The sequence below is a fragment of the Oncorhynchus gorbuscha genome, linkage group LG21 (genome assembly GCF_021184085.1).
Source record: "Oncorhynchus gorbuscha isolate QuinsamMale2020 ecotype Even-year linkage group LG21, OgorEven_v1.0, whole genome shotgun sequence".
Taxonomy (NCBI): Eukaryota; Metazoa; Chordata; class Actinopteri; order Salmoniformes; family Salmonidae; genus Oncorhynchus; species Oncorhynchus gorbuscha.
Window position 1 is genome coordinate 51,681,832 of NC_060193.1, and position 144,179 is coordinate 51,826,010.

Sequence of the window (144,179 nt, forward strand, 5' to 3'; positions counted from 1 at the left end):
GTCACGGTCACCATCCAGGTTCCTCTCAGAATGCAAGTCCCCATCACGGTCACCATCCAGGTACCTCTCAGAATGCAAGTCCTCGTCACGGTCACCATCCAGGTTCCTCTCAGAATGCAAGTCCTCGTCACGGTCACCATCCTGGTACCTCTTAGAATGCAAGTCCCCCGTCACGGTCACCATCCAGGTTCCTCTCTGAATGCAAGTCCTCGTCACGGTCACCATCCAGGTTCCTCTCAGAATGCAAGTCCCCTTCACGGTCACAATCCTGGTACCTCTTAGAATGCAAGTCCTCGTCACGGTCACCATCCAGGTACCTCTCAGAATGCAAGTCCTCGTCACGGTCACCATCCAGGTTCCTCTCAGAATGCAAGTCCTCGTCACGGTCACCATCCAGGTACCTCTCAGAATGCAAGTCCTCGTCACGGTCACCATCCTGGTACCTCTTAGAATGCAAGTCCCCGTCACGGTCACCATCCAGGTTCCTCTCTGAATGCAAGTCCTCGTCACGGTCACCATCCAGGTTCCTCTCAGAATGCAAGTCCCCTTCACGGTCACAATCCTGGTACCTCTTAGAATGCAAGTCCTCGTCACGGTCACCATCCAGGTACCTCTCAGAATGCAAGTCCTCGTCACGGTCACCATCCAGGTTCCTCTCAGAATGCAAGTCCTCGTCACGGTCACCATCCTGGTACCTCTTAGAATGCAAGTCCTCGTCACGGTCACCATCCAGGTTCCTCTCAGAATGCAAGTCCTCGTCACGGTCACCATCCAGGTTCCTCTCAGAATGCAAGTCCCCTTCACGGTCACCATCCTGGTACCTCTTAGAATGCAAGTCCTCGTCACGGTCACCATCCAGGTACCTCTCAGAATGCAAGTCCTCGTCACGGTCACCATCCAGGTTCCTCTCAGAATGCAAGTCCTCGTCACGGTCACCATCCAGGTACCTCTCAGAATGCAAGTCCTCGTCACGGTCACCATCCAGGTACCTCTCAGAATGCAAGTCCTCGTCACGGTCACCATCCAGGTTCCTCTCAGAATGCAAGTCCTCGTCACGGTCACCATCCAGGTTCCTCTCAGAATGCAAGTCCCTTCACGGTCACCATCCTGGTACCTCTTAGAATGCAAGTCCTCGTCACGGTCACCATCCAGGTACCTCTCAGAATGCAAGTCCTCGTCACGGTCACCATCCAGGTTCCTCTCAGAATGCAAGTCCTCGTCACGGTCACCATCCAGGTACCTCTCAGAATGCAAGTCCTCGTCACGGTCGCCATCCAGGTACCTCTCAGAATTCAAGTCCCCGTCACGGTCGCCATCCAGGTTCCTCTCAGAATGCAAGTCCTCGTCACGGTCACCATCCTGGTACCTCTTAGAATGCAAGTCCCCGTCACGGTCACCATCCAGGTTCCTCTCAGAATGCAAGTCCTCGTCATGGTCACCATCCAGGTACCTCTCAGAATGCAAGTCCTCGTCACAGTCACCATCCTGGTACCTCTTAGAATGCAAGTCCCCGTCACGGTCACCATCCAGGTACCTCTTAGAATGCAAGTCCTCGTCACGGTCACCATCCAGGTTCCTCTCAGAATGCAAGTCCTCGTCACGGTCACCATCCAGGTACCTCTCAGAATGCAAGTCCCCGTCACGGTCACCATCCAGGTTCCTCTCAGAATGCAAGTCCTCGTCACGGTCACCATCCTGGTACCTCTTAGAATGCAAGTCCCCATCACGGTCACCATCCAGGTTCCTCTCAGAATGCAAGTCCTCGTCACGGTCACCATCCAGGTACCTCTCAGAATGCAAGTCCTCGTCACGGTCACCATCCTGGTACCTCTTAGAATGCAAGTCCCCGTCACGGTCACCATCCAGGTACCTCTCAGAATGCAAGTCCCCGTCACGGTCACCATCCAGGTACCTCTCAGAATGCAAGTCCTCGTCACGGTCACCATCCAGGTTCCTCTCAGAATGCAAGTCCTCGTCACGGTCACCATCCAGGTACCTCTCAGAATGCAAGTCCTCGTCACGGTCACCATCCAGGTACCTCTCAGAATGCAAGTCCTCGTCACGGTCACCATCCAGGTACCTCTTAGAATGCAAGTCCTCGTCACGGTCACCATCCTGGTACCTCTTAGAATGCAAGTCCTCGTCACGGTCACCATCCAGGTACCTCTTAGAATGCAAGTCCTCGTCACGGTCACCATCCAGGTACCTCTCAGAATGCAAGTCCTCGTCACGGTCACCATCCAGGTACCTCTCAGAATGCAAGTCCTCGTCACGGTCACCATCCAGGTACCTCTCAGAATGCAAGTCCTCGTCACGGTCACCATCCAGGTACCTCTTAGAATGCAAGTCCTCGTCACGGTCACCATCCAGGTACCTCTCAGAATGCAAGTCCTCGTCACGGTCACCATCCAGGTACCTCTTAGAATGCAAGTCCTCGTCACGGTCACCATCCAGGTACCTCTTCAGAATGCAAGTCCTCGTCACGGTCACCATCCAGGTACTCTCTCAGAATGCAAGTCCTCGTCACGGTCACCATCCAGGTCACCTCTCAGAATGAAAGTCCCCGTCACGGTCACCATCCAGGTACCTCTCAGAATGCAAGTCCTCGTCACGGTCACCATCCAGGTACCTCTCAGAATGCAAGTCCTCGTCACGGTCACCATCCTGGTACCTCTTAGAATGCAACCACGGTCACCATCCAGGTTCCTCTCAGAATGCAAGTCCTCGTCACGGTCACCATCCAGGTACCTCTCAGAATGCAAGTCCTCGTCACGGTCACCATCCTGGTACCTCTTAGAATGCAAGTCCCCGTCACGGTCACCATCCAGGTTCCTCTCAGAATGCAAGTCCCCATCACGGTCACCATCCAGGTACCTCTCAGAATGCAAGTCCTCGTCACGGTCACCATCCAGGTTCCTCTCAGAATGCAAGTCCTCGTCACGGTCACCATCCTGGTACCTCTTAGAATGCAAGTCCCCGTCACGGTCACCATCCAGGTTCCTCTCTGAATGCAAGTCCTCGTCACGGTCACCATCCAGGTTCCTCTCAGAATGCAAGTCCCCTTCACGGTCACAATCCTGGTACCTCTTAGAATGCAAGTCCTCGTCACGGTCACCATCCAGGTACCTCTCAGAATGCAAGTCCTCGTCACGGTCACCATCCAGGTTCCTCTCAGAATGCAAGTCCTCGTCACGGTCACCATCCTGGTACCTCTTAGAATGCAAGTCCTCGTCACGGTCACCATCCAGGTTCCTCTCAGAATGCAAGTCCTCGTCACGGTCACCATCCAGGTTCCTCTCAGAATGCAAGTCCCCTTCACGGTCACCATCCTGGTACCTCTTAGAATGCAAGTCCTCGTCACGGTCACCATCCAGGTACCTCTCAGAATGCAAGTCCTCGTCACGGTCACCATCCAGGTTCCTCTCAGAATGCAAGTCCTCGTCACGGTCACCATCCAGGTACCTCTCAGAATGCAAGTCCTCGTCACGGTCACCATCCAGGTACCTCTCAGAATGCAAGTCCTCGTCACGGTCACCATCCAGGTTCCTCTCAGAATGCAAGTCCTCGTCACGGTCACCATCCAGGTTCCTCTCAGAATGCAAGTCCCCTTCACGGTCACCATCCTGGTACCTCTTAGAATGCAAGTCCTCGTCACGGTCACCATCCAGGTACCTCTCAGAATGCAAGTCCTCGTCACGGTCACCATCCAGGTTCCTCTCAGAATGCAAGTCCTCGTCACGGTCACCATCCAGGTACCTCTCAGAATGCAAGTCCTCGTCACGGTCGCCATCCAGGTACCTCTCAGAATTCAAGTCCCCGTCACGGTCGCCATCCAGGTTCCTCTCAGAATGCAAGTCCTCGTCACGGTCACCATCCTGGTACCTCTTAGAATGCAAGTCCCCGTCACGGTCACCATCCAGGTTCCTCTCTGAATGCAAGTCCTCGTCACGGTCACCATCCAGGTTCCTCTCAGAATGCAAGTCCCCGTCACGGTCATCATCCAGTTACCTCTCAGAATGCAAGTCCCCGTCACGGTCACCATCCAGGTACCTCTCAGAATGCAAGTCCCCGTCACGGTCACCATCCAGGTTCCTCTCAGAATGCAAGTCCTCGTCATGGTCACCATCCAGGTACCTCTCAGAATGCAAGTCCTCGTCACGGTCACCATCCTGGTTCCTCTTAGAATGCAAGTCCCGTCACGGTCACCATCCAGGTACCTCTCAGAATGCAAGTCCTCGTCACGGTCACCATCCAGGTTCCTCTCAGAATGCAAGTCTTAGAATGCTCACGGTCACCATCCAGGTACCTCTCAGAATGCAAGTCCCGTCACGGTCACCATCCAGGTTCCTCTAGAATGCAAGTCCCCTCATCACGGTCACCATCCAGGTTCCTCTCAGAATGCAAGTCCTCGTCACGGTCACCATCCAGGTTCCTCTCAGAATGCAAGTCCTCGTCACGGTCACCATCCAGGTACCTCTCAGAATGCAAGTCCTCGTCACGGTCACCATCCAGGTACCTCTCAGAATGCAAGTCCTCATCACGGTCACCATCCAGGTACCTCTCAGAATGCAAATCCTCGTCACGGTCACCATCCAGGTACCTCTTAGAATGCAAGTCCCCGTCACGGTCACCATCCAGGTTCCTCTCAGAATGCAAGTCCTCGTCACGGTCACCATCCAGGTACCTCTTAGAATACAAGTCCTCGTCACGGTCACCATCCAGGTACCTCTCAGAATGCAAGTCCTCGTCACGGTCACCATCCAGGTACCTCTTAGAATGCAAGTCCTCGTCACGGTCACCATCCAGGTACCTCTTAGAATGCAAGTCCTCGTCACGGTCACCATCCAGGTTCCTCTCAGAATGCAAGTCCTCGTCACGGTCACCATCCAGGTACCTCTCAGAATGCAAGTCCCCGTCACGGTCACCATCCAGGTTCCTCTCTGAATGCAAGTCCCCATCACGGTCACCATCCAGGTACCTCTCAGAATGCAAGTCCCCGTCACGGTCACCATCCAGGTTCCTCTCTGAATGCAAGTCCCCGTCACGGTCACCATCCAGGTTCCTCTCAGAATGCAAGTCCCCGTCACGGTCATCATCCAGGTTCCTCTCAGAATGCAAGTCCCCGTCACGGTCACCATCCAGGTACCTCTCAGAATGCAAGTCCCCGTCACGGTCACCATCCAGGTACCTCTCAGAATGCAAGTCCTCGTCACGGTCACCATCCAGGTACCTCTCAGAATGTAAGCCCCCTCGTGGTCACCATTCATCCTCCGGCCAGGGGAGAAGAGTTGAGCCAACAGCCAGGCACCATAGCTCTCCCATGGATGAATGGAACAAGCGGTGGTCAGGAGAGACATGATTCGTAAGCATATCAGTCGGCCATGACAGGATAAACCAGACAGAACAGTAGTTGATGTCAACCTGCAAAGACAATACTTTTTTCTTGCACTGGTTTATAGTTTTATGGCCATAGATGATGTTTCAGGTTGAGGAATGTATGTACTTTACAGGTCACTAGTTTTTTTACTACATCTTAAAGTTGTTTTGATGCTGTATTGTTTAATTGTTATGTACACCTCTGTTTACTGTATTGTTATGGCACTGAAATAATATAAATATAGAAAATATGTTTTTGTTGATGCCTGTCTTCTCAGACTACACAACATCCAATGAAGGTAATTGTTATTATTTACCCCCACCACCAGGCGATGACCACAATTAAGACACAGTTACACCACCAGAGGGAAGCAAAGTACAATATTAATGTTCCTCTCATTTCAGTCACTTGCTTGTGCAAGGCTTCTCCAATGTGTTGAGAGGAAAAACAAACGCACACCAATTTAGGGGAGGTGCTGACTAGCGGAGTAGAACACTTGAAAATAAAGGAGAGCTGCACTCTTAAGAGCTCAGATGCAAAAAATGTAATGTCCAATGTTTCGACAGACAAGCTGTCTTCATCAGGGTATAATCACAAACACTGCAGGGTGACTCGTTTATATAGTGTCAAAAGACACACACAGGTGTATGTAATCATGGCCAAGTATGGCCTAATATCATTGGTTAATTCTCAAATATTAAAATGACATACAAAGAACATACAAAAAAACAAGTGAATAGCTTGAATTTAGACTACAAACAATTACAATGGCAAAGTCACAATCACAAGAATGTCTTCAGATCAAAATCTAAATTCTCAACAGTACAAGATCACTGCTTACAAATGAGATTTGTAGATCTCATAGTGAATTGAAAAGTCCTAATCTTACACACTTGAGGTCAGCATGCCTTGGACTCTTGTTTTCCTCAATGCAGGAGGAAATTTACTTAAATAAGTAAGTCAGATAAGAACACATTCTTATTTAGAATGAGAACTTACTGGGGAACAGTAGGTTAACTACCATGTTCAGAACAGATTTTTAACTTCTCAGTTTGGGGATTTGATCCAGCAACCTCTCGGTTACTGACCCAACGCTCTAACCTCTAAGCTACCTGCCGCCCCCTTAACTTCTCGGTAGGCTACAGGGTTATGTACATGGCTGACCTGGCCTGGGAGATTGGAGGGTTAAAATCCAACTAGTATTTGTTGGGGAAATGTCCAGCTCTTTGGTAATTTTCCTGTACCCATGTTGGAGAGTCTCCAGTCACCTGGTGATTTTCCAGTACCTATACTATTTCCTTTTGAGGTAGGAAGAAGAAGCAATATAAGGTTAAATATTAGATGTGTAAGCAGAATGAAGGTGGAAACCATGGGAATGTGCAGGAGTGGTCCAACATAGAGTTAACCATTAGACATGAGGAAACAGAACTAAGAGGTATCTATGTGAACATGCTAAGCTGAGCTGACATAGACCAGACTGTTTGGGCTGACACATAGAATCTAGTCAAGGCTACTAGACAGGTACATGGGTTATTCATTTCCAAGTGACACAGACCTGAACTGGTGTGGGACAGTGACTGTACATCTTTACCAACCAATACAGGGGCCACAACAGGGGCCACAAGCTATGTATATGTAGTGGGAAGACATGGTTGTATTAATCAAAAGCTATTGGAAATGTACTTATAATGGGAACATATATACAGTATGTAATAAATGTATTATTCTTTATAGTAAACCGGTGGTGACGCCACCAATATAACCTAAACTGAGTCAGATGTGGGCGTAAACAAGCCAGAATTAAAGCAAAAAGATGATGGTGGCCCAAGGGGAGTTAATCATTTACATAGAAAGGAGGGAACATGTATGTAATCTACAAAAAGAAGAGTGTCATTATCTGGTGGAAATGTATAAATACTGATGTTTTGAACAAGAGAAGTCAGTTGTTCCATGGAATTCTGTTACTTTTGTAATAAAGCATTTTTGAATGTACAAGTTCGGGTATCTGAGAAATATCTGATTCAGTATTTCCACGACATATTCACACAATCCATGAGAGAATTATGGAGTCATGTAATAGTAGCCTTTCTCCTCCACCCTCCTCCCTGTCCTCCCCTCTTACTCCATGGACAGGAAGACAGGTTCTCAGCCAGGGTTTATAATATCCCACTGTCCTCTGACTGGCTGTAAAGGAGCTGTGTGTGTTTTGATCTCAGCAGGTGTCAGAGGAGAGGCGCTGGGCTGTGGAGGAAAAGGCCCTTCCCATTGTGTCTGTTGCGTGGATTAGGAATATCGGGGAATGACAGGCTAAATACTGTATGTTATGCCCACCTCATGAGATAATATCCATAAAACATTTTAATTAACTAAATCAATTCAGAGAAAATTAAACATAGCCTGCAGCATGCAACATATTTATTAATATGTATATTACAGTGGACATTCTACACCCAATTTACCTAATTAATGCATCAGATTTGATTTGAATGTCTGCGCTGCCACGCGATAGTGTGTAGATATGTAGATGCATTCTCGTCTGATGCTTTATCAGTTCTTTCGAGACGTTAGAATTACCTCCCGGCATGTCAAAAAGGGACCAATCCTATGATCTTATCACGCTCCCTTTGGCTATATTCAAAGTAATCTTGATTGGGTCTATGACCAATATCAGGAAAATAATTATCATTCTGCATCGTTTTAGAGCTTTTTTTTGTCGGTAGGGTGCTGTTTACTGGGTAACAGAACAATCTAGAGGAAAAAGAAACGCACACCTATTTAGGCGAGGTGCAGGCTGGCGGAGTAGAACACTTGAAAATAAAGGAGAGCTGCACTCTTTTAAGAGCTCAGATGCAAAAATGTCATGTCCAACATTTCGACAGACACGCTGTCTTCATCAGGGTACAATCACAAACACTGCAGGGTGACTCATTTATATAGTGTCAAAAGACCCACACAGGTGTCTGTAATCATGGCCATGTATGGCCTAATATCATTGGTTAATTCTCAAATATTTAAAGGACATACAAAGAACAACATACAAAAAACAAATGGATAGCACACGATCATAGATTCAATTTAGTCTACATAAGCCTACAAACAATTGCAATGGCAAAGTCACAATAATCCCAAGAATGTCTTCAGGTCAAAGTCTATGTTGAGACCGAAGGGAACAAGGTATTGGAGTGGCCATCACAAAGCCCTGACCTCAACCCTATAGAAAATTTGTGGGCAGAACTGGAAAAGCATGTGGAGCAAGGAGGCCTACAAACCTGACTCAGTTACACCAGCTCTGTCAGGAGGAATGGGCCAAAATTCACCTAACTTATTGTGGGAAGCTTGTGGAAGGCTACCCAAAACCTTTGACCCAAGTTAAACAATTTAAAGGCAATGCTACCAAATACTAATTGAGTGTATGTATACTTCTGACCCACTGGGAATGTGATGAAAGAAATACAAGTTTAAATAAATCATTCTCTCTACTATTATTCTGACATTTCTCATTCGTAAAACAAAGTGGTGATCCTAACTGACCTAAAACAGGGAATTTATATACCAGGATTTAAAAAAAAAAATAAAAAAATTAAAACTGAGTTTAAATGTGTTTGGCTAAGGTGTATGTAAACTTCTGACTTCAACTGTACATGTTTATATGTAATTATTATTTAATTCCTTTCTAAGAGAAAAGGGCCTGGGGAATGATCTATGGTAAACCAACACCTCCATCAGTCTCTAAATCACCACCGTCAAGATGTGACTGGTTCAGGCATTGTCTCTTCCATGACGTATCTCCAGAGCCATCCAGGTTTCCTATGTTTTCTTTTCCATAATAGATCAACCTTCTTGCCTTTAGGGTCTTGGTCTAGGAGCCATGTTTTATTTATTTCTTCTTTAGAGTCTTCGGTGGTTCATCTCTCTTGAGGTTTCTTGTCACCCGTAGTGTTCACAGCTGTTGGGGATGAATCAGAATTATTTAGGTAACATTCATAAATAAGATGTTTTATTTACATAATAATGCTTATGTGAGATATGTCATTAGGATGTCTTCCTTTGGATAATACTGTTGGCAGTTTGCAGTTATCCCTTCTCTGCTAGGGCTTAGTCACTAGGGGCTCAGAGAGGGGAGAGGTCAGGCTTGTCTTCATATGTCAATGTATCTGTTAAACCATGTGATGCTATGAAGAATATCAGAAGGGGAAGAGGACAGAATGGAGGCATGTCTTCTTATGGGAATGTGTCTGTAAATATTTTTAAACCATGTGGATGCTATGAAGAATATCAGAAAGGGAGGAGGACAGAATGGAGGCTTGTCTTCTTATGGAAATGTGTCTGTAACTATTCTATGTCCCCTCTGAAGTTGCCCTTATCTTGATCTAGTATATAACCTAAGAGGCTCACTGTCTCCGTGAGCTTGTCCAGGAGGGGGTGTATTTGAGATGGGAGTATCTAGAATTGACAAATGATATTTACAATTGAATGAGGTAATGGTTTGGTACTATGTTGTACCAAGAACGAGATAAGAACTTCGTTTAGGAGACCAAACTGAACGATAATTTATAGCTAATGCTATCTGGCTATGGGATACTAATCTTTCAAACTGAACGATAATTTATAGCTAATGCTATCTGGCTATGGGATACTCCTCTTTCAAACTGAACGATAATTTATAGCTAATGCTATCTGGCTATGGGATACTCCTCTTTCAAACTGAACGATAATTTATAGCTAATTCTATCTGGCTATGGGATACTCCTCTTTCAAACTGAACGATAATTTATAGCTAATGCTATCTGGATATGTGATACTCCTCTTTCAAACTGAATGATAATTTATAGCTAATGCTATCTGGCTATGGGATACTCCTCTTTCAAGTAAAGGGTTCTTTGTGAACTGTTCCTGAGATCTGTGTTTCGTCATGTGAGTTGAGATGGGTGTGTCTGGGCTATAAATGATACTAAGAACTGTTTTGTAAGGACTCTCAGAGAATTCATTTATAGACACTGAATTGATCTGAGAGTCAAACAGGGCTATGGTGAAGCTCATATAATTAAAGATGGACTTTATAATATAACTCTTACTATAGCTCTTACTTAAAACGAGGCATACCTACCCCGAAATGTGCACTCCCCCCAAACAGCAGATCCATAAGTTCACTGCAACATTTCCCAACTCTTTCAAATGTTCAAACACATTCCACAGTTCAACAACGTCACTACACATCAATCACCAGGACAGCTTTATTGCGAACACATGATTTACCCAAAACAGCTGCACTATCAGGTTACATAAGCACTCACTCTATAGCGTGAGAACATCCGAACAGGATGTACATAAATGGGCATAACCACGTGGTACATAAAATAGGTCATCAATCACTTTCGGACACATGCAGCCTACTGTATTCTCTCTCTGATACTCTGTGTGCCCCAGGTTCACTACGATGAATTCATACCTATGTTTGAAAAGAAGTATCCTCAGTATCTATGGAAAGAGGTTGAGATAAACACACACTTTTAATCTTTCACTTTAATCTGACTCTTTACGACTTTCAACATTAAACGACCGTCTTCCCTGTATTTTTGTTGGGGTGTTACCAACGTAGTGTTTCTCACACTAAACGACGTGGTACAGAAGGGGGGGGGTCACACACTACAAGATTCTTCACTTGGTCGTGAGGATTGTTGATACCACGCTGTCTCGCGAAAACAATGATGTGATTTAATGTAGCCACAATGAGCTGTGGCTCAAAGCAGCCTCATACACGTTTTCAGTCAGACGTTCAGTTGAAATATCTAGTCAGCATTTTGAATTGAGTAACATTTGCTTGTGAACTTCAGAGGTGTAATGATTTGACGCTTTGGTTAAAGGCAAGTACAAACACATACTAGTAGTAGTCATGGCTCCTGCCCCAGAGTCGACACATTCTGGGTGATGTGAAACAACATCATCATCTCACTGGCTTCTTCTCTGGTGAGCTCTCATTGGCTATTGCTGATCATCGTTCTCAAAAATTGCCGTTGCACATCTCGCACTGCAAGAGCATTGCAGATTTTGTGCAGATAAAATCAAACATGTTTGAAAGTATTGGGACTTCTGGGACTGCTCAAAGACTAGATTGGTAACCCTTAGATTGCGTCTTTGACCCGCTCACATTACATGAGCGTCTGTGACGGCCGCGCAACCCGAGTAGGCAACATGGGCATATGGTCTCTGATCTCAAACTTGTCTAGGACAGGTATATCGTGGCCAACATTGTGTAGTGTACACCCGGCTTTTCTCTGTAACTCTTTTACATAATCAGAGATTAGTTACTTGGAAAGGTAATATATAGTAATACTTTTAACAAAGTAACCCGCTACTTTGCAATATTACTTTGTGTGGATAGTAAATGTGTTATATTATTTTCATGAGAAAAATCTAAATCTCACTAATCTGTTTGACTGTCAGAGATACTCTACCAAAGATATGAAACTTACTCAAATCATGCTTTGTAGACCACGTGTAGACTAACAGTAAAATTCTTACCTACGTGTCCTTTTCCAACAATGCAGAGTTAAAGATAAGGTCAAATAAATATATATAAATAGTGACAATAAATAAATAAACAGTGAATAACTAATAGAAATGAGTTTTAAAAAACATGGCTATATACAGGGAGCACCATTGGAAATTATTCAGACCCTTAGACTTTTTCCACATTTTGTTACGTTACAGCCTTGTTATAAAATCGATTTCATTGTTTTTTCCCCTCATCAATCTACACACAATTACCCATAATGACAAAGCAGAAACATGTTTATAGAAATCCTTGCTAATGTATTATAAATAAAAAACGGAAATATAAATAACTATTCAGACCCTTTGCTCAGTACTTTGTTGAAGCACCTTCGTTAGCGATTACAGCATTGAGTCTTCTATGACGCTACACTCATCCCACTGCTATTGCACTCTTGAACGGCAATTGTTAAGTTGACTCACTAAATAGGAGAAATGTTGTTGGGGCAATTCAATTAAAGGCACGGCACTTTCCTCTGAACAGTCACTGTGTCCTTCTGGTAGAGCATGGCGCTTGTAACGCCAGGGTAGTGGGTTCGATTCCCGGGACCACCCATACGTAGAATGTATGCACACATGACTGTAAGTCGCTTTGGATAAAAGCGTCTGCTAAATGGCATATATTATTATTATTCCCTCTTAATAGTGTGATCCTACGGTTGACAGAATGCCACTTCACTTTCCTACCATTAGTATACTGTGTTGTAGACATTACAAGGGTCAGTGCAATTCCATTGAGGTCACACTTTCTGACCCCTAAATAGTGGGTCCAAAGGCACAGGCTATGGGTAGATGATCTGTGTGTGTGTGTGTGAGAGAGAGAGAGAGAGAGAGAGAGAGAGAGAGAGAGAGAGAGAGAGAGAGAGAGAGAGAGAGAGAGAGAGAGAGAGAGAGAGGTCAGGAAATCGCAAAAAAATAATAAACAAAATTCGCTCCATTAATTAAAATCACAATTTAACCAACACCCATCCATTTTTGTGACTACATGGGCCTACCAATTGGTTTTGAAGTATTGAAACCAAACCATATGATTTGAATGAAAAGTATTATGATAAACATGAAAGGGTGATCGTAAGAAGTGCTCGTCATTTCAAATAGATGCCATACTAAACAGCATATAAACACTCTAAATAGGTCAGGAGACAGACAGGGACTCTAACAAGGAACGGATTTGAATTATTTCCTCTATATTATTTCTATTATTTCAAGGCTATAGCCTACAGAGAAATAAATCGTGAAGCATTTGCGAGTGCGACACACTATTAGACTCAGTCTAAAGTGCCTTTGAATTGATATTTAGATACACCAGTTTGGCCAGAGTCTGTGGCTTCAGGCTCATGCGATGGTGCCTGGAGAGCAGGCCAACAGAGGAGAATATCTTCTCACCATGCTTGCAGAGCCACTGGAGATGCCAAACACCCTTTTGGCCACTCTGGCAGGTCTCAGAGTTTATTTCCCAGTCCAAAACGGATAACAGAAATCCTCTAGACTGGAAGGGGAAACAACTGAGAAGCGGCTCCCCAGACTGCAGGTCCAGTCTGAGCAGGAATGCAGAGTTGTTTTTCTTCTTCTATAGGTAGACCTAAAGGTTTTTAGACAAAATAACCCAAGCAAAATGGAAAACTCCTTGAAAGTTGGAATATGCCAGGCCTATTGATCCCAAATCAACTAGGGCCTATTGTATAAACTAGGGCCTATTGAAAAATGAAGGAAAGTTTTAAGAGATCAGGTTTTTTGTTTAGAAATACTTGCTACAATGCTACAATGACACACTTAATTAGCTGTGGTGTTGTTGAACCGTGATGTCAATGGGATCTGGGAACAATTGAACCACCCAACTTTCTATCAGAAATTGTCACGTGACCCCACACCACTGTTCAAAGAGGAGATTCACTGCAAGCTGAAGTCTCTTGTGGAAAGTCGAGACATTATGCAAAAATAATGTGAATTCATGAAAGTAGATCTAATCAGGAGCGTTATTCATGCCTTACCAAAAATCCACAAACGATTGGATAAGCCACCAGGGAGACCTATTGTGCCCTCATTTGGTTCCTTGACTGAAAATATTTCTGCTTTTGTAGATTTCATTCTATAACCCAGTGTGGTGTCACTCTGCACATGTACACGATTCTATGGACATGATTAACACCCTTAAGACAACGCACAATATCAATGGGGAGATGCTTATGGCTTGCTTTGATGTTGAATCCCTGTATACTAATATCCCCCTCCAGAGAGGCCTAGAAGCCATGGCACACTGTCTTAGTCAACGACCCAATGGCACACTCCCTAGCACTAACCATACTGTTGAACTTGCTGAGATTGTCAAACATGAAAAGGTTCTTAGTCAGAACAATGACATGTTCATTCAACAGAAGGGAACTGCTATGGGTAGTAAAATGGCACCAAATTATTCCAATCTGCAAGTGGGGTTGTTTGAGAAGAATGTGAAGAATTTCATTTCATCAGCAATTCATTCTTGTGTCATACCAGACTCTGGAAACGCTTCATTGACGACTTATTTCTTCAACTCCTTGGAACAGCAGAGGAACTTCATCGATTCCCCTCCTTCATCAATACAAGCAGTCAACATTTGAAATTCACGCTAGCCTTTGATGTGCATGAAACAAGTTTTCTTTACATTTTGATTAGGGGGGGTTAGCACGGATCTATACAGGAAGCCGTAGGACAGGAATTCCCTGTTACTCGGAGACAGCTTCCACCCCACAACCCTAAAAAATAGCCTACCCATTAGCATATGCAGGATTTGTAAAAATGATCCACAATGGTTACAAGTCAAAGAACCCCTTTTTGGCACTATATATAACCATTTGTTTTTAGTGTGTATTGCATCATGTTTTCTAGTCTTTTCCATTCCATAATCCCAATATTACCACACTTCGCACGAATTCAATTTATGGTGACATACATTTCCTCTTTCCAGTCCTTTGACTATGGCCACTTGCCTTACAAGTAGTGAAAGAGAAATGAATTACTGAGAGAAAACGAAGAGTGGAAGAAAGGATTAGGAAAAACACTGATGTAGAAGATAAATCGTATCACAAGGTTTCAATAAGGGAATAGCCTTGATCCTTTCTTGATGAATTTTACTGAGTTGGTTGAGCAGGGCAACAGTGCAATCCCTTGTTGGGTGTTCTCCCTGAGCTCTGGCCCCAGAGAGGAGCTAATAAGCTACAGCAAGATAGCATGACTCTGCTTTTTTAAGTTTCAGCAAATGCACCACACCCAGAGAGTGTTATCTCTGTTCTTTGCTGTATTGAAGAGAATCAGAGAGTTAGAGAGAAAGAGAGAGTGAAAGGCTGTAAGCCGAGCAACAGGCCCAACCCCCACTAATACACCCGCCCAAGCCACATCCTGCAGCCTAAGAGGCATGCACCAGATGCTCAGCTCACACCTAGTGGTCCGAGCCTAAACCACGCAAATAACAACACTGGACACTATGTAACACAAAGCCTTGACTATTTCATCCTGGAATATACAAGATCTGCCATTGGACTAAAAAGCAGGAACCCAGACCACCAAAGAAATCAGGAAATACAGACATTGTCATCCTACAAGAAACATGGTACAGAGGAGATGGTAGTCCCATCCACCAAAAGATCTGGTGTGAAACTGGGAAGAGACTCAGGGGGTTATGTGTCACGCCCTGACCTTAGTATTCTTTGTTTTATTTATTATTTTGGTTAGGTCAGGGTGTGACATGGGTGAAATGTGTGTTTTTGTCTCATTCTAGGGTGTTTGTACTGTCTAGGGTTTTTTGTAGATTTATGGGGTTGTTTTCATCTAGGTCAGTGGTTCTTAACCTTGTTGGAGGTACTGAACCCCAACAGTTTCATATGCGCGTTCACCGAACCCTTCTTAATTGAAAAAAACATCAAATTCAAAACATAGGTATATATTTGACTGGTGCACAAAATTAACCGTGCATCAACATCACTGTGTTCAAAGAACAAAATCATCAAAACATTTTCACACAGATTATCATTTTCACACAAAAACAAAAACATAATAATGAATATTTACTGCAAATCAGTGTGACTTCTGCTGTTGCCTTTCAGAGACCAGTTCAGAAATGCGCGGCTTCACCTTGGCAAGTGCCACTCTCATGTCATTTTCGCAACAAAGTCTGTTCCTTTTCTTCGTTTTTATGTCCAGCATCCTCGAAAAGGATTGCTTGCAAAGATATGTTGTAACAAACGGTATGAAAATCTCCAGAGCTTTCTCAGCAATAACAGGGTACGTTACCATTTGTTGACACCAAAACGTTGAAAGCGTTGTTGTTCTGAAAAGTTGCTGTTGAACCTGGCTCTGCTGAATTTCAATGATTTCATCGAGGTATTCATCATTGACATCTGTTGTCTCAACACTAAATGTGAACGGCTGTCTCACCCATGCTGGATATGACTCTCTTGTAGGGAAGTATCCGTCGAGAGACTTTGCAAGCTCATCTAAGTGCATGGCAATTGCTTGCTTCAGTTCAGCGGGTACAGAAATGTCTCCGATTCCAGATACATCTTCGATCTTACTTACACAGTCGTCCAGCAGGGGAAAGTTTGCGAAGTTATTGTTCTCTGTTCGTCGTTTCCATAACAGTAGCTTTTTTTTAAAAGCCTTCAGGTTTTCTTCAGCTTCGATGATGTTGACTCCACCGCCCTGCATCTTTTGATTGAGATGATTGAGAGCTGCGAAGATATCGGCCATGTACGCTAAAATGAGAATGAACTCAGAATTTTTGAAGCAATCTGCATGACAATGTTGGTGCTCTTGCAAAAACAGGGCTAATTCCACACGCACGGCAAAAACATGATTCAGCACCTGTCCCCAGGATAACCACCTAACGTTAGAATGGTACAGAAGTACCTCGAATTCAGAGCCCATTTCTTTACACAGCTCACTGAAGACGCGATGCCGCAGAGCACTAGTTCGCACATAGTTCACGCATTCAACTACAATTTTTAATACTTCTGCCAGTTTTGGAGGCAAGGTTTTTGTTGCCAACGCATGCCTGTGCAGAATACAATGCGTAACAATGATGTGTGGTGCATTGGCTTTCACTAGCGCACCAAAACCAGACTTTCTTCCCAGCATGACTGGAGCTCCGTCCGAACAAACTGCAGAAACCATATCCCACGAAAGATTGTTGTCTTTGAAGAAGTCATCCACACGTTTCTTCACATCGGCTGCCTTGGTTGTTGTTGTAAGAGGCTTACAAAATAAAAATTCTTCCTTTATCACGTCGTCTTTCACATAGCGCACGAATACAGCAAGCTGGCTTAGATTGGAAACGTCTGTGGTCTCGTCGAGTTGAAGGCTGAATTTTGTCGGGCTTGAAATCAGATCTGCAACTACTTGAGCCAAGATGTCTTTGCTCATGTCCTCTATTCTGTCGCTGATGGTGTCATTTCAAAGAGGAATTTGGGATAACTTAACTTCAGCCTCTTTTCCCAGCATGATATTCGCCATCTTCAACACAGCTGGTTTTATGAGTGTTTCACCAATGGTGTGTGGTTTGCCCTGCTTTGCGATCAGGTAAGCAACTTCGTACGATGCTGTGAGGATCGGTTTGTTGATGGGCACAAAGGCAGAGTAGCCTTTTCATCGAATCTGGCTCTCTTCACCTTGAATTCAGCGAGCGTTGTGTTCTTTTATTTTCCATCTCCATGCAGCTTAAGGAAGTGTTCTCTTAGTTTTGAAGGTGCTAGACTAGAATAGCTCAACTTGGCATTGCAAATCATGCAGTTAGGACACTGACTCCCATCACGTTCGGTTATACATGTAAATCCATATTGTACATATTCGTCCGATCACTTTCTTTTTTTGCTCGACATAGTAAGTATGAAGGGATTAAAATATTAAGAAAGAAATCACAAGACGTACCATCACCACAGTCACAAACTGAGCGCACCAAATTCCCTGCAGCACAGATAGGCCAAGCGATGTAGCGTGATCACCTGCAGCCAATGATGGCCAAGCGGAGCGTGTCATCACGAATCATATGAATCGGATGTTTGTCTTGACCTCCGCCGAACCCCTGAGACCGACTCACCGAACCCCTGGGGTTCGATCGAACCCGGGTTAAGAACCACTGATCTAGGTGTTTATGTAGGTCTATGGTTGCCTAGATTGGTTCTCAATTAGAGGCAGGTGTTTATCGTTGTCTCTGATTGGGAACCATATTTAGGCAGCCATCTTCTTTGGGTATTTCGTGGGTTATTGTCTATGTTATACGTTAGCACATTGTTTATATAGCGGTCGTTTTTGTTTAAGTGTTCTTCATTAAATTAAGAGGAATGTATTCTAACCACGCTGCGCTTTGGTCTACTCCATACAACGATCGTGACAGTATGCTAATTTGGTATAGAGCAGACCTAACCCTCTCAATTAAATAATAAAAACAGGAACATATTACATCTGGTTAGAAATAAATAAATACAAATTCCTCCTGTGTGCTGCCGACAGTGCCTTGAGAAAGTATTCACACCCCTTGACTTTTTCCACATTTAGTTGTATTACAGCATATATTGTATTACAGCCTATATTTAAAATGGCTTAAATTCATTTTACAAATGAATGACAAATGAAATGCTCAACGGTTTTGATTCAATAAGTATTCCACCTCTGTTATGGCAAGCCTGAATAAGTTCAGGAGTAAACATATGCTTAACGAGTCACATAATCAGTTGCATGGACTTTCAAACACAGATTCAACCACAAAGACCAGGGATGTTTTCCAATGCCTCGCAAAGAAGAGCACCTATTGGTAGATGGGTAAAAAAAGCATACATTGAATATCCCTGCTGAAGTTATTCATTACATTTTGGATGGTGTATCAATACACCCAGTCACTACAGATATTCAGGCGTCCTTCCTAAGTTGCCGGAGAGAAAGGAAACCGCTCCGTGATTTCACTGTGAGGCCAATTGTGACTTTAAAATAGTTTCAGTGTTGAATGGCTGTGTAAGGAGAAAACTGAGGCTGGAACAACAACATTGTAGTTACTCCATAATACTAACCTAAATGACAGAGGGAAAGGAAGGAAGCCTGTACAAGATACAAATATTCCAAAATATGCATCCTGTTTGCAATGAGGCACTAAAGTAATACGGTAAAACAATTGGCAGGGCAACAAACTTTTGGTCCTCAAGATTTGAGACAAATCCAACCAGTGGATACTGCTGAGGGGAGGACGGCTCATAATAATGGCTGGAATGGAGGAAATGAAATGGCATCAAACACATGGTAACCATGTGTTAAATGCATTTGATACCATTTTTATTATTCCACTCCAGCCATTACCAGGAGCCCATCCTCCCCAATTAAGGTGCCACCAACGTCCTTTGAATCCAATACAACACATTACCACTCATTATATTTTCAAGCATGGTGGTGAGTGCATCATGTAATGAGCATGCTTGTAATTGTTAAGGACTGGGGAGTTTTTCAGGATAACAAATAAATGGAATGGAGCTAAGCACAGGCAAAATCCTATAGGAAAACCTGGTTCAGTCTGCTCTCTACCAGACACTGGGTGATGAATTCTCTTTTCACCAGGACAATAACCTAAAACACAAGGCCAAATCCACACTGGAGTTGCTTACCAAGAAGACAGTGAATGTTCTCAAAGTATGAGAAAATTCACTGCCCTTTTAACCAAATTCAAGAAGAAACTCACCCCCGACCTGAATTAGCATTTCTTTGCACTTTACTCGTAAAAACAAAGACAGGAACAACAGACCTAGATTCTTATCTAATCAATTTAAATGATAGGGGCCTCTGTGTCACTCCTCTTTGAACTATCCCCGTCCAACAAACAAAATAATATAGCTTCCCTGAAACAATAAATCCATAGCACTTGCAGTACAATTCAATATACAATAAGTCATAGCTCTTTATAAACTCTTGAAACAATGCAAACATGACAATTTCATTCACACAGTAACATTAATTTAGTCTATTTCATTCCTCTTCTGGCATCAGTGACCCCAGGAATTGCATGGGAACGTCCCGCACTGGAGAAAACCACCGATAAGGTGTGTTTGAACCCTGTGTTAGCCCACAAATGGTCAGCCATCCAAACAATGTCATAAAAAATGTGATTGAGTCTTCACGCTGGGCTTCAGGGCCTGCAAGTTGCCGGTCACGATTATCACCTTCATTCATTATTCCAGTAAAACAGCATTCCTTCCACAATATCCCCCCTAGACACAACTACGACAAAACAACCAACAAAAACGGGTCACAACTCCTGCAGTTCTGTCACACACTGGGTCTGTACATAGTCAAAGGTAGGCTTCGAGGGGACTCTCACAATAGGTAGACCTACAGCTCATGCCTTGGCAGCAGTACTGTAGACTAGTTTATCACTGACCTCAACCCAGAGTATCTCAGAGAGTTCACAGTCAGACCACTGACACCTCTATCAGATCACAGCAAAATCAGTCTTCTTGAACAGAGCAGTACTCAATCATGAGGCCTCAAAGCCGAAAAAACTGCATACTATTAAGAAATGCTATAGGTGGAAGGAAAATAGTGTGGAAATCTACCAGAATGTCACGACTTCTGCCAAAGTTGATGCCTCTCCTTGTTCGGGCGATGCTCGGCGGGCGAAGTCGCCGGTCTTCTAGCCATCGCCGATCCATTTTTAATTTTCCATTTGTCTTGTCTTGTTTTCCCACACACCTGGTTCTCATTTCCCTCATTATGTGTTGTGTATTTAACCCTCTGTTTCCCCCATGTCTTTGTGTGGTATTGTTTATTCTGTTTCATGTTTCATACTTATTTTCCACCATAATTTGCAAATAAATTCATAAAAAATCCTACAATGTGATTTTCTGGATTTTTAAAAATCATTTTGTCTGTCATAGTTGAAGTGTACCTATGATGAAAATTACAGGCCTCTCTCATCTTTTTAAGTGGGAGAACTTGCACAATTGGTGGCTGACTAAATACTTTTTTTGCCCCACTGTATATAGTCTTGCTATTGTTATTTGACTGCTGCTCTTTAATTACTTGTTACTTTTATTTTTATTCTTATCAGTTAAAAAAAACTGCATTGTTGGTTAGGGGCTCGTAAGTAAGCATTTCACTGTGAAATTTTATTTGAGACACAATAATTCTCTATATTTCCTTCAGATTACACAGAAACACAAAGAATTGTGTGATTATGTGAAATTCCACAGTATACCACCACAGCAGCAAGACATGTGATCTGTTGCCACAAGAAAAGGGCAACGAGTGGAGAACAAATACCACTGTAAATACAACCAATATTTATCGGTTTATTTATTTTTGCCTTTCATACTTCAACTATTTTCACATTGTTACTGTTATGCAGGTGAGTGAGGACCCAAAATCGACTTTAACAGAAACAGAGTTTATTCAAGTCCAAACAGAAAATAACAAATCCTGAATCCTTAACAGGAAATTTCCAAACGGGGAATAACAGAAATCCTCTAGTCTGTAGAGGGGAATAACAGGATAAGCGGCCACAGACTGCAGGTCGCTTCGGGTAGGCGCAGGCCGTAGCTGACAGAGACACCTGCTCACACGCAGCATCTGATGAAGGCAAAAACACGACAGGACGGAACAAGAACACAGCACAGCAAACAAGGATCCGACAAGGACAGAAGCAAAAACAGAGAGAGAAATAGAGACTTAATCAGAGGGCAAAATAGGGGACAGGTGTGAAAGAGTAAACGAGGTCGTTAGGAGAATGAGGAACAGCTGGGAGCAGGAACGGAACGATAGAGAGAGAGAGGGATAGAGAGAGAGGGAAAGAAACCTAATAAGACCAGCAGGGGGAAACGAATAAAAGAGAAAGCACAGGGACAAGACATGACAATATATGACAAAACATGACAGTTACAACATAGCCAACAATATAACATCTGAAATGTCTATATTATTGTAAAACCTTTGTGAGTGCAATGTTTACCCATAATTTATGATTGTTTATTTCCCTTCTTTATTTCTCTTTTTGTTTATTGTCTATTCCACTTGCTTTGGCAATGTAAACATGTGCACCCATGCCAATAAAGCTCTTTGAATTGATTTGAGAGAAAGAGAGAGAGCGAAAGAGAGAGAAAGATTTAGGACATGACTTGTCTGCTTCCTCAAAAGCTCCCGAGCCACTCCTTTGTCTGTGGTGAAAGGGCAGATCAGGGATGGAGGATAGGAAAGGAGGGGGAGGGGGGTTATCTCTCACCAGGTCCTTTATCTGAAGAAGAACCCACCTGGAGTGTGTAATGGTGCATCTGTCACCTGCAATCCACTCTTTCATTGATTTATCATTATAGGGTAGCAGAGAGAGAAGCCCCGTTTATACCTGGTTCTAACATGAATCCTTTGTCCTGATCTGTCCAAATTTTAGGACAGGTGTAGACGATTAAAAGATGCATTGTGATCTGATTGTGATTCAATCTTCCTGACCACCTCTGGAAGTCGTCAATCTTCCTGACCACCTCTGGAAGTCGTCAATCTTCCTGACCACCTCTGGAAGTCGTCAATCTTCCTGACCACCTCTGGAAGTCGTCAATCTTCCTGACCACCTCTGGAAGTCGTCAATCTTCCTGACCACCTCTGGAAGTAGTCAGGCACGCATTGCGTCCGGATATCTTACAAGTGTATACAGATATGGACAGTGAAACCATTTAAAACAGTATTATTGCACCTTCTAAAATCATTGAAAGGTAGCACCCACGTCTATTCCACGTTGGTTCAACGTAATTTCATTGAAATTAAGTGGAAATACGTTGATTCATCCAGTGTGTGCCCAATGGGACCATTGACTTATGGCATCAATATGTGTCTTAATATGTGTCTTAAAATAAATAAACACGTAATATTTTGAAAGAGTAGCTGTTACATAATTTGCTTACAGAGAGGGACCAGGAAATCTGGTCACAATGCGAACACAGTGGAAAGATATGAGCCACATTTGAATACAATGTGTAGACACATTTCTGAAAATATGGGCACAATCAGAATGTGGACAAGATCGAGATAAAGGACGCATGTTAGCGGCAGGTATATATGTGGTATATACAGAGAGAGGCGAGAGAGAAAAGAGAGAGCTATGCTCAGTGAGCCTTACAGCAGGTCTACAGTAGCTTTTACTGTTGAAAATTACATTCAAAAATGCTTTGAGTCAAGAATAATGTATGTGCATGTTGAAAAGTTGTTGCTCTCTGTGTGGTTAAAATTAATTGCTTGAAGGTTACCTCCTCACTGAGTACATATTTACCACAGCACTAATATATAACAGATGGTTGTTATGGTGTCACTGTTTACTACCCATTCTGCTAGAGAGAGAAACCAGATCACATCCCTGAAAGCTGATAGGCTACGTATGTTCTAAGGATACGTTTGTGTTAGCTGGGATTCAGGAACATGAACACACAGTCAGGTTTACAGTTAGTTTTGTGTCACACCTATTTAAAGTTCTTAGCACCGAAGATGCAGGAACCCTATTGTTTTTATGATTTGTTTGTAACCAAATAACAAATAGGTATGGTACATAACTGTTATAGGGGGCTTCACACACTTACACAGTGATATGTTTGATGTTGATGTGCTCAAACTATCAAGACTGTAGCTCTCATTTGTATTTGTTAGAGGGTCGTTCCACAAATATAGTGCCTTTTCTTTGATATTATAAGTAGAAATTGTGCACCAATATTGAATTTTAAAAGAATGGTATTTTAAATTAAGTGCCCTTTAATATAGAACACATGGAGAATTCAATAAACCAGATTTTTTATTATGAATACAGGCTTGCTGAAGTGCCAATATTCAGCCTATGTCAACCCTTTTGTCACTTCTAGGAAGATTTTAACCCACATAATCCCAAAATGTCTCCAAAATGTTTTCACCATCATTATAAATCCCTAGTTATTTTGTTGCTTTGACAAAGTCATTTCTGAAGATGATCATTTATTTCATGTGATTAGTGATTGACGTCTGTCCGTCATTTTAAGGTCAACCCTGCTACTGGAACTGAACTCTCCTTTTAATATGGTGAAACTATTCCTTTTTTAAAATTCAAATGAAACATTGAACATCTAATTGTCAAATCGTAGAGTAAAAGCAGATGAGCTGGATCTACTGTTTTTGGTCATTTTCTGGTGTTTTGTGGTAGAAAACTGAGCAGGTCGATGCAATGAACACAATTTTGTGATGCTTGTATTCAGTTGCCACTCCCTGTTTCACACAATGACCTTCCTTTTCACTGTCATAAAGGGATTTATGGCTGACTTAAAAATAAATCGTCAACCCTGTTATTTTATTTGGCACAAAATAGGCACTTAAGTGCCAACTATTTTACCTTTTGAGATGGGATTTTTTTTATTACGTTGATGACAGAATGTTAAAATTACGTGAAATCTAAAGTTTTTGGGGGACTAAGTTACACTTCTCAAAAGGCACTGAATTGATGGAATGACCTTACTAGTTTGCAGAGGTATGTTTTGTAGTGTTCATGTTCGCAACAAACCAATGCCTTCAAGTGTACCAGGTGGTTCATGAACTCGAAGTTAGCTCCAGGTAGAAGTTGCACTTAGAGTCAACGTGGCTCTACTCCTAGAAAGGATGTAGCATGCAGTACTATGTATTTACATTTTGGACATTACTCAATGAGACCGCTGCTATTGCTTGCCACCAATTACTTTATTTCCACCGCTCTCTCTGGTTTCCACTAGTTACCACAGCCACAAAGTCAAAATGGGCTTTTCGTAAAAATTCATGAAAAACAAAATTTGCTTTTTGGTCTTAATTTAAGGTTAGGCATAAGGTTAGGTTAGCAGTGTGGTTAATGTTAGGGTTAAGTTAAAAACACATTTTAAGAAGATGCATTTTAGAAATAGGCGGGGATTATGACTGGTAACTAGTGACGACCCAGTTTGGCGCTAGGTAGCTCGTGGCGTGCAACAGCACAATTCCGACTCGAGATCAGTGATTGGCTTGCATAATTCTCCTGGCTGTCTTTCTTGTAACCTAACCCAGTACCATGTGCGTGCAACCAAGTTTACACGACAGGAAATAAAGTAACCGTTTTGAAGACTGGAGCTAGCAGACTTTGTCGCACCGCACGCGTAGAAGTTGGCCAAGCCTTTGAATAGAGCCAGCAGGGAAATATGGAACCGGTAAAAAAAGATGCGAAGACGAATCCATCGGCAACAGCTAATCTTTTCTCACAGGTATTCTTCTGGTAAGTCAACAACCTTCACCGCCGGGTTATTGAAATAAAGTTGAGCTAGGCTCTACAGGTAGTCGTTATAGTGTTTACTAAAAGTGGTACTGTTAGGATATTCAAAACGTATTCGATTAATTTTAGTTTGAGGGGTTAAATGATTTGCTGATTAATTAAAGTAGGTATAACGTCATAATAAACACAACTGAAATCACTAGTATGGTTTAACACAAAGTGCGTTTTACCCATGTAATTCGATGGTTTTCCCCACCGTGAAATCACAATTTCCGGTTGATTCATACAGTCTTGGATTAAGGATGATGCCAAATAAGATTCCAGTAATTTATGAATCAAGAATATTGTTTGCGCAAACTAGGCTATTAATCGCCATCTCATTTGTCTCGGTAAACCTCGAGATGGGAAAGGATGGATGCCTCGTTTTGACTGAATGAGACAAGCTGTGCTTTATATTTGCATTAAAGACGCACTCCAGCAATATTTAGACATTTCCTGTTGAAAAACAATACACCAGCCCCACGTATAAATACAGTAATGTACAAATGGGTAACACAAATGTTTTGAGCAAAATCATTTTTTTTCGAGTGCAAATGAGCAGAAAAGGAGATTGGAGTCGGTCTTTAAAACATAATTTGCTGTTTGCTAAGGCATTTGCTGACAATTTGTACATTTTACATGCACAGTGCACACAGTTGGGTACTCAAGCATTTGCAATAAATGCATTTTACAAAGACATGCTACCAGTAGGCCTATTACACAAATAGAGTAGATTGTCTACTGCAGTGGGGGCTTGGAGAGGTAGTGGGAGATGAAGAATAAACTTTTTTAATTTTTTCAACTTACTCGTGAAAGTTGTAATAGTATAATGCACAAGGTGCAATTTCGAAATTGGGTAGTGCATCAGCACTTTTCCTCTTGTCTTTGCAGACCTTAGAGCTATTTATAACTTGTCAGAAATGTCCAGGTGATGTTCACCAATTATGAAAGTAGTCATCGGGGAAAAATTGATAGCTACATATCGGGATATTATTTTTGATGTATCATTTTGACTATCCCAATATTTTTGTGCTAGTTTGCTGTACCAAATCTCCAGTATTTTTCCTTCATAGCTTGTTCCCCATCTTTTTAAATAGGGAGCCAATTCATTTCAGCACTTTTATTTCTATGATGGATCAAAACTCGTTTTCTGATAGCTCTCTTGTCCCTCTGCAGCAGACATTTGGTGAGCAATATGTTTGGAACATTGAATCACAGTATAGAATCACAATGCATATAATATCGGCACCTAAGTATTGGGATAATATCGTGAGGTGCCTGGTAATTGCTAGCCCTAGATGAAAGGGGGGCATGGGTGAAAAGTTTAGGAAGCACTGGTCTACTGCAAGATTTCCCAAAATTGGTCCTGGGGCCTCCCTGAGTGCAAGTTTTCCCCCCAATTTGTTCCCCACTAGCACTACACAGTGACTCAAATAACTAACTCATCATCAAGATTTGATTATTTGAATCAGATGTGTAGTGCTGGGGGGAAAAAACAAAACGTGCACCCGGGGGGCTCGGGACCGAGTTTGGGAACCCCTCGTCTAGTGCATGCATTGCTCTGCTCATCCTGAATGTAACACTACATGTATTGAACTCTTCATCTCTACCTCTTGTCTTCCCTTTTTCGTTAGCTGGCTAAATCCTTTGTTCCGCATTGGATACAAACGGAGGTTAGAGGAAGATGACATGTACAAAGTGCTTCCGGAGGATGGATCTGAGAGACTGGGAGAGGAACTACAGAGGTATGGCAAACATCATTCTGAACTAAGTCAGAAGTGGCCTGTTGAATTGTGGTTAATTAAGGCCAAATAGAACGTAATAGCGGAAGGGTCTTCGAACCAGATGTTTATCCTCCCACTACTATACACCAAGCGTATCATGACAGCCGTATTATGTTGGCTGTTAACTCTTTTCCATCTATTTATCAAAGGGTAACTGCATTTAACATGTCATTGTTAATATTTTACAGGCTGCCTGTCCTGCCTGCTTTCAAGGATGATTATGAAATAGCTCAGTAAAAGGAAGCATGTAAATGGAATAAATGAGAAAATAATGTTGTCTAGCTTCACCTATCCAACCTGGACTCAATTTGTAGGATTTGGAATGTACATTTGTATCCCTCCATTTAGTATGATATGTTACCTTACAAATGGAATAATGGTCGTACCACGTCATAGAAATTGGATGACTGAATGTGTCAAGCATCTTGGAGGATGTATAGTATTATACGTCTTGCTCTAAGGCCAGGCTTCTTGTTGCGTCATTAGCATTTGTGGCCAACGTTAGCGGCTAAAGCAGCAGGTTAGGAGTTTTAACTTAAATTCTCCATACCTTCAAAGTAGAGGTTAAGGGGAACAGTTAGCTAAATTGCTACAGTTGTCCCCAACGCGACTAAAACATGTAACCTTTGAGTTGCTGGACGTACCCATTCTCCCCGACCAACCACCCAACTTTTGTTTCGGTCTTAAGTAACCGGACCATTATTCTATACGCAACGTAGCGTATCATACTAAATGGAGGTACACAAATGTAACTAAAATATATCCTACGTCTGTTAAATGTGGTCAGGCTGACCAATCTGTTGCCTTTATCAAAACAGAGGTGTCAAACATTGGAGGGGTCCAATCTGGCCCGCAGGTGGTTTGAATAATAAAAAACTCCTTGTTTTTGCAGGGAAAACGACCTCGATATATATTTAAAAATGACAAATCAATGTAGTTACTTCAGAACTATTTAAAGGTGTTCCATGTCACTCATTTAAATGTAAAGAAATCGCTGTACTAATCCTAGATTGTCCATTTGTATCACCACATGATGCAATGCAGAATTGAACATCCAGGTACCTATAGGGACTTCTTGCGTCGTCGGCCCTCGCCTCCTTCTCAATACTCATTGGAGAGGACATGAGAAATCAAGTAATTTCAATTGCGATTCTCCCATAGTAAAAGAAAAGCCATCTTTCCTCAGGCACTGGGACCATGAGGTGCAGAAAGCTGCTAAAGAACTCAGGCCTCCCAAACTCACCAAAGTCCTCATCAAGTGCTACTGGAAACCCTACGCAGTGCTGGGGATCTTTACTCTTATTGAGGTATGTAGAAAAAAACATGACTTGTGGAAGACTTACCGGTACCCTGTCCTGCTAGGGAATTTCAATGATATCTTAGCCATATGTTTATATATCAAGCTGTGGATTCACCTCATATCCTCTGTATTCCCTACCTCTTCTCTTGTTCCCCCAATAGGAGGTGATTAAGGTGATCCAGCCAGTGTTCTTGGGAAAGTTGATCCAATACTTTGAGAAGTACAATCCTGATAATATGGATGCACTGTATGAGGCCTTTGGCTACGCTGCTGGTGTCTGTCTGTCCACCCTGATCCTGGCCGTCACGCATCACCTCTACTTCTTCCACGTCCAGAGGACCGGCATGAAGATGCGAGTAGCCATGTGTCACATGATCTACAAGAAGGTCTTTATAAGAGACACATGCCTACACACCTTTTTTTCAAGGTCGTTTCTGAACTTGAGCTCGGCTGACTAAAGGATGAATCTCTCTCACACACTCTCACACGTCAAACTCATTCCACAGAGGGCACAGAGTATCTGCAGGTTTTCGCTCCACTCTTGTACTTGATGAATTAAGATCACTAATTCGTAAGGAACTCCCCTCACCTAGGGCAGTATTTCCCAACCCTCTCCTCGGGGACCAACATACGTTTCACATTATTGTTGTAGTCCTAAACTTGCACACCTGATTAAATTAGTCAAGGGGTTGATGATTGATAGAGTAATTTAATCAGGAGTGCCAGTTTAGGACTAACAAAAATGTGAAGCGACTAGTGGTCCCTGAGGAGAGGGCTGGGAAACACTGCTCTAGGGTATGACTGCCTTTCCAAACTGACGTGTAGGTATTTTCTTTGTATTGTGACAGTGACAAATCACTTGGTGTTATTTATTGAGTTTGCAATAATTAACTTGGTAATGTCTGTGTCACCCCAGGCCCTGTGTCTCAGCAGTGCAGCGATGGGGAAAACAACCACAGGCCAAATAGTGAACCTGCTCTCCAATGATGTCAACAAGTTTGATGAGGTATGAACCCTGTAATACATAAGAGTAATATATATATATATATTTTTTATCACTTTGCATATTGCTGACTTGGTCTAATAGCAACAGCAGAAAAAAGCTTTTGAAAATTAGCCTATACTTTTGATCCACTGTGCAGACAGACCCAATCTAATATCAGCTCTGTTACTTCAATCCTGGAAGGTTGCATAAGTCGCACAAGGCTGACTGAGTTGTTACTTTGACTGGCACCATGCAGGTTAACACTTGAGTTTAATTTTGATCTGTGTGCTGGCACCTGGGGTGAAAACGTAACCTATTTTGGCATCTAAAGGATCTGTTTCTTGGTGACAGACTGAAGTATAGTACTGTACATTCTGATAAAGGCCAGTCACAGGCTTCTCCAGGCACCTGGCAGACACATTAACATTTGAGTTGTTACTCCAGTGTTTCCCAATCCTATTTCCCCAGTACCCCCAACAGTACACATTTTTATTGTAACCCTGGACAAGCACACCTGATTCAACTGCTCAACTAATCATCAAGCCCTCAATGAGCTGAATGAGGTGCGTTTGTCCAGGGCTACAATGAAACCGTGTACTGTTTGGGGTACTCGAGGACCACGGTTGGGAAAACACTGCCCTGCTCCACCCTACTGTTTTGATGCATGTTGTGGTCAATGATTCAAAGTCAAGGAAAGATGCTGCTACATATTGCTGTTTAGAACATGGCTGAATGGAACGTACACAGTCCGATTCAGTGACTAGCATCAAACTACAGTGTAGATGAAGCAGCCATGTTGAAGATGTAACACAGAGGTCTAGAACTCATGGCTTGTGGGCCACATCAGGCCTGTAAGTCACTGGTGGCCCACGGGTGGGAATTTGAGACAACTGATGTACAACCATCTCCCAAAATCCTGTTGTCGTTTAGAAATACTCTCACCCTATGAGTTCCAACACATGATCCCCCCTCCCCCCGCTTGGTTACAGGTGACTATTTTCCTGCACTTCCTGTGGGTGGGGCCTCTCCAGGCAGCGGCCGTCCTGGGGCTGCTGTGGGTGGAGATTGGCCCATCATGCCTCGCAGGCATGGCCGTCCTCGTCATCCTCATGCCAACGCAGACCATGTTCGGAAGGCTCTTCTCCAAGTTCAGGTAACACAATGTAGATAGGCGTTTGAGCTTAAGATTTTTCAAAATAAGCAGGGAGTTCGGTGAGTGCCTTCCTCCCTTTTCTTGCCCAATACGAAACCAAATGAACATACCAATGGCTTTGTAAACTGATCTTTGGCCTGCTTTTAGCATGGACCATGTGAGAACGTAACCCCAGCGTGGACCCCGCGAGAACGTAACCCCAGCGTGGACCCCGCGAGAACGTAACCCCAGCGTGGACCCCGCGAGAACGTAACCCCAGCGTGGACCCCGCGAGAACGTAACCCCAGCGTGGACCCCGCGAGAACGTAACCCCAGCGTGGACCCCGCGAGAACGTAACCCCAGCGTGGAACCCGCGAGAACGTAAAGCGTGGAACCCCAGCGTAACCCCAGCGGACCCCGCGAGAACGCAACCCCAGCGTGGACCCCGCGAGAACGCAACCCCAGCGTGGACCCCGCGAGAACGCAACCCCAGCGTGGACCCCGCGAGAACGCAACCCCAGCGTGGACCCCGCGAGAACGCAACCCCAGCGTGGACCCCGCGAGAACGCAACCCCAGCGTGGACCCCGCGAGAACGCAACCCCAGCGTGGCGAGAACGCAACCCCAGCGTGGACCCCGCGAGAACGCAACCCCAGCGTGGACCCCGCGAGAACGCAACCCCAGCGCAACCCCAGCGGACCCCGCGAGAACGCAACCCCAGCGTGGACCCCGCGAGAACGCAACCCCAGCGTGGACCCCGCGAGAACGCAACCCCAGCGTGGACCCCGCGAGAACGCAACCCCAGCGTGGACCCCGCGAGAACGCAACCCCAGCGTGGACCCCGCGAGAACGCAACCCCAGCGTGGACCCCGCGAGAACGCAACCCCTAGCGTGGACCCCGCGAGAACGCAACCCCAGCGTGGACCCCGCGAGAACGCAACCCCAGCGTGGACCCCGCGAGAACGTAACCCCAGCGTGGACCCCGCGAGAACGTAACCCTAGCGTGGACCCTGTGAGGGCACATTTCGCTGTCTTGTCAATAAACCAGGTTTTTTAAAGAAATATATAGTGGTCTTTTTCTTTCTTTTTTTAACCTTTTTTTTTCTTGAGCAGATGGTCAGGGGGCTTGAACACAATTACAAATAATTTGTAGACTGCAAATTGACCGCAATAAGCCCAAACAGATGTAATATTTAACTAAATCAAGAGTAATTTCAAACCTTACATTTGTATACAATCATATGCAAGTATCTCTATGTGTGGGAGTACTAAATAAAATCACATGAAGCTGGTGTTTTTACAGTCTTAAAAATTGCTCAGAACTGTCCTTGTCTTGCAGGAGTAAAACCGCTGCCTTGACTGACAATAGGATACGCACCATGAATGAAGTGGTGTCTGGAATCAGGATCATCAAAATGTATGCCTGGGAGAAGCCCTTCTCAGCACTGGTCAATGATGTCAGAAGGTAAAAAAAGTATAACATTGAAGCTTTTGAACGGATCCCACTGCACAGAACAAACTCAGTATTGAAATAGTGTTACATTTGTAGATATTGTTACTGTAAGCGCTATTGTCCAAAGCCCATTACAGATTGTGAAATGTGTTATTTCAAGAATTCTGCCATCACCCATGATTCAATTCAGCTGGTTATCCTGTTAGGATTGCTGACGTGAGTCACGGTCCCATGATGTGTTTTAACCAAATACCTTCCTCTTATTTTTCTGTGATGAGGAATCGACACCAACAACAGCTTCTTGTGATGTTGTAACGCTGTTTAAGGAAATTGTCAAACACACTAACTACATTCATGTCAGTCTCCTGAGGGTTTGTCCAGACATTTTAGATAAGCTTATCTAGACAATGCATTGAGTCCATCTCGTACTTTGTGCCAAAGTAACACTGACACAAATGTATAAGTTATACAAACATACAGTTGTCAGTCAAATCGACTGAAATCCTAGTGATGAACCCTTTTTCATTAGGCTTGGGTGGTAAACTGGGGTATTTTGAAATACCCATGTTATGATTTTCAATACTGTCAATATATACTCTGTGGCCAATTTATTAGGTACACCCATCTAGTACCTGGTTGGACCCACCTTTTCCTCCAGAACGGTCTGAATTATTCAGAGATTAGAAACTTTGCTCAATTAGTATCAATGGACCTAACGTGAGCCAGGAAAACATTCCCCCACACCATTACAACACCGCCACCAGCCTGTACCGTTGACACCAGGCAGGATTGGGCCATGGACTCATGCTGCTTATGCCAAATCCTGACTACCGTTGGACCAGGCAATGTTTTCCACTCAATTATCAAGTGTTGGTGTTGGCGTGCCCATTGGAGCTGCATCTTGTTTTTAGCTGATAGGAGTGGAACCATGATGTGGTCATCTGTTGCAGGGACAGAGGAGTTTTGTGTTCCGAGATGCCGTTCTGCACACCGGTGTTGTACTCCGCCGTTCTTTGCCTGTTACCCCCTGTTAGCTTGCCTGATTCTTGCCATTCTCCTTTGCGCTCATCAACGAGCTGTTTTCGCTCACAGGACTACCACTGACTGGATGTTTTTGATTTGTCGCACCATTCTCTGTAACCTTAGTCCACTGCCGTTGCTGAGATACTGGAACCGGCCCGCCTGGCACCGACGATCATACCATGCTCGCTTTGCCCATTCTAAAGTTCAATCGAACAGTAACTGAATGTCTGTCTGCTTGCTTTATATAGCAAGTCACAGCCATGTGAATTACTGTTGGGGTGGTGTACCTAATAAACTGGACACTGAGTGTATGTATTTCTTTTGTCATCTTGTGCACTAGGTTGGTAGATAAAGCAGATCTTGTTCTTCATTTTGCCTGTTGCTTATTTTTTTTTCTCATTATTGAAGCCCTGCCCCAAAGCAGCTGATTGAGCCAATCATGGTATGTTTGCTTACAAAGAGCACAGAGTTAACGGAAGCTTTTGTGATGACTGTTGTCCAGTGCAAGAGAGGTGATCAAGTTACGCTTGAAGTTCACAACTGTTTGCCAACTAAATATCTTACGTTTAACTATCTAAGATGTGCCAAATAAATTCTCTCCAACTCAGGGCTCCAGCTATGTAAATGGTTTGCTAGCTAAGGGGCGGCAGGGTAGCCTAGTGGTTAGAGCGTTGGACTAGTAACCGGAAGGTTGCAAGTTCAAATCCCTGAGCTGACAAGGTACAAATCTGTCGTTCTGCCCCTGAACAGGCAGTTAACCCACTGTTCCTAGGCCGTCATCGAAAATAAGAATTTGTTCTTAACCTGTTACTCCTACCCCCTACTTTTTCGAACATTCTGTTAAAAATCGCAACATTTCAGCGCCCTGCTACTCATGCCAGGAATATAGTATATGCATATGAGTAGTATGTGTGGATAGAAAACACTCAGACGTTTATAGAACTGGTTAAATCACGGCTGTGACTATAACAGAACGTGTGTTTCATCGAAAAGCGCAGGAAAATCTGATCACTGAAAATGCGAAAATATATCCATGCGCCACTAGAACCCATTGTTGAATGTGAACCACATTAAATGGGGCCGAGGTTGCAATACCTACTGCTTCCACACGATGTCAACAGTCTTGTCATTTGCCTACGATTTGTTTCTTGGTCAAACGGACACAAGGTAGCGCCTTTCTTCCGGTCTCCGACCGGATATTAGGGGTTGAGATTTACCCGGACATTATTTCCAGACGTACAGCTATAGAATATACATCGCCTCGTGATCAATTTGATCGCTTATTAACGTTTACTAATACCTAAAGTTGCATTACAAAAGTATTTCGAAGTGTTTTGTGAAAGTTTATCGTCAACTTTTTTAATTGAAAAAAATGACGTTACGTTATAAAACGCTATTTTTTTTCCTTGATCACAGTCTTCATAGATCGATATCTAGGCTATATATGGACCGATTTTAATCGAAAAAAAGACCCAATAGTGATGTTTATGGGACATCTAGGAGTGCCAACAAAGAAGATGGTCAAAGGTAATGAATGTTTTATATTTTACTTGTGCGTTTTGTGTAGCGCCGACTATGCTAATGATTTTGTTTACGTCCCCTGCGGGTCTTTTGGGGTGTTACATGCTATCAGACAATAGCTTCTCATGCTTTCGCTGAAAAGCATTTTAAAAATCTGACTTGTTGCCTGGATTCACAACGAGTGTAGCTTTAATTCAGTACCCTGCATGTGTATTTTAATGAACGTTTGAGTTTTAACGAGTGCTATTAGCATTTAGCGTAGCGCATTTGCATTTCCAGATGTCTAGATGGGACGCCTGCGTGTCGGGTAGGAGCAAGAGGTTAACTGACTTGCCTAGTTAAATAAAGGTAAAATAAAATTTTAAAAAGTGGCTAGCCTGCAAGATCAAGATTCATGGTTACAGCAGAGACAATCAATCCCATCCTGGATCAAGAACCCTGCTGTCTAATATTTGTTGTGTGTGCAGCAAACCTTTTGACATAGTTGTACAGCTTCATGAGCTGGGGTGTCTGTCCTTGTAATTTGTTTATGTTTACTTGCGCTTGTTCGCAATTAGCAAGCGTCCGCTACGGGAATACGCTAGTAATTTGTAAGCATTTTTGGGGGGGACTGTTTGAAAAGAAATGGTGTCCCCTTGTGTGCATTGCCGGGAACTCCATACCCTGGTATGTTACAGTAGCGGTTTGAAAATCTGGATACCACCTGACCCTACTTTTCGTAACCACCACTATTGCTAGAGGGCCTCTGACACACAACCACCATGTACACTGAGTGTACAAAACATCTTTCCATTACAGACTGACCAGGTGAAAGCTATGATCCCTTATTGATGTCACTTGTTGTATTCACTTCAGTCAGTGTAGATGAGGAGACTGGTTAATAAAGTATTCTTGAGCCAATTGAGACATGGGGTGTGTATGTATGCCATTGAGGGTGACTGGGCAAGACCAAAGATTTAAGTGCCTTTGAACGGAGTATGGTGGTAGGTGCTATGCACACCGGTTTGTGTCAAGAACTGCAACGCTGCTGAGTTTCACACGGAACAGTTTCCTGTGTGTATCAAGAATGGTCCACCACCCAACGAATTGAGACTCCTCTGCGGGCAAAAGTGGGGTGCAACGCAATATTAAGAAGGTGACCTTAATGTTTTGTACACTCTGTGTATATTACGATGTCCTAAAATGGACAACGGATCACAGAGCTGGCACAAAGCCACTGGCATGTTAACAGGTGTCGACAAGCTCTGCTTCTCCACCTCAGAGATGTGACATGGACATGCTACTACTATCCAGTCATAAGGCTGTCTAAATCTGTCACCTGGCTGTTAGTATAAGGAGAACAAGGTGCCCATGGTTTATCCCAGTGATAAAAATACTCAATCTGAGCAATTTTATAAAGGGCTACATACGGATTCCTCGTGCAGTGGTTACTAATGTCTCTGAGTGAATCTGTGGTGCACATCAACCTCTCCCCATGCAACAGGACAACCCCTGCTCCTCACCTTTTGAATATCCACACGTGTTTACACATACTCGCAGGGCTCAGAAAAGTGGCCAGATACACTGATAACATGGCTTTGATGACTGTTGGTTTATCGTCGTCCTTGTTTTAATGTCAATCATGTAGCATCCTCAGGCATATTTATATGCAGACTTGTTTCTGTGGTCTTATATTTATTGAAATGCTTCCTGGGTTTGTTTATGTTACGGAACTCCTCTCTACCATTCTTCCCCCAGGAAAGAGATCTCCAAGATCATGTCAAGCTCCTACCTGCGAGGCCTCAACATGGCCTCCTTCTTTGCGGCCAGTAAGATCATTGTCTTCATCACCTTCACCGTCTACGTCCTCCTGGGGAACACCATCTCAGCCAGCCGGGTGTTTGTGGCCGTGTCTTTGTACAGTGCCGTCCGCCTCACCGTCACCCTCTTCTTCCCCTCGGCCATAGAGAAACTGTCTGAGACACGCATCAGCGTCCGCAGGATCAAGGTACAAAATACATTGTGAGCTTCTGAGACTGCAACCATTTTAAGGAGTTTCAGTATTTATTTGTGGTATCATATGCTGAAGTTACTGGGAAGCACACAGCATCTGTAGTTAATCCAAGGTAGAGATGCTATGACGCATTGTCCCTCGTTAAAAAGAAACCATGTCAAATGAAGAAAAAACCAGCAAAGCGCTGATGTGAATCATGACATTATTTCTTGGGTGGTTTTTAATCATTATCTCTGACATATGTAAGTATTATCTCTGTGTGAACCATACAATACCAGAGCTATCCTGAGGTTGTGCAAGGCTCGTCTTCTGCACGTGTTGGCTTCCGACAGTGCAGGTGTCGTCTCTGCGCTCGGTTACTTTTTAGTTAATTTTAGACGTGCTGCCCTGACAGTTGCCTGGATGCCAATGTGAAACACAAGTCCCAGCTCTGGATCTGACCTCCTAAGACTCATTATGTAATCATGTCACATTATCATGCTTTATGATCAGTGACTGTAAAATCATCATGGGTCTTATCTGAGCCACAGCCAGGCTTTTCATTACTGTAGGTCATCTGATTGTTCAAAGCCAGGGACGTAACGGCATTGCTATCAAGATCTTCAAGTTGTTAAATGTGTCATCTCGATCCAACACGATTGTAAACAAAGCCTGGGATCCATCTCGACATGGTGGTTTTGTTAACATGAGACATGGCTGTATATCACTGGTTCTCTCTTGTTTCCACTCTCAGACTTTTCTCCTGTTGGATGAGATTGTGAAAAGCAAACATGGATTCCTCCAGGAGGAGAAGCAAGAGCCCAATGTGGAGATCCAGGACCTGATTTGCTACTGGGACACGGTGAATGTTCAACCACTGCCACCCAGACTCCTAAATACAGTTACAGTGCTGTTTACTGCTATCTCTCACACCTTTATTACAGCTTGACGCTACTTGTGTGTGTATACAGGGAGCTCAACGTATTGGGACAGAGGCAATTTAGTTGTTTTGTCTCTACTCCAGCACTTTGAGCTCACTGTATACACACAGATACATACTCCAGATTTGAAATATTACTGAGGTTAAGGTGCAGACTCTCAGCTTTAATTTGACGGTATTTTCATCCATATCGGGTGAACCGTTTAGAGATTGCAGCATCTTTTTGTACATAGTCCTCCCATTTTTAGGGGAGCAAAAGTATTTATAAACAAATTCCCTTGTGTATCAAAGTAGTCAACAGTTTAGTATTTGGTCCCATATTCCTAGCACACACCGATTACATCAAGCTTGTGTTGGATGCATTTGCTGTTTGTTTTGGTTGTTTCAGATTATTTTTTGCCCAATAGAAATGAATGTTAAATGTCACTTATTGTAAATAAGAATATGTTTCTAAACACTTCTACATTAATGTGGCTGCTACCATGATTATGGATAGTTCTGAATGATTTGTGAATAATGATGAGTGAGAAAGTTAGATTATACCACCAAGACATGCTAACCTCTCACTGTATTACAACTCAAATAATAAAGTCTAACCTGAAATGTCCCCTCTCTCACTCTGTACAGAGTCAGGACGCCCCATCTCTCCAGAACCTGTCACTCACAGTAAAGTCAGAGCAGCTTGTCGCTGTCATTGGACCTGTGGGGGCTGGAAAGGTCAGAGGTCATGTTTCTTGATGTGCCAGCCTATTACATCACTGTATGAGGACAGCAAGGCAACTGGAATATTTATTTGTCTACCGTGTGAATCAGAAATGGGTATTGCAGGATTTGTAAAGAGGTTTTCTCCTCTGACTGTGACAGTGCCTTTGTGTACACTGAGTGTACAAAACATTATGATTACCTGCTCTTTCCATGAGACTGACCAGGTCAATGCTATGATACCTTATTGATGTCACTTGTTAAATCCAATTTAATCAGTGTAGATGAAGGTGAGGGGACATGTTAAATAAGGATTTTTAAGCCTTGAGACATGGTGCCATTGAGGGTGAATGGGCAAGACAAAATATTTAAGTGCCTTTGAATGGGGTATGGTAGTAGGTGCCAGGCGACTGGTTTGAGTTGTCAAGAACTGCAGCGCTGTAGGGTTTTTCACGCTCAACTCAATATTGGGAAGGTGTTCCTAATGTTTTGCACACTCAGTGTATGTTATCAAGCTCACCTGTTCCCCCTTCAAATTTCCCACAGTCCTCTCTGCTCAGTGCCATCCTGGGGGAGTTGCCTCACGACAAAGGGGTGTTGAAGGTCAAAGGTCAGCTGACATACGCCTCCCAGCAGCCCTGGGTGTTCCCCGGAACCATCCGCAGCAACATCCTGTTTGGCAAAGCGCTCCATCCTCAAAAATATGAGAAGGTCCTGAGAGCCTGCGCCCTCAAGAGGGTAAGACACACTGAATGGAGCTCTCATGGTATTTAACGCTGGGAGATTGCTAAATGCAAGGATTGAAGCTCCATTGAGCCTGTTAGATCTCATGAACTTTGACTGCAAAAGAGAACCAACACCTTGGGCTCTAGGTGGTACGCCTTACATCAGAGCTGTCAACACTCGTACATGAACACATACACACTGTCCTCTCTGCTCTATTGAACACATACACGCTGTCCTCTCTGCCCTATTGAACACATACACGCTGTCCTCTCTGCCCTATTGAACATAAACATGCTGTCCTCTCTGTCCTATTGAACACATACACGCTGTCCTCTCTGTCCTATTGAATACATACACGCTGTCCTCTGCCCTATTGAACACATACACGCTGTCCTCTGCCCTATTGAACACATACACGCTGTCCTCTCTGCCCTATTGAACATAAACATGCTGTCCTCTCTGTCCTATTGAACACATACACGCTGTCCTCTCTGCCCTATTGAATACATACACGATGTCCTCTCTGCCCTATTGAACACATACACGCTGTCCTCTCTGCCCTATTGAACACAATGTGAGACTAGCTTCAAGGTCTCACAACCACATCCCATGAAACAGACATCGGCTCTACAAACACTTCCTCTTTGATCAGAGGACTGGACTTTTAGCCACACATTCACTTGCCATGGAGAACGCTTCAAACCAATCAAATCAAATGTATTTGTATAACCCTTCTTACATCAGCTGATATCTCAAAGTGCTGTACAGAAACCCAGCCTAAAACCCCAAACAGCAATCAATGCAGGTGTAGAAGCACGGTGGCTAGGAAAAACTCCCTAGAAAGGCCAAAACCTAGGAAGAAATCTAGAGAGGAACCACACACACAGTGATCTGTAGTGAGTGTCACGTCCCCAACCGTGCACTCTGTAACACTACCACTGTGTACAAGCTGCATTTTCTCTGTGTGGAAGATCATGTCCTGCACATAGTCATTATGGTCCTCCTGTTTTGAGGGATTGTGGGTCCTATTAACTCCTGTCGTCTCTTGTCCCTTCTGTGTTCAGGACATGGAGCTGCTGCCAGACGGGGACCTGACAGTGATAGGGGACAGAGGAGCCACCCTCAGTGGGGGACAGAAAGCTAGAGTGAACCTGGCCCGGTAAGACCACAGCTCCACTTCAAACCAGAGTAGAAATGAGTTGAGGTACATTCTATAGATGAATATCCTCCTGTCTCTATCTGAAAGCCTTGTTGTGTCTCAGGGCTGTGTACCAGGATGCTGATATCTACCTGCTGGACGACCCTCTAAGTGCTGTTGATGCTGAGGTCGGGAGACACCTGTTTGAACAGTGAGTTAACCACAGTTTCAGCTAAACAGTTAAAAAAAGAAGAATTTATACACAACTGAATAGTGATGCAATACACTGCTAGAACTTTGCTCTCGGTACACGTCTCAACATGACTGTAAAAGAGCAAAACTATAGAAAACACAAACCGACTGGGCACACACTGGTTGAGTCCAAGTTGTTTCCACGTCATTTCAATGAAATGATGTTGAACCAATGTGGAATAGATGTAGAATTGACATTTGTGCAAGCGCATCCATTTTGCACCACCGTAATCCTCACTCTCCTTGTCCTTATAAGGGGTCACGGGGATTGCCACAGGGTAGCTCACCAAGTCTAAACAAGATGTGCAACTGTAACATTGGCTAAGCAAGGACAGTACCTCCAAGGATCATGCGCAAAGCATACAGCAATGTATTCCTCTCTTACTTGTAATGCAGTGAATGAACTACTGACTTACTGAAGCATAAACTGGAATGTGTACAGTACTTCCACTATTGTTCTGGGGCGTTATGAAGCATTCTGTTCCTGCTCCTGTCCCCCAGTCCTTTGTTGGTGGCTGGTGATTTATCTGGCAGGGTAGCAGAAAGCCTGGAGTGTTCTATTCCAACCTCCCTGAGGTCTCTATCAAAGCAGAGGGGGCCGGTGGGGACCAGTGAGGGTAGGAAGGCAGGAAAAGGAGTGGTGCTGCTGCCACTGTCAAGCACACAATGGCAACAGAGCCCTACTCTACCGCTTCCTGTCACATGACATGGTCAAATCAAATTTATTTATATAGCCCTTCGTACATCAGCTGATCTCTCAAAGTGCTGTACAGAAACCCAGCCTAAAACCCCAAACGGCAAGCAATGCAGGTGTAGAAGCACGGTCCCCTGGAAAGTGTTCATAATGGAACCAGCAGGGCAGTGACTAGAGGTGGGCAGCACTTTTACTGTGCAGGGCTCACATGTCTAAAAAGCTATAATGGTTAGAACAGGTTTCAATAGCATTGTAAGTGTAAATCTGTGTTTTTGGTGTGGATGCTGTCACAGACCTGCCAACATGCACACATTTTACCTACCAACTATGCAATTCTGTCCATGTATGAGATTGAGTTAAAAGTATGCAGAAATTAATGGGGCCTGACTTGATTTTAATAAATACATCCACTGAGTAAATCATCCCGATTTGAGCTGCAACACACAGACATGTATGGAGTTTGTGTCAACAGATATGGTGATTTAATACATCATTATTCGACATAGCTACCCTGCGTCTGCCCCTCCTGTTTGATGTGATGCTGAGTTTGCCGACCGTCGGCTGTACTTACACATGGACAAATCCCTTTTCGGCTCTGTGTGTTGTGGAAAGGTAAACTCATTGTTTCAAGCTAATGTTAGCAAACATAAGCTGGGCATTCAGTGGGCTCTAAAGTGCCAGCAGTTCATTTGCTAGTGAAAGGAATGAAATGCAAATACTAAAAATAACTGGTCTCATTTGGGTGAGTGTGATATACATTTAATACTGCGTCCCATTAGTTGTATTTTCCACGTAACATTACGCAACCTGATAGGCTATAATGATCAAACATCAATAAAAACATCCTGGCATTAAATTGAGTGGGGAGTTTAGAAGACTGCACGATGAAGAATGAGTGAGTGTCTGGTATTAGCTATAGAGGAAATGCTTCTAAAATGCCTTTGCACTAGATTTGAGATTTTATCAATTTCGAAAATCTGAAATTATGTATGCGCTGCAAAGAAATCCAATAGGCACCTTTTACCTAGGCTGAAACAGCGGACTCTTCTAGAGAACAGCGTTCAGGTTCCCTTTGTGGTAGCCTACTTAAGCTTTGTGTAGCCAGTTTGATCTGTGTAGATGCGATCATATTTTTTCAAAATGACTTTGCTTTTGTTATTTAGGAACCATGTCTAAAAAGCAAATACTTGTGAGCTGGCCCTAGTGATTGTCACCTCTCAAACAGGGCCAATCTCCAATTTGCCGGTGCGCATCTGGTACTCTAAAAAGTCTCTCTATTTCCATGTGTGTTCAGGTGTATCTGTGGTATTCTGAAGAATAAGCCCCGCATCCTGGTCACCCACCAGTTGCAGTACCTCCAAGCAGCCAACCAGATCCTCGTCCTCAAGGAGGTGTGTTCAACATTCCACACACACTTTAAGACTACATAGGAGCACATATGCACTACCCTGTGCTTAAGTTAATGCAGGACCTGCACTGCATGCGGGTGTGGTTGGTTACCATGGGTTACTGTAAACACACGTAGGAACATCTGTATAAATGCAGACCGACTTAAACATTACATACAAACTCCAGATGTTTGGTGGGGTGTGACTTTCGTGTGTCTGTTTCAGGGTCACATGGTGGCAAGGGGGACGTACAGCGAACTCCAGCGCTCTGGGGTCGACTTCACCTCCCTCCTGAAGAGGGAAGAGGAGGGGCCACAAGCCCCAGGGGTGGAGACTGAAAGCCGCTCGCCATGCAGCCGCACCCTCTCGCAGAATTCAGAGGTCTCCCACACCTCCTCCAAAGATGGAACTGAACAGCTTCCGGTGGGTCCCGCCCACTTCCGGTCCAGTCCTTAGATACTGTCACTAGGAGCATTTTCACTCTGCCCCTGATATTTTGTAGCAAAGCAGTGAGTGAATAAAAAGTTACCCGTGCTTGCTCTTTTTGTCCACAAGGCATTGCGTACAAACTTTTAGTAGAAGTTTGCCAGACAGCAAAGTCCGTCACACGTAATATCTCAGACAACAGCATTGACCTGATTTTGACGACCTTTGGGTGAATGATGCCTTGCCATAGAAATCCGGCATTTACACAATTACACTTATTTGGCCCAAGGGGGGGGGGGGGAGTTTACTGTTGCCTTGTAATTTTAGTAGAACCTATGTGCAAGCCACAGCAAAGTACATGTTGTACTTTCCTTAAAAAAACTACTTTCATTTGGATCTTGTTGACATGCTCAGATTCCCCAACACAGGGGTTGTGTAAGTTCTCAACTTCCCTCGTGCTTAAACTATGTAGAGGTTCATCTCCTACACAGAGTGCACAGAATGATTCACTAGACATGATATCTGTGCAACGTAATGTTATTTTATTTGCAGTGGCTTTAATGAATAACCCCCACTAAATCCTATTGTGTTTGTGTGTAATGCAGGCAGAGCCTGTCCAGACCGTAGTCGAGGAGAGCCGCTCGGAGGGGACCATCGGCGTCGGCCTCTATGTCAAGTACCTGAAGGCAGGCGCCAACATCCTGGTGTTGATAGGAGTTGTATTACTCCAGTTCCTAGCTCAGGTAATGACATCATAACCCCAGTACAACTACATGGTTAAAAGCAGCGCTAGTAGTGTGGAAGAAACTCAATCTGATGACGACTTCATTAAATGATATAGGTCTACTAACAAATGTTTTTGTGTGCAGGCAGCATATATTCTGCAGGACTGGTGGTTGGCATATTGGTAAGATGTTTTCATTTCACTGTTCATTTTCAGTCATGCAACTGTCATGATACATTTACATTACATTTACATTTAAGTCATTTAGCAGACGCTCTTATCCAGAGCGACTTACAAATTGGTGCATTCACCTTATGACATCCAGTGGAACAGTCACTTTACAATAGTGCATCTAAATCTTAAATGGGGGGGGGGGGTGAGAGGGAATACTTATCCTATCCTAGGTATTCCTTAAAGAGGTGGGGTTTCAGGTGTCTCCGGAAGGTGGTGATTGACTCCGCTGTCCTGGCGTCGTGAGGGAGTTTGTTCCACCATTGGGGGGGCCAAAGCAGCGAACAGTTTTGACTGGGCTGAGCGGGAGCTGTACTTCCTCAGTGGTAGGGAGGCGAGCAGGCCAGAGGTGGATGAACGCAGTGCCCTTGTTTGGGTGTAGGGCCTGATCAGAGCCTGGAGGTACTGAGGTGCCGTTCCCCTCACAGCTCCGTAGGCAAGCACCATGGTCTTGTAGCGGATGCGAGCTTCAACTGGAAGCCAGTGGAGAGAACGGAGGAGCGGGGTGACGTGAGAGAACTTGGGAAGATTGAACACCAGACGGGCTACGGCGTTCTGATGAGTTGAAGGGGTTTAATGGCACAGGCAGGGAGCCCAGCCAACAGCGAGTTGCAGTAATCCAGACGGGAGATGACAAGTGCCTGGATTAGGACCTGCGCCGCTTCCTGTGTGAGGCAGGGTCGTACTCTGCGAATGTTGTAGAGCATGAACCTACAGGAACGGGCCACCGCCTTGATGTTGGTTGAGAACGACAGGGTGTTGTCCAGGATCACGCCAAGGTTCTTAGCGCTTTGGGAGGAGGACACAATGGAGTTGTCAACCGTGATGGCGAGATCATGGAACGGGCAGTCCTTCCCCGGGAGGAAGAGCAGCTCCGTCTTGATACCCTTTTAACATGCCGTGTTGAGACTGGCTCTGTGCTTTACCTCTGTCTCCTCTGTGATTGACAGGGCAGGAGAGCAGGAGAAGCTCAACGTTAACGGCACTGTGACCATCCAAAATGGTGTCAACGTCACTGAACAGCTGAACCTGGATTTCTACCTCGGCATTTACGCAGGTGAGACACAGTGGAAACCCTACTCAGGAGTTGTTTTGATACTCCTAGAATAGTGTCATGCAGGCTCTTTTTTTCCTCCATAACCTTTGTGCGTCTGTCTGTGTTACAAAATGTGTGCTTCAGAATGTAACATTCTGAAATGGGAAATCTGTGTTTTCAGGTTTGACTGGAGCAACTCTCATCTTTGGCTTTGCCAGGAGTCTGGTGATGTTCAATGTGCTGGTGAAAGCTGCTCAGTCTCTTCATAACCGCATGTTCAACTCTATCCTCCGGACACCTGTACGCTTCTTTGACGTCAACCCAATTGGTGAGCCATAAGCCAATGCGCAAACTGGAACACATAGGGAAAGCAATTTTCTTTTGCCACAGTTTCTGTGTTGAGAGACGCTACATTGTTTGCTTAAGGTCAAACATTAATACATCTGTAGACAAAGAAAGAAGTCTTTAAATTCCTGGTCTTGTCTTCTGTTGTGCCCCAGGAAGAGTCCTCAACCGCTTCTCTAAGGACATTGGCCAACTGGATGCGGCCTTACCTTGGACCTTTGTGGACTTCATTCAGGTGAGCCACGACACATTTTGGCCGGTCATTTTCAAAGTATTTACTATTTGATCACCAGTTAACCTGTTCCCTCTCCTCTGGTTATTTCTTTGGGCCTGTTTTCCTGAGTAGATATTCCTGCAGATCATCGGTGTGGTTGCTGTAGCGGCCTCCGTCATCCCCTGGATCCTCATCCCATTGGCTCCTCTTATCATCGTCTTCCTGTTCCTGAGACGCTACTTCCTGCAGACGTCACGAGATGTCAAGCGCCTGGAATCCACCAGTGAGTGCCAATGGCCTTTTTTGCTTAATAGTGTGTGTGTGTGTGCACATGGACAGTAATCAGTAACCGTGTGTCTCTCTGCAGCTCGGAGTCCAGTCTTTTCCCACCTGTCCTCGTCCCTCCAAGGTCTGTGGACGATTCGAGCCTTCAGAGCTGAGGAGCGATTCCAAAATACCTTTGACGTTTATCAGGATCTGCACTCAGGTGATTGTCCTTTCAATGCTACCTTACTTCCATTTTGTTTGTCTCCAATGGGTCTAAGTACATTGATGGAGAATGATATTTAATAACATGTATAAATTCTACCCAGTCTCCGCTCTGTGCGGTCCGTTCTATAGGAATATAACTGAATCAGTGTCTCTCAGAATCCTGGTTCCTGTTCCTGGTCACCTCTCGCTGGTTCGCCGTCCGCCTGGATGGCATGTGCGCCGTTTTCGTCACCATCACCGCCTTCGGCTGCCTTCTGCTCCGAGACCGTAAGGGACAACGGCACACAGAGCCAACACAATTACAGAGTACAGTCGTGGCCAAAAGTTTTGAGAATGAGACAAATATTAATTTCCACAAAGTTTGCTGCTTTCAGTGTCTTTAGATATTTTTGTCAGATGTTACTATGGAATACTGAAGTATAATTACAAGCATTTCATAAGTGTCAAAGGCTTTTATTGACAATTACATAAAGTTGATGCAAAGAGTCAATATTTGCAGTGTTGACCCTTCTTTTTCAAGACCTCTGCAATCCGCCCTGGCATGCTGTCAATTAACTTCTGGTCCACTGATGGCAGCCCATTCTTGCATAATCAATGCTTGGAGTTTGTCCGAATTTGTGAGGTTTTGTTTGTCCACTCGCCTCTTGAGAATTGACCACAAGTTCTCAATGGGATTAAGGTCTGGGGAGTTTCCTGGCCATGGACACAAAATATCAATGTTTTGTTCCCCGAGCCACTTAGTTATCACTTTTGCCTTATGGCAAGGAGCGCCATCATGCTGGAAAAGGCATTGTTCTTCACCAAACTGTTCCTGGATGGTTGGGAGAAGTTGCTCTCGGAGGATGTGTTGGTACCATTCTTTATTCATGGCTGTGTTCTTAGGCAAAATTGTGAGTGAGCCCACTCCCTTGGCTGAGAAGCAACCCGACACATGAATGGTCTCAGGATGCTTTACTGTTGGCATGACACAGGACTGATGGTTGCGCTCACCTTGTCTTCTCCGGACAAGCTTTTTTCCGGATGCCCCAAACAATCGGAAAGGGGATTCATTAGAGAAAATGACTTGACCCCAGGCCGGCAGTCCAATCCCTGTACCTTTTGCAGAATATCAGTCTGTCCCTGATGTTTTTCCTGGAGAGAAGAGGCTTCTTTGCTGCCCTTCTTGACACCAGGCCATCCTCCAAAAGTCTTTGCCTCACTGTCCGTGCAGATGCACTCACACCTGCCTGCTGCCACTCCTGAGCAAGCTCTGTACTGGTGGTTCCCTGATCCCGCAGCTGAATCAACTTTAGGAGGCGGCCCTTGCGCTAGCTGGAATTTCTTGGGTGCCCTGAAGCCTTCTGCACAACAATTGAACCTCTCTCCTTGAAGATCTTGATGATCTGATAAATGGTTGATTTCGGTGCAATCTTACTGGCAGCAATATCCTTGCCTGTGAAGCCCGTTTTGTGCAAAGCAATGATGACGGCACGCGTTTCCTTGCAGGTAACCATGGTTGACAGAGGAAGAACAATGATTCCAAGCACCACCCTCCTTTTGAAGCTTCCAGTCTGTTATTCGAACTCGATCAGCATGACCAAGTGATCTCCAGCCTTGTCCTCGTCAACTCTCACACCTGTGTCAGTGATTCTCTCATTAACATGTCAGCTGGTCCTTTTGTGGCAGGGCTGAAATGCAGTGGAATTGTTTGGGGGGGGGGATTCAGTTCATTTGCATGGCAAAGAGAGGAGTTTGATCAGATGAATTGAAATGAATTGCACTCTTCATAACATTCTGGAGTATATGCAAATTGCCATCATACAAACTGAGACAGAAGACTTTGTGAAAATGTATATTTGTCATTCTCAAAGCTTTTGGCCAAGACTGTATACATGGGCTGAAGGAGGTTATGAAAACTGCAGCTTGTTGCCAGACCAGACCTAGAATAGCAATGATTGATTGAGCGTTGGGTCTAACCAGTGTCCTGTTTGTTTCTCCTTTGGCCTTGTTAGAGGTGGAGGCTGGATCTGTAGGCCTGGCGTTGTCCTACGCTGTGACTCTCATGGGGATGTTCCAGTGGGGGGTACGGCAGAGTGCTGAGGTGGAGAACATGGTGAGACAACCAGATATGTAGAGGAACACCTGTTTTTACAATCAACCCCTTCTTCAGAGATTCTACATGCTTTACAAACCCACCAGACAACTTAGTCTGGAAGTATGTTGATTGAAATGTGTAACCCAGTTCTCAGAACTATTAGTGGTCATTCTGAAACTGCCTCCTGGTCTATTTGGCCTTTCATCTTGTTTATGCTGGTTTTCATGCCAGTGTTGTCTTTGGCTATGCCGGATTAAGGAAAGGAAATAAAGGAAAACGTCCCTGGCGGACGGAACAGATATGACAGCTGGTAATACAAAGAAAAGGGGGATTGGGTTTGAGTGAAAGAGTGAGAAGACTTGAGGAACAAAGGGAGAAGCCATGCTATCGTAAATACAGTATCTTATGCATTCTAAATTACCGCCCATTTGGAAAATGAAAATGCAGTAAATATTTACTCTGAGCTGCGCTTCGGTAGGTTGGTGGTTGATGGAAGGTCGTGTTGCCCAACAGAGTCCTTTGTCCTTTGAAGAATATCTCTGCTGGTAAATTGGATACGTTGTAGTAATGTCGTTGTGTGGTAGACGGGATACTCTGTCTGTTCTTTCCTAGCCCACGTCTTCAGCTGCTGTTGCTAACTTAACAGCTAGGAGGTCTCACTTCTGTAGTGAATAAGAGTTCAAAGTTCATACCATTCATAACCAAAGCTCACGCTGAGGTTGGCTTTGTTCTGTAGTTATTATCTGAACCATTCTGACATCGGATCGTCATCCTAATGTACCCGGAAAAGCTGACATGTTAGTTCTTTTAACGTATGGACCGTCGTCCTCACATCCTCGGAACAGGAGGTTATATTGTCGTCAAGGCTTTATATAGTGGAGAGAGAAGGGTGTGGTTTTATAACACATGTCTCTTCACAGGGGTGGGCCACTGTTGAGCAGAGCCTAACCTTATGAAAACCCAAATCTCTCATTTGGAAGATTTTGATCATTTGATCTTTTCACCAATAATTTTATATTCAAACATTTAAATTGCACAACAATTCCATGTGAATCTGATAACTCTAATGTGTAGACTTTCCACTGTAGAGTTTGTCATTCTATCATTGATGAGAATGTCTCAGATGACATTGTATTCATTAACCTCTTAGTCCTACCTGGCACGCAGGCGTCCCATCTAGAGATCTGGAAATGCAAATGCGCTACGCTAAATGCTAATAGTATTAGTTAAAACTCAAACGATCATTAAAATACACATGCAGGGTATTGAATTAAAGCTACACTCGTTGTGAATCCAGGCAACAAGTCAGATTTTTAATATGCTTTTCGGTGAAAGCATGAGAAGCTATTATCTGATAGCATGTAACACCCAAAAAGACCCGCAGGGGACGTAAACAAAATAATTAGCATAGTCGTCGCTACACAAACCGCACAAATAAAATATAAAACATTCATTACCTTTGACCATCTTCTTTGTTGGCACTCCTAGATGTCCCATAATCACTATTGGGTCTTTTTGTCGATTAAATCGGTCCATATATATAGCCTAGATATCGATCTATGAAGACTGTGCGATAAACGGAAAAAAATAGCGTTTCATAACGTAACGTCATTTTTTTTAATTAAAAAAGTTGACGATAAACTTTCACAAAACACTTCGAAATACTTTTGTAATGCAACTTTAGGTATTAGTACACGTTAATAAGCGATAAAATTCATCAGGAGGCGATGTAAATTCTATAGGTGTCCGTCTGGAAAAATATGTCCGGAGAGCTCTCGACCAAAACATCCGGAGGGAATCGGTTCCCTTGTGTCGGTTTGACCAAGAATCAAAGCCGAATCAAATGACAAGACTCTAGACATCGTGTGGAAGCTGTAGGCACTGTAACCTCGGCCTCATTTAATTTGGTTCTTCTTGAACAATTCCTGGAAGTGGCGCATGGATATTTATTTCCATTTTCAGTGATCAGATTTTCCTGCACATTTCGATGAAACGCACGTTCTGTTATAGTCCACAGCAGTGATTTAACCAGTTTTATAAACGTCTGAGGGTTTTCTATCCACTCATACTAATCATATGCATATACTATATTCCTGGCATGAGCAGCAGGGCGCTGAAATGTTGCGCGATTTTTAACAGAATGTTCGAAAAAGTAGGGGGTAGGACTAACAGGTTAAGTACCAACCCATATGTTCAACTGGTTGGATTACCAAAATATGGTTCATTTCCCCCCACCTTCTGATGTTCCCAGAATCTTTATGTTAACCAAGGAATTTTCAAATGTCACACCAGTAGGGTAGAGTGGAAAAGGGGGGGAAAGAGGTATATATGACCGTCATAAACCTACCCCCAGGCCAACGTCATGACACCAGGATGGAATGTTCGTCCATAACATCTTTCAAGAATCCAGCCTGAGGGGTTTTCTGAAGCTTCTTAATGCAGCTCTCTATAGTGCTTTTAGTTTCAAGTTTAAATGTACTGCACAAGTACAGTGTGACATGCCTTTTATTGCCAGCTCTAAACCCAACAATGCAGTACTAAAAATAACAGAACAAAATCACATGAGAAATAGAAGAACAGCATGTGAAGTGAGTAAGCTATATTTGGGGTCAGTCAGTTCCAGTACCATATTTACAATGGGCAGGGTTACTGGAGTGATAGGGTTGGGGTAACTAGGCATCAGAATGTATGATAAACAGAGGAGCAGCCGTTAATATGATTGTGTGTGCAAGAGTCCTGTGAGTGAGCATAGAGACAAAATGAAATACAAGGGTCAACTCTGATAGTTTGTGTAGCCATTTTGTTAGCTATTTAGCAGTCTTATGGCTTGGGGATAGAAGCTGTTCAGGAGCCTGTTTGTGTCGGACTTGATGCACTGGTACCACTTACTGTGCGGAAGCAGAGAGAACAGTCTATGGCTTGGGTTGCTGGAATCTGGGCCTTCCTTCCTGGATGGCAGTGAGATCGCCCCCAATGATGTACTGTGCTGCTTAGACGCCATGCTAGTACAAAAGCCAGGGCTGTTTGACTGACATGGTTTATTCACCGTCCTCAGATGACGTCAGTGGAGAGGGTGGTGGAGTACACAGAGCTGGAGAGTGAAGCACCCTGGGAAACCCAGAAGCGTCCTCCTCCTGAGTGGCCGAGCCAAGGCCTCATCACCTTTGACCGAGTCAGCTTCTCCTACAGCTCAGACGGACCTGTGGTCCTGAAGGACATGAAGGCCATGTTCAGGCCCAAAGAGAAGGTTGGCATCGTGGGCAGGACCGGTGCGGGGAAAAGCTCCCTGGTATCGGCGCTCTTCCGCCTGGCAGAGCCAGAGGGCAGGATCTACATTGACGGAGTTCTGACCTCCGAGATCGGCCTCCATGACCTGCGCCAGAAGATGTCCATCATACCTCAGGTAGCTACTGTTGGTGGGTCTTCTGTGGGTGCTCTGTCCCTTAGTCCATCTAAATGTAGTAAAGGAAAGGCTCCTAGTTCAGATATGGCTCTGTTAGAGCTTATTACATTTTTCTGTTTGTGGCCCGTCTGTTCTGCAGGACCCAGTGCTTTTCACCGGCACCATGAGGAAGAACCTGGACCCTTTCAGCCAGCACACAGACGAGGACCTGTGGAACGCTCTCCAAGAGGTACTGCTCCTCAGACTCTTATTGATACAGTAGCGGGACATACTCTCACGTATTGACATACAGGTTAATGTGTGTTTTTGGTGGCATTGATCAGGCTCTTACTCCAGTAACTGTTTCCTCTCCAGGTCCAGCTGAAGTCTGCGGTGGAGGAGCTGCCCAATAAGATGGAGACGGTTCTGGCCGAGTCGGGCTCCAACTTCAGTGTGGGTCAGAGGCAGCTGGTCTGTCTGGCCCGAGCCGTTCTGAGGAAGAACCGCATCCTCATCATAGACGAGGCCACAGCCAACGTGGACCCCAGGTACAGAGCTGCCTCTCTCATACACACGTATTGCCATAGAGGACATCCTGTCTGTCCTTTCGAGCTGAGCAGCAGAGGCAGCTGATATGCTGCATTCATAACCAAGTGGGAAGGTGGTATTTACCACTTATGACTGGGAAAAACCACTTGAAAGCCCCTCCAACTAGTAATTACTAGTGGGGAAACTCATCTATCATCCCTGAGTTTTGACTTTTCTCACATGCTGACTTCACCTACTAAGAAAATTCTCGATAACATCTGTAGCTCAGTTGGTAGAGCATGACGCTTGTAACGCCAGGGTAGTGGGTTCGATCCCCGGGACCACCCATACGTAGAATGTATGCACACATGACTGTAAGTCGCTTTGGATAAAAGCGTCTGCTAAATGGCATATATTATTATTATATTATATATATTTGACAGTAAAACCATACTTTAAAAAAATAAAAAAATAAATGTACTTATGGTTTTCCAACACTTGTTCACAGGCATGATAGCTGTCATTTTAGTTTGATGCAGCCTCTTGTCAATTAGCCACTCGTCTTTTCTCAATTAGTTGAAAGCATCCAACTGGTAATTACCACCTTCCCACTTGGTTATGAATGCAACATAAGACTGGGAGGCATCTAGTAGTAGAGGAAAGTGTGTGTGTGTGTTTCTTCCTCCCAGCTGAGTGTGTCCTCCCTGTCTGTGTCCTGGCTCTGTAGAACAGACGAGTTGATCCAGAAGACGATACGAGACAAATTCAGGGAGTGCACCGTTCTCACCATCGCCCACCGCCTCAACACCATCATAGACAGCGACCGCATTCTGGTGAGAGCTCTCCAGTTACCCAGTTGGGTGATCATTGTGTATCTGTCTACTCTAGAGTATTATTTTATATATATATACACTATTCAAAAGTTTGGGGTCACTTAAAAATGTCCTTGTTTTTAAAATAACATCATTGTTAATGTTGTAAATAGAGGTCGGCCGATTATGATTTTTCAACGCCGATACTGATTATCGGAGGACCAAAAAAAAGCCGATGTAGATTTATTTTTTTATTTTTTTAAATAATGACAATTACAACAATACTGAATGAACACTTATTTTAACTTAATATAAAACATCAATAAATCAATTTAGCCTCAAATAAATAATGAAACATGTTCAATTTGGTTTAAATAATGCAAAAACAAAGTGTTGGAGAAGTAATATGTGCCATGTAAAATATGTGCCATGTAAAACAGCTACCGTTTAAGTTCCTTGCTCAGAACATGAGAACATGTGAAAGTTGGTGGTTCCTTTTAACATGAGACTTCGATATTCCAAGGTAAGAGGTTTTTAGGTTGTAGTTAATATAGTATTTATAGGACTATTTCTCTCTATACCATTTGTATTTCATATACCTTTGACTATTGGATGTTCTTATAGTCATTTAGAACCGTAACAATGTCTACACTGTATTTCTAATTAATTTGATGGACCACAAAATGTGCTTTTCTTTCAAGAACATTTCTAAGTGACCCCAAGGGCTTGTCGGGTCCTTTTTGTATCCCTAATGATAGACCATATATTACTTACTATAACTTCATTCTGTTCCCAGGTTCTAGACGCGGGTCATATCCACGAATACGACGAGCCCTACACCCTACTTCAGAACCACGACGGTATCTTCTTTAATATGGTCCAGCAGACAGGCAGGCAGGAGGCTGTTGCCCTCCTGCAGTCAGCTAAACAGGTAAGTAGCACACTGACTCAACAGAGCCTGTCCACTTCACTCTCCCACTGTTCTCTGGCAGTGAAATAGCTTACTGCTCAAAGTGACACAGATGTGTGGGAGTAGTGTTCTTGTGCATCCACCACATAACTCTGGCTTTTCGGGTTGGCATACACTAACATTGGTTGTCTCGTCTTGATTCAGGCATACAACAGCCGGAGTCGTCCCAGTACGAGCAATGGAGGGGTCGGAGCGGACGGCAACTTGGTCATCTTTGAGACGGCCCTGTAACAGCCTGGAAGATGCTTTGGCTATTGTTTAAAGCCTGGACTACTGCTCCTCAGAGTTGGCTCGCACTGCAATCCCATGGCATTCTCCAGTCTACAGAGATCAACAGTGCCTTATCACCCTGCAAAAACTCCATGTCGGAAACTCCATTTGGACAGGAAGCTGCAAAGAGGTGGAACGGTTTGGTCGAGTGTGTCATAGGCGGAGTTGAGTCAAATCCACTTATGCAGTTGTTGGGATTTTTCCCCAAGCTAAGAAAGTTGGGATGGGGTACGTGGTGGGGAAACACTAAACGTTAACCATCCCTTATTTATTTAGCTTTTTTATTTATCAAACAAACATGCAGTAACCAATCGATTTTAAAGGAATAACCATCGAGACCCATGACAATTGATTGTATAATCGTGACTTGACTGATAAATATTTTTTGCCAGACTTGTGTCCACAATTTACAATGGCCAAAATATGAGAACTCTTTCCTTAGATTCATTTACGTGGCCTATTGTCTGGTTATATAACCAATGTAATGTAGTTTAGTGCCTTCATTTTTTTTGCAGCAGTTTTAGATTAATCATCTTTGTATAATTCATATTTATTAAAAATGTAACGTGTATTCCATGTAAAAACAGAAGTTATTTAGCTATACCAAATCAATCTCATGTAAAATGTAACACTATGTACACCAGTGATTTGTCTAATCTTTTACAACTTATTTGCATCAGCAGCTCCAAATGCAGTATTTACTGTAGTCACTGCATCAAATAGTGCTTGCGAATGTCTTCTGAAACTCAATACTCGGCAGTTTGATTATGAATCCCACTAAATATTTGGTCAAAGGGCAATTTCTCAGGCAAAAAATTGTGCTGATACTGTCTGGGAGTGGCCTGAGAGAAGGGGGGGAACTGACAATTGGCTTATTGGCAGAGGTTTGGAATGCTCTTAGTGGTCTAACTAATTTACCGCATGGTGACGTCACCATGGAAGGCCAAAACTCTCAAAATTGCCTGAAATTTCAGCCTGTGTTTTCAAACAGCTCTTACGTTACAAGGGCTTCGTAATTTCAGTATTACTCCAACCTCAGTCTGGAAACATTTTATAAAACAGGAAAATCACATGACTGCACTGGATTAAGAAATGGTTAGTCACGTAGATTAGAACTGTGATTAGTGAGGAATATTTAAAAACAAGTCGCACGCCGTATTCGAACTGGCAACCTAACCTAGGAAAGTCACGTTTGACTGCACTGGGACTTGAAATGGCGTATACAGGAGCTTTTCTAGCTTGTAATCGATAGAATTGACTGTGCCTGTTTATATTCAGCATTGATCCTCAGGTCTTGTCGGATGAGTTTTCTTCAATGAATATCACTCACATTTCTAATTGATTCAATCTGTAGTGCAGAAGACCCCCCCCCCATTATAGCATGATTGAAATGCAAAGGTTATTTCTGATTAAGCTGCTGTGGCGTTTACCTTATTGCCTTTCAATCTCATTTGCGCTATAGCGTGGGACTTCCGCCATACAGACTGAATAAAGCCCCTAATCAACATTTATACAATTTGTAAAATCATCTCGTTGATGTGGTGAAAACCACATTTATAAATCCTGTGACTTTCCTTATTAGATGTTCTGTTGAGGGCAGAAACAAAGGTGATTGTGTAAATTCAGGAATAGGGGTTGGGGTAAGGTAAGAAAACAAACCACACTGCAATTCGAAACCTCTGGCAGCAACAAGATTAGAACCTGTGACCTTCTGGTCCCTATCCCTGTACCTACAGTTGGAAGTTTACATACACCTTAGCCAAATACATTTAAACTCAGTTTTTTCACAATTCCTGACATTTAATCCTAGTAAAAATTCCCTGTCTTAGGTCAGTTAGGATCACCACTTTATTTTAAGAATGTGAAATGTCAAAATAATAATAATTTACTTCAGCTTTTTATTTTTTTTCATCACATTCCCAATTGGGTCAGAAGTTTACATACCAAATACTAGTTGAGTGTAACATTGTCTTAAAATTGTTTAACTTGGGTCAAACAATTCAGGTAGCCTTCCACAAGCTTCCCACAATAAGTTGAGTGAATTTTGGCCCATTCCTCCTGACAGCTGGTGTAACTGAGTCAGGTTTGTAGGCCTCCTTGCTCGCACATGCTTTTTCAGATCTGCCCACAGATTTTCTATAGGATTGAGGTCGGGGCTTTGTAATGGCCACTCCAATACCTTGACTTTGTTGTCCTTAAGCCATTTTGCCACAACTTTGGAAGTATGCTTGGGGTCATTGTCCATTTGGAAGACCCATTTGCGACCAAGCTTTAACTTCATGACTGTCTTGATGTTGCTTCAATATAAACATAATTTGCCTTCCTCATGAGGCCATCCATTTTGTGAAGTGCACCAGTCCCTCCTGCAGCAAAGCACCCCCACAACATGATGCTGCCACCCCCGTGCTTCATGGTTGGGATGGTGTTCTTCGGCTTGCAAGCATCTCCCTTTTCCTCCAAACATAACGATGGTCATTATGGCCAAACAGTTCTATTTTTGTTTCATCAGACCAGAGGACATTTCTTCAAAAAGTACGATCTTTGTCCCCATGTGCAGTTGCAAACTGTATTCTGACTTTTTTTATGGCGGTTTTGGAGCAGTGGCTTCTTCCTTTCTGAGCAGCCTTTCAGGTTATGTGGATATAGATACCTTTGTACCCGTTTCCTCCAGCATCTTCACAAGGTCCTTTGCTTTTGTTCTGGGATTGATTTGCACTTCTCGCACCAAAGTACGTTCATCTCTAGGAGACAGAACGCATCTCCTTCCTGAGCGGTATGACGGATGAATGGTCCCATGGTGTTTGTACAGATGAACGTGGCACCTTCAGGCATTTGGAAATTGATCCCAAGGATGAATGAGACTTGTGGAGGTCTGCAAAAAAAAGAACTGAGGTCTTGGCTGATTTCTTTTGATTTTCCCATGATGTCAAGCAAAGAGACACTGATTTTGAAGGTAGGCCTTTGAAATACATCCACAGGTACACCTCCAATTGACTCATGATGTCAATTAGCCTATCAGAAGCTTCTAAAGCCATGACATTTTCTGGAATTTTCCATGCTGTTTATTAAAGGCACAGTCAACTTAGTGGATGTAAACTTCTGGCACACCGGAATACAGTGATACAGTGCATTATAAGTGAAATAATCTAAGCAATTGTTGGAAAAATTACTTGTCTTGCACAAAGTAGATGTCCTAACCGACTTGCCAAAACTATAGTTTGTTCACAAATGTCTTGAGTGGTTGAAAAATGAGTTTTAATGACCCCAACCTAAGTTTATGCAAACGTCCAACTTCAACTATATTTCACGGTGCCATCAGGGGGAGGCCAACACACTGGTTTCATATTTAAACCTGTTCAGTCCCTTAGTCACGTAGATTAGAAATGTGAGGAATGTTGGGTAAGGTTGAAAGGCACATGCCGGATTTGAACTGGCAACCTAGCCTGTCAACCCATGTTTAAAGCCCTCCATTCACCTCCAACCTGCCTCCCTAAAAGGCTGCTGTTTATTTGTCTCACCTCTTGCAAGCTCTGCCCATTTGAGCTTTCATCCAACCAACCATTCACATGTCCTCAGAACAAGATTGGATATGGAAAACTGCTGCGTTGACAAAGGCAGCCTAATTTGGATATTTCTTCAGGTCTGAAAAAGATCTGTTCAAAAGACCAATTAGTGGAGAAAAATATCAGAATCAGGCTGCCTGTCTAAAACGCAGCCTACTTGGCCTTTATACACTGCCCCCAAAAATAAAGGGAACACTAAAATAACACATCCTAGATATGAATTAATGAAATATTCTTAATAAATAAATGCTTATTTTCATAGTTGAATGTGCTGACAACAAAATCACACAAATTATCAATGGAAGTCTAATTTATCAACCCATGGAGGTCTGGATTTGGAGTCACACTCAAAATTAAAGTGGAAAACCACACTACAGGCTGATCCAACTTTGATGTAATGTCCTTAAAACAAGTCAAAATGAGGCTCAGTAGTGTGTGTGGCCTCCACGTGCCTGTAAGACCTCCCTACAATGCCTGGGCATGCTCCTGATGAGGTGGCGGATGGTCTCCTGAGGGATCTCCTCCCAGACCTGGACTAAAGCATCCGCCAACTCCTGGACAGTCTGTGGCGCAACATGGCGTTGGTGGATGGAGCGAGACATGATGTCCCAGATGTGCTCAATTGGATTCAGGTTTAGGGAACGGGCAGGCCAGTCCATTGCATCAATGCCTTCCTCTTGCAGGAACTGCTGACACACTCCAGCCACATGAGGTCTAGCATTGTCTTGCATTAGGAGGAACCCAGGGCCAACCGCACCAGCATATGGTCTCACAAGGAGTCTGAGGATCTCATCTCTGTACCGAATGGCAGTCAGGCTACCTCTGGCGAGCACATGGAGGGCTGTGCGGCCCCCCCAAAGAAATGCCATCCCACACCATGACTGACCCACCGCCAAACCGGTCATGCTGGAAGATGTTGCAGGCAGCAGAACATTCTCCACGGCGTCTCCAGACATGTGCTCAGTGTGAACCTGCTTTAATCTGTGAAGAGCACAGGGCGCCAGTGGCGAATTTGCCAATCTTGGTGTTCTCTGGCAAATGCCAAACGTCCTACACGGTGTTGGGCTGTAAGCACAACCCCCAACTGTGGACGTCGGGCCCTCATACCACCCTCATGGAGTCTGTTTCTGACCGTTTGAGCAGACACATGCACATTTGTGGCCTGCTGGAGGTCATTTTGCAGGGCTCTGGCAGTGTTCCTCCTGCTCCTCCTTGCACAAAGGCGGAGGTAGCGGTCCTGCTGCTGGGTTGTTGCCCTCCTACAGCCTCCTCCAAGTCTCCTGATGTACTGGCTTGTCTCCTGGTAGCGCCTCCATGCTCCATGCTCTGACACTACGCTGACAGACACAGCAAACCTTCTTGCCACAGCTCGCATTGATGTCCCATCCTGGATGAGCTGCACTACCTGAGCCGCTTGTGTGGGTTGTAGACTCAGTCTCATGCTACCATTAGAGTGAAAGCACCACAAGCATTCAAAAGTGACCAAAACATCAGTCAGGAAGCATAGGAACTGAGAAGTGGTCTGTGGTCACCACCTGCAGAACCACTCCTTTATTGGGGGTGTCTTGCAAATTGCCTAGAATTTCCACCTGTTGTCTATTCCATTTGCACAACAGCATGTGAAATTTATTGTCAATCAGTGTTGCTTCCTAAGTGGACAGTTTGATTTCACAGAAGTGTGATTGACTTGGAGTTACATTGTGTTGTTTTAAGTGTTCCCTTTTATTTTTTTGAGCAGTGTATAAGCATCCTACCCACATTACACATGGTTCTTCTTTAGATAGTCACAAGTATGCATTTAAATTCTCGATAAACCTGTATATTTGGAAATGTTAATGTGGATAATGAAATACTGTAAGTGTGTTTTGAAGAAGGTAATGTGAAATTGTGGAAAGAGGCTTACAAAACCATCCTAGGAAAAGATGGTGTCAAATTGAGGAGCATTTTGGTCCCTTTAGTCAATGCTGATCATATTAACAAACAAAGAAAAGCAACTACATGTTTGTTGAAGATGTGACATAAGAGACAAGGCTTAAGTTATTAAAATACAATATTATTGTACAAACTTCTATGTTCTATGGAAAATCAATATCTGAAACTTGTAAAAAAAATAGGTACTGTTGCTATTGGTACATAAGAATGCATTTGGGAAAACATACATCCACTACGAAAACATTTAAAAACCAATGGACTCAATGTAGTTTTTAAAAATCGGAAGGTCTCTCCATACGGCCTCATTAGGGGATACGTTTGTAGTTCAATACATTGATAGGTAGGTATTCCTGCTTTTAAATTATCTAGATCTGCCCTTACAACCATCACTCATGTAAACAACGTGAGACTCACTTTGGTCAAGAAATTCTCAAAAATCCCTTATAGTATAATGACAGCATGTCTTTTCATGTGCGTACAATGGTGAAGTGTAATTTTCCATTGCATTTATAGTATATGAAATACACACGCCAATTTGTTCCATTGCCCAGTAAAGTGATTGCAGAGACAGTGCAGCATGTCAGGATAGTGTGCCCTGTGCAGTAAGATAAATCAATAGGAGTAGCAGCAGTTCAAATAGTGAACGATTTGAGGCACAAAGTATGAAAATGCAATGCTACTTCCATTGTTGTGTATTAAAGATGCAACACACATCAGCAAAGTGTCAATAAGGAAATACAGTTCCATAAATCTTCCTGATTTTGCATGCAAACAACTACCATAAAAATGGCATTTCAGTTTTTTTCCTTTTGACCAATCAGCTCTGGAAAAGATCGTATGTGATTGGAAAAAATATCAAATTGGGCAGCTCTCTCTTTCTGTTCGTCAAGTCCCTGCACCGTCACACAGCCGTCTCAAAGAAGACCACCACTCCATTGGCCATTTTTGGACCATGGCTGTTGCCGTTGTTCATATACGCCTGAATGAAAATATTGTGAATTGGTAAAGAAATCAAGTTAGGTTGAGAGAATGTGTGTGCTGGGTTGGAATACAGTGTCAGTGCTCACCTGTTTGGCTGATTCCAGCAGGGAAGCTGCCTCAGCCTTGCCCGTCTGCTGGACTATCCTGTAGAGGGCACTCTCCTGGTTCTGAAGAAGGACGTACGGCTCGTCAAACTCCTGGATCATACCAGCGCCTAGCACCTGAAGGCAGGGTCAAAAGTCAGTCATTCAACCTGGCTAAACTGGTCTGTAGTGAAATTATGGGGTTCCCAAACTTTCACTCAGGCCCCCCTTCCAGCATTATGGAACACCCCGTCTTTCTATGGGCAAGGGCACTGTTCATAAAACTGGTCACACCCCTCTTATCTACCATATGTCCTGCAATTCTTCATTTTGCCATGGGAATCAATAGGCTAAAAAACCTTAGCTGACATGGCCTAGATCTGGACATTTATGACAAGTTATAAATAGCTCTAAGGTCTGCAATGTCTGTCACGTCGAGGAAAACTGCTGATTCACTACCCAATTTCGAAATTGCACCTTGTGCATTCTACTATTACAACTTCCAGGATTAAGTTTAAATTCAGACCGTTCCTTAACCCCCTCGGGAGCTCCCCATAGTTTGGGGACCACTGATCTAGCGCTGTTTACAATAGAGTAAGCCTACTTCACTCTTCACTGGCTGAATTACTCAGCACCTTCAGAGAAGGGTAAACTCATTTCACTAAACAAACATAGGATAAGATCTCAGATCAACCTGAAATGAAAGTGAATAAAAGTACATCTCTCAACCTGCTCAGTCTCTTTTTTAAATCTCATATATACATGACTAATGAGGTGTGTGCATATGACAGATATACATCTATTTGATGGGAAGAGCTCTCACCAGAATGTGGTCGCTGTCTATGATGGTGTTGAGGCGGTGGGCGATGGTGGGAACGGTGCACTCCCTGAACTTGTCTCGTATCGTCTTCTGGATCAGCTCGTCTGTTCTACGGACACAGACAAGCAGTTCAGGAAAGACACAACCAGGATAAAGAAACACAATCACGCTTTCATTGACTACTAGATGCCTCCCACTCAAAGCACATCAGCTGCCTAAAGGACAGACTTGTGTGTGTGTGAGAGGCAGCTCTGTACCTGGGGTCCACGTTGGCTGTGGCCTCGTCTATGATGAGGATGCGGTTCTTCCTCAGAACGGCTCGGGCCAGACAGACCAGCTGCCTCTGACCCACACTGAAGTTGGAGCCCGACTCGGCCAGAACCGTCTCCATCTTATTGGGCAGCTCCTCCACCGCAGACTTCAGCTGGACCTGGAGAGGAAACAGTTACTGGAGTAAGAGCCTGATCAATGCCACCAAAAACACACATTAACCTGTATGTCAATACGTGAGAGTATGTCCCGCTACTGTATCAATAATAGTCTGCGGAGCAGTAGCTCTTGGAGAGCGTTCCACAGGTCCTCGTCTGTGTGCTGGCTGAAAGGGTCCAGGTTCTTCCTCATGGTGCCGGTGAAAAGCACTGGGTCCTGCAGAACAGACGGGCCACAAACAGAAAAATGTAATAAGCTCTAACAGAGCCATATCTGAACTAGAAGCCTTTCCTTTACTACATTCAGAAGGACTAAGAGACAGAGCAGCCACAGAAGACCCACCAACAGTAGCTACCTGAGGTATGATGGACATCTTCTGGCGCAGGTCATGGAGGCCGATCTCGGAGGTCAGAACTCCGTCAATGTAGATCCTGCCCTCTGGCTCTGCCAGGCGGAAGAGCGCCGATACCAGGGAGCTTTTCCCCGCACCGGTCCTGCCCACGATGCCAACCTTCTCTTTGGGCCTGAACATGGCCTTCATGTCCTTCAGGACCACAGGTCCGTCTGAGCTGTAGGAGAAGCTGACTCGGTCAAAGGTGATGAGGCCTTGGCTCGGCCACTCAGGAGGAGGACGCTTCTGGGTTTCCCAGGGTGCTTCACTCTCCAGCTCTGTGTACTCCACCACCCTCTCCACTGACGTCATCTGAGGATGGTAAATAAATAACCATGTCAATCAAACAAACCTGGTACTAATCTCATTTACCAGCCTACTCTTTGAGGCTGGGAACGTGGTTAACCTTGGTCTAATGCTAGTATGGCTTCTCAGCACTAAATTATACAACTTTAAATAACTTAAATTCCACACGCTACATTCTTAAGTGAGCTGTTTCAGCTGAACATTCTTGAATGACAGGATGCAACTTAAACCCTTCTGATTCTAATGAATCTTATTTCTACAGGTCACTGGCGCAGATCTCTGGGTTTGATTATTTTCCCTGTGGAAATTCATTCCCAGGTAAAATCTTTTAGATACTGTAAAAGGTCCTGGGCCTGGGGAGCTGGGGAAGGGACAATACCAGAGTTAGGACTTTGACGTGATCTTACCATGTTCTCCATCACCGCACTCTGACGAATGGTCCATTGGAAGTTCCCAAGAAGGGTGACTGCGTAGGACAACACCAAACCCACAGCTCCCGTCTCCAGCCCTGATTTGAACATTTACTCAATTCATTGGCTACACAGCATGTCAACAACCAGACGCCATGGATTACAGGCAACATCCGCATTGATCTAAAGGCTAGAACGGTCCCTTTCAAGGAGCCGGACACTAATCCGTACGCTCATAAGAAATCTCGCAACAACCTCAGTCGAGCCGTCAATACAGCACTAAGATCGAATCCTCTGGCACTGGTCGGATATGGCAGGGCTTGCAAACGATCACTGATTCCAAAGGGAAACCCAGCTGCGAGCTGCCCAGTGATGCAAGCCTACCAGACGATCAAAATGCCTTCAAGGCAAGCAACACTGAATCATGCATGAGAGCACCAGCTGTTCCAGACGACTGATCACACTCTCCGTAGCCGATGTGAGTAAGAACTTTAAACAGGTTAATATTCACAAGGCCGCAGGGCCAGACTGATTACCAGGTCGTGTACTCCGAGCATGCGCTGACCAACTGGCAAGTGTCTTCACTGATATTTTCAAACTTTCCCTGATCTAGTCTGTAATGCCTATATTTCAAGCAGACCACCATAATCCCTGTGCCCAAGAACACAAAGGTACCCTGTCTAAATTACTATGGCCCGTAGCACTCTTATCTGTAGCCTTAAATGCTTTAAAGGCTGCTCATGGCTCACATCAACACCATCATCCCAGACACCCTGGACCCAACTAATTTGCATACCACTCCAACAGATCCACAGATGACGCAATCTCTATTGCACTCCACACTGCCCTTTCCCACTTGGACAAGAGGAACACTTATGTGAGAATGCTGTTCATTGACTACAGCTCAGGGCTCAACATCATCATACCCTCCAAGCTCATCAATAAGCTAAGGACCCTGGGACTGAACACCTCCCTCTGTAACTGGAACCTGGACTCCTTGACAGGCCGCCCCCAGGTGGTGATGGTATGCAACAACCGTCAACACAGGGGCCCCTTAGGGGTGCATGTTTAGTCCCTTCCTGTACTCTGTTCAATCATGACTGTGTGGCCGCACACAACTCCAGCACCATCATTAAGTTGACAACACGATGGCGGTAAGCCTGATCACCGACAATGATGAGACAGCCTATTGGGAAGAGGTCAGAAACCTGGCAGTGTGGTGCCAGTACAACAACCTCTCCCTCAACATCAGCAAGACAAAGGACCTGATCATAGACTACAAGAAATGAAAGGCTGAGCACGCCCCCATTGATGAGGCTGTACTGGAGCGGGTCGAGAGCTTGAAGTTCCCTCTGTCCACATCATTAAGGATCTATCATGGTCCACACACACCAACACAGTCGTGAAAAGGGCATGACAATGCCTAGTCTCCCTCAAGAGGCTAAAAAGATTTAGCATGGGTCCTCTCTCTTTTCATACACCCCCCTCTCTTCCCCCTCTCTCTTTTCATACACCCCCCTCTTTTCCCCCGCTCTCTTTTCATACACTCCCCCTCTCTTCCCCCCTGTACCATTGAGAGCAACTTCACTGACTGCATCACCACTTGGTATGGCAGCTGCTTGGCATCCGACTGCTAGGCGCTACAGAGGGTAGTGCGTAAGGCCCAGTGCCGAGCTCCCTGCCACCCAGAACCTCTATGCCAGGCAGTGTCAGAGGAAGGGCCTAAAAATTGCCAGACTCCAGCCACCCATGTCAAAGACTTCTCCTTATTGCAAGGCAAGCACTACCGATCCACCAAGTCTGGAACGAACAGGCCCCTGAACAGTTTCAACCCAAAGCCATAAGAGTGCTAAGTAGTTAACTCTTATGGATCCCTTCGCACGCCAATCCCTCGATTTGACAACATCCAGTGAAATCTCAGCGTGCCAAATTCAAAAACACAAATACTCATAAGAATTCATAACTCAGCTACATAACTCAGATTTAATGATATAATTCATGCCTTACCTTTGAAGATCTTCTTCTGTTGGCACTCCAAAATGTCCCAGAAACATCACAAATCGTCATTTTGTACGATAAATTCCTTCTTTATATCCCCAAAATGTACATTTATTTGGCGCGTTTGATTCAGAAATACACCGGTTCCAACTCACCCAACATGCCTACGAAGTATCTAATAAGTTACCTGTAAACTTGGTCCAAACATGTCAAACAACTTTCTTAATCCAACCTTCGGTATCCTAAAATGTAAATAAATCGATACAATTGAACGTTTTATGGCTGCAGGGGCAGTATTGAGTATCTTGGATGAAAGGTGCCCATATCAAAACGGCCTGCTCCTACATTTACATTTACATTTAAGTCATTTAGCAGACGCTCTTATCCAGAGCGACTTACAAATGCTCCTCAGTCATAGTTGCTAATATTTGCATATTATTGTTAGTATTGGATAGAAAACACTCTGAATGTCAGAGTATAACAGAACTCATTTTGGCAGGCAAAATCCTGAGTTGAAATCAAAACAGGAAGTCAGAAATCTGAGCTTATATGTATTCACCAGAGTCCGCAATGAAATCCCCTTGAGATATGAATGATGTTGCACTGCCTAGGGGTTCCACTAGATGTCAACCTTCAATAGAAATTATAATGAGGCTTCTATGTTGTTGTGGGAGTGAATGAGAGAAGAATATATCAGATGTCCATCAAGCAGCCATTTTGTGATCGCACTTTTTCCTCATGGTAGTCACTTGCGTTCCATGGCTCACGAAGACAAGAAGGAAAACTCCGGTTGGAACTTTATTGAAGCTATATGTTAAAATATCCTAATGATTGATTCTGTACTTAGTTTGAAATGTTTCTTCGACCAGAAATCTCACTTTTTAAAGTTTTTGTCCGATATAACGCTGACCAGAATTAGCGTTTGAATATGTATACCAAACACGCTAACAAAAGAAGGTATTTGGAACATTTTCGAACAAAACAAACATTTATTGTGGACCTGGGATTCCTGGAGTGCTTTCTGATGTAGATCATCAAAGGGAATATTTATCATGTAATTTCTTGTTTATGTTGACGCCATCTTTGTGCTTTTACTTTTGAGCACCATCTCAGATTATTGCATGCATTTCTTTTTCCGTACGTTTAAAAAAAAAATCTGACACAGCGGTTGCATTAAGGAGAGATATCTCTATAATTATATAATGTGTGTAACTATATTATCATCTACATTTATGATGAGTATTTCTGTTGAATGATGTGGCTATGCAAAATCACTTGATGTTTTTGGAACGATTGAATCTAACGCTCCAATGTAAACTCAGATTTTTTAAATATAAATATGAACTTTATAAAAAAAACATGCATGTATTGTGTAACATGAAGTCATATGAGTGTCATCTGATGAAGCTAATTCAAGGTTAGTGATTCATTTTATCTTTATTTCTGTTTTTTGTGAATGCTATATTTTGCTGGAAAATGGCTGTGCTTATTGTGGTTTGCTGGAGACCTAACATTCGTTTGTAGTGCTTTCGCTGAAAAGACTATTTGAAATCGGACACTTTGCTGGGATTAACAACGAGAATAGCTTTAAAATGATATACAGTGGGGCAAAAAAGTATTTAGTCAGCCACCAATTGTGCAAGTTCTCCCACTTAAAATGATGAGGCCTGTAATTTTAATCATAGGTACACTTAAACTATGACAGACAAAATGAGGAAAAAAATTCCAGAATAACACATTGTATATTTTTTTATGAATTTATTTGCAAATTATGGTGGAAAATAAGTATTGGATGGATTGTGCTCGGGGTTTCGCCTGCCAAATCAGTTCTGTTATACACAGACATTATTCAAACAGTTTTAGAAACGTCAGAGTGTTTTCTATCCAAATCTACTAATAATATGCATATCCTAGCTTCTGGGCCTGAGTAGCAGGCAGTTTACTTTGGGCTGCTTTTCATCCAGAAGACAAAATACTGCCCTCTAGCCTTAAGAAGTTTTAAAGGCAATACTAATTGAGTATGTAAACTTCCGACCCACTGGGAATGTGATGAAAGCTTAAATAAATCACTATTATTCTGACATTTCATATTATTAAAATAAGGTGGTGATCCTAACTGACCTAAGACAGGGAATTTTTTACTAGGATTAAATGTCAGGAATTGTGGAAAACTGAGTTTAAATGTATTTGGCGTATGGCGTATGTAAACTTCCTACTTCAACTATATAAACAGGTGTGTGCCTTTCCAAATCATGTCCAATCAATTGAATTTACCACAGGTGGACTCCAATCAAGTTGTAGAAACATCAAGGATGATAAATGAAAACAGGATGCACCGGAGCTCAATTCGAGTCTCATAGCAAAGGGTCTTATGTAAGGTATGTTTTCAATTTAATACATTTGCAAAAATGTATAGAAACCTGTTTTCGCTTTGTCATTATGGGAAATTGAGTGTAGATTGAGGGGAACATTTTATTTAATCCATTTTAGAATAAGGCTGTAACGTGAAGTGAACGTGTCTGAATATTTTCCCGAATGCACTGTATATGTACATCAAGGTATTTATTATTTCTTTTCTATTATTTCTCTTCTCTGCATTGTTGGGCAGGGCCTGTAAGTGAGCATTTCACAGTTAGTCTACACCTGTTTTTATATGAAGCATGTAACAAATACAATTATTTTGATTAGATTTTATTTGATTTCATGAAACATTCTAATTATGTTTGACATACACTAGTGGTCAAATGTTTTAGGACACCTACTCATTGAAGAGTGTTTTCTATGGAATCATGTAGTAACCAAAAAAGTGTTAAACAAATCAAAAATATATTTTATATTCTTCAAATAGCCACCCTTTGCCTTGATGACAGCTTTGCACACTCTAGGTATTCTCTCATCCAGCTTCACCTGGAATGCTTTTCTTGAAGGAGTCCCCACATATGCTGAACACTTGTTTGCTGCTTTTCCTTCACTCTGCGTCCCGACTTATCCAAACCATCTCAATTTGGTTGCGATCGGGGGATTGTGGAGGCCAGTTCATCTGATGCAGCACTCCACCCCTCTCCTTCTTGGTCAAATAGCCCTTACACAGCCTGGAGGTGTCCAATTAGGTCATTGTCTGGTTGAAAAACAAAATGATAGTCCCACTAAGCCCTAACCAGATGGGAAGGCAGATCGCTGCAGAATGCTGTGGTAGCCATGATGGTTAAGTGTGCCTTTTTAATTCTAAATAAATCAGTGTCACCAGCAAAGCACCCCAACACCATCACTCCTCCTCCTCCATTCTACGGTGGGAAATACACATGCGGAGATCAGCCGTTCACCCACACCGCGTCCCACAAAGACACGGCGGTTGGAACTAAAAATGTCCAATTTGGACTCCAGACCAGAGGACAAATTTCCATCGGTCTAATGTCCATTGCTCGTGTTTTAGCCCAAGCAAGTCTCTTCTTATTATTGGTGTCCTTTTAGTAGTGGTTTCTTTGCAGCAATTTGACCATGACGTCCTGATTCACACAGTCTCCTCTGAACAGTTGATGTTGAGATGTATGTTACTTGAATTCTGAAGCATTTATTTGGGCTTCAATTTCTGAGGCTGGTAACTCTAATAAACTTATCCTCTGCAGTAGAGATAACTTTGGGGCTTCCTTTTCTGTGGCGGTCCGCATGAGAGCCAGTTTCATCATAGTGCTCGATGGTTTTTGAGACTGCACTTGAAGAAACTTTCAAAGTTCTTGAAATTTTCCGTATTGACTAACTTTCATGTCTTAAAGTAATGATTGACTGTCGTTTCTCTTTGCTTTTTTTGGAGCTGTTCTTGCCATAATATGGACTTTTTCTTTTACCAAATAAGGCTATCGTCTGTATACCACCCCTACCTTGTCACAACAACTGATTGGCTAAAACGCATTTACATTTTGCGTGTAGGGCAAAAAAAAGGTACCCATTTTGAAACGGCCTATTTCTCAGCCCCAGAAACTAGAACATGCATATAATTGTCAGATTAGGATAGAAAACACTCAAGTTTCCAAAACTGTAAAAAAATATTGTCTGTGAGTATAACAGAACTGATATTGCAGGCGAAAACCTGAGGAAAATCCAATCAGGAAGTGCCTCTTATTTTGAAACCTCTGTTCCTATGCATGCCTATCCTCTATTTAAAGGGATATGAACCAGATTCCTTTTTCTATGGCATCCCTAAGGTGTCAAGTCTTTAGGCATAGTTTCAGGCTTTTATTTTGAAAAATGAGCGTGAAAGACCATATTGCGTAAGTGGATAGGTGGGGGCTATCCGAGTGAGTTTTGCGCTACAGAGTAAAGCGGCCATTGTTTCTCCCGGTGTTATTGAAAAACCTACACACCCTGCTGATATATTATCGAATATATACTTTAAAAACAACCTTATAAAAAACGTTTGACATGTTTCTGTGGACATTATGGATATTATTTGGAATATACGTCTGTGTTGTCGTGACCGCTCTTTCCTGTGGATTTCTCAACATAACGCGACAAACAAACGGAGGTATTTTGGATATAAAAATAATCTTTATGGAACAAAAGGAACATTTGTTGTGTATCTGGGAGTCTCGTGAGTGAAAACATCCAAAGATCAAAGGTAAGCGATTAATTTGATTGCTTTTCTGATTTTCGTGACCTAGCTACTTAATGCTTAGTGTACACAATGTTATGCTTTGCTATCGATTAACCCACACAAACGCTTGAATTGCTTTCGCTGTAAAGCATAATTTTAAAATCTGAGACAGGTGGATTAACAAAAGGCTAAGCTGTGTCTTGCAATATTGCACTTGTAATTTCATGAATATGAATATTTTTTAGTAAAATTATTTGACTGTGGCGCTATGCTATTCAGCGGTTGCTGACAAATGATCCAGCTAACGGGATGGGTAGCGTCAAGAAGTTAACTTCTTCGAGATAGGGGGCGCTCTTTTAATTTTTGGATAAAAAACGTTCCCGTTTTAAACAAGATATTTTGTCACGAAAAGATGCTCGACTATGCATGTAATTGACAGCTTTGGAAAGAAAAAACTCTGACGTTTCCAAAACTGCGAAGATATTATCTGTGAGTGCCCCAGAACTAATGCTACAGGCGAAACCATGTTGAAATTTCATACAGGAAATGGTCCAGATTTGGAATGCGCTGTGTTCCAATGTCTCCTTATCACGGCTGTGAATGCGCCAGGAATGAGCCTGCACTTTCTGTCATTTCCCCAAGGTGTCTGCAGCATTGTGACGTATTTGTAGGCATATCATTGGAAGATTGACCATAAGAGACTACATTTACCAGGTGTCCGCCCGGTGTCCTCCGTCGAAATTATTGCGTAATCTCCAGCTCCATGCGCGTTTCCATTTTCTTCAGAGGAGAAAGTCAACTACCACGAATGATTTATCATCGATAGATATGTGAAACACCTTGAGGATTGACTCTAAACAACGTTTGCCATGTTTCTGTCGATATTATGGAGTTAATTTGGAAAAAAGTTTGCGTTGTAATGACTTAATTTTCGTTTTTTTTCTTACCCAAACGTGATGAACAAAATGGAGCGATTTGTCCTACACAAATTATCTTTTTGGAAAAACTGAACATTTGCTATCTAACTGAGCGTCTCCTCATTGAAAACATCTGAAGTTCTTCAAAGGTAAATTATTTTATTTGAATGCTTTTCTTGTTTTTGTGAAAATGTTGCATGCTGAATGCTAGGCTTAATGCCATGCTAGCTATCAATACTCTTACACAAATGCTTGTTTAGCTATGGTTCAAAAGCATATTTTGAAAATCTGAGATGACAGTGTTGTTAACAAAAGGCTAAGCTTGAGAGCTAATATATTTATTTAATTTCATTTGCAATTTTCATGAATAGTTAACGTTGCGTTATGGTAATGAGCTTGAGGCTATAAATAGGATCCCGGATACGGGATTGCTCGTCGCAACAGGTTAAGGAAAGAAATTACACAAATTAACCTAAGAATGCACACCTGTTTATGTAAATGCATTCCTGGTGACTACCTCATGAAGCCGGTTGAAAGAATGCCAAGAGTGTGCAAAGCGGTCATCAAGGCAAAGGGTGGCTATTTGAAGAATCTCAAATATAAAATACTTTGATGTTTAACACTTTTTTGGTTACTACATGATTCCATATGTTATTTGATAGATTTGAAGTCTTCACTACTATTCTACAAAGTAGATAATAGTAAAAAATAAAGAAAAACCCTTGAATGAGTAGGTGTTCTAAATCTTTTGACAGCGTAGCTTGGATAACTGTTTGGCACCAAGTGTAATACAAGTTGTTGCTAGGGAACAGGCAATGAGCCAAAGACTTTGATCAGAAACATTATCCAACCTCATTCAATTTATTTTATGTCATATGCAACCAACTTTGATTTCTACCAGCTTGTGTAATGAAGCCATAATAATTTATCCTCTTACCATCTCTGAGGAAGAGGCAGCCGAAGGCAGTGACAGTGACAAAGGCTGCGCAGATTCCATCCAGTCGGAGAGCGAACCATCGAGAGGTGACCAGGAACCAAGATTCTGAGTGCAGATCCTGATAAGTGTCAAAGGTGTTCTGGAATCTCTCCTCGGCTCCGAAGGCTCGGATCGTCCACAGACCTTAGAGGGACGAGGACAGGTGGGAGAAGACGGGACTCCGAGCTGCAGAACACAGGAAATACATCAACTCACACACGCCTGCAGACACAAAAGGAAACCGTACACATTAATAGAGAAAATGTACAATTATCATTTGTCCCTTGCCTCCCCTGTCCCAGTCAGTCCTGTCACTCACTGGTGGACTCCAGGCGTTTGACGTCCCGTGACGTCTGCAGGAAGTAGCGTCTCAGGAACAGGAATATGATGAGAAGAGGAACCACAGGGACGAGGATCCAGGGCATAACGGAGGCTGCCACCACCACTACGCCGATATTCTGCAGGATCGACTGTGGCAAGATCAGATACGCCCAGGAGACATGAAGAGATTTATGCAATATAGATAATGGATTGGGAAATCTATATCCTCGTGACAAAATACATAGATGTTCCCCTCTAGGGCTATACACTCACTTACCTGACTGAAGTCAACAAAGGTATTAGGTAACATGGAATCCAGCTGGCTGATGTCCTTGGAGAACCTGTTGAGGATTCTTCCTGTGACAGAACAGGAGAAAGTAATCCACTGTGCAAAAACGGGTTAAATCAACATTGTTTAGCCTCCCGGGTGGCGCAGTGGTTAAGGGTGCCCTACTGCAGCGCCGGCTGTGCCACCAGAGACTCTGGGTTCGCGCCCAGGCTCTGTCGTAACCGGCCGCGACCGGGAGGTCCGTGGGGTGACGCACAATTGGCATAGCGTCGTTCGGGTTAGGGAGGGTTTGCCCGGAAGGGATATCCTTGTCTGGGCGCAATGCACGCTAACCCCAGGTTGACAGATGCACGGTGTTTCCTCCGACACATTGGTGCGGCTGGCTTCCAGGTTGGATGCGCGCTGTGTTAAGAAGCAGTGCGGCTTGGTTGTGTATCTGAGGATGCATGACTTTCAACCTTCGTCTCTCCCGAGCCCGTACGGGAGTTGTAGCGATGAGACAAGATAAAACAATTGGATACCACGAAATTGGGGAGAAAAAGGGGGTTAAAAAAATAATAATAGGTTTGCCACATCAATTCAATGTGATGACATTTACTCAACGTGGAAAACTGATTGGATTTGAAAAATAGTCATCACCTGCTAAGAATGCTATTTTTGGAATTTGGCCTCTAAGGCCAGAGGTCACCGTAAATCAGGTCTGGCATCTGGGCCCCTGAGGCATTAAAATCGACCATGGGTGTCCTAAGTAATTAAGTTTCAAATGTATAATCTATTCAACCCCAAGGTCTCAGCCTTGATTTAATGCTTTGGCACGAGACACGGAAGGGTGAAACAGCGAACAGGTAAGGCACAAGTATGTAGTTCCGACCCTCTCCTCTGGAGGGGGAGAGATTTGCTGCGAACCTCTTAGAGGAACATTTGTCTATTAAACCTTTTAAATATAGAAGTTATATTTTGCATCTAGCATTTCTCCACAACTTGACAATTCCTAACAAATTTAAGGGAATTTAGTAAAAATTAAATTCTCCACCCAACTTTTAACCTAAATACAATGAGTGATTTTTTTTTTCTTCCTTCGTTGAATTGACATTGAATTGACAACTCAACCAAATGTAAATCAAAACTAGATGTTGAAATGACGTCTGTTCTCTCACCCAACCAGTTTGAAAGCATTTTGGAGGTCAGGACTAAATTACATGAAATTGTATTGTCCTCAACAAGAAAAAGGCAACACAAACAGATTCTATTTCATGCGAGGGGTTTCTCACCAATTGGGTTGATGTCAAAGAAGCGTACAGGTGTCCGGAGGATAGAGTTGAACATGCGGTTATGCAGAGACTGAGCAGCTTTCACCAGCACATTGAACATCACCAGACTCCTGGCAAAGCCAAAGATGACCAAGGCCAGAGTCAAACCTGAACACAGAAGGTGACTTGTCAGTCATTACCCGATTTCCCCAAGCTTCCTCCCAGGTAAGGGGACAACCTCATACTTAGAAAATATTCAGTATATTTAGGAATTCTCTTCTGTATACCTGCATAAATGTCCACATAGAAACCAAGATCCAATTCTTGAGTGATGTTGAGGCCATTTTGGACAATCACAGTGCCGTTAATATTGAGTTTCTCCTGCTCTCCTGCCCTGTCAATCAAACCGTCAGCGTTGTCATGTGAATATTCACATTGCTATGGTCCAACTGAACTGTGAAACAAATAATGAACTACTGTAACAATAGATGCTTCTCACCAATAGGCCAGCCACCAGTCCTGAAGAACGTACGCTACCTGTGGGTGACAAATTATATTATAGTTGGTTAGATCATTGTAATGTCATTGGTTCCAATGCCTTGATCTGTTCAGAGTTTGATTTTGCACGCATCTATCAGAAGTCAAAATGCTGGTATTTACTGTAGATGCTAGGAGGTAGAATGGTGACATTCACTGCCTGACATTTTGGATGTGTTAATACCTCTGCGATGAGACTGAAGAGGACTGTGCCCAGCATAACCAGGATGCTGGCTCCTGCGTTTAAGTACTTGAAGTAGAGGCTGGCGCCGATGTTGCCCTCTGATCGGCTCTCCTCTGCTACTGTCTGGACAGGGAGGAGACATGGACATAACACCCTGTTAACTAAAAGGAGGGACAATCTGGGACACTTCAGAATGAAAATCCTCCTTGTGACTGTATCTAAGGGCTTGAAAGGAAGTGGGTGGGGTTTGGACCCACCGAAAGCTGTTCAGCTCCATCTTTAACAGAGTGCATGGAGGAGGTGTGGGAGACCACTGAGTTCCAGGAGGAAATTGAGTTCTGGGAAAAGGCGTGTTTGACCACTGAGTGATTGTTGTTGGTTTGTGGCTCCTCCTCCTCGTCCCTCTTCAGCAGGGAGGCGAAGTCAACCCCAGAGTGCTGCAGCTCGGAGTATGTCCCCCTCGCCACCACGTGACCCTGACACACACACACACACACACACACATCACACCCTGCCCATCTTCTGGAGTCTGTATTCATATGTAAATGCATATGCCTTTGGGTGAACTATTCCTTTCATAAAGATTGACAGCAGACATGTTATGTTCTCAGCAAAGTAAAAATGTAATCAAATGCACCTGTGGTCATACGTAGGTTACAAAGCATGTGTAGAATGTTAAACCCTGCCAGGAACACACCTCCTTGAGGACGAGGATCTGGTTGGCTGCTTGGAGGTACTGCAACTGGTGGGTGACCAGGATGCGGGGCTTATTCTTCAGAATACCACAGATACACCTGGACACACATGGGGATACAGACACATGGAGAGGGACAGACACAGACAATTTAAGTGCAGTTTCACACTGCTGGTGAAGGCCTAAGGCTTGTTCTAACATCAGAGAATCCACATGACCATGAACATCCATTAACTTGTAAATGCTATACAAAAACCCATTCCTGCCCTAAAGAAGCAGCCAGTAAGTAGACCTAATCTGAGTCTGGGAAGAATGTAGTTCAGTTGTACTAAAGGATAGTGGGGTAAGTTGAGCCAAAGGGTTAGCTGAGCCACCCTTGTTTCTAGGAAACCATATGCAAAATGAATCATGTCACCAAATATTTAGGAAGAGGTCATAATTTCATAGTTGCACCACACCTCCGCAAATCATCTTGCTGCTCAATGTGTAAATGCATATTTCTAAACTGTAGGGCGTGGTGTTATATGTTGTAAATGGGTCAAATTTTGAGCTGCTATCTGCTGCCGTCTCTTGTAAAGTCGTTATTTATCTCAATGGGATGGGTCCGGTAAAATAAAGGTAAAATAAATACAGCCTGTTTAGCTGAAACTGTGGTTCACTCACTGTTCAAACAAGTGTCTCCCGACCTCAGCATCAACAGCACTTAGAGGGTCGTCCAGCAGGTAGATATCAGCATCCTGGTACACAGCCCTGAGACACAACAAGGCTTTCAGATAGAGACAGGAGGATATTCATCACATCTATAGAATGTACCACAACTCATTTCTATTCTGGTTTGAAGTGGAGCTGTGGTCTTACCGGGCCAGGTTCACTCTAGCTTTCTGTCCCCCACTGAGGGTGGCTCCTCTGTCCCCTATCACTGTCAGGTCCCCGTCTGGCAGCAGCTCCATGTCCTGAACACAGAAGGGACAAGAGAGAAGACTAGGGCTAACAGTCAAAACCTTTGCAAAGCTCCTAGAATAAAATACCATGAGAGCTCCATTCAGTCTCTTACCCTCTTGAGGGCGCAGGCTCTCAGGACCTTCTCATACTTCTGAGGATGGAGCTCTTTGCCAAACAGGATGTTGCTGCGGATGGTTCCAGGGAACACCCAGGGTTGCTGGGAGGCGTAGGTCAGCTGACCTTTGACCCTCAACACCCCCTTGTCGTGAGGCAGCTCCCCCAGTATGGCGCTGAGCAGAGAGGACTGTGGGAGATGGGCTGGTAAACATGTGAGCTGGCTGATATGGCTTACTACATATTTTACCAATATACACACACACACACTACATGACAAAGTATTCGGATACCTGCTCATCGAGCTCAGTTGTAGCTCAGTTGGTAGAGCATGGCGCTTGTAACGCCAGGGTAGTGGGTTCGATCCCCGGGACCACCCATACGTAGAATGTATGCACACATGACTGTAAGTCGCTTTGGATAAAAGCGTCTGCTAAATGGCATATATTATTTATTATATTATTCCAAATCCATGGGTATCAATATGGAGTCCCCCCTTTTGCTGCTATAACAGCCTCCACTCTTCTGTGAAGGCTTTCCACTAGATGTTGGGGACTTGCTTCCATTCAGCCTCAAGAGCATTAGTGATGTTGTGCGATTAGGCCTGGCTCACAGTTGGTGTTCCAATTCCTCCCAAAGGTGTTCGATGGGGTTGAGGTCAGGGCTCTGTACAGGCTTGACAAGTTCTTCCACACCGATCTTGACAAACCATTTCTGTACGGACCTCGCCTTGTGCACGTGGGCAGTGTCATGCATTGACACTATGCATTTGGGCAGGTAGCGTTCTCCTGACATCAGTCAAACCCAGATTCGTCTGTCGGACTGCCGGATGGTGAAGTGTGTTTCCAATGCTCCAGAGTCCAATGGCGGCGAGCTTTACTACACGACTCCAGCCAACACTTAGCATTGCGCATGGCCATTTTAGGCTTGTGTGCAGCTGCTCAGCCATGGAAACCCATTTCATGAAGCTCCCGATGAACAGTTCTTGTGATGACGTTGCTTCCAGAGGCAGTTTGGAACTTGGTAGTGAGTGTTGCAACCCAGGACAGACTTTTTTTTTACACATCTCGCTTCAGCACTCAGCGGTCCCGTTCTGTGAGCTTGTGTGGCCAACCACTTCGCAGCTGAGCCATTGTTGCTCCTAGACGTTTCCACTTCACAATAACAGCACTTACAGTTGCCCGGGACAGCTCTAGCAGGGCAGAAGTTTGACGAACTGACTTGTTGGAAAGGTGGCATCCTATGACGGTGCCACTTTGAAAGTCACACAGCTCATTCTACTGCCAATGTTTGTCTATGGAGATTACACGGCTGTGTGCTGGATCTTATACACTTGTCAGCAACGGGTGTGGCTAAAATAGCCGAATCAATTAATTTGAAGGGGTGTTCACATACTTTTGTATGTATAGTGTACTATGTATGAACTCTGACCTTTCCAGACCCCACAGGTCCAATGACAGCAACGAGCTGCTCCGACTTCACTGTGAGTGACAGGTTCTGGAGAGATGGGGTGTCCAGACACTGTGGAGAGAGAGAGAAATTACATTTCATAGCAATACATGAAACCACCACACAGGACAGGCGTATTCTTGTTTTGTATATCAACATTTGGACATTCAACATTTGACCAGAATATTCACCTTGTCCCAGTAGCAAATTAAGTCCTTGATCTCAACAGAGGAGTCTTTCTTTTCCTCCGGGGTAAATCTCATGTTGGGTCTCTCAATCTCCTCCAACAGAAGGAAATTCTGTGGGTCAACAGAGAGATGATGCAGCCAAACAAACCTTACTGAACCACAATAACTCATTGCACCTAGGTGCGACACAGCAGCCATTTTGTGCCAGATGATCTATAGAGTACCTTGATCCTGCGGATACTGATGATGGTCTCGAACACCTTCTCTATGGCCTGTGGGAAGAAGAGGGTCACTGTGATCTTGATGGCACCATATAGAGACACTGCCACAAACACCCGGCTGGCTGAGATGGTGTTCCCCAGGAGGACGTAGACAGCGAAGGTGATGAAGACTATGATCTTACTGGCCGCAAAGAAGGAGACCATGTTGAGACCTCGCAGGTAGGAGCTTGACATGATCTTGGAGATCTCTTCCCTGAGGGAAGAATGAAAGAAGCCTTTCTATAATAATAATGCAATAAAACAAAACATTGCGTTACACATCTGTTAAACCTTTCCATTGATGGATTCTAACTCCTAAACTTGGGATAAGGCTAATTATCAGGTATCCTATTGAAATATGGAGTGCTTAGGTTTAGAGGGCCTACACCAGAGGTTAATGATATCTGTAGGAGGAAGGTATATAGTGTGTACTATTAAGCTTGGAATGTGTTGAGTGCAGGGAAAGCGATCACGTGGCAGGCATTGATAAAAGGAGTGAGCACTTCGGGTTAGAGGTCAGGTCAGATGAAGTGAGGAAGAACAGATATCACTAAGGTTCTGTCGAGCAACAAAGATGCAATGGCTTTTCAGATGTGTTGGAGGTTCCTCAGCTTAGGAGGAATGGTTAAATATCAGTGCTTGTGTGAACAATGTATTTGTCTGATGCAGCTGTATTGACCTTCTGGGAAGAATAAATTTGGTTTGAGCTTTCATAGTGACTGAGTTTTTACTCAGAATTAGAACCAAACACCATTAACCTATAAAAGTCTAAGCCGTGGGGGGGGGGGGGGTCATATCATGGATCATTTAGCTATTTGAATTGGAATTGTAGGACCCCTTTAGGTGTGTTTATTTAAAAAAGTTTTATATTTTTGTTATTTGATAAAATATTGAATTTGGCCTTCACTGTAACCCATAGACTCGCACCGAATAACACATTCATAAATGACAAAAAAAGAAAAAGTCAAAATTAATCATAAATGAATAAGGTTCTAGTAGATAAGAAAGCTCACGAAAATATTTACTGTTTTTGGACACCTATTTAACCCTTTTTATTTTTGATGGCACAAAAATACCTTCATACTTCCACTCCTTTGTATAGTCTACCTTCAGATGAGTTCCGTGACACTTGTTGGGGTCGTAGAGCAAAAACAGTTCATCATTGTGTTCAGGAGAGTCTCCCATTTCCACAGTGGGGTCATATTAGTCTGTAGCCCAAACGGTTCGGACGCTACAGACAGAAGTTGGCTCATTAGCATTACTGAATATTTAAGAGTCCAGTGGGGCTTGTGGGTGTTGTAGACCATAGAGTGGTCATATTAGTTAGTAGGCCAAAACGTTTGGATGCTGCAGACATTTTCCGGGTGTCTAACGGTCTGACGAACAGCGCTGTAGCTCTGCTACTTTCCACCACAGTTGCAGAAGGCTCTTCCGCAAAAAGACCTAGCTAGCCAAAAGTTCCTTTAAAAATTGCAATTCATTTTCTCAAATTGTGTTTGTCCGTTTCCCCATGCAAAAAAACATCTAGCTTAAACTGACAGATTTTACTGGTGATTTTTTTTTTAATGATGTCCATTAGATTGACGCACAGATGCGTCAATAGACTGAAGAATTTTAAGAGGTTTTTCACTCATTGAGGAAACATGGAAGAAGAACGGCATAATTACTATTACAGCTTTTGTGCACTTTGCTGCAGCCAGGAATATGGGAGATTGTGTTTTGGGAATGGGAATTCCACAAATGCCCAGACATTCCACTAAAAGCTACCATAGAATGTAACATTCTGAGACAAATAAATGCAACGTATCCTTGTGTTAAAGAACAAAGAGAAGCAGAAAGACTACAGCCAGGTCTCAGAGAGGGATCAGGGGACCAGACCTGTGATGTAACTGATAGTCGTTTGTTGGCAGCTGGTGAAATGCATGTGGCTTTGCTCCCTCTGAGAGGCCCTGCTAGGGGTGCCTGGCACTCAGCCAAACACTATAAATTGCACATGCAGACACCGACTTCTAGGAAGAATTTAACTCACTTAAAACCTCTTAGGATGTAAGCTGCGTGGTTAATGTACCGGTTCCGACCAACATTTTCGCTTATATATCAATCTGTGAATACCGTAGATCGAAAGGGCTTGTATTGAGCGATAGCGCTGGTTCCCTCGGATACAGTAGTATAACATTTTTAGAAGCATTGGACCAGAACCGTGATACTGTTTGACGTCTAAATTGGAACATTATTCATGAAGATTAGCCTGTGTGACGTAGGATGTGAAATCTGAAAACACTTGAAGCTGGGATGTACCTCCTACCATTTAATTTTCTCTTCAGACTGTCCATCAACCCCTGGCTGAACATACATCACAGCCATGGACAAAGCACATGCCTGCAAGCGTTACATCGTAGCACAGCAGGAGAGAGTGGTTTCATCACGGAAAAATAAAAGATTTTAAACAAAAAATATATTTGTGTGTCATAGATGGACAAGATTAATATGAGATGAAAGGAGAGTTCCTAAAGAGTTCAGGAAGCCAAGTTAGAGCTCTGTGACATTCACAGTGATGGGGGCAGACGTTTGAATCAAGAGCGAACTTTAGAAAATATGAACATTTTCTCAAACAATAAACAGATATGTATTTTACAGTTTTAAGGAATGTGAAATCTTACTAGTTTTCGAATTTTATTATGCTATATTTAGAAAGCACATAAATGCATAATGCCCAGTTTACAATTGGATCATTCATCCCCCTCCTCTCCCCAGGTCGTTGCTGTAAATGAGAATGTGTTCAGTCAATTTAACTGGTAAAAATAAAATGCATAAATAAAATCAAATTTAAAAAGGAAATAGTTTTGTTGAACAGGAAATAACAAAATATTTCACTGTGTACTTGAGCTTGTGTCGTTAAGTGTCTACACCTCAGCAATTTATGACTATTTTTACCAGAAAGGTACGATTTTAACCTTTCTTTGAGTATGCATTACTAGTTATTGTTTATGACCCTCATGATAAATAATTACTTTTGGGGATTATATAGATTACATTTAACTGGTTAATCCCAAAAATGTCTCCAAGTTTTCACCATCATTGTAAAGCCCTAGTTATTCTGTTGCTTTGACAAAGTAGTTTCTCAAGATGATTATTTATTTAATGTGAGTGATTCATCTTATCACATGAAATGTCTGTCCCTCATTTTAAGGTCAACTCCGTTACATTAACTGAACTCTGGTTTTAAAGGAAACAAACGTTTTATAGCCAAATCATAGTATAATAATGTGTTTTGCGGTAGAAAACTGAGTGGGTTGAGCATAACCCTGTTACAACAAGCTTCCATTCCCCCTGTTAATGGGATTTACAGATGATTTAAGATATCTCGAATGAGCCATTTATCATATTTTTGCGATATTCCTACCTCGAGAAATGTGTCATTTAACTGAGGGTCTTCTGGCACATTTTTCCTATTTACCTGCCTCTTTAGTCCAGGGTGCATTGCATGGTGCCGTTGCCAGAGAAATTATAGAAAGAGATAGGAATCCAATGATAAAAAAAACGTAAAACGCCCCACCCAGCAGACTGTCGGCCAATCGCATTCACGGTGTCATGTGGTTGCTAAACTAATCATCACACAATCCCTTCGCAAAGCAAAGTGTATATGACAAGAATCCTGTCCATTTTCCTAGAAAGTACGTAATGTCACGATTCCAAAGCTATACGATATTACAGATAAGTTAAATACCTCACATCTCGGGAAAATATTTAATGTTGTACTTTTTGTTGACGAAATTCATGCTAATGTTGGGTTTCTGAGCTCGGGCCCAAGACTCCCATTCACTCCTCGAAGAGCACTCCTTGTCCCAGAATCACTCCGAATAATCCAGAATGCACCGCGCGGCCCAGTAACGTAGCATGGGTAAGGTTTCCTATCTCCTCAAAAGTATATCTGTCGTTGTGAATGTTAGACCACATCGATCTGCAGTTTTGATTGTAGACTCCTAAATTGAGAGTGCAGTTTGTTTAGACAATTTTACAGCTAACTACAGTAGCTTTGTGTCACAGCATCGTCGGACTGAGCTTGTTGTCATTGCAGGCAATCTCAATGCTGTGCATGACAGGGAAGACATCCTCCCTCATGTGGGTACCCTTCCTGCAGGCTGACATGACCCTCCAGCACGACAATGCCACCAGCCATTACTGCTTGTTCTGTGTGTGATTTCCTACATGACAGGAATGTCAGTGTTCTGCCATGGTCAGCGAAGAGCCCGGATCTCAATCCCATTGAGCATGTCTGGGACCTGTTGGATTGGAGGGTGAGGGCTAGGGCCATTCCCCCCCCCCCCAGAAATGTCTGGGAACTTGCAGGTGCCTTGGTGGAAAAGTGGGGTAACGTCGCACAGCAAGAACTGGCAAATCTGGTGCAGTGCATGAGGAGGATATGCACTGCAGTACTTAATGCAGTTGGTGGTCACACCAGATACTTACTGACTTTTGATTTTGACCCCCCCCCCCTTTTGTTCAGGGACACATTATTCCATGTCTGTGGAACTTGTTATGTCTCAGTTGTTGAATCTTATGTTTGCTGAAAATAAACACAGTTGATGGAGGTCGTTTCTTTTTTTGCTGAGTTTAGTTTTTACCTTCTGACATCATTGACCAGTGCTGAGAAGGGCTTCTCCCAGGCATACATTTTGATGATCCTGATTCCAGACACCACTTCATTCATGGTGCGTATCCTATTGTCAGTCAAGGCAGCTGTTTTACTCCTGCAAGAAAAGTAGGTCACTCAGTCAGATCTCCTTGTGAACAGAAACTGACGTTTCCTGAGTTTAACGAATCGATGGCAATGTATATAATTGCATTTAACTAAGATAACTCTTTCGTAGAATGAGAGAAGTCTGCATTGCATTGGGGTTTCATAACACCTAATCAAGGCTATTACTTCCAGCACTTGTGTTGTTGATTGTGTGAACAACTGTCCAAGCAAGAGTTCACAGTTCAATTGCCAGTCAACATGCCAGCCAACATATGAAGCTAACTTTTCTTCACATGTGCTTGGAATGTTCTAAGAGGTAAATCATTACAGTCAAAACAGAAAAGGGGTTTAAGAGAAGGACATCATCATAACATATAGGTTGACCTATGGGTTACCATTGAACAGGTAGCTCTGACATAGTCAATGAAGCATAGGAGCCACTCACTGAAAAACATTAGCCCCTATAGATAAGGACGAGGTCAACTTTTCTCAAGAAGACCCCACTAAGGTCAAGCCATGTAACTTATGTAATTCACCTGAGGGAGCCGAAGAGCTTTCCAAACATGGTCTGTAGTGGCAGGAGGAACACAAGGACAGCCACGCCTGCCAGGCACGACGGGCCAATCTCATACCACAGGAGTATGCTAACCACCACAGCCTGCAGAGGTGCTATCCAGAGGTAGTGCAGATTGATGGTCACCTGCAAAGACCAGTGATCCTTGGTTCACTTAGCTGTTACATGTTTCTATGTAGTTGCATTGAGCATAACAAAGATGATAATGATCCTTCGAGCTGGATTCATGACCTACTACAGCGGCCAACAGGCCACGCTTTGTCTTCATAAGCTGCATGGGCTCCCCATGTTATATATTTATATACATTTATATTTGTTCAGTCTGGTTTGATTTTAGCATCGGATAACTGTAAACATTTGTGCTAAGCAACCATCTGCATTTTCCTTTCATCCATGACTTTGTTCTCTCCGTGTGGATTTAACTTCTATACTTTAGTTGCAAGGACAAGATGACAGACGGCTCAAAGGCATTCCAGATATTGGTGCATTCCATTCCTGTACATTTGACGAAGGGTCAAATCAAATCAAATTGTTATATATGGGGCCTCTGTCAGATAAGCTACAGCCATACTCTTCAGAAACCTACGGAATGAACCGAGGGAGATGATGCGCTGGAACCATTTCATCCAAAGGAACTGCATGCACTTCCTGCTTTTACCTCATCAAACTTGTTGACATCGTTGGATAGCAGGTTCACCATTTGTCCTGTGGTTGTTTCTCCCGTCGCCGCGCTGCTGAGACACAGGGCCTATAGGGGAAATTACATTTACTAGCAAATTATTCTTGAAGATTTTAGTTTGTATAAGGCTGTATGCAGGTATGTAGCGTATAATGACCTTCTTGTAGATCATGTGACACATGTATCTTCATGCCGGTCCTCTGGACGTGGTAGTAATAATGAATTTGGAGGACGCTCAGCGCAACGGTGGACAGAGAGATACCAGCAGCGTAGTATCAGTGCGTCCATATTTCAGGATCGTAATTCTCAAAGAACCCCCTGGATCACCTTAATCAGCACTATATGGATAGAAAAAACACTTAACATTTGACCTATGTACATATAGTACATGTTATGTTCAAGAAGGGTTTCGGTGAAACTAAAGACCCCCAGCACTGCGTAGGGTTTCCCATAGCACTTCACAATGGCGTTGGTGAGTTTGGGCATCCGCAGCTCCTTGGCAGCCATTCGAACCTCCTTATCCCAATGCCTGGAGAGATTAGCACATTGTTAGACTATGATCGGAAAACAGAACAGAGCCTAAATACACAACGGTGCTAAGTTCAATGTTTAGCATGAAACTCCAAATAGAGCCAGGGAGAGTTCTCTCTCAATGCTCTGAAAACAAAAAATACAATAAGGGATGTAAACAATGAAGAGGGATAGGGCTAGGCTAGGGGATCGGGTAATGTCCTAGGGACAGGGCTAGGGGACCGGGCAATGTCCTAGGGAAAAGGCTAGGCTATGGGATCGGGCAATGTCCTAGGGATAGGGCTAGGCTCGGGGACCGGGCAATATCCTTGGGAAAAGGCTAAGGGAAAGGGCTAGGCTAGGGGACAGGGCAATGCCCCAGGGACAGGGCTAGGCTAGGGGACAGGGCAATGCCCCAGGGAAAAGGGAAAGGGCTAGGCTAGGGGTCAGGGCAATGCCCTAGGGAAAAGGCTAAGGGCTAGGCTCGGGGACAAGGCAATGTCCTAGGGAAAGGGCTAGGCTAGGGGATAGGACAATGTCCTAGGGAAAGGGCTAGGCTAGGGTTAGGACAATGTCCTAGAGAAAAGGCTAGGCTAGGCTAGGGGACAGGGCTAGGGGATAGGACAATGTCCTAGGGGACAGGGCTAGGGGATAGGACAATGTCCTAGGGAAACGGCTAGGCTAGGGGATCGGGCAATGTTCTAGGGATAGGGCTAGGCTGGGAACAGGGCAATGTCCTAGGGAAAAGGCTAAAGGAAAGGGCTAGGCTAGGGGATCGGGCCAGGGCTAGGCTAGTGGACAGGGCAATGTCCTAGGGAAAAGGCTAAAGGAAAGGGCTAGGCAAGGGGACAGGGCAATGTCCTAGGGAAAAGGCTAAGGGCTAGGCTCGGGGACAGGGCAATGTCCTAGGGAAAAGGGAAAGGGTCAGGGCAATGCCCTAGGGAAAAGGCTAAGGGCTAGGCTCGAGGACAAGGCAATGTCCAAGGGAAAGGGCTAGGCTAGGGGATAGGACAATGTCCTAGGGAAAGGGCTAGGCTAGGGGTAGGACAATGTCCTAGAGAAAAGGCTAGGCTAGGGGACAGGGCTAGGGGATAGGACAATGTCCTAGGGGACAGGGCTAGGGGATAGGACAATGTCCTAGGGAAACGGCTAGGCTAGAGCATCGGGCAATGTTCTAGGGATAGGGCTAGGCTGGGAACAGGGCAATGTCCTAGGGAAAAGGCTAAAGGAAAGGGCTAGGCTAGGGGATCGGGCAATGTTCTAGGGATAGGGCTAGGCTGGGAACAGGGCAATGTCCTAGGGAAAAGGCTAAAGGAAAGGGCTAGGCTGGGAACAGGGCAATGTCCTAGGGAAAAGGCTAAAGGAAAGGGCTAGGCTGGGAACAGGGCAATGTCCTAGGGAAAAGGCTAAAGGAAAGGGCTAGGCTGGGAACAGGGCAATGTCCTATGGAAAAGGCTAAAGGAAAGGGCTAGGGGATCGGGCAATGTTCTAGGGATAGGGCTAGGCTGGGAACAGGGCAATGTCCAAGGGAAAAGGCTAAAGGAAAGGGCTAGGCTCGGGGACAGGGCAATGTCCTAGGGAAAAGGCTAAGGACTAGGCTCGGGGACAGGGCAATGTCCTAGGGAAAAGGGAAAGGGCTAGGCTAGGGGACAGGGCAATGTCCTAGGGAAAAGGCTAGGCTCGGGGACAGGGCAATGTCCTAGGGAAAAGGCTAGGCTCGGGGACAGGGCAATGTCCTAGGGAAAAAGCTAAGGGCTAGGCTAGGGGATAGGACAATGTCCTAGGGAAAGGCTAAGGGCTAGGGCAATGTCTTAGGGAAAGGGCAATGTCTTCGGGAAAGGGCTAGGCTAGGGGATAGGACAATGTCCTAGGGAAAAGGCTAAGGGCTATGGCAATGTCTTAGGGAAAGGGCAATGTCTTCGGGAAAGGGCTAGGCTAGGGGATAGGACAATGTCCTAGGGAAAGGGCTAGGCGATAGGACAATGTCCTAGGGAAAGGGCTAGGGAGCAAAATAGAGCTAGGCCACAGTATGTCATACCTCTGTAGTTCCTCTCCCAGGACCTGAGAAGCATCATCAGGAAGCACTTGGTACATGTCATCTTCTTCTAGCCTCCGCTTACTTCCAAATATAATAACCATAATTTCGTAGTACATTTGGAGTCACGAGATATGTAGTGTGGTCCTCCCACTATGACTTGGGAAAGCATGCAGTTTAAGATACAGATGAAATCAGTTATGATGAACTTCACAGGGTGCTGAATTTGCAAGATGAGGAGCTTGATGCTCCTTTCCAATAAATATTGAGGGTCTTATTCTGGTGACATGATCGATTCGCTGCATTTTGACAAATAATAAATGGAAACATCTTTGGTCTAAAACATGCAACTTGTTTTATGCAGATTTTTTTTTAAATATTTGCATGGAAATCTGTCACTAATTGAATAGAAACCTAGCTACTGTTAACCTTGTTTTTCAGCTTGAAAGAACATCATCTTGCTCAAAACAACCAGTTCATCATACTGTGCAACATTCTCTCTGAACTCTAGTGGTGCTTTATGACACATGGGATAGATGGTTAACTTTGACTGACCTGTGATCAGTTTGCTTGCTTTGCTCTACTGATTCTGTGGTGTTTCCTAACCCTGGAAAACCCTAAATGGATAATCAGGCAGCATTGTCTGTGGCCAGCCCCGCCACTTCAACTGAAGGATGTGGCTGGAGAAATGGAACTGCTCTCAAATGTAATTGATGATTTACATTGATTGTTTACAAGACTCAAAAGACGACAAAATATAAACAAAAGTAATACAAGTACAAAACCATATTTTGGGTTTTAATACCTGAAATGAGAATATCCAGATTCACTTTAAAAAGACCACTTAAAGGAAAATTCCACTATATTCCACAAAACTATATTTTAGTATTTGCTTTATTAATCTATTGTTATATGGTAAGTGTACAGAATAAGCCCACCAAAATCTAAGTTTAGACATTTCTAATAAATATTGCCCTAATTTTTGGGGGTGGGGAAATCAAAACATTAAGTGGAGATAAAATGTAAGATGAATCTCTGATCAAGTTTTAAGACTTTACTTACAACATTGTTTAGCAAGAGATACAACTATTTGATAAAATATGTGAAAAGTCCAGACTGGGCTTAATGGGTACCAAATGTACCCTTTCAGCCCATGTGTGTTCCAAATAAGCCCACCTCTTATATAATTCATTTCCAAAATGTCTAAAACTTAGACATTACATTTCTTAAGTAAAATGTGATGATATTAAATGTCCCCTAAAGTTATTCAAATAAACTGATCATTACTATTCATCATGATGAAAGTCAATCTGGTTCAAGTCCGGGCTCTGGCTAGGCCACTCAAGGTCATTCAGAGACTTGTCCCAAAGCCACTTCTGTGTTGTCTTGGCTGTGTTTTTAGGGTAATTTTCCTGTTGGAAGGTGAACGTTGGCCCCTGTCTGAGGTCCTGAGGTTTTCATCAAAGATCCTGCCTAGTCTCCTAATCCCCGCTGCTAAAAAAAAATGCTTCACAGTAGTAGGTATGGTGCCAGGTTTCCTCCAGAAGTGACACTTGGCAATCAGGCCAAAGAGTTCAATCATGGTTTTATCAGACCAGAGAATTTTGTTTTTCATGGTCTGAGCATTTTTAGGTGAGTGATTTTAGGTGAGTGAGGTCACCTCCCTGACCAAGGCCCTTTTCCCCTGATTTCTCATTTTGGCCAGGTGGCCAGCTCTAGGAAGAGTCTTGGTGGTTCTAAACTTCTTCCATTTAAGGAGGATGGAGGCCACTGTGTTCTTACATTTACATTACATTTAAGTCATTTAGCAGACGCTCTTATCCAGAGCGACTTACAAATTGGTACATTCACCTTATGACATCCAGTGGAACAACCACTTTACAATAGTGCATCTAAATATTTTAAGGGGGGGGGGGGGTGAGAAGGATTACTTTATCCTATCCTAGGTATTCCTTAAAGAGGTGGGGTTTCAGGTGTCTCCGGAAGGTGGTGATTGACTCCGCTGTCCTGGCGTCGTGAGGGAGTTTGTTCCACCATTGGGGACCTTCTTGGCGACCTTCAATGCTGCAGAAATGTTTTGGTACCCTTCCCCAGATCTGTGCGTCAACACAATCCTGTCTCGGAGCTCTGCGGACAATTCCTTCGACCTCGTGGCTTGGTTTTTACTCTGACATGCACTGTCAACTCTGGGCCCTTATATAGACAGGTGTATACCTATCCAAAACATGTCCAATCAATTGAATTTACCAAAGGTCAAGTTGTAGAAGCATCAAGGATGATCAACAAAATCAGATGCACCGGAGGTTAATTGAGTCTCATTGCAAAGGGTCTGAATACTTACAGTTGAAGTCGGAAGTTTACATACACTTAGGTTGGAGTCATTAAAACTTGTTTTTCAACTCCACAACAAACTATAGGTTTGGCACGTCGGTTAGGACATCTACTCTGTGCATGACAAGTCATTTTTCCAACAATTATTTACAGACACATTATTTCACATTCATCTGTACAAACAATAGGATGCAAGCATAAACACCATGGAACCACGCAACCGTCATACCGCTCAGGAAGGAGACGCGTTCTGTCTCCTAGAGATGAATGTACTTTGGTGCGCAAAGTGCAAATCAATCCCAGAACAACAGCAAAAGACCCTGTGAAGATGCTGGAGGAAATGGGTACAAAAGGTATCTATATCCACAGTAAAATGAGTCCTATATCGACATAACCTGAAAGGCCGCTCAGCAAGGAAGAAGCAACTGCTCCAAAACCGCCATAAAAAAGCCAGGCTACGGTTAGCAACTGCACATGAGGACAAAGATGGTACTTTTTGATGCTGCTGTTTATACAGATGAATGTAGTACCTTCAGGCATTTGGAATTTGCTCCCAAGGATGAACCAGACTTGTGGACGTCTAAAATTATTTTTCTGAGTTCTTGGCTGATTTCTTTTGATTTTTCCATGATGTCAAGCAAAGAGGCACTGAGTTTGAAGGTAGGCCTTGAAATACATCCACAGGTACAACTCCAATTGACTCAAATGATGTAAATTAGCCTATCAGAAGTTTCCGAAGCCATGACATAATTAGCTGGAATTTTCCAAGCTGTTTAAAGGCACAGTCAACATAGTGTATGTAAACTTCTGACCCACAGGAATTGTGATACAGTGAATTATAAGTGAAATAATCTGTCTGTAAACAATTGTTGGAAAAATGACCTGTCATGCACAAAGTAGATGTCCTAACTGACTTGCTAAAACTATAGTTTGTTAACAAGACATTTCTGGAGTGTTTGAAAAACAAGTTTTAATGACTCCAACCTAAATGTATGTAAACTTCAACTGTATCTGGCTCCATAAACACTTTCTACATTGTAAATGATTTTCCATAGAACGCATAGGTTGTGTTCGTAAATTCAATCTGGAGTGCCAAAGTGCTCTCGTAAACTCAGTGTTTAGCTTTCGGAGCCTTCAGAGCGCAGACTGGACGCTTTGACCGAGGCATAGGGTTCATCCGAGCGTTCTGACCTCACATCGGCAGTCAAACACCCAAGTTAGCTGGCTAACGCGTTGGCTAGCTTGCTAGCTAGCTACTGCAACATCCAAAGTTGTTTAGTGGTCTTATGTTTATAAGGACGGATGTCAGGGCGTTCGTATTCTTCAGTTTAACTTTACTCCTAAATTTGCTGGCCTTATAGTTCACATGGCATATCACTCCTACTGCCTGGCTACTGTAAAACATGGAGCCCCACAGTACGAATACACGGGCTGGATTATGACAATGTTCACTACGTTACATCCCTCCCTTATTTCAAAATAAAGAAACTTAAGTTATCACTACTGGTCGGTATAAAATTCACTTGGGATACAACACTAAGGTTAACTATTTCACAGTTTTTTAATCTTGATTAATTACATCTCTTCAATGAGATCTTGAAGGTCTTCCATTGGTTCTCATATCGAGGGTTTGGATCTGGGTTTTCATCTGGTTGTTCAGCGTCCTGTGGACAAGTTTTCAGTTCCGTGAGGGTTTGCGCAGTAGTTTCCCCTGAAAACTGTAGAGATGGTTGTTTCCAAGGTCTTCCTTCAGAGTTTGTAGCTGTGACAGTTTTCTTGTGTTCTCATTAAGCGTTTCGCTTCGGATTTAGCTCTCGGGCCAGTAAGATGTTATCTTTCTAGGTTTAAATCCAAGGTAGTGGCTGAAATTTGTCAATTGAAAGGAGGTCCATTGTAAAAACAGACAATCTTGGGTACTCCGAAGGAGGAGAAAACTTTGTCAAGCTTGGGAAGGACAAAAGTGTCGGATGTGGACTTAACGATTCCAACCGGATACCTTGAGTAATCGTCAACAGCTACAAGTAGGTAGTCACCCGATGGGAAAGGCCCGCAGAAATCGACAGATACTTCTAGTCATGGACAATTTGGTAGTTTCGACATAGACAGTGGTTCCATATGATTTTCTACAGTGGCAGCTTGACATGGAATGCAGTGCTGAAGTGCTTTTTTCCACCATGTCATCTATGCCGGGAAACCACACCTTCTCTCAGTAGGTGTTTTGTTTTCACAATACCTAGGATGTCCTAGATTGGAAGAACGAGCCATGTTCCTCTCAGGAACTGCGTTGATTAGTTAGTTCATGTCTCATGCGAAAGAGTGCTTTTAATGTTTGGAAATCAGCTTCTTGTGTGTCACATGGTGAATCTTGCCAGGTTCCTGTGGACCATAGGCGCATCACCTTCTGTATGCTGAGTATCTTTGTTACTTCTTGCACCTCTTCTAGAGTCGTCGCTTTGGGAACTGTGTTGTCAATGATACAAGTTCACATATTCCTCTGCTATGCGAGAGGTTCTTTGTGGGGTTTCCCCTCCGATGGGACGTCTTGACATGTAGTCGGCAGGGTTGTCTTTACCGGATTTGTACTTAAGTGTAGCTGTATGGTTGTAGTCTCAGTCTCCATCACTCAAGTCATGCTGGGGGTGTGGGTGTTGAAGATAAGCTCTAGTGGTTTATGGTCTATGAAGTGAGCTCCATAGAGATACAAGTGAAAGTGTCCGCATACCCAGATGATCACCAGAACTTCTCTCTCGGTTTGTGAGTAGCGCTGTTCAACCTCAGAGCGCTTGGCAGGTATAGTCAATGATACGGGCGTCTATCACTTGTAGGGTTGTTTCGACATAGTATGGCACCTAAACCAACTGGGCTGGCGTCAACTAACAGTGTCAACCTCTTGGCTGGGTCAAAGTAGGCTGTCGTCTTGTGCTGCATCACAGGTTCCTAATATTTTCCCATCGCAGACTGGTGCTGTGGTCCCCATGTCCAGGTGTGATCTTTTCTTGTGAGCTCACAAAGAGGCTGTGCGGTTGTTGCTAAGTCTGGTATGAACAGTTAGCAGTATTGCATCATGCCCAGTAGACTGCGAACTTCCGAGGCATTTTGAGGTGCTGGCAGATTCTATATGGCTTTGATTTTCTTTGGATCCTCCAAAATGCCTTTCTCGGAGAAAACATGGCTGTTAACACTCGTGTTGTTTTGCTGCATTCACATTTTTCTTTGTTCCGCGTGAGACATTTCGCAATCTCTGAAACACAGCTTTAAAACTCAGTGTGTTCATCTTGAGATCTACCATAGACTAGGATGTCATTGCTCATGTTTCTCACGTTGGGAATGCCTTGCAGCACTTGCTGTATGTATTGCATTTTGAAACACCTCGGCAGCTGAATTTATGCCAGAGTTCAGTCTGGTGTATCTCAAAAGGCCAGTATGTGTAGTGAAGGTTGTGAGTCTGGATGTAACTCAAGCTGGTAGTATCCAGCATTAAGATCTAGCTTGGAGAACACCACTGCTCCATTCAGATCGTGGATCAGGTCGTTAACCATTGGTGTGATGTGTCGTTCACGTTGAATTGCTGTGTTCAGAAGGTGCATGTCGACACAGACAAACGTTATCAGACGTCTTGGGTTTTGGTGTGACCACTATAGTGGATACCCATGGCGTTGGCCTGTTGATTTGTTCAATGTCTTGGCTTTTAAGTGTGTCGAGCTCTTGTTGAACTTTTTCACTCATGTGAAAAGGAATCCTCCTGTGGTTGTACTGCTGGTTGCACTGTGTCATCAATGTGCAGCTTCACTTGAAAGTCAGTTTTCCGATACCTTGGAAGAGGTCCTGGTATTCATTGGTAAACTGGCTTATGAATTAATCATCAGATGGTTCAGTTGGGGTGGATAGTGGATTGATTATTTTCAGAAGTCCTAGGTCTGTTGCTGTCTGACAGCGAAGTAGTGACCCAGTCACCTTTGATTACATAGAAATTGGTGTCCACCGTCTTAGTCGTGGAGAGGACTGGTGCTGTGAATTTTCTTCAGTGGAAATGGTTTGGATGAGCCATAAGCAAAGATGTTTGCCTTAACATTGTTGATGAAAAAAAAAAAAAAAACAGGCCAACACTTGCTCCCAAATCACTAATACCATCCACAGTTGTGTTCATAATGGTAACTTGGATGTGTGGTTGCGACAGTTTCTGTAGTGTACACACAACAGACACGTAATCATCCAAGCTTGGTGAGGTGTTTTGTTTTTCTGTCTTGTCATCATGTGACTGCACTTTATGTTAAGTTTCGGACGCCATTGGGTTAGTTTATCAGCAAATGGAGGAGTGGACTCTGTGGTTTGATCTACAACATTTTTGAAAGCGATTCAATTTTCCACATTCCTCACATCTTTTCCGCCCTGCAGGGCAGTTTGTTTGTCTTCCATCATGTGGGGTTTTCCACCCACAGTTATTGCATGTTCTGTTTTGATGTTTGTCACTTTCATAGCCCTGGCTTTTGTTATGTTTTTTATTTTGTACAGTGCGCACTGAAAGTTGTTTTTGTGATTTTGATTGAGCATTGTCAATGCCTGCAGCTTGTTTATCCGACATTTCTTGTGCCCTGCCTGCATCAAGTAGCTGTTGGAGAGCCATTGAACCATCCTTTAGCGCCATTAAGCGGAGGCGCGCGGAACTGCAGCTTAGTATTATCTGTGACTTGATTTATCAACGTTCGCAAACTCGCATAGTGTATGCTAATTGCCCCAATCTTGTGTGGTAAGCATCCAAGGTTTCGTTTTCATTTTGTCAGAACGTAGATTTCATATTCTGTGTTGACTTTTGGAAAGAAATATGCAATGAGCTGGGCTACAGCTGTGTCATAGCAATCAGCTGCTGCGGTATCTTGCAGTGGTCAAATATATCGTACACATCAGACCCTGCATAGTGTAACAGTAAGGCCCCTTTCTGTATGTTATCCGCGATGTCTAATGCCACTAGAAAATTGTTGAATCTGTTGATCCATTTTTTCGACCTCGAGCCGATTGAACTGGGTTCTGTGTTCACATCATGGTATTGTAATGTACAATGTTATCTGCGTTTACTCACATGGGCACGTAGTTCGTCTTGTAAATTGCATTCGCCTCTTGTGCGTTTCACTCGTCGCCAATTGTAACATCCACAGTTGTTTAGATGTCTTATGTTTAAAAGAACGGATGTCCGGGCGTTCATATACTTTAGTTTAACTTTACTCCAAAATTTGCTGGCATTATAGTTTACATGGCATATCACTCCTACTGTCTGGCTCCTGTAAAACATGGAACTGGAATCCCACAGCACGAATACACGGACTGGATTATGGCATAATGTTCACTATATTACAGCTTCTTCCAGACCCAAATATTTTTATTTTATTTTACCTTTATTTAACCAGGTAGGCAAGTTGAGAACAAATTCTCATTTACAATTGCGACCAGGCCAAGATAAAGCAAAGCAGTTCGACAGATACTCCATGTGTAACTCTGTGTCGTTGTAAAACAAACATACAGTCAATAATACAGTATAAACAAGTCTATATACAATGTGAGCAAATTAGGTGAGAAGGGAGGTAAAGGCAAAAAAGGCCATGGTGGCAAAGTAAATACAATATAGCAAGTAAAACACTGGAATGGTAGTTTTGCAATGGAAGAATGTGCAAAGTAGAAATAAAAAATAATGGGGTGCAAAGGAGCAAAATAAATAAATTAATTAAATACAGTTGGGAAAGAGGTAGTTGTTTGGGCTAAATTATAGGTGGGCTATGTACAGGAATAAGAAGATACCTCTGACCATTTTACTCGCCCTAGCAGAGCTGGTTAGGCTGTTTTTATGTTACCCATATCATTGGTGACTGTGCTACTGGCAACAATTTAATCACGCTTTTTTTTGGCCTACGTTTGCTGACACCAGCCATAGTCAACCGGTGTTGAGCGTTCGTAAATTCCTCAGTTGTCCTGAACTCTGGCACACTCAGACAAGAGTGCTCTGAAATTGTGAGTAAATAGCCAGAGCTAATTTACGAACGCACCCTTAATGGCCAGCCACCTTACTAACTAGCTAATTTTAAAATAATCGAGCTACAGTGTTAACTGTAAACAAGTACTTACCAGAAAAACACCCGTGAAAAGAAATTGGCTGTTGTTGATGGATTAAATTTCACTTCTTTCTTCAGTTGTTCCATTTTTCAATGACACCACGCCAAAATGTGTAAATAAATACGAGGAGGAGTCTACTGTGTCCAGTCGAATTCACCATTCATTTTCTGTGTTCAGAGTTCACTCAAACATCGTTTTAAGCTGTGTTTTACTATTGACAATTACAGCTGATGTCGGGATTGTATATTGATTTACTATACTTACTATAAATAAGTAATCTGATTTATTTGTTTCAGTCTCTGAATTGTTTAATCAAACTTTTCACCACCAGCTCCTGATATAAGGCCACATAACAAAAGGTCTCCTGAAATATTCTTGTGGCCCGAGCTGGTTTCCCCACTTAGGTATAGTAAGAACGGGTTTCCCTGGCTAAACCAGTGGTGTGTATTCATCGCATGAGGTTGGTGGCACCTTAATTGGGGAGAACTGTCTCATGTTAATGACTGAAAGGGATGGGTGGGATGGCATAAACACGCACTTGGCCCAAGCTAGTTGTCCCCGTTTTTCCTGCCGAGGTGTAATAAGAACTGGTTTCCCTGGCTAAACCAGTGGCAGGTATTCATTGCATGAGGTTGGTGGCACCTTAATTGGAGAGGATGGGCTCATGTTAATGACTGGAGCATAATAGGTGGAATGGTATCAAATACATCAAACACATGGTTTCCATGTGTTTGATGCCATTCCATTTGTTCCGTTCCTGCCATTATTAGGAGCTGTTCTCCCCTCAGTGGCCTTCACTATTCATGGATGCCAAGGAATCCAGGCCCCCCCCCCCCAAAAGACAAAAACATATACAATAATTTATTTTGTCTCTGTGTTTCATAATTTTCCTTGTATCTCAATGGAGATAGCATCCAAGTGAGCAAAATATATCTCCTCTGTCTCAGTATGTGTAGCCCATCTGATGCTGTCTGGCCAAAAAGGGTATGACATTGTTGCTGCCCATAGCATTGATTGTAAGGAAAGCCAGCGAGCATTTGGCCTCCCTTGATACCAAATAAAAGAACAGGCAATCAGCGTTGAGCTAAACTGTGTGAGCTCAACTGTGAATGGTCCTGGCATACCAAAACAAAAGCCGGTTTGGATTTGGCTTCACACCAATCACATCAAAAGCAAAACATAATTTACCAGAAACTTGAGTTGTTGCATCGTGTAGTGTCGTTGTTCTCCAGTGGCTAGCTAGCGAGCTAAAATCGTCTCGTTCCTAAATTATCCATTGATGGAGATTTGGGCAGGTTTTACTTAAATCTCCATACTGGCCAATGATTACAATGACGATTCTAATCCAAACATAAATTCATACATTGTGCCCCTGGCCTGAGAGGATGGAAGTTCAATATGTAGCTCGATGTAGTAGGTTAATGTAAACGAGCTGGCCTGGCGAATCGTTGCCCTTGAGAGTAAGTTAGGCTAGCGAGCAAACATTTTAGCCAGGTAGCCTAGGGCAACAAAAACTAAAAGTGTTTAGTTCTACTGTATGACAGTCATTGACTGTTTCATCAACATGAAGGATGTCATTGACCGTTTCGCTACAAGTAGGGTGAGTCATGTTTTTTCTACTTACACACACACACACACACACACAGTAATCTGTACTATAGACAGTCACATCATATTTAGCTTACGTTGATTGGACTAAATTGTTTTTGGTATCTTTTAGTTGTCCCTGTATTAGACTAAGCATAGGTGATTCGATGATACTGAAATGTTAAAGTTGAAATGGTGCTGGAATAGTGGAAGCAGCTCCTGTTTTCTTTTCAACTTGTGGTAACTCTGTGGTTCTAAATCAATAGTTGTTTAGTAATCCAAAAATGATGGAAACATTAACTTCCTTGATCATGCTGTAGGTCATGCTACCCTGGGGGCGGCAAGGTAGCCTAGTGGTTAGAGCGTTGGGCTAGTAACCGAAATGTTGCAAGTTCACTCCGTTCCAGCCATTATTATGAGCCGTCTTCCCCTCAGCGGCCTCCACTGATGTCACTGTTTGTTTCATGTAATATGCTTTGTTGTTTTCATTTTTGTGATGAAACAAAGGTGTGGTTAAATGTATTTCTGCCACTGTCTTATTGTCTCGGCCTTAGGCCTACATATCACACTATATATTACAGTAGCAAGGCATATGAACTAACAGGTTATAGAGCAAACAATGCAATTATGGCATTTTTTCCTGGATTGGCTTCCCAAGGGATTTTACTCACACACCGCTACTGGGCTAAACTAGCTGGCTAGCTGAAGTATGCTTGTTTTCGTCCTCATTGCGAATCTTCATAAAGCACCCTCAACTTCAAAACTCATTTGTTAGTTATATAAACATGTAACTAAGACATTCGCTGGAAAGCAACTTAACCTGTTAGTCCTATAGGGGCAGTATTTCATTTTTGGATAAAAACACGTGCCCGGTTTAAGCGCAATATTTTGTCACGAAAAGATGCTCGACTATGCTTGGAATTGGTAGTTTTCTGACGTTTCCAGAACTGCAAAGATTTTCACTGTGAGTGCCATAGAACTAAAGCTACAGGCAAAACCAAGATGTTTGAGCGACCAGGAAATGAACAGGATTTTTGAGGGTACGTTTTCCATGATCGCCTTATATGGCTGTGAATGCGACAGGAATGAACGGACACTTTCTAGCGTTTCCCCAAGGTGTCTGCAGCATTGTGACATATTTGTAGGCATATCATTGGAAGATTGACCATAAGAGACTACATTTACCAGGGGTCCCGCACGGTGTGGAAATTGGTGCGCAAAAGTCACCTACCAGTATTTTTCCATCCGAATCAGAGAAGAATGCAGGCTTCTAGGACTGGTATTTCAATGAAGAGATATATGACAAAACACCTTGAGGATTGATTCAAACAACGTTTTCCATGTTTCAGTCGATATTATGGAGTTAATTCGGAAAAAAGTTTGACGTATAGGTGACTGAATTTTCGGTTAGTTTCGGTAGCCAAATGCATAGTAACAAAACGGAACGTTGTGTCCTACACAAGATTCTTTCAGGAAAAACTGGACATCTGCTATGTAACTGAGAGTCTCCTCATTGAAACATCTGAAGTTCTTCAAAGGTAAATTATTTTATTTGATCCCTTTGCTGGTTTTTGTGAATATGTTGCGTGCTGAATGCTAACGCTAAATGCTAAGCTAGCTATCACCACTCTTACGTAGAATGTATGCACACATGACTGTAAGTCGCTTTGGATAAAAGCGTCTGGCTAAATGGCATATATTATTATTATTATTATTATTACACAAATTATTGATTTTCTCTGGTTCTAAAGCATATTTTGAAAATCTGAGACGACAGGATTGTTAAGAAAAGGATAAGCTTGAGAGCAGGCATATTTATTTCATTTCATTTGCAATTTTTAGAAATCGCTAATGTTGCGTTATGGTAATGAGCTTGAGGCTGTAGTCACGATCCCGCATGCGGGATGGGGCGGACTAAGTGTTAAATGATGTATTGTTTTATTAAAGTCATGACTGGTTCGAGAAATCTGTCGTAAGACGACGGTGGAGAAGGATATCATTGCTACTTAACGTGGATCCAAGTTCAGTTTTGAGATCCAACGGCGCCATTAGCGTAGGGTTAGCTGGGTGTTTCTGACTGGTCTTGGAACTGTGACAACGGGAAGCTTTACCCGCTTGGCTTGATGGGATATTTTGTGATTTTGCCAACAGCAATGTACAGTATGTACATAGTCTTGTACCCTTAACCTTTTTTCTTAACCTTTTTTCAACTGACTATCATATTTGTTGATTAATCTATCTTAATTAATATAATGAGAAATCCAGGAATGTCACAAGAAAACTTGAGAAAATAACAACTCTACAGATTGCAATGAGTACAATGAATGGCTAAATTACTTCCTTAAAATTTACTTATGGCTAGGGGGCAGTATCCTGAATTTCCAGCTGACTGAGGTGCCCAAAGTAAACTGTCTGTTACTCAGGCCCAGAGGATAGGATATGCATATAATTGGTAGCATTGGATAGACAACACGCTGAAGTTTCTAAAACTGTTAAAATTATGTCTGTCTGTATAACAGAACTGATTTGACAGGTGAAAACCTGAGGAAAATCCATCCGGAATTTTCTTTTTTGGAGGTCACAGGCCTTTTCAATGCAAGCCTATGGGATATACAAAAAAATAGCTCCCAGATTGCAGTTCCTATGGCTTCCACTAGATGTCAACATTCTTTATACAGGGTTTCAGGCTTGTTTCTTAAAAAACGAACAAGTAGTTGTAGTTTATCCAAGATTTTCTCATCAGGAAAGGTAGGCTTTTGGCATGCGTGAATGAGGGCGCGCTATTCATTATTTTCCTTTTCTATTGAACACCGCTCTTTCCGTCTGAAATATTATAATTCATTTACATATTAGGGTACCTGAGGATTGATAAGAAACATTGTTTGACTTGTTTGGACAAGATTTACCGGTAGATGTTTGCAATCCTTTGTATGCATGTTGAAGGAATGGATTACTGAAATCAATGGCGCCAACTAAACAGACTTTTTGGATATAAAGAAGGACTTTATCGAACAAAACAAACATTCATTGTGTATCTGGGACCCTTGGGATTGCAAACAAAGGAAGATCTTCAAAAGGTAAGTGATTTATTTTATCGCTATTTGTGAAAAGCCTGTGCTGGTTGAATAAGTATTTTACATTTACATTATACATTTAAGTCATTTAGCTGACGCTCTTATCCAGAGCGACTTACAAATTGGTGCATTCACCTTATGACATCCAGTGGAACAGCCACTTTACAATAGTGCATCTAAATATTTTAAGGGGGGGAAGGGGGATGAGAAGGATTACTTTATCCTATCCTAGGTATTCCTTAAAGAGGTGGGGTTTCAGGTGTCTCCGGAAGGTGGTGATTGACTCCGCTGTCCTGGCGTCGTGAGGGAGTTTGTTCCACCATTGGGGAGCCAGAGCAGCGAACAGTTTTGACTGGGCTGAGCGGGAACTGTACTTCCTCAGTGGTAGGGAGGCGAGCAGGCCAGAGGTGGATGAATGCAGTGCCCTTATTTGGGTGTAGGGCCTGATCAGAGCCTGGAGGTACTGAGGTGCCGTTCCCCTCACAGCTCCGTAGGCAAGCACCATGGTCTTGTAGCGGATGCGAGCTTCAACTGGAAGCCAGTGGAGAGAGCGGAGGAGCGGGGTGACGTGAGAGAACTTGGGAAGGTTGAACACTAGACGGGCTGCGGCGTTCTGGATGAGTTGTAGGGGTTTTTTGATGTGGGGCACTGTCCTGAAATCTGACAAAGGGGTTGGATTAACAAGAAGTTAAGCTTTTAAATTATTAAGACACTTGTATGTTCATGAATGTTCAATAATACGATTTTGAAACTTGAATTTGGCGCGCTCCAATTTCACAGCATGTTGTCAAATTTGATCCCGCTAGCGGGATCCGATCCCTTAGATGTTTTAATTTTAACAGGCAGTTCTCTTTAGTTTTTGTAACGTGTCGCCAAATGACCCATGGGAACTTCTTCCTGCGATGTGATTGAGACGCTAAATACCAACAATGTTTACAGTCACTGTCAGAAATTAAAACCGAGAACATTGAAATCTCGACTCACTCCTCTTGTGAACCACCGCCCAATAAACGCCATCGCTCACCCTGGTACAAATCTCGATGCACTGAGATGCCAAGGAGATTAAGTCACTGGACAGTCGTATTGGGCCATTGAGTCTGCCCTCGTGCACATCATGGCCAGCCTTCCACCGCCGGTACCAAATCCAACCTCTGAACGGAGCATGGTTGTAGAATCGGGTGACACTTTCCCACTATTACGACAGAGACTACATGCACTCTTTTTTATTTATTTATTTATTACTTTATTTAACCAGGTAGGCTAGTTGAGAACAAGTTCTCATTTGCAACTGCGACCTGGCCAAGATAAAGCGTAGAAATTTGACAAATACAACAACAGAGTTACACATGGAATAAACAAATCATACAGTCAATAATACAGTAGAACAAAAGAAAACAAAAAGTGTATATACAGTGTGTGCAAATGAGGAAAGTTAAGGAAATAAATACGCCATGGTGGCGAAGTAATTACAATATAGCAATTAAACACTGGAATGGTAGATTGGCAGAAGATGAATGTGCAGGTAGAGATACTGGGGTGCAAAGGAGCTAAATAAATAAATACCCGTATGGGGATGAGGTAGGTAGATAGATGGGCTGTTTACAGATGTGCTATGTACAGGTGCAGTGAACTGTAAGCTGCTCTGACAGCTGGTGCTTAAAGCTAGTGAGGGAGATGTGAGTCTCCACCTTCAGAGATTTTTGCAATTTGTTCCAGTCATGGGCAGCAGAGAACTGTAAGGAAAGACGACCAAAGGAATAATTGGCTTTGGGGGTGACCAGTGAGATATACCTACTGTTGCACATGCTATGAGTAGGTGCTGCTATGGTGACCAGTGAGTTGAGATAAGGCGGGGCTTTACCTAGCAGAGACTTGTAGATAACCTGTAGCCAGTGGGTTTGGCAACGAGTATGAAGCGAGGGCCAACCAACGAGAGCATACAGGTCGCAATGGTGGGTAGTGTATGGGGCTTTGGTGACAAAACAGATGGCACTGTGATAGACTGCATCCAGTTTGTTGAGTAGAGTGTTGGAGGCTATTTTATAGATGACATCACCGAAGTCGAGGATCGGTAGGATGTTCAGTTTTACGAGGGTATGTTTGGCAGCATGAGTGAAGGATGCTTTGTTGCGATATAGGAAGCCGATTCTAGATTTAATTTTGGACTGAAGATGCTTAATGTGAGTCTGGAAGGAGAGTTTACAGTCTAACCAGACACCCAGGTATTTGTAGTTATCCACGTATTCTAAGTCAGAGCCATCCAGGGTAGTGATGCTGGACGGGCGAGCAGTTGCGGGCAGTGATCGATTGAATAGCATGCATTTAGTTTACTTGCGTTTAAGAGCAGTTGGAGGCCACGGAAGGAGAGTTGTATGGCATTGAAGCTCGTCTGGAGGTTAGTTAACACAGTGTCCAAGGAGGGGCCAGAAGTATACAGAATGGTGTTGTCTGCGTAGAGGTGGATCAGAGAATCACCAGCAGCAAGAGCAACATCATTGATGTATACTGAAAAGAGAGTCAGCCCGAGAATTGAACCCTGTGGCACACCCATAGAGACTGTCAGAGGTCCGGACAACAGGCTCTCCGATTTGACACACTGAACTCTATCAGAGAAGTAGTTGGTAAACCATTGCTTTGTATGTTTCTAGTTTTAGTTTGGTCAGGGTGTGATGTGGGTGGGTATTCTATGTTTTGTTCTATGTTTGGCCTGGTATGGTTCCCAATCAGAGGCAGCTGTCAACAGTTGTCTCTGATTGAGAACCATACTTAGACAGCCTGGTTTCGCCCTTGAGTTGTGGGTAGTTGTTTTCTGTCTTTGTGTGTCTGCACCAGACAGAACTGTTTCGTTTGTTCCGCTTTGTTGTTTTTTTGTTCTAGTGTTCAGTTTCTTTCTTAAATTTACCTTGAACATGTACCACGCTGCACCTTGATCCTCTTCACCTTCTTCCACCTACGACAACCATTACATGTCCGGAAGGACCTGTATAGAACCAAACGCGATGCTGCAGTATGGAGAGAGACAGAAATTGTATAATTTATGCTGCTGCTCTTGCTTTTCATGAGAGTGGCACGTGTAGCTTGTTGTTGGCCAATCGTAAGTGTCGTGACTTTACCTTCATTAATCTGATCACTGTTATTTATTTAATCCACTAGCTATGTTTAATTATTACCCGATTCAATTCATTGTATAACAATTAACTCATTAGGATTTGGGGCACCACGGAATAAGTTGTTTAGAGTTCCCATCCCCCGAATTAAACTCTATAAGGTCTTTACCTACAGAATCCATAAAACAGTCAACATATTAATCATAACTTCTTATCAATTCTCATTCTGACCTACTTGGATCTGCAAGAACCCCAGCCTTGAGCATTATTCAGTACTATACAAATTGGTTTGATCATTTATTTACTAGCTTACTAAATGAGTGTGAATACACACTTACATGAGACAAGGGTCCCTAGTGGACTGACAAAATATAATGGTTTATTACACAGAGTTGGAGAAAGAGGCATATTCTATAACTATTCTCACATTAATCATATACCTTGCACCCAAACCACTGCCCGCTTGGAATGAGAAATAATGAATGTATTTACGTGTGAAATGCCTTCGTTCATGGTTAATCTCAGTCGGAACCAAGCCTTCTCTGAAAGTTGTTGTGGTGGGATCTCCTGTTGGTGTAAGGCTCTGATTGTCCACAAGAGGTCACAATGTACCTCTTCTAAATTGTCTGTAGTTGAAATGATTCCCATTGATGATGAGCATATTAGGAAAGCCTCACTTAGATTCCCTTTTCTCGATATCTGACTTAAGACCGCTAATCAACTGTACCAGTTATTTGTCTGAGGTGTGCTTCTCCTCTCGTCCTCCTCGTGTTGGCATTCAGGATTCGGACCACGATGGCCATGAGCTGCAGCTCTTAGTCTCTCTGAAGGAAGGTGAGTTCATTTATTCACCCCGTGTTGAGGTTCAAAGCGTCAACCATTTCAAAACATGTAGCTCTCCTCCTCAGGTTTCCTGGTCTGAAGTTTGATTTTGTCACCAAGGCTTATTATGCACTCGGGCCAAAGGGGACGTTCTGTCATGCTGACACGATCTCTGAGCTCCCTCGAGCGTGGCTAGTTACTGTGCATAGTTTATAGGGAAAACAAATATCTCATTAGAAAACTAAAATCACAGTCCTATCTTAACATAGGATCGTTAAGACATTGCCATTTTAATGTCATCACAAAATAGACATTCGTTTTCCTTAGACCATCTCTCATCATTCCACACAATCAGATGTTAGAAAAATTGTTCCAGTGTTCACTTTTGGGAGGTTAGAGTTTTGGGTGTTCCTGTGGTTGATACTAAAGGGTAGAAAGAGAGTCTCCCTCAATGGTAATTTAAGACAGAGTGTGAAGGTCGATCATCCAGCAGCCTCCCCCCCTCCTCTGTGGGATAGAGAGAGAGGCTTGATTTTATTGTGTTTTTATTTATTAACCTTTATTTACCTAGGCAAGTCAGTTAAGAACAAATTCTTATTTATAATGATGGCCTACCCTGGCCAAACCCGGACGACACTTGGCCAATTGTCCAAAAGTTGGAGACTCTCCCTCCCTCCTCCCCACTTACCGTGTCACTTGCTCACACTCACAGTAGCCTACACACACATCACAGGTGAGCTTTCTACCTCCTCACCCTTGCACCTTATAAGCTCAGGTTAATAAAGTAGCTTAAAAATGTAGTTTTCTGCTGCTTCCCTCACTCGGATAGGGTCTGGATCCAACCAGGTCTAATCGGAATGGGTTTAGTTGTCCTTGGGTCCGTTCGGAACTGGTCCAACGTTTTGGACCTGTTCAGGCCTCTAGTTCAGACCAAGAGCTGCCTAACAAATGATGCAGGGCATCTGGTTGCTTTCTACGTAGAACACATGACAGCACCTCTTCAGCCGCCAGGCTTACCAATTCAGTAGCGATACTTGCTTTCTATCAGAAGGCGCTGCAGGCACGCCTCGCCGCAAACTATGATGCTGAGACCATGAAAGAACTGTCTATGGTTACAGACCTACTCATCCAATGTCTTCATGAGAATGCTCAGATTGTTTCGGTAATCAAATTAAAAATCATTGGCAACACTGTGATGGCAACACTATGGTTAGTGCAGTCCAAGCTCCCTGACAAAGAGAAGGTTCCACTCCTAGGTGTACCCATATCACCTGGCCAGACATTTGACCCAGCAGCGGCCCACCTCCTCCAAGTGTCTGAAGAAGACAAGGAAGCAAATATGGTGCTTCATCGCCTCATTCCAAAGCCTAGAATGCACAAACCATTACTCCCATCACAGGGCCCCAACTGGGATGCCGAGAAACCAGCCTCAGACTTGTGCTGTACCTGCTCAGGAGTGGAGGAACAGACACTCTCAGCCCTACCGACGAGGTGGTAGCGCAGCATCGCCCAAGAAGCAGAGGTGCACCATGTGCAGGCCGTGTCCCCTCTGCACCACAGCACGTTGAGCCTCGTTGCTGACGGGAATGACTCTCTAGCGCAACATCATTTCCTTGAGCACCACCTTTCCAGCTGGAAAAGGTCAACAGCCAAAAAATGGGTGTTATGCACTCTAACACAAGGTTACACACTACACTTGTCAGTGACCCCTACACTTCAGGGGTGTCTTGAAAACAACAGCTCGCATTTCCTCCTGGAAAAGCATGCAATTGAAGAGGTAGAACCAGAGCAACAAAACTGCAGGTTCTAAACAAATCTATTTTCTGGTGCCAAAAAAGGGCAGAGGCCTCGTTCTGATCCTGGACCAAAGGTGTCTGAATCATAATCGTTCAGCACTTCCCTTCAAAATGCTGCTAATCAAAACCATCCTTCAGTCAGTAAAACCAGGTGATTGGTTCACCACAGTGGATCTGAAAGACACATACTTTCATAACTCATTCTACCTGCACACAGAAAATACCTGAGATATGCCTTCGAAAAAGCGTTTTCAGTTATTTCACTCGCCCCTCGGCTTGACACTGTACACTCAAATCATGTGAGCAACACTCTCTCCAGAAAGAGTGGTGTCGTTGCCAAATTGCCTTTCAACATTCAAACCGAGAAAACAGGTGACCGTGCTAGAGAGTCAGAGGCTCCTAGGCCTCCTAGCTGCTGCAGTCCATGTTGTACCATTGGGCTTGCTCCACATGTGGCCAATAGAGTGCTGGTGTCCCAGAAGAGACTTGCACAAAAAGCTGACAATTTCAATGAGTTGCTGGAGAGCAATACAATGGTGGTGTCACGCCTTGGTCATTGTATTTTGTGTTTTTGTTATATGTTTGGGTAGGCCAGGGTGTGACATGGGTTTATATGTTGTTTTCGTATTGGGGTTTGTATTATTTGGGATCGTGGCTGATTAGGGGTGTTGTTAGGCTTGGCTGCCTGAGGCGATTCTCAATCAGAGTCAGGTGCTTATCGTTGTCTCTGATTGGGAACCGTATTTAGGGAGCCATAGTTTCGCTTTGTATTTCTTGGGTGATTGTTCCTGTCTTTGTGTAGTATTCACCAGATAGGCTGTAATAAGTTTCATGTTCCGTTTGTTGTTTTCGTCTTTATAAGTTATTTCATGTACCGCAATTCATTTAATTAAAGTCATGAGTAACCAACATGCTGCATTTCGGTCCGACTCTCTTTCTTCAACAGGCGAACGCTGTTACAGGTGGTGCCTAGCACTTCAAACTCCCAGTGGAGTTCTGCTAGCCACAGATTACAACCGGGTGACTTTGACCACAGACACCTCCCTACAGGGATGAGGAACAGCCTTGAACTAGTCAGGGGTCTATTGTGTATGGTCAGCACCATGGACCACACCTCACATCAACGTACTGGAGCTCAATGCGGTTCACCGTGCACTCCATCACTTCCTCCCAGTACTATAGGACTACCGTGGTTGCACACATCAACCACCAGGGCGGACTGAGGTTTATAGCACTGCAGCAGGTAGTAATGGAGCTACTGCTTTGGGCAAATAGACACCTTACATTCCTCAGAGCAATACACCTGCCGGGTGTGGAGAATCAGGCAGCATACCTTCTCTCTAGTGGAGGCCCTTAACCTTCAGCCTGGCGGATACAGTGGGCTGCTGGAAGAGTTTCCAACAATTCTCTTGCTCCATCAAGGTCTTGAGGAAGATCAGTCTCGAGAGCACTTCAGTTCTACATGTTGATCCACATTGGCCACAGCATCCCTGGTTTTCAGACCTTGTACAGCTGACAACCTCCCAACCATGGGATTTCTCTCTTCGAAAGGACCTCAGCATACTGAAGTTGTGGGTGTGGCCCCTGAACGTGACTGCCTTGTAGCTGCAGGGTTGCCCTCCTTGGTAATTGATACAGTTCAGGCAGAGAGGACATCCTCTATGCTGGAAAGTGGAATTTGTTCTGTAATTGGACTTTTCTCCAGTAGCTTATGTCTGCAGGGAAGTCCCCATCTATACTGAAGTGTTGGTCCCATGTCTCATGAGCAGAAATAAAAGTTCCCAGAAATGTTCCATACGCACAAAAAAGCTTTGTTTCTCTCACATTTTGTGCACAAATTTTTTTGCATCCCTGTTAGTGAGCATTTCTCCTTTGCCAAGATAATCCATCTACCTGACAGGTGTGGCACATCAAGAAGCTGATTAAACAGCATTATCATTACACAGGTATACCTTGTTCTGGGGACAATAAAATACCACTCTTAAATGTGCAGTTTTGTCACACAACACAATGCCACAGATGTCTCAAGTTGAGGGCGCACGCACCTGGCATGTTGACTACAGGAATGTTCACCAGAGCTGTTGCCAGAGAATTGAATGTTCATGTATCTACCATAAACAGCCTCCAAGGTCGTTTTAGAGAATTTGGCAGTATGTTGAACCGGCCTTACAACCACATGTAACCATGCCAGCCAGGACCTCTACATCCAGCTTCTTCATCTGTAAGATCATCTGAGACAAGCCACCCGGACGGTTGATGAAACTGAGGAGTATTTCTGTCTGTAATAAAGCTCCTGCTCAGTCATGTGAAATCCATAGATTAGGGCCTAATGAACGTTTTTTAATTGACTGATTTCCTTATATGAACTCAATAAAATCGTTGAAATTGTTGCATGTTGCGTTTATATTTTTGTTCAGGATACATTAAAAGTGTATATGGCAGCCATCTTTATGGGTCATGGCCAGATTGCAGGTGCATCAGAGGCATTCTAGAATTACAATTAATTAAAGGTGCCCACAGGCTACGGACCTCCAACGCTCCTTCAATACCCTCATGGGCGTTAGATGTTGTCCTACGATCACTTATGAGCCCACCATTTGAGCCCCTGCCTTCACTTGAGCTATACCACATGACCAAAAATATGTGGCCATCTGCTGGTTGAACATCTTATTCCAAAATCATGGGGATTCAAATGGAGTTGGTCCCCCCCTTTGCTGATATAACAGCCTCCACTGTTCTGGGAAGGCTTTTCACTTGATGTTGGAACATTACTGCGGGGCTTCCATTCAGCCACAAGAGCATTAGTGAGGCCGGGCACTGATGTTGGACGATTAGGCCTGGCTCGCAGTCAGAGTTACAATTGATCCCAAAGGTCAATGGGGTTGAGGTCAGGGTTCTGTGCAGGACAGTCAAGTTCTTCCAAACCGATCTTGACAAACCATTTCTGTATGGAACTCACTTTGTGCATGGGGGCATTGTCAAGCAGAAACAGGAAAGGGCCTTTCCCAAACTGTTGCCACAAAGTTGAAAGCATAGGATCGTCTAGAATGTCATTGTATGCTGTAATGTTAGGATTTCCCTTCAATGGAACTAAAGGGCCTAGCTCAAACCATGAAAAATAGCCCCAGAACATTATTCCTCCAACACCAAACTTTACAGTTGGCACTATGCATTGGGGCAGGTAGCGTTCTCCTGGCATCCGCCAAACCTAGAAGCGTCTGTCGGACTGCCAGATGGTGAAGCGTGATTCATCACTCCAGAGTCCAATGGCAGCGAGCGTTACACCACTCCAGCCGAAACTTGGCATTGTGCATGGTGATCTTAGACTTGTGTGTGGCTGCTCAGCTGTGGAAACCCATTTCATGCAGCTCCCAACCAACAGTTTGTGTTCTGATGTTGCTTCCAGAGGCCGTTTGGAACTCGGTAGTGTGTTGCAACCGAGGACAGAAGATTTTTACTTCATCTCTCGGCGGTCCAGTTCTGTCATCTTGTGTGGCCTACCACTTTGCGGCTGAGCCATTGTTGCTTCTAGACATTTCCACTTCACAATAACAGCACTTACAGTTGACAGGGGCAGCTCTAGCAGGGCAGAAATTTGACAAACTGACTTGTTGGAAAGGGGCATCCTATGATGATGCCACATTGAAAGTCACTGAGCTCTTCAGTAAGACTATTCTACTGCCAATGTTTGTCTATGGAGATTGCACGGCTTTGTGCTCGATCTTATACACCTGTCAGTAACGAAATAGCCGAAACCACTCATTTGAAGGGGTGTCCACATAATTTTGTATATATGGTGTATGTGAGCTCTCAGTCAATTGGCTATTGTTTCAGCCAAGCGTGTTGGAGAATTACATGCTCTTTCTACCCATCCTTCCAGCCTCACTTCAGCAGAACATGGCTCTAAGGCAGTGCTTCTGCCAAATCTAGCAAATCTAAAGTGCTTTCATCGTCACATGCTAACCAGCCCTTAATCATATAAGCATTTCACCTGCCTCCTCACAGGAGTCATGAGTTGCATATCCTTTGCCCAGTTAGGGAACTGACTGCCTATCTTGCTGCAACAAGAACGGTTTGTCAAACGGAACAGTTTTTTGTGTGTTAATGGAGAGAACACCAAAGGTTGCACTGTTTAGAAGCAGAGACTGGAACATTGGATTACCAATGCAGTGTCAAAATCATACGCTGCAGCAGGTACACCAAGTCCAGACAGCGTGGTAGCACACTCCACCAGGGGTATGGTCACTTCATCGGCCCTGTTCAGAGGGGCCTCCCTGGACTCTATCTGTGCTGATGCAAGTTGGGAAACACCCATGACTTTCATGAGGCACTACACACTCAATGTTATGCCCACACCATCAGTGGGGTGTGTGAATCTGGACACAGCACACTAGCTCAACCCAGAAAAGTGAGCGCACCGTGAACCTTGTACATACTTACTTATCAACCATCAGTGAGATGGACGTTCTAAACATTGACCTTCCACTCTTGGTGCTGTTGCACCCAGTCGAAGCCTCATGTTTTAAGTTCTAGCTTTCAGCTTGCTTGTCTATAAGGTTGTAAATCACAGTTGAAAGTCTGTGTTACCCTGTTGGGTAATTATATTTTGCTGCATCCTGTGTGGATTCAAGGATGTCCCTTGGACTCATCTGGACTAAGTTAAATGGGGGGTTATCCCACTCTGTTGTCCGAAAGAACTCTTTGGTACCACCTCTCCCATAGGTTGTTTAGTGACATGCTGCGAATCGAAAGAGAACGTTACGGATGTAACCTTGGTTCTCAGAGTTGAGTAACAGGTCGCTAAGCTTTCATGTCTTTCCGCCACCCCCATGGGGTTATTTGAAGTAATAGACATGTAACACCACACCGCCTTTTATAATGACATGTCACGTGAGTACAGTAAGGGTGTGGAGTGACTGTACAATGGTTGGTTCTAATCCTGAATGCTGATTGGTTAAAACCGCATTCCAGTCGGTGTCTATTTCACAAGTTACCACCTTAAATCTATGAAGTTGAAATGCCTATTTACTCTGTTCCATCTCACTGCACAATCCACTGTCTCATCCACCCTGCCAGGAAATGTATAAACTTGACCTCCACTATAAAAAACATAGACATTATCTCCCTTTTCTTTTATAGACTAGAATTTGGTTTTCAACAGCAGAGACTTGTATAAACCTTGCTGTCTGTCTCTCTGACCTTTTCAATATTGTTTCAATGTTGAATTGCGATCTCCACCGCCCCATATAAAATGAACATATCAGAATGACACTGACAGCATATTGAGTTGGTTGTCATAGCAACATGCACAACTTTTTCAGTTGACTGGCTAAATCGATACTTTGTTGCGATAACTAAAATGGATAAGTGGAACATGTATTTTGATCTTTTCGACGGCATTACTATGGATGAATGGGAAAAAGAGATGGCAATAATACCCAGGCATGCAGATTTGAAGGATACCGCATTGAATGACCTAGAGAAAAGCCGCAACGGGAAAAAAAACACAGTTAAGATAAACTGAACTGTGCGTTGCTTCGAGGGCTGGCTAGCAGAGAATAAAACAGTTGTTGACTTCAAAATGGTCACTAAGGAAGAGTTTAACATCCTTCTCCGACAGTTTTATGGAAATGTACGAAATGGGAAGGGGGAGCAGTACAGCATATGTAGTTACCTGGCACTCCGGAGTGGGCTCAACCGGTTTCTAAATGACCCACCTATTGGTCACAGCTGGTGCCTTATGCAGGACACTGAATTTACCACCTCATATATTTCAGGGAAACATCAAACAGCTAATACGACAAGGAAAATATATCACAATCAGCCACCCTCCCTTCACCGATAAGGACATGGCCCAGCTCCAAAACTCCCAGGCTCTGAATCCCGGTACACCAAGCGGTCTGGTCCAGAAAGTGTGGTTCGACCTCCAGTTACACCTGGGTCGAAGAGGAAAAGACGGGAACAGACAACTAAAGCCCAACGGCCTAAGGTATGTTGTTCATAACCTGTTTGTTATTTCTAAGGTGCACTCGTAATTACGCTACTGGAAAACAATATAACAATGCATTCTCTCAGATACGCCACTCTCGCATATAACGAGGCCATAAAGAATCATCTGGACCCAAGGGAGACACCAGTGCTAATATATCCAACAAACACGGGCCTCTCGGGCATTATAACTTAAGTCAGCTGTGGTGGATAACAACGTGAATGTATGGTTTCATTTATTAAAATCAGCTCAAATCAATATCATGAATTGTCTTTATTTTGTCTGAATAATAAATAAGAACGTTGCCAGTCAGTATGGCATTTAGAACGAACGACTGGGTCGCGTCCACAGATACAGAACAAAAAGAATGAAGCAACCCTAAGATTTGTGTCAGGACTATATCTTGTGGAAGGATGAAATAGTACAAATAAATGTATCAAAATAACTTATTTTATGAAAATATGTCGATCATTATTTCCCTAAGTTGGTAACCCGTTGTAAAAAAAAGTGATAATGCCCTAGAAGCTGACATTATCACTTAAATGTTCGATATGTCTCAGCCTCCAGTATTTATGCTGCAGTAGTTTATGTGTGGGGGGGCTAGGGTCAGTTTGTTATATCTGGAGTACTTCTTCTGTCCTATTCGGTGTCCTGTGTGAATTTAAGTGTGCTCTCTCTCTTTCTTTCTCTCTCTCGGAGGACCTGAGCCCTAGGATCATGTCTCAGGACTACCTGACATGATGACTCCTTGCTGTCCCCAGTCCACCTGGCCGTGCTGCTGCTCCAGTTTCAACTGTTCTGCCTTATTATTATTGGACCATGCTGGTCATTTATGAATATTTGAACATTTGAACATCTTGGCCATGTTCTGTTATAATTTCCACCCGGCACAGCCAGATGAGGACTGGCCACCCCACATAGCCTGGTTCCTCTCTTAGGTTTCTTCCTAGGTTTTGGCCTTTCTAGGGAGTTTTTCCTAGCCACCGTGCTTCTACACCTGCATTGCTTGCTGTTTGGGGTTTTAGGCTGGGTTTCTGTACAGCACTTTGAGATATCAGCTGATGTACGAAGGGCTATATAAATAAATGTTATTTGATATTAAGCGTTTCAATCACATCGCGTGAAGGAGTTCCCATAAATCGCTTGGCGACAGACTACTCAGAGAACCAAGGCTACCTCCGTAACCCAACGTTATGTTAGCGGGCACATGGCGATGTCAATATTGATGCAGTGAGACAAGGAACTGACAGTGGTGAGGTTTTCAACTGCACAAAATTGGTTGGTTTTCATTTGCATTTTCTCACGTTACCTCTGAGGTTGCTTTTCTATAGACACCTACCTTTCCAATGTTACTTCCGGTGTAGTGGGAATCCCATTAGCTTTGACAGCTTTACATACACACTGTAGGAGTAGAGATGTTATACAATCTATGCAAATGTACAGCAGCATGAATTGTTTTGGTAAAATGTTTTAAAAGCACGTCATAATTTTGTCTAAAACACGCTGCTCAGTGCCCTGAAAATAAATTCCATACATTCCAATCCAATTATTTATTTATTTATAATTGGACTGTAGGCTATCCTTCAGCTGGGAGGTGAAGAGGAATGTATTTCTTTAGTAATAGCTCCGTGGAACAAAAGGAGACACTTGCGGTGCATTTCAACAGAAACTAATTTGCATTATAACGCTTACATCACTTGTTGATCTGAGGAGATTCCCTCTGATAGGACATGAAATGTGATTCATTCAGATGGAGCGGCAGGTAGTGGTTCGAGTGTTTGACTTGTGACTGAAAGGTTGCAGGATCGAATCCCAGATCTGACGTGGTACAAAATCCGTCGTTCTGCCACTGAACAAGGCAGTTAACCCACTGTTCCTATGCCGTCATTGAAAATAAGAATTTGTTCTTAACTGACTTGCCTAGTTAAAAAAAAAAAATCATAATTTAATGACACACTAAAGCACATAGCTGTCACTGACCAAACCTTTAAAGTCGAATTAGAATGTTAGCTGTGGCTATATGTTGTCAGTCTGAGTCCTGTTCTGAGCCCCAGCTGTTACTGTGCCACATCTTGTTTACAGCAGGGGCAGAGGCTATGGTTGACCTAGTTGCTGCTGACAAGCCTAGGGGCCAACATCACAGACATGGAAACACACACACAGATTGTAATTCAATTTGTATGTTTCTAGACACACGCTCCACTGTGATTAAGAAAGAATAAAGCAGGTAAATTCCATGCTAACAGAATGCTGAGACTCTTGATTTTTCAATTCTAAATGTTTAACATTTTTACAAAAACACATTTACTTGAACAGTGCAGATGCAAAGTTTGGTAACAGAAGGACGGCACAAACCATTCTTCTGTTAACAAACTTTGAATTTGCACTGTTCAAATGTTTTTGTAAATTGTTCAATGGAAATTGTTAAGTCGTCCTCGTGCATAGAGTTTTATGGTTTGTTGAACTTTGCAATCATTGGTTTTTGTTTGGCATACATTTTAAAAAAATTGGAGTCTCAGCATCATTACAGTGGAATTGCCTAGCAGTCGGTTGCTTGATCATTTATCTGAACATAATGGCAATGTGATTGTCTTAACCTATACACTGGGCAGCAGGCAGCCTAGCGGTTAAGAGCATTGGGATAGTAGCCAAAAGGTCGCTGGTTTGAATCCCGAGCTGACTAAGTGAAAAATCTGTTGATGTGTGCTTGAGCAAGACACAACCCTAAGTTGCTCTGGATAAGGGCGTCTGGCTAAATTATGAAAATGTAGTGCTTTTCCTCAAAGTTCTTCTGAATAATGAGACCACAACTTCAGACCCACTGGCTCTCAGCCTCATGTACTTTGCACACAATGTCATGACTAAGGCAGTGAATTTCAGACCTGAAGATACTGTGTCATTATTGGCATTTATATTAAATATGTTGGAAATCATTTAAAAGTTCCAGACAAAGCAATTACATTTACAGTATAAATCATAATACAGCATCAGTACATATTTTGTTGAGCGAATAAGTAGGTCCCATTTTCCATTCAACAGGAGTAAACAGAACAGAGTAGTCAACATCAAAAGAAACCAGTATGTCCTCAGGGGTGAGGAAAGTCCCACCCACCATTGTCTGTCTGTGAGGATGGCTATGATTGGTATCTGAGTATTTCAGCTGCTGTCATTGGCTGTCAGTCTTGGGCCACGGACTCGTCCCATGGTAAACTGAGCAGCTCCTGGATCTTCTGTATGTCCTTGTCTACATCCTGGATCCGCCCACTGCTGCTCACATCACCAATCAGGTCATCCGTCAACTGCAAACGGGCACTCGAGGGCGTAGGAAAAAGTGAGTGAATACTAAGAGTAAAAAAGTGTGTGTGTGTGTTTTGATGCCCATGGAATGTACCATTCTGCCAGTTTTAGTTCATACAGCTCTCTGCGCTCCCTCATCTCCTGGAATGTTTCTCCTGCCAATCCCTGCATGGTGCTGATCAGAGCTCCAGCCAATCTCTTCATGGCGATGATCAGAGCTCCAGCCAATCCCTGCATGGCGATGATCAGAGCTCCTGCCGGCACCCTGACTAGAGATGACATGAGCCGAGCTGACATCACCTTCATTCCAACATGTCAATGTTCTGCGTCACATTAAATTCGGTCACTGTGGCTGTCACTTACTCTCAGTAACCATCAGACTGTTATACAATATAGAGAATTTGGCCAACTTTAGAGATGGACGCCATGTTGCTACCTCTCTGAGCATTTCACCCGATATCAACTACAGCTCTCATTCCAACCCCCCTAAACTCAGTTTAGCATGAAGAGCTGTGGTGGCTGTCACTCACTTAGTAACCCGCCCCGCCCCCATCACCTCATCCACGTGTCAGGACTATGAGGGAGGTAGGGGCAGACATTTGGAGCGTGATGTGTTATCTGATTAGCTGCCTGCTTTCATCCCCCCACGTTGCACCTGGCTGAGGCTGTGGGTGCTCCCGGGACTGTTTGCACACATCAAACACACAGTCCAGGTGGCTGGGCACTGAGGCAGACATGAACAGCGCTCTGCTTCGCGCTGGAGACACAGCAACATGGATGTTGGATCACATACACCCAGTCCATTACTACTCTATAAACTTTCACTGACACATTAGATATACATACAAATCAAAAGGGGAAGAGAGGCAGGAGAAGAAAAAGAGGGAGAAGACAGGTGAAGAGGAGAGGACAGAAGGGACTAGTGCAGCAGAGATAGAGGGAGCTGGATGGAGATGAAATGCTGGCGTAACAATGGGGTGGTAAAAATAGAGGGGCAGCTGCTGCCTTGGCCTCCCTCCCTGCTCTTCTGCCCAAAACACAACCCTCTGCAACGCACATGAGTCCCTCTGGCACCCAGCGCATGGTTAGGGGGAGGGAGGGGGGCAGCTGGGTAGCAGAGGGGTTGCAGGGAGGGGGGCAGCTGGGTAGCAGAGGGGTTGCAGGGAGGGGGTGCAGCTGGCAGCCAGAGACTTGCTTCTCACATTCTTCAGGCTGTAGTATCTGGCTCCCTCAAATTGCTCCTCAAACCTCTTCACCGTAAACACTATTAGTCCAGGTAACCACTTTGTTCAAAACCAGCCCGTTATTTTGCCACTGAAAACCCTTATATCATATCCCACACCATGGTTGCTCCTATGGCCGTGCCTGCCACCAGTCACCCAGAGACCCAGGTTCAGCCTGAATAGGCCTCCTGTCACAGCTGCTCAAACCCACAGGCAGGAATGTCATACTCACACATTTACAAAATCACACTTACCAAGTGCCTTCAGAAGGTATTCATACCCTTGACTTATTCTACATTGTGTTACAGCCTGAATTCAAAAGAAAAAATGCTCACCCATCTAAACACAAGTGAAAACATGTTTTTAGAAATTAGCAAATGTATTGAAAATGAAATACAGAAATGTCTCATTTACATAAGTATTCACTCGAGTTAATACTTTGTAGAAGCACCTTGTGGGGATACAGCTGTGAGTCATCTTGGGTATGTCTATCAGCTTTGGTGGCGATTACATCTCTGAGTCCTCTTGGGTATGTCTGTATCAGCTTTGGTGGCGATTACATCTCTGAGTCCTCTTGGGTATGTCTGTATCAGCTTTGGTGGCGATTACATCTCTGAGTCCTCTTGGGTATGTCTGTATCAGCTTTGGTGGCGATTACATCTCTGAGTCCTCTTGGGTATGTCTGTATCAGCTTTGGTGGCGATTACATCTCTGAGTCCTCTTGGGTATGTCTGTATCAGCTTTGGTGGCGATTACATCTCTGAGTCCTCTTGGGTATGTCTGTATCAGCTTTGCACATCTGGATTTGGGGATTATTTCAACCTGTTTTAAGTGAGATTGGGAGCGGTGGTGTATTTCCACAGATTTTCAATGGGATTCAAGTCTGGGCCACTCAAGGACTTTCAGTCTTGTTCTGAAGCCATTCCAGCATTGCTTTGGCTGTATGCTTGGGGTCATTGTCCTGTTGGAACGTAAATCTTTGCCCCAGTCTAAGGTTGTTTGCAATGAAGCAGGTTGTCATTCATGATTTGCCTGTATTTGTCTCCATTAATTGTTCCCTCTGTCCTTACCAGTCTCCCAGTCCATGCCACTGAAAAGCATCCCCATAGCATGATGCTGCCACTCCCATGCTTTACGGTAGGGATGGTGTTAGATGGGTGATGAGCTATGCCTGGTTTTCTCCAGACATAGTGCTTTCCATTCAGGCCAAATCATCAGAGTACAGAATCTTTTGAGTCTTTCACGTGCATTTTTGCCAACTCCAGGCGTGCTGTCATGTGCCTTTTTCTCAGGAGTGGCTTCCGTCAGGCCACTCTCCCATAAAGCCCGGATTTCCCAATGATGGAGACCACTGTGATCTTGGAAAATTTCAACACTAGAAATGGTTTTTACACCCTCCCCCAGATATATGCTTCCTCACAATTCTCTCTCGAATATTTACTGTTATGCACTGTCAACTGTGGGACTTTATATAGACAAGTGTGTTTCTTTCTAAATCATGTCCAAACAATTGAATTGGCCACAGGTGGACTCCAATCAAGTTGTAGCGACATCTCAAGGATGATCAAAGGAAATTGGATGCACCTGAGCTCAATTTGGAGTGTCATAGCAAATGGGCTTGAATACTTATGTAAATTAGATATGTTTTTCATTTTCAACAAATTTGCTGAAATATCTTAACATGTTTTCACTTTTTCCATTATGGAGTATTGTGTGTAGATGGGTGACAAATATTTAATCAATTTTGAATTCAGGTTGTAACACAACAAAATGTAGAATAATTCAAGGGGTTTGAATACTTTCTGAAAACACTGTAGGAAAAGTATTCATTATCACTGTTTTCTTATCTAATAAATTATATCATATATAACAGTATATATCAACAATTATTTCACTAGGACCCATTTATACTAACACTATCATAATGACATTTTCATAAATCACAAGACTCATATACAGTGCCTTCGGAAAGTATTCAGACCCCTTGACTTTTTCCACATTTTACACCCTTGTTACATTACACCCTTGTCCTAAAGTGGATTAAAAAATTACAAATCTTCAGCAATCTACATACAATACCCCATAATGACGAAGCAAAAATAGTTTTGCAAATGTATTAAAAATAAAAAACAGAAATACCTTATTTACATAAGTATTCAGACCCTTTGCTATGAGAATCAAAATTTAGCTCAGGTGCATCCTGTTTGCATTGATCATCCTTGAGATGTTTTTACAACTTGATTGGACTTGGGGCGGCAGCAAGTAGCCTGGTGGTTAGAGCGTTGGACTAGTAACCGAAAGGTTGCAAGATAGAATCCCCGAGCTGACAAGATAAAAATAGTCCTTCTGCCCCTGAACAAGGCAGTTAATTCAATTGATTGGACATGATTTGGAAAGGCACACATCAGCCTATATAATGTCCCACAGTTGACAGTGCATGTCAGAGCAAAGACCAAGCCGTGAGGTCGAAGGAATTGTCCGGAGAGCTCCGAGACAGGATTGTGTCGAGGCACAGATCTGGGGAAGGGTCCCAGAACATGTCTGCAGCATTGAAGGTCACCAAGAACACAGTGGCCTCAATCATTCTTAAATGGAAGAAGTTTAGAACCACCAAGACTCTTCCTGGGGAGAAGGGCCTTGGTCAGGGAAGTGATCACGGGAAGGTCACTCTGACAGAGCTCTACAGTTCCTCTGTGGAGATGGGATAACCTTTCAGAAGGACAGCCATTTCTCTCACTCCTCAGTAAAAGGCACATGACAGCCCACTTGGAGTTTGCCAAAAGGCACCTAAAGGCAAAAAAATAACACGATTCTCTGGTCTGAATGCCAAGTGTCATGTCTGGAGGAAACCTGGCACCCTCCCTATGGTGAAGCATGGTGGATTGAGGGAAAGATGAATGGAGCAAAGTACAGAGGGATCCTTGATGAAAACCTGCTCCAGAGCACTCAGTAGACTGGGGCAAAGTTTCACCTTCCAACAGCACTGCCTGGTATGGCAACTGCTCGGCCGCCGACCTCAAGGGAATACAGAGGGTAGTGCGAATGGCCCCGTACATTACTGGGGCCAAGCTTCCTGCCATCTAGGACCTCTATACCAGGCAGTGTCAGAGGAAGGCCCTAAAAATTGTCAAAGAATCCAGCCATCCTAGTCATAGACTGTTCTCTCTGCTACCGGGCGTTAAACGTTACCGGAGCGCCATGTTTAGGTCCATGTTTAGAGGTTTCTAAAAAGCTTCTACCCCCAAGCCATAAGACTCCCGAACATCTAATCAAATGCCCAGACTATTTGCACTGCCCCCCTTTTACACCTCTGTTGTTATCGTCTATACATAGTCACTTTAAAAACTCTACCTACATGTACATATTAACGGTACCCGGTACAGAGTCAATGTCTCGCTATTGTTATTTTACTGCTGCTCTTTAATTATTTGTTACTTTTATTTCTTATTCTTAACCATATATATATATTTTTTACTGCATTGTTGGTTAGGTGCTCGTAAGTAAGCATTTCACTGTAAGGTTGTATTCGGCGCATGTGACAAATAAAATTAGATTTGAAGACAACGCAGGAGTGGCTTAGAGCCCGGACTTTAACATCTCTGGAGAGACCTGAAAATAGCTGTGAAGCAACGTTCCCCATCCAACCTGACAGAACTCCCCAAATACAGGTGTGCCAAGCTTGTAGCATCAAAGCCAAGAAGACTGGCTGTAATTGCTTCAACAAAGTGCTCAGTAAAGGGTCTGAATACCAATGTAAATGTGATATTTCTGGTTTTGCTTTGTCACTATGGGTTATTGTGTGTAGATTGGTGAGGGAAAAAACTATTTAATCAATTTTTGAATTAGGCTGTAACCTAACAAAATGAGGGAAAAGTGAAGGGGTCTGAATACTTTCCGAAGGCACTGTATACAGTACTCATTCAAGGGTTTTTCTTTATTTTTACATTGTAGAATAATAGTGAAGACATCGAAACTATGAAATAACACATATGGAATCATGTAGTAACCAAAAAAGTGTTAACCAAATCAAAATATATTTTGATAAAAATATAGCCACCCTTTGCCTTGATGACAGCTTTGTACACTCTTGGCATTCTCTCAACCAGCTTCATGAGGTAGTCACTTGAAATGCATTTCAATTAACAGTTGTACCTTGTTAAGTTAATTTGAGGAATTTCTCTCCTTCTTAGTGCGTTTGAGCCAATCAGTTGTGTTGTGACAGGGTAGGGGTGGTATACAGAAGATAGCCCTATTTGGTAAAAGACCAAGTCTATATTATGTCAAGTACAGCTCAAATAAGCAAAGAGAAACAACAGTCCATCATTACTTTAAGACATGAGTCAGTCAATGTGGAACATTTCAAGAACTTTTAAAGTTTCTTCAAGTGCAGTCGCAAAAAACATCAAGCGCTATAATGAAACTGTCTCTCAGGAAAGGAAGACCCGCCACAGGAAAGGAAGACCCAGAGTTACCTCTGCTGCAGAGGATATGTTCATTAGAGTTACCAGCCTCAGAAATCGCAGCCCAAATAAATTCTTCACTGAGTTCAAGTAACAGATACATCTCAACGCGAGTAAAACCAAATGCATGCTTTTCAACCGATCGCTGCCTGCACCCGCATGCCCGACTAGCATCACCACCCTGGATGGTTCCGACCTTGAATATGTGGACATCTATAAGTACCTAGGTGTCTGGCTAGACTGCAAACTCTCCTTCCAGACTCATATCAAACATCTCCAATCGAAAATCAAATCAAGGGTCGGCTTTCTATTCCGCAACAAAGCCTCCTTCACTCACGCTGCCAAGCTTACCCTATTAAAACTGACTATCCTACCGATCCTCGACTTCGGCGATGTCATCTACAAAATTGCTTCCAACACTCTACTCAGCAAACTGGATGCAGTTTATCACAGTGCCATCCGTTTCGTCACTAAAGCACCTTATACCACCCACCACTGCGACTTGTATGCTCTAGTCGGCTGGCCCTCGCTACATATTCGTCGCCAGACCCACTGGCTCCAGGTCATCTACAAGGCCATGCTAGGTAAAGCTCCGCCTTATCTCAGTTCACTGGTCACGATGGCAACACCCATCCGTAGCACGCGCTCCAGCAGGTGCATCTCACTGATCATCCCTAAAGCCAACACCTCATTCGGCCACCTTTCGTTCCAGTACTCTGCTGCCTGTGACTGGAACGAATTACAAAAATCGCTGAAGTTGGAGACTTTTATCTCCCTCACCAACTTCAAACATCAGCTATCTGAGCAGCTAACCGATCGCTGCAGCTGTACATAGTCTATTGGTAAATAGACCACCCATTTTCACCTACCTCATCCCCAGTTTTTATTTATTTACTTTTCTGCTCTTTTGCACACCAATATCTCTACCTGTACATGATCATCTGATCACTTATCACTCCAGTGTTAATCTGCAAAATTGTAATTATTCGCCTACCTCCTCATGCCCTTTGCACACATTGTATATAGACTCCCCTTTTTTCTACTGCGTTATTGACTTGTTAATTGTTTACTCCATGTGTAACTCTGTGTTGTCTGTTAACACTGCTATGCTTTATCTTGGCCAGGTCGCAGTTGCAAATGAGAACTTGTTCTCAACTAGCCTACCTGGTTAAATAAAGGTGAAAAAAAAAGAAAAGAAAAACACCAACTGTTCAGAAGAGACTGCGTGAATCAGGCCTTCATTGTCAAATTTCTGCAAAGAAACCACTACTAAAAAGGACACCAATAATGAGAAGAGACTTGCTTGGGCCAAGAAACATGAGCAATGGACATTAGATCGGTGGAAAATGTGAGATTTTTGGTTCCAACTGCCGTGTCTTTGTGAGAAGCAGAGTAGGTGAACAAATGATTGCAGCATTTGTAGTTCCCAGCGTGAAGCATGGAGGAGGTGTGATGGTGTGCTTTGCTGGTGACACTGTCGGGTGATTTATTTAGAATTCAAGGCACACGTAACTAGCATGGCTACCACAGCATTCTGCAGCGATACACTATCCCATCTGGTTTGCGCTTAGTGGGGCTATCATTTGTTTTTCAAAAGGACAATGACCCAACACACCTCCAGGCTGTGTAAGGGCTATTTGACCAAGAAGGAGAGTGATGGAGTGCTGCATCAGATGACCTGGCCTCCACAATCACCCAACCTCAACCCAATTGAGATGGTTTGGGATGAGTTGGACCACAGAGTGAAGGAAAAGCAGCCAACAAGTGCTCGGCATATGTGGGAACTCCTTCAAGACTGTTGGAAAAGCATTCCTCATGAAGCTGGTTGTGTGTGCAAAGCATTCATCGAGGCAAAGGGTGGCTACTTTGAACACTTTTTTGGTTACTATATGATTCCATATGGGTTATTTAATAGTGTTGCTGTCTTCACTATTATTCTACAATGTAGAAAATAGTACAAATAAAGAAAAACCCTTGAATGAGTAGGTGTGTCCAAACTTTTGACTGGTACTCTATGTCTTATGAATTATTACTGTAAAGTCATTGAATAAGTGTGGGTGTATATAATATATTGAGGCATCCTCTCCATTTGAAGTAACTCACCTCCTGCGTAGTGGCTGAGGGTATACTTGTCTCTGCACACAGTGCTGGCAGAACACACACACACAGCGAGAGAATCAACCAATGTCAATCAGCACAGGAGAACAAACTAATATAGTGGCCACATAGGAAAGAGTCCCATAGCCATGTAGTCATTGTTTACTTGAATAATGTGACGAAGGCTGCTACTCTCCAGCTCCACCTCCAGCCGTACCGCACAAAGCCCCGGATGGCTGCGTTATGGGCAGAACGCTGGGGGAGACACAAACAATAGGAGAGAGGCGTCACGGTCATATATTACTCCCTGCCGAAGAGATCCTTGATGCAGTCCCATCCAGTGTCTGGGAACTCTGGCTTACCCACGAGGCTGGGTAGGGGATCTGTACCGGGGCAGGCGTCACACTGTCAGCTGCATGGACCCTGGGGAGGAGGTGGCCCAGGGAGGGCATGGCTAGCTGGAGACCCCGCAGTGGTCCGGTGTAGAGGGGGCCCTAGGGGGCCGAGGCAGCCTGCTGACATGGGGCTGGGGACACCCAGGGCCGTTCAGGAGGATGCATCATGAACGCTTCACCAGCAATGGGAGCTGGATCCGAGAACACATGGCCAGGAGCTAGGATGTTACAGCAGCTAATCCTTCTGCTAAATAAATGCCTTTTGGGCAGATGAAGAGAGAGCAAATGTACAAAATACATACACAGTGCAACAGCTGTTTTAATACCGCATCTGACATTGCATAGTCATTGTTGATATATGCATATTATGTACTGTATGAAGCAGAGTGTGCAATATTCTAAAATAGAATACCTACTGTGCATTTTCAGGGTTGGTATTTATTGTTATGGAACTTTAACACTTGCTGGAACATTGACAAATAATGTCTACACTGGTTGGAAGCAGACTTAGCTATCGTATGAAGCAGACTGAACGACACTCGATACAATGTTAAGTTTGCATTCAAGTGGAGCAGGTGAGGTGACACGGTTACCAAAGACGGTACATGTCTTCACCATAACTTCACGTTCTCAAAGCATCTTGTTCCATGCGAAGAAGCAGCGAGATAAGGGGGCTTCATCATGCTAACTGTGTAAGCTGTTCAGCAGTTCCGTGCTTTATGAAGCAGTCTATTATTTGTCTAACGTAGTTAATCATTGTTATATCACAGACTACGTTTGAACGGTTAAATTGTTTACTGAGTATTTACCTATTTAATCGGAAATGTCCTTGTATTTTGTTTTTCCTACCTGCTTCTGCTTTCCACCGGCACACCGCTGAACTGCTAGCTGGTAAATTGAAGATATCTAGTTGGAGAGCACCCCCTTCAGGTGGAGGACCAAACATACACATTATACGGAGACCATTCTGAATTTACTTGAGATTTGAATGGTTTATTAGAGGTAAAAAATGATACATTCGATATAAAATGTTATTGCATCATATCACAACATTGTCAATGTGTTTCATGCTAAAAAATAGCATGAATTACTGTTAATTAAAGGCCAACAGACAAACCAAAACCATTCCACTGATTTTGCAGGTGAATCACCTGCCATTGATAGTACAATTTCTGTGCATACAATACTCTGACTAACCATGAAGATCACATCATATGTTTTGACCACAAGCTGAACATAGTTTTTTGGCATTGTACCTCTTACTCTTTGGTCAAGACAATACACAGCACAAAGTACCTTCCATACGTGTGTGCCACAGCTGTAGAATCAGAGAACTATAACACATACATTCTACAATGGGAATACTAGAACATATTCAACATTTCGGGACCATTGTGGCTCATACTCATCTTTTCCAAGGCAGGTCCAAGTAAAGTAGTGTAGCGACAGTGGGTTTGACATGTCATTCTACATGAATGAATAATGTTCTATTGGCACTTGGTGTTGAGTGTAGTTATTTACTGCTTAATATGTAGTGTTTCAAGCTTCATCATATCTCTACAGTATATGACAATGGTTGTGCATTGTTCTTCTTAAACAGAGGCACTCTTGAGGTGAGGAGTGTTTTGGTTGTGTTTGTAGTTGAATGGACCACTGGAAACAAATGGAAGATGTAAGTATCAACTCCTGAGCAGCATACAGGGCTTCGGTCACACACTAGAGGGCAGTAAGGGAAAGCTGATGGAAAATAGCCTTTTAGGTGTAATTTCCCAGAAACAACAAATTTCATTGATTTTTCACACAATTTCAGTGTGGGGTGAGATAGCAGAAATCAGTTGATGGCAAACGCTATCAAGCTCTTCCTAAATCCTCTACTCTAAGTTCCTTTCAAGGCATAAAGTCACTGATATTTTGAGCATGGAAAGACTAAATACCAGGCCTGGGTTAAAATAAATGTGTATTTGATCATTTGTTATTTAAATACTTAAATACAGAGAAAATAAGTATTTTCAAATCATGCGGCCCGAATCAACTACTTCTATTGGAATTATTTGAAAGTATTTTCAAATAACTTCCTATAAACAGCTTACTATTTGAAAGTACTGTATTTTCAGAGGGGTTGGGTTAAATGCAGAAGACACATTTCAGTTGTACAACTGAATAGGTATCCCCCTTTCAAATACTAATTTCAACAACAAAAATCTAATACCTGGACTAAATGCATGGGAGTGTATTTGAGTATCTTCAAATACTTTCCAAGTGTATTTCCAAATACACTCCAATATTCAACTACTATATTTGAAAGTAATTATAATACCCTAAACAGTATTTGAACCCAGGTCTGCTAAATGCAAACTGTAAACCATGTGATAGAACCAACATATACAGTATCCTACTCTTTCTGTGTGCTAATCCCAATGGTCATTTCAATCCCAAATAGCCACGTTCTTCTTATAGCATTTTTTCAACTCCTAAATCTTCTATAACACAATACTTAAAAAAAGGTACTCCATTACATCTAACCATATGGAGAATCTATGGGGAGACCACAGCCTAAATGTGAAGACCAGCAATTCTTCATTCTAAGACCAGCATTAGGGACATTAATAAGCAGTGTGAACAAATATCAATCTGCAGCTATCTATTGACTGGATCTCCATATAGTCTATACAGTTATGACACACAGCCAAGCCAGATGGGTCACCTGAGGTCAGAGAGGTCCTGTTTGACAGGGATGTAGTGTAACCAGGGCAGCAGCTGGGGATAGAAGAACTCCATCCACTCCCTCCCTACATGGAAGACCAGAGAGCCACACAGGAACAGGTGCTCGAGGCGGAAGCTGGCCGCCACGCCCCGGAAGTTGAACAGGTACCTGAGGGGTTAGAGGTCAGATGATGAGGTAGGAATTGTGGTGGAAATCACAATGTGTACAGGGTAAGGAAAAAGTTAACCCTGTCCTTGGTAACTGGTAGTCTGTAACAGGTGGGGCCACAATTTGGAGCTCTGGCCTTACGTGCAAATGTAACTGAAGCTGACAATCCACACCTGTAGTGTTTCATACCATAGCTGAAGGTGTAAGATAAATAACCAGGGTTAATTAACTGACCTTTGAAACAAGTAACGAAAGTTTCCCTCTCAAGTCATGAAAACCAGGGCCATGTTTACTCAGTCAATCTATAAAATCTCTGAAGCTAAAAACATTTTTTTAACAAGTCTAATTTTATCCAGGCTGACCTGGAAAATGCCAGTGAGTGTCAGAGAGTGAAGCCACATCAATGCACTTGATGTAAAACATTGTATACACAAAACCAAGCGCAATACATTTCCACCATAATATCTTGTTCTTACTTGTATTGACAGTGCTCCACCAGGGAAATCTCCTGAGCTGGTGGTCTACCTAGTGTGTCCTTGGCAAAAAATAAGAAGATATTGAACAGTTTTTGATATTGCGGTCGTAAAAAGTTTGGCACTGCTCTCAGTGCATTCAAGCGGCAGGTAGCCTAGTGGTTAGAGTGTTGGGCCAGTAACCGAAAGGTTGCTAGATCGAATCCCCGAGCTGACAAGGTAAAAAAAACTGTTGTTCTGTCCCTGAACAAGGCAGTTAACCCACTGTTCCTAGGTTGTCATTGTAAATAAGAATTTGTTCTTAACTTACTTGCCTTGTTAAATAAAAAAGCCACTGTCACACAGACATTTGCATTGGTAGTTCCAGATAGACTTCCAGGCCTGGTTCTTGGTGTACTCAGCATCCACCAGGTCTGGAGCCTCTCTGGACCAGGGGGTCCCTCTCAGGACTAGTCCTGGAGCTTCTGAAGAATCCTCTGGACTCCTTCCTCTTCCAGGGCCACTGTGCTGCCGATCTAAGACAGTGTTTGTGAATAACAGAGAAAATGATCTGGTAGTATAAATAAAATACAAATGTTTCCTTGTACCACAAGTAGGTCAACCCTTTTCATTGTCACTCTATGCACAGGTTTACCCCACTGTATTCACATCCTACCATACCTTTGTCTGTACATTATGCCTTGAATCTATTCTACCGCACCCAGAATTCTGTTGCTTTTACTCTCTGGTCTGAACGAACTAGGCGACCAGTTCCTTTAGCCGTACCCTTATCCTACTCCTCCTCTGTTCCTCTGGTGATGTGGAGGTTAACCCAGGCCCTGCAGTGCCTAGCTCCACTCCTATTCCTCAGGCTCTTTCATTTGTTGACTTCTGTAACCTTAAAAGCCTTGGTTTCATGCATGTTAACATTAGAAGCGTCCTCCCTAAGTTTGTTTTATTCACTGCCCTAGCACACTCTGCCAAACCGGATGTCCTAGCCATGTCTGAATCCTGGCTCAGGAAGACTACCAAAAACCCTGACATTTCCATCCCTAACAATAACAATTTCCGATCAGATTGAACTGCCAAAGGGGGCGGAGTTGCAATCTACTGCAGAGTTCTGTCTTACTATCCAGGTCTGTACCCAAACAATTTGAGCTTCTACTTTTAAAAATCCACCTTTCCAGAAACAAGTCTCACTGTTGCCGCTTGCTATAGGCCACTCTGCCCCCAGCTGTGCCCTGGACACCATATGTGAACTGATTGCCCCCCATCTGTCTTCAGAGCTCGTGCTGCTAGGTGACCTAAACTGGGACATGCTTGACACCCCGGCCATCCTAGAATCTAAGTTTGATGCCCTCAATCTCACACAAATGATCAATGAACCCACCAGGTACAACCCCAAACCTCTTTATTAAAGAAGCACTATGCAGAAATCGCTCCTCCATTTCCTGGTTGTTAAATTCTAATAGTTTGCCTAATCTCATGATGGATAACTTTAGCATTTTAGCCACTTTGCAAATACTTATCATGTTAGCTAACTTTAACCATTTAACCTAACTCCTAACCCTATCCTTAACTCCTAACCTTAACTCCTAGCCACCTAGTTTATGTTAGCCACAACAAATTGGGATTCGTAACATATTGTACGAATTGCAATTCGGAACGAACATATCATACGAAATGGATGATGGACATCCACAAATTAATACATACCATAGGAAACGTAACATATCGTACTACATGGCGGGAGACAGATTTCCTTTAACTATGTTTACATGTAGCTCTGAGTCCAGGTTTGTTCTGTACATTGCTTCTTTTTGTTTCAATGGAAAGAGGCCTCAATCTGCTGCTCACTTGATTTGAATTTGATCAAACACAAAACACATTCAATTACAGTTATGTACACACCCTTGTTCCATGTTGTTAGTGCCCCTGACAAATATAGGACACAGACATACTACATTTGTAAACTTTTCTCTCATGTCTTAGATGGCATTGTAAGTGTTATTTTGGCCCTCTCTACCCGGCCGTGGAGCTCAATTACACAATGAACAAATCTGTATTCAGTACACTCATCTGCACCATGGTAACACATTGTTAGTCTGGGTACCAGTCTGTTAAGATATCATTCCACTCCTTGCCATTTGGCATATGACACGAAGTACAAGGATTGGAATGTTAGCTAAACACACTGTGGCTTCCTTAACACAAACAGTGGCTTGTGTGAGGGCAATGATTACATTTCCTTCACATTGTAGATCAGGCTTTAGACCTATTATTCTTTAAACACTCTACTGTATTAGGATAACATGCATTGCTGTAACAGCACTTCACATTACTGAAAACACACTCATTGCTAAAATAATGGGGATCCTGATCAACTTCTCTCCTCCGCCCCACACCCCAACTCCTTGGCTATTCCCCCGACAGCTAGAGTGATGTTTCATCATGTCAGGCGCTGATAGAGAGACAGTGGAAACCCCCTGGGGTTCTCCTATCTATCTGTCTGTCCTCTTTTCTGCAGCCCAACAGTTATTTTAAGCCCAGAAACAACTGGCCTCCTAAAAAGACCCCGAAAATGCGATAGAAAGGGGATCACTTGCTATTTTATTGTGAGCTTTCCACTCTGCCAAAACTCCCCGGATTCACTTTTGGGAACTTATTTTTTCAACCACAGTGTGAGGCAAGCAAGAGAGAGAGAAGGAAAGAGAACTAGAGAGAGTGAGGAAGAGAGAGAAAGAGAGAGAGAACGAGGAAGGAAAAGAGGCAGAAAGAGAGCTAGAGAGAGTGAGGAAGAGAGAGAGGAAAGAGAGGACGAGGAAGGGGAAGCGAGAGAGAGGCAAAAAGAGAACTAGAGAGTGAGGGAGAGAGAGTGAAAGAATACAACCAAAGCTGGAGACTTTAGGATAAACAATAATTATTCTCTTGCTTGTTATTTTCAAAAACATATTTTTCTTTAACTGGTGCAAATTGGTGGCTAGTACTGGCTACTACCCATTGAAGGCTCAAGGGTTCTAGTTCTGTATAGTTTCCCCTTCTTCTTCCAGTTCCTACTCATTGTCCACTAGTGGGCATTTCCCTCTAAGAAGCATGCAGCTCCTCTGGCTGTCCCTATTGCCCTGTCTGTACCTGGCCTCGCTGTGCTCTGCAGAACAGGGACTGGAGTTCCCTAGCTTTGACGGGAAGGACCGCGTTTTGCACATCAACGAACGCAACTACAAGAAGGCTCTGAAGAGGTTTGACATGCTATGCCTACTCTACCATGAACCACAGCCGGCTCACAAAGGCAGACAGAAGCAGCTTCAGATGACTGAGCTTGTGCTGGAGGTAAGAGGGGGAAGAGGAGATGAGGTGAGAGTGGAGGAGAGAGAGGGGGAGAAAGTAGTGCAGGGATGTTCAGATGCTATAGGTCAGCCAACAGGGGCCAACATTCCTTGTCTGAGGGTCTGTGCTATCCGGAATCCTTGGGATGTCCCTACCCCCTATTGAAGTTGAAATTTAAAATGGTTAAATTAAGGGTTAAGATTAGGGTTAGGTAAGGGTTATGGTTAAGGCAAAGGTTTAGGGTAGATACGTTCCAAGGATCCCGGATAGTAAATGTTTTCTGGTAAACAAGGTCAATAAGGTAGTGAATAGGATTATGGGATTATTATTCGACCCCAAGACAAAATGTGTAGAGCACAGACAAAAGGTCATTTTAACAGATGAGGATGGGGACATGTAGAGCTTTAAGGCTTAATGGTAATCACAGTGAATGTATACATTTAATTTAATAATTGACTTGGAAGATATATTACACATCCTAGTTCCTTAGATACGTCTTTGTAAAAGCACCTGTTTGTTCCCAAGGTCAGCATCGTCTTTCCATCACATTCAAGCTGGTTGATTTACATGGCTTCCCTCGCTGAAGTTAACCGTATGTCACTTCAACTCCGGTGACATCATAAATAGAGTTGACATCTTTATGCGCTACCAGGACATTTTAAATGAGGATTGCTGGACACTGTGTGGACAAGAGAAATAAGTTCTGTGCCTGGACAGCTGCTATATGACCATATTAGAAGCCTTTGTAAAACAAAGATTTGATGTCAGAGATTACTCAAAGCCAAATGGCACCTCAATCACACGTACCTTTCTGTCACCCAACTACCTCATCCCTATATTGGTATTTATCTTTTGCTCCTTTGCACCCCAGTATCTCAACTTGCACATTCATCTTCTGCACATCTATCACTCCAGTGTTTAATTGCTAAATTGTAATTATTTCGCCACTATGGCCTATTTATTGCCTTACCTCCCTAATCTTACTACATTTGCACACACTGTATATATACTTTTCTATTGTGTTATTGACTGTACGTTTGTTTATTCCATGTGTAACTCTGTGTTGTTTTTGTCACACTGCTTTGCTTCATCTTGGCCAGGTCGCAGTTGTAAATGAGAACTTGTTCTCAACTGGCCTACCTGGTTAAATAAAGGTGAAATAAAAAAATAAAAAAATTAAAACTGTTGATTGGTAATTTCAGAGAGAGAATTACCTCGTTTCTCTTGTAGAACAGAGCAATATCATACCATCAGGTCGTGATGATTATGGGTATTCCCATGTTGATTCCCCCAATGTCCCTGCACTGTTTCTAGGTCAGCTTATAATTATAGTTTATACAGTGCATTCTGAAATTATTCAAACCCCTAGACTTCTTCCACTTTTTGTTACATTACAGCCTTATTCTAAATGTTCAATCAACACACAACACCCCATAATGACAAAGTGAAAGCAGGATTTATACATTTTTGCTCATTTATTAAAAATGAAAAAGAGAAATACCTTATTTAGAAATACCGTGCTTCTACACCTGCATTGCTTGCTGTTTGGGGTTTAGGCTGAGTTTCTGTACAGCACTTTGATATATCAGCTGATGTAAGAAGGGCTTTATAAATACATTTGATTTGAATCAATTTGATTTACATAAGTATTAAGACCCTTTGCTATGAGACTCGAACTTGAGCTCAGGTGCATCTTGTTTCCATTGATCATCCTTGAGATGTTTCTACAACTTGATTGGAGCCCATCTGTGGTAAATTCAATTGATTGGACATGATTTGGAAAGGCACACAAGGTCTCGTAGGTGGTCCGACAGTTGACAGTGCATGAAACCAAGCCATGAGGTTGAAGGAATTGTCCCACAGTATTGTGTCGAGGCACAGATCTGGGGAAGGGTACAAACAACTTTTTGCAGCATTGAAGGTCCCCAAGAACACAGTGGCCTCCATCATTCTTAAATGGAAAAAGTTTGGAACCACCAAGAGCAATAGGGGGAGAAGGACCTTGGTCAGGGAGGTGACCAAAAACCCAATGGTCACTCTGTCAGAGTTCCTCTGTAGAGATGGATAGCCTTCCAGAAGGACAAACATCAACAATCAGGCCTTTATGGTAGAGTGGCCAGACGGAAGCCACTCCTCAGTAAAAGGTATATGACAGCCCACTTGGAGTTTGCCAAAAGGCACCTAAATGACTCTCAGACCATGAGACACAAGATTCTCTGGTCTGATGGAACCAAGATTGAACTCTTTGGCTTGAATGGCAAGCGTCACGTCTGGAGGACATCTGGCATCCCTACGGTGAAGCGTGGTGGTGGCAGCATCATGCTGTGGAAATGTTTTTCAGCGGCAGAGACTGGGAGACTAGTCAGGATTGAGGGAAAGATTAATGGAGCAAAGTACAGAGAGATTCTTGATGAAAACCCGCTCCAGAGCGCTCAGGACCTCAGACTGGGGTGAAGGGTCACCTTCCAACAGGACAACAACCCTAAGCACACAGCCAAGACAATGCAGGAATGGCTTGATCTCTGAATGTCCTTGAGTGGCCCAGCCAGAGCCCGGACTTGAACCCGATCGAACATCTCTGAAGAGACCTGAAAATGGCTGTGCAGCGACGCTCCTCATCCAACCTGACAGAGCTTGAGAGGATCTGCAGAGGAGAATGTAATGTGAGAAATTCCCCAAATACAGGTGTGCAAAGCTTGTCGCGTCATACCCAAGAAGACTCGAGTCTGTAATCGCTCCCGAAGGTGCTTTAACAAAGTACTGAGTAAAGGGTCTGAATACTTATGTAAATGTCATATATCAGTTTTTTCTGTTTAATAAATTTGCAAAAATGTCTAGACCTGTTTTTGCTTTGTCATTATGGGGTATTGTGTGTAGATTGATGAGGGAAAACAACTATTTAATCAATTTAGAATAGAATAAGTCTGTAACATAACAAAATGTGAATAAGGGCAAGGGTTCTGAATACTTCCCGAATGCACTGTAACTACTTACTTGGCTCATGAACGTGAACTAATTAATGAAAGAGGCTCCATTGCTTCTTGTGACAGTAAAGATGCATACTAAACAGTAGCTTAACTATTTGCAAACTTCTTTTTTTCCAAAAGTGAGAAGTACCCACCCCAGTCACAACAAAAGGACCTCAGTCAAACTCCACTTTAGCCCTCTGCAGTGCAGTGGGAGTTTGGAGGCCTTTGTTCCTCTCTGAGGAAGTGTTCTCTGAACAGTAAACAGTGCTGACACTTACAAAGGAGTTTCTCCCACAGTCAGTCCACAGGGTGCTCTCCTCTAGGACCTTGGTGATCAAAGCTGTGTAGACAAAGACAGCACTGGCTGCAGTTGCTAGCCCAAATTCCAAGCATCGGGGAGAGAGGAAGTTGAGCTTGAAAGCAGGTTATATATTTATATTTCCCACAGTGGACTAATGCAATGCTGAATATGTCTAATTATTTGAGGTGGATCATAAGGAAATAAGTGCCCACAACACCCCAAACAACACATTGTTGCTACGTTGTTGAAATACCAAGTTGGCTGATGACAAATGTTGTGTCTTGTTAAATCCTCAGCTGACTGCACAGGTCCTGGAGGACAAGGACATTGGCTTTGGGATGGTTGACTCTCAGAAGGATGCCAAAGTTGCCAAGAAACTGGGTACGTCATAATTTGTCATAAACTCAGCAAAAAAAAGCGAACATCCCTTTTACAGGACCCTGTCTTTCAAAGATCATTTGTAAAAAGCCAAATAACTTCACAGATGTTCATTGTAAAGGGTTTAAACACTGTTTCCCATGCTATGTTCAATGAACCATAAACAATTAACGAACATGCACCTGTGGAACGGTCGTTAAAGCACTAACAGCTTACAGACGGTAGGCATTTCAGGTCACAGTTATGAAAACTTAGGACACTAATAAGGCCTTTCTACTGATTCTGAAAACACCAAAAGAAAGATGCCCAGGGTCCCTGTTCATCTGCGTGAATGTACCTTAGGCATGCTGCAAGGAGGCATGAGGACTGCAGATGTGGCCAGGGCAATAAATTGCAATGTCCGTACTGTGAGACACCTAAGACAGTGCTACAGGGAGACAAGATGGACAGCTGATCGTCCTCGCAGTGGCAGACCACGTGTAACAACACCTGCACAGGATCGGTACATCCAAACATCACACCTGCGGGACAGGTACAGGATGGCAACAACAACTGCCCGAGTTACACCAGGAATGCACAATCCCTCCATCAGTGCTCAGACTGTCCGCAATAGGCCGAGAGAGGCTGGACTGAGGGCTTATATGCCTGTTGTAAGGCAGGTCCTCACCAGACAACACCGGCAACAACGCCGCCTATGGGCACAAACCCCCTGTCGCTGAACCAGACAGGACTGGCAAAAAGTGCTCTTCACTGACGAGTCATGGTTTTGTCTCACCAGGGGTGATGGTCAGATTCGCGTTTATCGTCGAAAGAATGAGCATTACACCGAGGCCTGTACTCTGGCATGGGATTGATCTGGTGGTGGAGGGTCCGTCATGGTCTGGGGCAGTGTGTCACATCATCGGACTGAGCTTGTTATCATTGCAGGCAATCTCAACGCTGTGCGTTACAGGGAAGACATCCTTTTCCCTCATGTGGTACCCTTCCTGCAGGCTCATCCTGACATGACCCTCCAGCATGACAATGCCACCAGCCATACTGCTCGTTCTGTGCGTGATTTCCTGCAAGACAGGAATGTCAGTGTTCTGCCATGGCCAGCGCAGAGTCCGGATCTCAATCCCATTAAGCATGTCTGGGACCTGTTGGATCGGAGGGTGAGGGCTAGGGCCATTCCCCCCAGAAATGTCTGGGAACTTGCAGGTGCCTTGGTGGAAGAGTGGGTTAACATCTCGCAGCAAGAACTGGCAAATCTGGTGCAGTCCATGAGGAGGAGATGCACTGCAGTCTTAATGCAGCTGGTGGCCACACCAGATACTGACTGTTACTTTTTATTTTGACCCCCCCTTTGTTCAGGGACACATTATTCCATTTCTGTTAGTCACATGTCTGTGGAACTTGTTCAGTTTATGTCTCAGTCGTTGAATCTTATGTTCATACAAATATTTACACATGTTATGTTTGCTGAAAATAACGCAGTTGACTGTGAGAGGACATTTATTTTTTTGCTGAGTTCATATTCCTGGTCAGGTCATATGGTCAGGCAAATCCCTGGTCACAAAACACGAATATGGAAACAAGGCTTCTGAACTAATCCTTTACATCAAAATACCATAACCTCTACAAAATAGGTATTTGTCAAGGCTTGTTTTCCATTTGGCACTCAGTCACCAATGCTTCCTGAATCCTTCTTTCCTCTGGGCTCTCAGGTTTGGAGGAGGAGGGCAGTCTTTACATCTTCAAGGACGACCGTGTGATCGAGTTTGACGGGGAATTCTCAGCAGACACCCTGGTGGAATTCCTGCTGGATGTGAGTAGGATCAAAGGGGAGGGAAGCGGGAGGTAGGAGAGAGAGAGAGAGAAGAGGGAGGTGGGACAAGGGAGAGAGAGGGAAGAGAGAGGTGGGAGAAGGGAGAGAGAGGGAGGTGGGACAAGGGAGAGAGAGGAGGGAGAGAGAGAGGGGAGAGGGAGGGAGGAGAGAGGGAAGAGGGAGGTAGGGGAGAAAGGTAAGAGGGAGGTGGGACAAGGGAGAGAGAGGGAAGAGGGAGGTGGGACAAGGGAGAGAGAGGGAGGTGGGACAAGGGAGAGAGAGGAGGGAGAGAGAGAGTGGAGAGGGAGGGAGGAGAGAGGGAAGAGGGAGGTAGGGGAGAAAGGTAAGAGGGAGGTGGGACAAGGGAGAGAGAGGGAAGAGGAAGGTGGAAGAGGGAGGTGGGACAGGGAAGATGGAGGTAGAAGAGAGAGGGATGAGGGAGGTAGGGGAGAAAGGTAAGCGGGAAGGGGGAGGTAGTAGAGAGGGAAGAGGGAGAGGGAAGAGGGAGGTGGGACAAGGAAGAGAGAGGTAGGAGAGAAAGGGAAGAGGGAGGTGGGACATGGGAGAGAGAGGGAGGTGGAAGGGGGAGGTAGGAGAGAGTGAAGGGGAAGGTAGGAGAGAGGGAAGGGGGAGGTAGGAGAGAGAGGTAAGAGGGAGGTGGATGGGGGAGGTAGGAGAGAGAGGGAAGAGAGGTAGGAGAGGGAGAGAGGGGGAAGTGGGACATGGGTGAGAGCGGTAAGAGGGAGGTGGAGAGGGATAGAACCGCAAGGGGAGAAGACTTCCTAGCTCATCATGTTATAAAAAATTAACAGCCTCTGCCTCGTTAGATGATATGTAAATGCTGCAATGTAATGCAAGGCTCAGCAGGAGAACACTAAGTCCTCTCCCCCTTGTCTTTCCTGGGAAAATAAACAGAGTTAATGTTTGAAGGGATGTTGTAACTGGTAAATACAGCTGGTGGTGTAGTTTGAAGGGATGTTGTAACTGGTAAATACAGCTGGTGGTGTAGTTTGAAGGGATGTTGTAACTGGTAAAGACAGCTGGTGGTGTAGTTTGAAGGGATGTTGTAACTGGTAAATAAAGCTGGTGGTGTAGTTTGAAGGGATGTTGTAACTGCTAAATACAGCTGGTGGTGTAGTTTGAAGGGATGTTGTAACTGCTAAATACAGCTGGTGGTGTAGAGTTTGAAGGGAGTAGAGAGGCAACATGATAAATTAATAAAAGATAAACGCAAGGAGTAAACTTCTGTTGCTCATGTACAGTACAAGCAATGCTTTTTGCCTGGTACACGTGGCAACTTTTCTGTTATTAAAGGCAACTCACTCATCACAGCCCACTCTCTCCCACTGTGTTAATGAATGGCCATGCTGTTGTGCTGCTCTTCCCCATAGGTGTTGGAGGACCCAGTGGAGCTCATCAGTAACCCTATGGAACTGAGGGCCTTTGAGAGGATGGAGGAAGACATACGCCTCATTGGTTACTTCAAGGGAGAGGACTCATGTGAGTCTGTGTATGCCAAGGCATGCATTATGAGATGGCCTGTTCACACGAGTCAAACAAGTGAATTGTGTGATGAACTCATGGGAGTGAGAAATTGTCTCTTGCTTTAAGGTGCACTCGTCTCAGTGTGGTTTCATACGTCAGCTGTCCAAATCAGCCCCCTTAAAATCTCCCTGCTGTTCCTGCCCAATACCCCCAGAAGCTCACTACTCCACATAGGACCTAATAGAGGCAAATAGCCATTAAGCCAGATGCTATAAAGACACTTTGCTCTGGGCTGATCTACACTCCTTCTTGCCTCCTGAGAGGCTTTTAATAGTTTCTAGTTCTCTGTCTAATAGGTCGAGAGCAATTATAGACAGTGCTGCTCCAAAGAAGAAACAGAGAAACGAGAGAAGGGAAGATAAAATCTCATATTTGACAGAGGCGTGATGCAGCTTTTATTAGGAAAAATCCTATTTCGGAGAGAAGATTGTAGGTCCTACGGCCGTGACCTTGGGGCTTATTGAGAGGATAGCCTGGCGCCTCAGAAGCTGGATGTAAAATGGTTCTGTTACTGAGGAGGAGGAGGAGGGAGAGAGATTACGCTGGGAAATTGAATGTCAACCCTTGTTTTCCTGATCACAGCTTTCTGAAGGAAGATGAGTTTTGAATGCAATCCTACCAAACTGTAATCTCTTTCTTTCTCTCTCTCTTCCTCTTCTTCCATTCTATCAGACTACAAGGCGTTCCAGGAGGCCTCAGAGCGGTTTCAGCCCTACATCAAGTTCTTCGCCACATTCGACAAAGCTGTAAGTACAGTACACTCCACAAACCTGAATCGAGTCAAACCTGTGTGCGTGTAGACAGTATCGAGGTCCGTTCCTACACAACATCAGCGATGGATAAGTTGTGTGTTGTGATGCAGACGGCGAAGCACCTTTCTCTGAAGATGAACGAGGTGAACTTCTACGAGCCCTTCATGGAGGAACCAGCCATCCTCCCTGGCAGGCAACTCTCAGAGATGGAGATAGTGGAGTTTGTACACCAACACAAAAGGTAACCCGAATAAATAGTTCATTTAATGGCTTGAACACACCAATAGTGTTTGCCTCCCGAGAGCGAACCCTGTGCAAACCATTTGACATGTAGAATCGCGTGAAAATGTTGTCAGTCGGACTTCACTGAACGATCGATGGATGAACAGGAGATCCACATTCAATGCGACCCTTTAGTTCTGTGGTTCTAACGTCTCCCATTGGTGGATCATTAGAATCCAGTCATTTTTCAAATCATCACTGCTATTCTTCCTGATCTCATATGGATGACCCAGTTTACTGTTGGATATTCTTGAAATGTTGTGTGGCTGCGGTCTGTCTTCCGCAGGGCGACTCTGAGAAAGTTGCGTGCAGAGGACATGTTTGAGACATGGGTGAGTTACCTACAGTGTTACTGTACCTCTCCCTGAGAAAAGGGAATTATACTGGTGGTATTATATGTGTATACCCTTTACAAATTCAACGTCCCTTTCCCAGGAGGATAACCTGGATGGGATCCACATTGTAGCCTTTGCTGAGGAGGAAGACCCAGGTTTGTTGATCTTTTATTTTCTCATTTGTAAAGCTGGAATCCTTAAATGGTGAAACTGCAACGTCCGTTTGGAATGTTATGCACACATGACTGTAAGTCGCTTTGGATAAAAGCGTCTGCTAAATGGCATATATTATTATTATTATTATATGTTACAACAACAAAGATAGAACAGCAGAATATGTACTGCAATTTCCTCTTTGGCCACACAATAAAAATAATAACGAAGGTGCTGGGGCGGACAGTGGCGCTGTTTCCCCTAATGCGGATTCCATATTTAACACAGTACATGGGTAGGGACACACGGGTGTGTGCAAATATCTCTAAGCTGTCCATCTGTGATTTCTCCAGATGGTTATGAGTTCCTGGAGATCCTGAAAGACGTTGCCAGAGACAACACCAACAACCCTGAGCTCAGTATAGTGTGGATTGACCCTGATGACTTCCCACTGGTATGACCTCTGACCCCACACACACCATCATCTTGTATATAATGACCTATTTCATCTGGTGTGCTTGGTCAGCTTTATAAACTGCACCAATGCCTTGTCTGTCTCCCCGATCTAGTTGACCACATACTGGGAGAAGACCTTCAAGGTGAACCTGTTTAAGCCTCAGATTGGAGTTGTGAACGTGACAGACGTAAGTTGAACTCTAACTTAAGTTGTGTTCCACCTGTTGGTTCAACGTAATGGTAAGATAACACCTCTGGACATCTCGTTACAATAGAATCTGTATTACCTCTTGAGCTGAAGACAAAATTTAATTGGATGAGGTGGCCAGTGGTTGAACTTTGATCCCCACTGTGGCAGGCGGACAGTGTCTGGCTGGACATGTCCAACGATGAAGACCTGCCCACAGCTGAGGAACTGGAGGACTGGATTGAAGACGTGCTGTCTGGGAAGGTCAACACTGAGGATGACGATGATGTGAAGGACGATTATGATGGGGTTGACAGGGAGGATAGGCACCAGAGTGACGATCACGATGATCATGGTGATGACTATGACGACCATGATGACAGTGACTAACCTGCAGTCCAGCAGAGATTGCATGTTTTATTGAACAGTCTGCTATTTTATCTTGTATTTTCATGAAAATTGTAGGGTAAAATGGTAGTTATAGAGAATTATCTAATAGTAAACGCTTGGTTTCCTTGGGATTTATTTAAAGATGTCCATGTATAGCTTTACTACTTGATACCAGGTATCTGCAGTGATATCTGCATTGTTCAGTTCTTTGTAGTAGAAGCACTAAAATAACCAATTGTTACAATGCAATTTCTCAGACCATAGCACGTAAATACTTAATTAGACTGTGAAATAAACTGCAACACCAGTACATCATAGAATGACTTGTTACATTTTCTAAATAAAAGCTAAAGCTTCTTTATGGCAGAGGATTGTAAAGGTTAAGGTTCTTATGAGTCCAGGTTGTGTTGTCTTGATTCCATAAATACTTGATTGTATAATTATGTGATTGTGTATGAATAAATGTAATGTAACCTAAAGGTTTTGGGTGTGTGTATGTGTGTGATGTGTGTGTCCCAGTGGAGGCTGGTGGGAGGAGTTATAAGAGGGCGGACTCATTGTAATGGCTGGAATGGAATAAATGGAACGATATTAAACATATGGAAACCACGTTTGATTCCGTTCCATTTCTTCCATTCCAGCCATTACAATGAGCCAGTCCTCCTATAACTCCTCCCACCAGCCTCCACTGGTGTGTACATGCAGTGGTGTAAAATACTTCAGTAAAAATACTAAGTAGTTTTTTTGGGTATCTTTACTTGACTATTTATATTTTTGACAACGTTAACTTCACTACATTCCTAAAGAAAATAATGTAGTTTTTACATTTTCCCTGACACCCAAAAGTACTGGTTACATTTTAAATTCTTAGCAGGACAGGAAAATGGTCCAATTCACTTATCAAGAGAACATACCTGGTCATCCCTACTGCCTCTGATCTGGCGGACTGCTTAAATTGTAAATGATGTCTGAGTGTTGGGAGTGTGCCCCTGGCTATCCGTAAATTTAAAAAACAAGAAAATGGTGCCATTTGGGGTGCTTAATATAAGGAATTAGAAATCATATTTTAACTTTTGATACTTAAGTATATTTAAAATCAAATTATTTTAGACTTTTACTCAAGTAGTATTTTACTGGGTGATTTTCACTTTTACTTCAGTCATTTTCTATTAAGGTATCTATACTTTTACTTAAGTATGGGTACTTTTTGGGTACTTTTTCCACCTGTGTGCGCTTCAGGCCCGTCATTACAGGGGCTTCTGGGTAGCGCAGTGGTCTAAGGCACTGCATCTCTGTGCAAGAGGCATCACTGCAGTACCTGGTTTGAATCTAGGCTGCATCACATCTGGCCATGATGGGAGTCCCATAGGGCGGCACACAGTTGGCCCAGCGTTGTCCAGGTTTCACTGGGGTAGGCCGTCATTGTAAATAAGGATTTGTTTTTAACTGACTTGCCTTATTAAATAAAGGTTAAATAAAATACTGAGGTCAGATCTCACACTGCCAGCCAGAGTCCTGACCAGCATCCTCTCTGGCTATTCACTTCTCACTATGAATTATTCAAACCGTTCTGAATAATGCAACATCGTTAGTCCTTCTAATGCAGGGTGAGAAGCACAGGCAGCCCACCCCACAACCGCAACCACACACACACTTAACATACACACACTCTGGGTGAATCGGTGTTACTGGGTATAAATGAATAATGAGAGATTCAGTTAAAATCACCCCCCTCCAGCTACTCATATGCTGTGGTATGCAGACGGTATGTTTGGATTATGGCAAAATGCATAAACATGCCATGCTATGGCTGAAGGGATGTGGTGGAGGAGCTAAGAGGTTGTATCCACAGGAGACAGGACAGATGACTGCATGTTCACCCTGCACCAAGGGAACCAGAGAAAGAAAACACTTAAGACCAGAATGAGTGTCTGAATTATGGTTGTGGCTCCCAGTGAGGGTCTCCAGGGCCTTCAGTTTTATTGATACCCGTGTCATGACAAAACGTGATGTTCAACATGAATAATGGCTGAAGTAAATGCAAAGAGCGGCTGGCATGTAGATCCTCGGGGTGGCAGGGTAGCCTAGTGGTTAGAGCGTTGGACTAGTAACTGGAAGGTTGTGAGTTCAAACCCCCGAGCTGACAAGGTACAAATCTGTCGTTCTGCCCCTGAACAGGCAGTTAACCCACTGTTCCCAGGCCGTCATTGAAAATAAGAATTTGTTCTTAACTGAATTGCCTGGTTAAATAAAGGTAAAATTTAATAAAAAATTGGTTGGGAAGATGGGATTAAGGAAGGGTTTGGTCGAGCTTTTATTCAAATTGACTTAGGAGAAGCAGCAGGTTAGGGTAATTAGGTTAATGTTAGGAAAAGGGTTCGTTTTTTTATTATAGAATCATTTCTTGACATGGCCCTAAGATAGAGGATAAGAGTAGGTAGAGAAGGAGGCTGAATGGAGATGACCTCTATCAGCTCAACAGTGTGGCCCTAACACTTGTTAATTTTTTGTGGGGTACTTAGAGGGAGGTTTATTGCAGGTACAAAATCAATGAAAAAGAGACGATTGATTGAGGGGGAGAGTTACAGTGCCTTCGGAAAGTATTCAAACCCTTCGACTTTTTCCTCATTTTGTTACGTTACAGCCTTGTTCTAAAATTGATCAAATCGAACCAATTCCTCAATCTACACACAATACCCCATAATGACAAAGCGAAAACAGGTTCAGAAATAGCTTATTTAGATAAGTATTAAGCCCCTTTGCTATGAAACTCGAAATTGAGCTCAGGTGCAGGCCCCTAGAGCTGGCCACCCGGCCAAACTGAGCAAACAGGGGAGAAGGGCATTGGTCAGGGAGGTGACCAAGAACCTGAAGGTCACTCTGACAGAGCTCCAGAGTTCCTCTGTGGAGATGAGAGAATGCCAAGCGTCACGCCTGGAGGAAACCTGGCACCATCCCTACGGTGAATCATGGTGGTGGTAGCATCATGCTGTGGGGATGTTTTTCAGCGGCTGGGACTGGGAGACTAGTCAGTATCGAGGCAAAGATGGATGGAGTAAAGTACAGAGAAATCCTTGATGAAAACCTGCTCCAGGGCACTCAGAACCTCAGATTTGGGGAAAAGGTTCACCTTTCAACAGGACAATGACACTAAGCACTCAGCCAAGACAACGCAGGAGTGGCTTCGGTACAAGTCTCTGAATGTCCTTGAGTGGCCCAGCCAGAGCCCGGAATCCGATCAAACATCTCTGGAGAGACCTGAAAATGGCTGAGCAGCAACGCTCCCCATCCAACCTGACAGAGCTTGAGAGGATCTGCAGAGAAGAATGGGAGAAACTCATCAAATACAGGTGTGCCAAGCTTGTAGCGTCATACCCAAGAAGACTTGAGGCTGTAATCGCTGCCAAAGGTGCTGCAACCAAGTACTGAGTAAAGGGTCTGAATACTTATGTAAATGTGATATTTTTGCTAATATTTTTTTTTTTTAACTGTCTAAACCTATTTTTGCTTCGTCACAATTCAATCAATTTTAGAATAAAGCTGTAATGTAACAAAAAAGTGGAAAAAGTCCAGGGATCTGAATACTTTCCGAAGGCACTGTATGTGCACCTGCCACTATTAGTGCACATTTAAAGGCCCAATAAAATCAAAAATGTGATTTCCTGTGTTTTATATACATTTCCACGAGGTTGGAATAATACTGTGAAATTGTGAAAGATGCTATTTTAGTGTAAACGCTACTTGAAAAGACCACCTGAAATTTCAGCCTGTTTTGGTGGGATGCAGTAAATTATGTAAATAAATTAAATCTCAATGTAATTGTAATGTTTCAGATTGTTTTGGGGGATTTCACTAGTTGTTTTTTTTTTTTACTTACTCCAAGCAACGATTCACTTCCTCATCATCGTTGTGCAGTACTGGGCCTCTAAAAAAACATTAACAAATGCTCCAAAAACACCCAAATATCTCATTTTAGAAACGGAAACGCTCTCAGTATCGTGATGCAGGTGTTTAGATGTTCTACACATTAAATTGTCATTCCGAACATGATCCACAACGTTATATTCCATGCGATGTTTCCCCTACCCAGCTGTTCCATTCTCCGTGTAGCCTCCTGCTGGAATGGAAAGAGAGATATCGCTCGAGTCGCAACAAAACGGAATATAATGTTGCAGTTAAAGTTCTGAATGTTTTTGGAGCCTTTGTTTGTGTTTTTTTTCAGAGCCCCCAGACTGTGTACTTTTCTCAAAAACAAGTGAAATCGCAAAAAAAAGTGTCTGGACCCTTCTATAACATGGAATTTACATTAAAAAATATATATTTTGTTGTGAAAAAGCAAACTTCTCATTTAATAGACCAATAAGAAAGAGTTCCAAACCTCTGCCAATAACAGCCAATTTTCTGTTTTCCCCTCCCCTCTCAGACCACTCCCAGATAGTTCCAGCAACAGTAAATTTTTGCTTGAGAAATTGCCCTTTGCTATTTTTGTTTATTTTCAACCATTTTAATTGAAAAAAACAGAGTAAGGTACTTAATTGTTACTCAGAAATCATTTGATATTGTGATAAAAACAGCTGCATTGGTCCTTTCAGTGTGTATTCCTGATGGGTTTCAGAGTCAAGCTCCTTGGTCAGGAGAGCTTCGTCAGACTCTGTGAGCACAGGGTAGTACTATAGATCTGCCCTACCCAGAACTGATCTCGTTTAGCAGAGCCCAAAGCCCAAAAGGCCCGACTCAGAGCAGGCCGTGAGAACAAAATACCACTGATCTCTCCCCTCTGCTTCAGTCGGTCTGCACACAGCCAGGCCGGCACACATCACCAAGTCATTACAAAACCAAATGAGGGAAAGTATGAGAAAGAAAAAAAACATTCCATTTAGATGCAAATGCTTCTCGTTTCCTCTCCACACTCTTGACAATGTATTTCTGTGGCTCTTCTGGAGAGCGAAGGAGAAGCGAGGGTTAAACCGGTGATAGATGAGTAGTGACAGGTGGGCCCGCAGCAGGTTTTCGGGGGATGAGGTCGTGTGCATCGCCGCTGCACACATTCATTTACCCACAAGGCTGTGTGGCGCCCCACTGAGAGCCTGACAGCAAGCCAATTACTATGGGCACCATGACAACAACCAGCCAGCCCCAAAATAACCCAACAAGGTGACATTTGGCTCATATAGCAGGATCAAACTGTTAATGGGCGATGACAGAGCAGAATGATTAAAAATGGGGGTTGACAGTTAATAGGTCATAACACACTGTGGTACTTGTGGGTAGTCTGGCTGCACTGTAATAATTTATAAAGTAGTGGAACTCTAGTCTGGACAATTATACACACTGACAGCTCCTTATTGAGCCTTCACAGAAGAGGCAAAAGGTAAGGGTCATTTCACTTTCTCTGCCTGGGTGACAGTCAATGCAAGGGATTTCTTAGTACTAACGGCACTCATCGTCACACCTATAACCACAGACATGCCTAGGATATAGTTGTGTGGTCCAAAAAAATATCCTTTCAATGGAATGCTTGAAAAACAGTCCTTAGAGCCAGTTAATACATGTTCATACAAAAGTTTATTTTACACAAATGCCTGTTGTATATTGAAATTGACACATTGATTACAATGTGTTGTCAGGTCAGTAAAAAGCAGAGTTCTACAGTATGGGTGCAACCTGGCTAACCTTTAGCCTGGTCGCAGATCAGTTACTGCCAGGTAACAGCACAAACAGATCTGTGACCAGGCCAGCAAACCTTGACAGAGGTCAATACCCAGGTTAGCATTTATTGGGATGACTCCTGTACCGGAGGCAGCTCTACAGAGTGGTCACTAGCT

The 144,179-nt window shown here is 43.5% G+C and overlaps 2 protein-coding genes and 2 pseudogenes across 4 annotated transcripts; 2 read left to right on the forward strand and 2 right to left on the reverse strand.

Moving 5' to 3' along the window:
- Nucleotides 1-24,892: 24,892 nt before the first annotated feature.
- Nucleotides 24,893-54,275, forward strand: LOC124008281 (ATP-binding cassette sub-family C member 4-like). 3 transcript variants are annotated; one of them, XM_046319436.1, is made up of 30 exons: nt 24,900-25,154; nt 26,825-26,935; nt 28,161-28,281; nt 28,436-28,660; nt 29,191-29,280; nt 30,249-30,412; nt 31,731-31,856; nt 36,126-36,375; nt 37,115-37,261; nt 37,928-38,017; nt 38,549-38,740; nt 39,793-39,887; nt 39,991-40,077; nt 42,107-42,203; nt 42,426-42,623; nt 43,232-43,369; nt 43,496-43,533; nt 44,532-44,638; nt 44,799-44,945; nt 45,118-45,197; nt 45,309-45,459; nt 45,544-45,663; nt 45,825-45,935; nt 47,660-47,760; nt 50,798-51,145; nt 51,285-51,374; nt 51,500-51,672; nt 52,380-52,485; nt 53,261-53,395; nt 53,579-54,275. In XM_046319436.1, the coding sequence occupies exons 1-30, from the start codon at nt 25,081-25,083 to the stop codon at nt 53,663-53,665; spliced, it is 3,999 nt and encodes a 1,332-aa protein (XP_046175392.1). In that variant the 5' UTR covers nt 24,900-25,080; the 3' UTR covers nt 53,666-54,275. The 3 variants fall into 3 exon arrangements, with proteins under 3 accessions (XP_046175394.1, XP_046175392.1, XP_046175393.1); XM_046319437.1 differs by having other exon boundaries at nt 24,902-25,154; nt 37,115-37,222; XM_046319438.1 differs by lacking the exons at nt 47,660-47,760; nt 50,798-51,145; nt 51,285-51,374; ... (2 more) ...; nt 53,261-53,395; nt 53,579-54,275 and having other exon boundaries at nt 24,893-25,154; nt 45,798-45,932.
- A 4,643-nt stretch (nt 54,276-58,918) lies between these two features.
- Nucleotides 58,919-83,504, reverse strand: LOC124008036 (annotated as a pseudogene).
- A 30,063-nt stretch (nt 83,505-113,567) lies between these two features.
- Nucleotides 113,568-122,988, reverse strand: LOC124007652 (annotated as a pseudogene).
- A 5,243-nt stretch (nt 122,989-128,231) lies between these two features.
- On the forward strand, nt 128,232-138,720 carry LOC124008453 (calsequestrin-2-like). Its single transcript, XM_046319745.1, has 11 exons — nt 128,232-128,802; nt 132,366-132,450; nt 134,154-134,254; nt 135,646-135,754; nt 136,472-136,545; nt 136,662-136,792; nt 137,120-137,165; nt 137,269-137,323; nt 137,675-137,775; nt 137,891-137,965; nt 138,136-138,720. Exons 1-11 carry the CDS (start codon nt 128,566-128,568, stop codon nt 138,352-138,354), a joined length of 1,233 nt encoding a protein of 410 aa, XP_046175701.1. The 5' UTR covers nt 128,232-128,565; the 3' UTR covers nt 138,355-138,720.
- The last annotated feature ends 5,459 nt before the right edge of the window (nt 138,721-144,179 follow it).

Coding starts and splice junctions, on each gene's coding strand:
- LOC124008453 (XM_046319745.1), top strand. CDS start 128,566: ATGCAGCTCCTCTGGCTGTCCCTATTGCCCTGTCTGTACCTGGCCTCG. Junction 134,255..135,645: donor TGGTGGAATTCCTGCTGGAT/GTGAGTAGGATC, acceptor TCTTCCCCATAG/GTGTTGGAGGACCCAGTGGA. Junction 137,776..137,890: donor ACCCTGATGACTTCCCACTG/GTATGACCTCTG, acceptor TCCCCGATCTAG/TTGACCACATACTGGGAGAA.
- LOC124008281 (XM_046319436.1), top strand. CDS start 25,081: ATGGAACCGGTAAAAAAAGATGCGAAGACGAATCCATCGGCAACAGCT. Junction 45,460..45,543: donor CAAGCGCCTGGAATCCACCA/GTGAGTGCCAAT, acceptor GTCTCTCTGCAG/CTCGGAGTCCAGTCTTTTCC. Junction 47,761..50,797: donor GTGCTGAGGTGGAGAACATG/GTGAGACAACCA, acceptor CACCGTCCTCAG/ATGACGTCAGTGGAGAGGGT.